This window comes from Primulina eburnea, chromosome 11, assembly GCF_022965805.1.
Source record: "Primulina eburnea isolate SZY01 chromosome 11, ASM2296580v1, whole genome shotgun sequence".
NCBI lineage: Eukaryota > Viridiplantae > Streptophyta > Magnoliopsida > Lamiales > Gesneriaceae > Primulina > Primulina eburnea.
Window position 1 is genome coordinate 23030967 of NC_133111.1, and position 144179 is coordinate 23175145.

At 40.8% G+C, this 144179-nt stretch overlaps 2 long non-coding RNA genes across 2 annotated transcripts; one reads left to right on the forward strand and one right to left on the reverse strand.

Moving 5' to 3' along the window:
• The first annotated feature begins 45933 nt into the window (after window positions 1-45933).
• Window positions 45934-53422, forward strand: LOC140805711 (uncharacterized). The gene is made up of 2 exons (XR_012112312.1): window positions 45934-46024; window positions 53237-53422. It is a non-coding gene; the product is annotated as an uncharacterized lncRNA (long non-coding RNA).
• LOC140805712 (uncharacterized) lies at window positions 50416-117726 on the reverse strand. Its single transcript, XR_012112313.1, has 2 exons — window positions 117003-117726; window positions 50416-50719 (listed from the first exon to the last, which is right to left on the reverse strand). It is a non-coding gene; the product is annotated as an uncharacterized lncRNA (long non-coding RNA).
• Between the last annotated feature and the right edge of the window lie 26453 nt (window positions 117727-144179).

The window sequence follows — 144179 nt, forward strand, 5'->3', positions numbered from 1 at the left end:
TTTATATTCAATCTTTTAACATGTTTATGCTTTGATTTCAGAATTGTATTCAAGCATGTATGATCAGTGTGATATTCAGATATGAATATGATTATACTTTGTTTACATATTGATATTCATTGCATCTAAGATAGGAGAGTCTTTGACAGGCATTGTCAATTAGCTAGACGTTTCGGTGTATCTCAGCATAGGAGTAGGCATTACTCTTATTGCCGCCGTTGATACAGCTCAGACTGAAGTCTAGGAATGAGATGTACATTACCCCGATTGGAGGGTAGGTAGTGACGTTTCATTCACACCGAGATCCCTAGAGTTCTAGTCGAGTCGAGTCCAGACATGGTTTGATTCGCCTTGCATTGTCTATGCATATGATGTTATTTATGATAGCATGTTTCATGTTTAATTGTTTATATGCATGTATACATGTTTATATTGGGATTTGTTCTCACCGGAGTTTCCGGCTGTTGTTATGTCTGTATGCGTGCATAACAACAGGTGGGGCAGGATCTGGGTCACGCAGAGGATGAGAGACGGACATAGCGTGGTGATCTCGGGCTTAGCAGAAGGACTAGTAGTTGTACTTTTATCATGTACTGTATGTAATTACTAGTTGTTAAATAAGAATGGAACAAGACATGTTTGTACCTTTCGTTCGTACATTATGTTTGTTAAATAAATAAAGACTTTATGTTTGTATTTATAACATTAGAATTAATGTTAAAAGCAAAAATTTGACCCACTTTTATATTAATGATCCATTGAATCCCAAAGAAAAGTTAGAGCCCGGGTCCCCACAACAGGTGGTATCAGAGCAGTAGGTTCCTTTAGACTAAGATAGGATAGAATGAGCGGGGTAGATCGAGTCTTCTTCCTTGCTCTATGATGTGCTAGCATGTTTATTGCTTTTGTTATTACATGTTGTTTATTATCTGATTGATTTCAGCGTGTAATAAACTGAATCAGAACCGATTCTAGATCAGAGGTAACTGACTAGAGGAGGGCTGAGATAGTTGTATATCTTGTATTCTAATCAGTTGGATTATTAGATACATGCCTCCTAGAAGAGCATTTGTGCCAGTACGACCACCAGCGCCAGAGCAGGGTAGCACATCCGGAGATACGATGGATGTCACTGCTACGCCTATGGAGACTCTATTAAAGCGATTCCAGTCATTCCGACCACCAACCTTAAAAGGTACAGAAAATGCAATTGAATGCGAAAGCTGGTTGGAGGATATCGAAATGTTATTCGAGTCTCTGGAATATAGTGATGAGAAGAGAGTGAAGCTCATTGGCCATCAACTGCAAGATGTGGCTAAGTATTGGTGGGTGAACATAAGGAGAGCACTAGAAGAGCGTGGCACCGAGGTTACATGGAAAGCATTCAAGACGGAGTTCTATCAGCGATTCTTCCCTGTATCCTACCGTAAAGATAAAGGCGCTGAATTTGCAAACCTGAGGCAAGGGCAATTGAACATTGAAGAGTACGTTGCTAAATTTTCTTCTTTTCTTCGCTTTGCACCCCATGTTTCAGGAAATGATGAGGCCATGGCAGATCAGTTTATAAATGACCTGAATCCAGATATCTTTACGTTGGTCAACACTGGGAGACCCGATAATTTCTCAGAAGCATTGAATCGTGCCAAAGGAGCTGAAGCAGGATTGCTTAGGCAACGGAGTGCTCCGTATGTTGCACCGAGTCCGAGACCGCCACTACCTCCATCCCAAGTTCCTCCTCCTCGATTCGAAAGTGGTGGTAGCAGTAGTGGACGCAAAGATCAGTTGAAAGCGAAGGGCAAACAGTTTAAGAGGGCAGGGAGCAGTTCTTCGAGCTCCAGCGGGTCGAGACAGAGAGGTCTTGTGTAGTGACCCGTTCCAGAATCACCTACTAATTGAAAACTAAGCATGCAATTAACTTAATAATTACTAATCAGAGATAACAGCGGAGAAGTCAACAACAATACCGATTATACAACCCAATCGAAGTCTAGAATAACTCAAAATAAAATATCCAATACAACCATATCGAATCAAAACAATACCGATAAACTAAACCAACCAGCTCCTCAACGTCCTCCTCCTGCTCCTCCTGAGCTGTCCAACCTGAGGCCTGCCCCGTGGGAATGGGGTGTCCAAGAATAAACAAAACCGAGGACGTGAGCGATAAGAACGCCCAGTACAAAAGTATGAGTATACAAACCTATATGAAATGCACATGCTATGATATGATACCAGGGTAGTCAAGAAACAGGAATCACAAAAGGATCTCAACAATGCTCAGTCTAGAGGCGCCAAGTGGATAGTGCCGCGCGGTACACCTCTGGGTCACTGCATCCACTACAAGACAGACGTGGACCTAAAATGTCCCGGACCACCGAAGCCCTCCCGACCCGTCGGCCACTGTGTACTCTCGGTGTCCATGCGTCCACAAGACAGGGCTGAGCGGCCCCAAGATATAGCTTATCTCGAAAGAGATACAGCTCACAGTAAAGAGCTATCTCGAAGGAGAATACGGCTCAAACATGAAATGCAACGGTGCATCATAACTCGTGCATAATAGCATGCATCATATGACATATACAATGCAGCAAATACTCATGCAAAACACATATATGAATGTATACTCAACCAGGATATCTCGTATAGTACTTTCGTACCTCTATCACAGCAAGCCTACCTTACGGCAACAACCGCTAATATCAGGGTCTAGAACAAGCCGACGCATCAAAAGCATATCCCAATTAACAATAACTACCATGCTCGGTCGGCGTAGCAAAAAACCAGTACTCCCTAGTACTACCAAAGGTTTAGGGTTTACCTTCGTCCGTCGACAGCCCTTTGATGTCGATTGCCTCGAAACTCCGGCGCTGCTATGCTACCAATCCCGGCAGCTCTTGGCTATCGCTCGAACAACAACTAGCCCTAGAATCCTTCCAAAACTCTCAAAGAGGAGACTTAACTCAAGGAATGGCAAGTCACAAATGAGAAATCCGAGCACTATTTATAGGCCATGTTCGGATCGTCCGAACCCTCTTCGGAACGTCCGAACTCTACGTGTCCATTGGCTCTTGACAGCTCATGATCGGATCCTCCGATCATACACTTCGGACCGTCCGAACATGCACGTGTCCAGCTTCTCTTGACACCTCATGTTCGGATCCACCGAACTCACTTCGGACCGTCCGAACTCCCACGTGTCGATCAACTCTTGACACCTAATGATCGGATCCACCGAACTCACTTCGGACCTTCCGAACTCTTCGGTGCTTCTGAACCATCTTCGGACCGTCCGATCATGACTCGGTCAAAATTACACATTAAACCTTCTTAATCACCATTACTCGTTAATACCAATTGGGATTCGGGCTACTACATCTTGGCCAGGGTTTAGAGGCGATGAGTGGATATTGCAGTACGTGTGGAGGTAAGCATGCCACAGAACAGTGTCAGGGTGTAGTGGGCAGGTGTAACATATGCAAGCAACCGGGACATTATGCCAAGGTCTGTCCCCAGAGAAGTGGTGCATCGAGATTCCAGGCTGCAGGGTCGTCTGCCTCAGTGACTCAGCCCGAGAGGCAAGCTTCATCTGTTCACTCATTTCAGCCGCCACCTGCACAGATCCAGCCTCGAGCCAGAGGTGGCCAGACAGGGAGTCAGCCTCCGAGACAACAGGCTCAAGTGTTTGCCTTGACTGAAGAGCAAGCGCAGGATGCCCCAGATGATGTCATAGCAGGTAACTGTTCTCTTTGCGGTTATCCTGCTTATATATTGATAGATACGGGTGCATCACATACATTCATATCAGAACGATTTGCATTATTGCATTCTCTGCCTGTTGAGTCGTTACTAGATGTCGTGTCTATTAATTCTCCGTTGGGAAGTGGTTTGATAGCTGTGACCACGGTTAGACATTGCATCTTACGGTTCGAGGGTCATGAAATTGATCTAGATTGCATAGTACTCGGGTTAGATGATTTTGATTGTATTGTTGGAATTGACATGTTAACAAAGTACAGAGCCACCGTGGATTGTTTCCACAAGATTGTCAGATTCAGACCAGAAAAAGCAGAGGAGTGGAAATTCTACGGAAAGGGTTCCAGATCTCGGATTCCCTTGATCTCGGCTTTGTCTATGAATAAGTTGTTACAGAAAGGAGCAGATGGGTTCCTTGTGTATGCTGTAGATGTACAGAAATCTAGGCCGACATTGGCAGATTTGCCAGTAGTACGAGAATTTGCAGATATCTTTCCAGATGAGATCCCGGGATTACCTCCGGTGCGAGAGGTAGATTTTAGCATTGATTTGATTCCAGGTACCACTCCTATTTCGAGAGCTCCGTATAGGATGGCACCGATAGAGTTGAAAGAATTAAAGGCACAGTTGGAAGATCTTCTAGCCAAGGGATATATCAGACCTAGTGTATCTCCCTGGGGCGCTCCAGTGCTATTCGTGCGAAAGAAAGATGGATCGATGCGGTTGTGTATCGATTACAGGCAACTGAATAAGGCGACGATAAAGAATAAGTATCCTTTGCCTAGAATTGATGATTTATTTGACCAGTTGCAGGGATCCTCTGTTTATTCTAAGATTGACTTGCGATCCGGATATCACCAGCTTAGAGTTCGAGATGTAGATATACCGAAGATAGCATTTCGAACCAGGTACGGGCATTACGAATTTATTGTTATGCCTTTTGGTTTAACAAATGCTCCGGCGGTATTTATGGGCTTGATGAATCAAATCTTTCAGAGGTATTTGGATGATTTTGTTATTTTCTTTATCGACGATATTCTGGTGTATTCTAAGAACAGGGATGAGCATGCCGAACATCTCAGAATTGTGTTGCAGACACTGAGAAATGAGAAATTGTATGCAAAATTGTCAAAGTGTGAGTTTTGGTTGAATCGAGTTGTCTTTTTGGGACATATCATATCGGGAGATGGTATTTCTGTAGATCCAAGCAAAGTGGAAGCTGTGATTAGTTGGCCGAGACCAACTTCTGTACCTGAAATACGCAGTTTCATGGGTCTAGCAGGATACTATAGACGATTCATTCAAGATTTCTCTCGTATTGCGAAGCCAATTACACAATTGACACAGAAGAATGCCCCATTCCTATGGTCTGAGGAGTGTGAGTCTGGCTTTCTGGAATTGAAGAAAAGGCTGACCAGTGCACCTGTCTTGATGATTCCTTCAGGTACGGGTGATTTCGTTGTATATTGTGATGCCTCTCACAGAGGGTTGGGATGTGTTCTTATGCAGCGAGGTCATGTAGTCGCATATGCCTCGAGACAGTTGAAGACTCACGAGACTCGATACCCCATTCACGATCTTGAATTGGCGGCTATCGTATTTGCACTGAAGATCTGGCGTCATTATCTTTATGGCGAGAAATTCGAGATCTATTCAGACCATAAAAGCCTAAAGTACTTGTTTTCTCAGTCGGAGTTGAACATGAGGCAGCGTAGATGGCTTGATCTGCTAAAAGACTTTGATTGTGAGATTAAATACTATCCAGGGAAGTCAAATGCAGCAGCAGACGCCTTGAGTCGAAAGGTTTGTTCCTTATCCTTATCGACGATAGGTGTTACGAAGCTTGTTGAAAATTGCTGTTTCTCTGGACTAGAATTTGATACAGATAAGAAGCCACTACGACTCGCTACTATGCAAGCTGAGCCAGATCTGATCCGGAGGATCAAAGAAGCACAGAGAACAGATCAGAATGTGCAAAGATCGATTCAAATGGTCAGATCAGGACACTTGTCAGAATATCAGGTGCGTGAGCATGTTTTGTACGTCAATAACCGTCTTGTTGTGCCAGATGTTTCAGAATTGAGACATCAGATTATGTCTGAAGCGCATTGCAGTCGGTTCAGCATCCATCCTGGTGGCAGGAAGATGTATAATAATTTGAAGACACAGTTCTGGTGGAAGCAGATGAAGTCAGACATCGCCAAATATGTGTCTAAATGCTTAAATTGCCAACAGGTGAAGGCCGAAAGGAAGAAGCCCGGAGGGTTACTTCAGAGTTTGTCCATTCCTGAATGGAAATGGGATCACATTTCCATGGATTTCGTGACAAAATTACCCCGATCTTCCCGAGGCTGTGATGCGATTTGGGTCGTTATCGACAGATTGACCAAATCAGCTTGTTTCATCCCGTACAGAATGACTTACAGACACGATCAGATGGCGGAGATATATGTTCGAGAGGTAGTCAGATTACATGGTGTGCCGAAGTCTATCGTATCAGATCGTGATCCACGATTCACTTCACACTTCTGGCATAGTCTACAGCAGGCCTTAGGTACGACATTACACCTGAGTACAGCGTATCATCCTCAGACAGATGGACAGTCAGAGCGGACTATCCAGACGTTAGAGGATATGTTGAGAGCCATAGTGCTAGATTTTGGCACTAGTTGGCAAGATTCCCTACCTCTTTGTGAATTCTCTTACAATAATAGCTATCAGACGAGCATTGAGATGGCACCGTTTGAAGCATTATATGGTAAGAAGTGCAGATCTCCGCTATACTGGGATGACATCTCCGAGGTACCAGAACTTGGGCCAGATATGATTCGTGATATGACAGAGCAAGTGAAAGTCATTCAGAAGAGGATGAAAACGGCGCAAGACAGGCAAGCGAAATACGCCAACATCAGACGTAGACCGTTAGTATTTGAGCAAGGAGACAGGGTGTTTCTAAAGATTTTCCCCTTCAGAGGCGTTGTCAGATTTGGCAAGCGTGGAAAGTTGTCTCCTAGATACGTCGGTCCTTACGAGATTCTAGAGAAGATTGGCGATCGAGCATATCGACTGGCTCTTCCTCCTTCTCTATCTGGGATACATGATGTCTTTCATGTATCGATGTTGCGTAAATACATGCCTGATGTTTCTCATGTCATTCGTCCTGACGAAGCTGAGCTTGATCAGACTTTAAGCTACGTTGAACAACCGATACAGATTCTTGATCGAAAAGAAAAGAAGCTCAGAACGAAGACTATTCCTCTAGTGAAAGTCCAATGGAGTCGTCACGGCACTGAAGAAGCGACATGGGAGACAGAAGACGACATGCGACAGAAACACCCCGAGTTATTCCAATAATGTAAGTATTAATCTAACTTTGATGTTATCACTTGTGATGCTTGCATTGATAAAATGATATTTGATTTCGAGGGCGAAATCATTTCTCAGAGGGGGAGAAATGTAAGGCTCGAGAGTATTAGTTTTCATTGATGTATGACTCGGAGGATATGAGGATGCATGTCATAAGATGAAAGTACAAAATATTTTATGTGTGAGAGAGTGAACCCGTGGTCTGAAATTATGTATTTTGGCAAGGCAAGTCGAAGCTACACCGCACCCGCGGTACCACTAAGACCGCACCCGCGGTACATGGACAGTAGGTTGGCCAAAAATCCCGTAGCTTTACCGCACCTGCGGTAGTATAAGACCGCACCCGCGGTGCTGAGACCGCACCCGCGGTGGGTACATGACCGCACCCGCGGTCTACTATTTTGGAAAAATTATAATTCTACCGAAAGCTTAGCGCACCCGCGCTCCTAATATCACCGCACCCGCAGTCATGCGTGTAATTCAAAGAATAAGACACTTGCCCTTAACCATGCAATATGATGTGTTGTCAACCTCTTCTTTCTTCATTTCCAGCAGCTGAAGACGAGGGAGAGAGTGGAGAGAAGCTTCATTCCTCAAGCTTTAAGGTTATGATTTTGTAAGATTTATGTATCCAAATTTAAATCTGATTTTAGTTTTGAGTTCCTCTCATCATTAGCTTCACGATGATGTAAGTTTCATTCAATTCCTGCATAATTTGAGATATAGGTGTTGGAAAAACTTTAATACGCTCATAGATATGTGTTCTTACGATGATTATGAGTGTATATTCGAAACCGGGACGAAGAATTGATATCGAACTCAATTGTTATGAGTTTTAGCATATATTGACATGAGATTATGCATATTCTGTGATCTTGTCATAGATATTATGATGATTATGAGTTGAGAATTGCACAATGTTGATATATGTTGAATTGGAGTAAACGGTAGTGGAGAAATCATGTCGTTATGCCGTCAGATTGTGCCAAGATTACGTATAGAATTAGTGAGGTGTTGAATGGAGTTGGGAATTGATATTGTATGTCTTTACATTGCCATTTCAGATTGGAGTGACAGAGTTTATATCCCGACGTCGAGACTTTGATTTAATTCAACAAGAAAGGTATAAACTATGTTGTTTGGGAAGCCACAACTCAAATAAGATATTATTTGAGTTTCCCAAACCAAAATCACATACTAGTATTATTAGATATAATGTAACGTGTTTATAAATTGTGTATAGTTTTATATTCAATCTTTTAACATGTTTATGCTTTGATTTCAGAATTGTATTCAAGCATGTATGATCAGTGTGATATTCAGATATGAATATGATTATACTTTGTTTACATATTGATATTCATTGCATCTAAGATAGGAGAGTCTTTGACAGGCATTGTCAATTAGCTAGACGTTTCGGTGTATCTCAGCATAGGAGTAGGCATTACTCTTATTGCCGCCGTTGACAGCTCAGACCGAAGTCTAGGAATGAGATGTACATTACCCCGATTGGAGGGTAGGTAGTGACGTTTCATTCACACCGGGATCCCTAGAGTTCTAGTCGAGTCGAGTCCAGACATGGTTCGATTCGCCTTGCATTGTCTATGCATATGATGTTATTTATGATAGCATGTTTCATGTTTAATTGTTTATATGCATGTATACATGTTTATATTGGGATTTGTTCTCACCGGAGTTTCCGGCTGTTGTTATGTCTGTATGCGTGCATAACAACAGGTGGGGCAGGATCTGGGTCATGCAGAGGATGAGAGACGGACATAGCGTGGTGATCTCGGGCTTAGCAGAAGGACTAGTAGTTGTACTTTTATCATGTACTGTATGTAATTACTAGTTGTTAAATAAGAATGGAACAAGACATGTTTGTACCTTTCGTTCGTACATTATGTTTGTTAAATAAATAAAGACTTTATGTTTGTATTTATAACATTAGAATTAATGTTAAAAGCAAAAATTTGACCCACTTTTATATTAATGATCCATTGAATCCCAAAGAAAAGTTAGAGCCCGGGTCCCCACAAACATGCCTTCTCCCACTAGTTTGTGCATCCTTCTTGAGGAAATATGACATAGTCTAGCGTGCCATATTTGTGTGGGATTAGGGTCATCTAACTTTCTTTTGCTGTTGAAATCATGTTTATTTGGACATTCACTTATCATTTCGAGAACATTTCTGGCGCATACAATTTCTTATGTCCGGACTTCTTGCAGTGTAATAAGTATGTTCTGACTTATCGAGCTTTGTAGGCCCTTTAAGTGTCCTTCAGAGTTTGCCTCTTATTGGGATTGTTTTTCTTGTGAGGGACAGAACATTTATTTCCCTTACCTTATGGGCTATTTTTCGTCTGATGAGAGGCCCATTAGAAAAACAACAATTCCCTGTTTTATGGTGATCTAATAAGTTATAAGCGTATTGATTAGCTCTTCAAGGCTATCATCTATCTTATTCAATTCACCATAACCCCGTCAAATGAGGAAGAGAAAGACAACAAATTGATGTTATCTAGTAACTCGTTAGGAATCACATATTCCAGGCCCACCACCTTCTCAATAAGCCCAGTCATACGTACACTACGCTCATGGGCCAAAGCCCCATCTTTCATACGTGTAGTCATGAGCTCCTTGAAAGTGGTGTGCATCATCGTACGAGTTTCGTACACCATGCAACTCTTGCATATGCATTCGAATGTCAGCAGCATTCGACATTTCCTCAAACTGTCCCTAAAGTTCATTTGACATAGAAGCGAGCATGTTACACTTTAGCTTGCATACTATGGTCCTACCATCTTGCATGCTCTGTCAGTTCAACAAGACTGACATTAGTGTGTATGCTATTTTCTCTGAATTCAGAACAATATTCCCAACCAGTCTTGAAAATTAGATTCGATTAGCTTGTTAATAACAGAAATGTATTACGTGACGAAATCGAAAATGTACTGATACGGAAACAGAATAATAGTTGCTGATTATTTTAAAATAATTTTAAGATATAAAATATGGATTTTAATTTTATAAATCTCCCTCCCACTATTTTGACATTTCCACCACCCTCTGATGAAAAAGGGAAATCGTATTTCCTTAGTAGGCACGTAGAGTCCAATTAGCCAATTATAATCCCGAATAATATCAGCCAATTATAATTTCTAAAAGGTAGAGTCCAATTGCATCCCTATGCAACCTCCGCGTGTTTTGCCTCACGTTTAATAAGGACCCAATAATATGACGCCGTTTATTTTCACGTGTCAAACCAACCCATAAATATTGAATTGTAGTGGACGGTCGCCATGAGTTCCCCCAATAATATGAGCCGAAGTCATGGGAGTTCCACTCAATTCACATCATATGTCCGGTGGAAGTCACAGCTTTCCGGCGTACAGGCCTCCCCAATAATATGAGCCAGACACTGTCCGCGGGTAGCGATCAATATGCAACCACGGTTGATGGAATGCAAAGGAAAAATTAAACTCTTTTAATTTTTACTTTTTCGATTTGATATAAATTTTGAATCATATTCAAAATGAGGGATTTTAATTTTAAAATTGTCTCATCATTTTAATTTAAAAATCGCGTGCCACGAGTTTTTATGTTTGCCGGATTCATGCAACTATATTATTTAATAATATACATACATGCATATTACTATATATCGCATATATCATAATATGACATTCAACAATAATAAGGATGATCGATCGCCAACACTATTAAATCCATGTGAGCCATACATGGATCCAGGTCCAAACCTAGGTGAATGCAGGGATGCAAATGCAACTTATTACAAAAGCTTCCAATATTTTACATGTCTTCATCTTGATCATCGGGCCCACCATCTTCCAGTCTTGATCTCCCACTATTTCTAATTATTACATTTGAATAGCCATGGCACATAAGGGATACATCTCATTGAAAGCGGACCGGTTACGGTGGCCGGAAACGCAACGGAGGCACAAAAATCGAATTTTTGACATAAAAATTTCGGCCACCCCATAGGACTTGTGCAATATTTACAAAAACATTAACATACATAGGATGTAAGAAAGATTACCTATCAATCACAAGGATTGATGTTTGGCTCCAACTTTGTTGTCAAACAACAAAGCTCTTGAATGGAAGATGAATCTACAAGCTCCTCCTCCAAATCCTTGAAACTTTCCTTCAAATTAAGCCCACCACTAACTAGGGAAATCCCCTCACAATTTGCACTAGAAAAATGTGAGGATTTTTCAAAGAGAAGTGTGTTTATTCCTCAACAACTTGAAGAACAAAATGAAGAAGAAAATATGGAGAGAATGAGAGAGCAATTTTCGGCCATGCTCACTTGGGAGGGAAGGAAGAATGAATTCAATTCCATGCCTTGGTGTTGCAAAAAGCAAAAGTGAAAAGTAGCATGCCATGCCATTATTTTATTCAAAAGTAATCTCCAACCCTTCACCTCCCATGCATGCATACTATATAGTTTTTAATCAAATTAAAAACTTTGGACTAAATTTAAATATCTCAAACACATTTGAGACTATTTAAACATTATTTGAATTTACTCAAGTCCCACTAGTTTAAATAATTATTTTAATTGAGCTCTACAAGACTCAATATTATTTAATTAATCCAACACTTGAACTAAATTAATTATTTGGGCTCTACAAGGCCCACTAGTGTTTAATTAATTCAACACTTGAATTAATTTAATTTAGTCCATTATAATGTTTATGAAAATCACAATTTTCAAATACATTATTCTCTTGGCCAAATTTTAATTTAGGAACACTTCCATAAATCAAAATTTACATTTCTCTCATAGAAGTCATACTTCTAATTTTCCTTACGCTTATAAACTCCTTTATAAGCCGTTCAACACATTGAACTATTTTACTTCTCATCGGGATTTACAAAGCTAGTACTTGTGTGGCCCTCAATGGTTCATTGATACAACTAGCCGTGGGTTCACATCTCCATGTGATTCGGACTAAACATGTCCTTATTCGAGCATACCCCAATTGCTCCATTCTTACTTATCAACTTCTTGATAGTAAGAACGTCAGAACTCAAGTCTGATAGTACCCAACCAATCACGTTAAACGCCTAGCAGCATCGCTTACGTGATTCCCTAGGTATCACATGATAGTGCCTGCAAGAACCATTCAATTATGGTTAGCGTACAGTACGGTCCCTTCAACTCATATATCCCGATCGATTCGACAACCATTGGTTTATCGAGAGTTGTCAATGAATCGATACTATGTGTCATGTCGTAGTTGCATCGATGGTGTAATCTATGAAACACCTTTCATAATTACAACCATACTCTGGCCAGAGATTTCAACCTACATACACATGATAACACATAGGATATCCATACCCGAAGGTAAGCGGTGAATCCCCGACTACAATGCATCGACTCCTATGTGTTTCGACAGAACACCCAACCTTGCCACCTGATGACCCCATGAGAGTCGGTAAACAAGTCAAAGTGTAATTCTAGCACATAGAGTCTCAATGTTGTCCCGGGTCATAAGGACTAATTCTGTACAACCATAAACTAGGACTTTTCCACTCGATAAGTGAGAACCACTTGGAAAGTCCTTTTATGGAGGGTTGTTCAGTGCACTCTACAAGGAGCACCTATCTGCACGTTCGGACATCACAATGTCCCCTACCAATGAAACATGGTACTCACATCGCAGATACTAGTCTCTAACTCGAGCGGCCTATATCCTTCTTAGTGGCGGCTGAATCGACTAGGAACCGTTTAGAATATACAGTATTACAAATATGAGTTTCATGATACTCATCATATGAGCATCTCATATTCTTTCTACTATTTGTATATTCAAGGGCTTTATCTATGCAGCTAGCATGGGTATACAGATAAAGATGTGCCAAAGTAATAATTTCAAATATTATTAAAATAAAGACTGCTTATACATAGAGTTTCATTGTGAACACTCGGCCAACACTTGGCTCGACGGGCACCTACTCTAACAATCTCCCACTTGCACTAGAGCCAACTACCCATATGCATAAAACCCATTGATTCGCGATGCTTGTCGAATAATGGTCTAGGTAAAGGCTTAGCTAGTGGATCAACAACATAATCTGCGGAGCCGACTTTGTCAATAGACACTTCTCTTCTTTCCACAATCTCTCCGAGGATGTGGTACTTTCTCAATACGTGTTTGGACTTCTGATGAGACCTTGGCTCCTTTGCTTGAGCAAAAGCTCCCGTGTTGTCTCACAACACCGGGACAGGAGCAACTCCATTAGGAATGACATCCAACTCTTAGACGAAATTCCTTATCCAAACAGCCTCCCTTGCTGCATCTTATGCAGCAATGTATTCGGCCTCTGTGCTGGAATCCGTAATATTGTCTTGCTTGGAACTCTTCCAAGAGACAGCAGCACCATTGGGCACGAATACAAACCTAGAGGTTGACTTCGAGTTATCGATATCGCTTTGGAAGCTAGTGTCGGTATAGCCTTCCAATTTCAGTTCTCTACCCCCATAGACCAAGAACAACTTATTGGTCCTTCTCAACAACTTGAGGATGTCTTTCACAGCTTTCAGGTGTGGAAGACCAGGGTTCGATTGATATCCTTTCACTACACATAGTGCAAACGCCACGTCAGGACGTGTAGATATCATCCCATACATGATATTACCAATTTCCGAAGCATACGGAATGCGTGTCATCGTCACTATCTCTGCATCAGTCTCAGGAGACAGACTTGGATAGGGACACGCCATGACACATTGGTAGATGTCCTCTCAAGGACGCATCCATCGAGAACCGCTTCACGATGGTATCATGTATGTGAACTGGGTGAGACCAAGCCATCTTTTCGATCTATCTCAATAGATCTGTATCCCAATACAAAAGATGCTTCACCCAAGTCCTACATCGAGAACTCACTCGCTAATCATATCTTAGTTGATTGCAACATTCCTACATCATTCCCAATGAGTAGAATGTCATCAACATAAAATACCGGGAATGTCACAACACTCCCACTGACCTTCTTATACACACAGGGTCTCTCATGATTCTTAGTAAATCAAACTATTTGATTGTACTGTCGAATCTGAGGTTCCAACTCCTAGATGCCTGCTTTAGATCATAAATAGATCTTTGAAGTTTGCATACCATATGCTCACTTCCGATAGATGTAAACCCTTCAGGTTTAGACATGTAAATAATTTTCTTAAAATCCCCATTTAAGAAAGTTTGTCTTGACATCCATCTGCCATATCTCATAGTCATACTATGCAGCTATGGCTAATAAAATCCTTATGGACTTGAGCATTGCGATTGGGAAAAGGTTTCCTCAAAGTCAACTCCTTGTCTTTGAGTACACCCTTTTGCCACCAATCGCGCCTTGAAGGTCAACACCTTCCCATCCTCCCCAAGTCCCTGTGGGAACAGTTCCCACAGGTGGATCCACAAGATCCTACACTTGGTTCGAATGCATGGAATTCATCTCAGATTCCATTGCTTCAAGCCACTTGGATGAATCGGCATCAGATAACGCTTTCTTGAAGGTCCTTGGATCACATCCATGGTTAGGCTCATCATGGCCCTCTTCAAGAAGCAGACCATACCTCATAGGTGGTCTCGAGACTTTCTCGTATATGCTAGGAGCTTGTATCTCCTCTCTTGGCTCATCGGGTGTGGGTTCTATAATTGTGGGTTTCTCTCGAACCTCTTCGAGTTCTATCATCTGCCTTTTTCTATCCAATAGAAAATCCCTTTCCAAAAAGGTTGCATTCCTAGAAACAAACACTTTTGTTTTTTGGGGATGATAGAAATGATATCCAACTTAATTCCTTGGATATCCCACGAAGTAACATAAAATTGATCAACAATCCAATTTATCTCCCACTTACCTGCTTCACATAAGCAGGGCTCCCCATATTCTAAGATAAGAATATTTGGGAGGCTTACCCATCCATATCTCATATGGTATCTGCCTTTGAATGGACATTTAGTAGAATATCTTTTACTTTTAAGTTATAGAGATCGTTTTCAAGTTCTCAAGTACCAATTAAACATTCATTCTTGTAAATGTTGCAAACACCTTTGCTAAATAAACAAGAATATCCATTTTTATCACAATAGAAATGGAAACAATGTTTTACACCAAACAGGTACAAACAAAACATCTCTTAAAATTAACTTAAAGTCATTGTTCAACAATAAGTAAACATCCTTAATAGCCTTGGCAGCAACTCTTGCTCCATTGCCCATCCTCAAGAAGGTCACACCTTCCTTAGGCTTCCTACTTCTTCCCATCACCTGTAACCCATTACAGAGATGTGAGTCACAACCGGTATCAAATACCCAAGAAGTAGAGTTAATTAAAATGTTTACTTAAATTTAGAACATACCGTTTCCAGAACACTTCTGGGCAAGATATTCTTTGCAATTACGCCTCCAATGTCCAGGCTTCTTGCAGTGATGACATACATCATTAGTCTTGTCAGCCTTAACTGGTCTGGCTGCCTCAACAGGGTTCGGAGATTGCCTCAACAAGGGCATGTTCTTCTCGGGACGTTGGAAAGAACTCTTCTTTCCCTTCCCATGTGGATCAATCTTCGTACCAGATGAAGAACCCACATAAAGAACCAACTTCTCTTTCTTGATGGTGGATTCAAACGTAACAAGCATGTTCACCAACTCCTCAAGGGTCGGTTCCATCTTGTTCATGTTGAAATTCACCACAAAAGGATCAAATGAGCTAGGCAGCGATAACAGCAACACGTCGGTGGTCAACTCCGAAGGCAAGATCAAATCCATGCCAACGAGCTTGTCCACGAGCCCGATCACCTTTAGGCCATGCTCATGGACCGAGGCCCCATCTCGCATGCGCAAAGTGATCAGCTCCTTGACGGTTGCATGCCTAAGAGGACGCGTTTGCTCTCCAAAGAGCTCCTTGAGGTGCAAATGAATGTCAGCAGCATTCTTTGCACCCTCAAAACGCCTCTGTAGCTCATCGTTCATAGAAGTCAGCATATAACACCTGGCTATCAAGTCATGGTCACACCATTCCTTGTAAGCCTGCAATTCCTCAGGATTGCAGTCAGTCGGAGCCTCAACAGGGGGCGACTGAGTTAGTGTATATGTTACCCTTTCCGAATTTAAGACTATTTTCAAATTTCTTAGCCAAGTGAGGTAATTAGGTCCAGTTAATATGTGTTTGTCGAGTATTATAGATATCGAATTGCGCATCGAAGACATTGTTGATTTGTACTGAAAAGTAAAAACAGATAAATGTTGATGACTATTTTAAAATATTTGGTAAGATATAAAGTATGGACTTTAACTTTATAAATATTTACTCCCACTGTTTTGACATCTTTCACTACCCTCTAGTGAAAACGGGAAACACTTTCCTCAGTAGGTACGTAAGGTCCAATTAGCGAATTGTGATCCCGAATAATATCGGCCATCACAACTCCTAAAAGGTAGTTTCCAATTGCATCGCCATGCAACCCTCTACGTATACTTTTGTCTCACGTTTGATTAGGACCCAATAATATGACGTCGTTCATCTTTACGTGTCAAGCCTTACCCATCGATGTTGAACCTTAATGGACGGTCGCCATGAGTTCCCTCAATAATATGAGCCGAAATCATGGGAGTTCCACGTAGTTCACATCACTATGTCAATGGATGTCACAGCTTTCCGGCACCCAGGGCCCCCCCAATAATATGAGCCGAGCCTCGAGTACGGGTAGCGTTCATCATGCACCCATTGTCGATGGAAGACAAGGAAATTATAAACAAATTTATAATTCCCCTTTTCGGGCTTGATATTAATTTTGAATCTTATTCAAAATGAGGGTTTTTAATTTTGAAAGGTCTCATCATTAATTTTATTTTAAAAGCTCGCCATGTTTGATCGTATGTTTGCCGGATTCATGCAACTTTGTTATTATAATAATAATAACGCACATACTCATTATTTATAACATATCATGCATATATCATAAATAGAAAACAATACAAGGATGATCAATCGCCCCAAAACTAATGGCCCGTGTGAGCCAAACACGGGCCTAGGTCCAATCCTAGGGTAAATGCACAGGATGCAATGCAACTAAATTATTACATTAGCATCCAATATTACATGTCTTCGATCTTCATAATCACCAAGGCCACCATCTTCCAATCTTGATCTTCCCCTATTCTAATATTTACAAATAAATATCCATGGCACATAGGGATACATCTCATGGGGTGGGAACGGGCCATAAACCAAGCCCACTTTAAATTGATAATTATTACAATCATACAACACAAATATCCTAGCATACACCTAGCAAATTGGGCTTGGGCTTTTGATCATCCTTAATGCATAATATCACATATCATACACCATCAATTAATTATCACTATAATTAATTGATCCAATATTATATATCTTGATCCAATCACTAACCGCCACAATTATAAATTAAATTAACAAAGTATACAAACACCTTTGTCTACTTTCAAATTAATTTATTTATAATCGAATTTCTTGTAAATCACCATTTACTATAAATAATTAAAGTCCCACTTCAATTATTTATTTTATGAGAAAATATGTGCAACACTTGTAAATTTAAACTTAAGAGCCCAAAAACCATTTTTCACCAAAAATACTTAGGCCCATTTAAATTTCACAAATAATGTTGTCCATCCAATGGCCCAACATCTCAAGGCCCATGACACTAAGATTGTCCAAAACACTTTTGGAAACCCTAGCCGTCATCGCCGTCGCCGGAGCTCCGTCGCCGGATTCCGGCAACACAAAAAAATTTTTTTTTTTTTTTTATTATTTTAAAATCTGCACATTTCGGGCAGCCCCTTGGGCTGCCCCTCGGCTGCCCGAAATTTTCGGGCAGCCCCTTTCGGGCAGCCCCTCGGCTGCCTGGAAAAACGTTTTTTTTTTTTGTTTGTTTTGCTACCAAAAATTCGGCCCTTGTGATCTTCTTGCACCAAAAATCTCAAACGGTTAGAAATCGATCTCAACATAATATTACGTAAATATTACACAAAATCCGTAACCTTAGCTCGGATACCACTTGAAAGCGGACCGGTTACGGTGGCCGGAAACGCAACGGAAGCACAAAAATCGAATTTTTGACATAAAAATTTCGGCCACCCCATAGGACTTGTGCAATATTTACAAAAACATTAACATACATAGGATGTAAGAAAGATTACCTATCAATCACAAGGATTGATGTTTGGCTCCAACTTTGTTGTCAAACAACAAAGCTCTTGAATGGAAGATGAATCTACAAGCTCCTCCTCCAAATCCTTGAAACTTTCCTTCAAATTAAGCCCACCACTAACTAGGGAAATCCCCTCACAATTTGCACTAGAAAAATGTGAGGATTTTTCAAAGAGAAGTGTGTTTATTCCTCAACAACTTGAAGAACAAAATGAAGAAGAAAATATGGAGAGAATGAGAGAGCAATTTTCGGCCATGCTCACTTGGGAGGGAAGGAAGAATGAATTCAATTCCATGCCTTGGTGTTGCAAAAAGCAAAAGTGAAAAGTAGCATGCCATGCCATTATTTTATTCAAAAGTAATCTCCAACCCTTCACCTCCCATGCATGCATACTATATAGTTTTTAATCAAATTAAAAACTTTGGACTAAATTTAAATATCTCAAACACATTTGAGACTATTTAAACATTACTTGAATTTACTCAAGTCCCACTAGTTTAAATAATTATTTTAATTGAGCTCTACAAGACTCAATATTATTTAATTAATCCAACACTTGAACTAAATTAATTATTTGGGCTCTACAAGGCCCACTAGTGTTTAATTAATTCAACACTTGAATTAATTTAATTTAGTCCATTATAATGTTTATGAAAATCACAATTTTCAAATACATTATTCTCTTGGCCAAATTTTAATTTAGGAACACTTCCATAAATCAAAATTTACATTTCTCTCATAGAAGTCATACTTCTAATTTTCCTTACGCTTATAAACTCCTTTATAAGCCGTTCAACACATTGAACTATTTTACTTCTCATCGGGATTTACAAAGCTAGTACTTGTGTGGCCCTCAATGGTTCATTGATACAACTAGCCGTGGGTTCACATCTCCATGTGATTCTGTAGTGACCCGTTCCAGAATCACCTACTAATCAAGAACTAAGCATGCAATCAACCTAATTAACAATAATCAGAGATAACAGCGGAAATACCACAAATGATAGATATACAACCCAATCGAAGTCTAGAACAACTCAAAATAAAATATCCAATACAACCATATCGAATCAAAACAATACCGATAAACTAAACCAACCAGCTACTCAACGTCCTCCTCCTGCTCCTCCTGAGCTGTCCAACCTGAGGCCTGCCCCGTGGGAATGGGGTGTCCAAGAATAAACAAAACCGAGGACGTGAGCGATAAGAACGCCCAGTACAAAAGTATGAGTATACAGACCTATATGAAATGCACATGCTATGATCATGATACCGGGGTAGTCAAGAAACAGGAGTCACAAAAGGATCTCAACAATGCTCAGTCTAGAGGCGCCAAGTGGATAGTGCCGCGCGGTACACCTCTGGGTCACTGCATCCACTACAAGACAGACGTGGACCTAAAATGTCCCGGACCACCGAAGCCCTCCCGACCCGTCGGCCACTGTGTACTCTCGGTGTCCATGCGTCCACAAGACAGGGCTGAGCGGCCCCAAGATATAGCTTATCTCGAAAGAGATACAGCTCAACAGTAAAGGCTATCTCAAAGGAGAATACGGCTCAACATGAAATGCAACGTGCAGTAATAAACGTGACATAATAGCATGCATCATATGACATATATCAATGCACCACATAATCATGCAACACATATAAGAATGTATACTCAACCAGGATATCTCGGATAGTACTTTCGTACCTCTATCACAGCAAGCCTAGCCTTACGCAACACCGCTAATCAGGTCTAGCACAAGCCTACGCATCAAAAGCATACTCAATCAATACTACCATGCTCGACTAGCAAAACCAGTACTCCCTAGTACTACCAAAGGTTTAGGGTTTACCTTCGTCCGTCGACAACCCTTTGATGTCGATTGCCTCGAAACTCCGGCGTCGCTACACTACCAATCCTGGCAGCTCCTGGCTATCGCTCGACCAACCACTAACCCTAAAAACCTTCCAAAACCTCTCAAAGAAGAGCCACAACTCAACAAATGAATAACCAAAATGAGGAAATCCGAGCACTATTTATAGGCCATGTTCGGATCCTCTGAACACCACTTCGGAACGTCCGAACGCTACGTGTCCATTGGCTCTTGACAGCTCATGATCGGATCCTCCGATCATACACTTCGGACCGTCCGAACATGTACGTGTCCAGCTGCTCTTGACACCTCATGATCGGATCCACCGAACCTACACTTCGGAACGTCCGAACTCCCACGTGTCGATCAACTCTTGACACCTAATGGTCGGATCCACCGAACCCACTTCGGACCTTACGAACTCTTCGGTGCTTCCGAACCATCTTCGGTCCGTCCGATCATGACTCGGTCACCTTAAACCTTCTTAATCACCATTACTCCGTTAATTACCCAATTTGGAATTCGGGCTACTACATTCTCCCCCCCTTAAAACGATTTCGTCCTCGAAATCTAGGCAAGAGAATAGAACACCATTGTAATACACTGCAAATATTCTTCATTACAACTGTATAACAATTACATCTCAGGCTGATCCTGGTTCAGCGCAAAAACCTGACCTTGGGCACGAGGTCGAAGATTCGAACTACCCACTGCCTGACCCTGTCTCCTCTGCTGAACAGTCGTCTGGGATCCAAAACCAGATCCTGCTCCACCTTGCAGCTGAGGACAATTCTTCTTGATATGACCCATCTCTCCGCACTGAAAACAAGCTCCTGCTGCTAATCGGCATTGCTCCGATGGATGGTTCTTCCCACAATGCGCACAAGAATCCTTCTTCTCACCAAAGCGAACAACACCGCTAGACCTTGATCCAGATCCAGAAGAAGAAGAACCAGATTTCTTGAAAGACTGAGGTCGAGGGCTCAAAACACTCGGAGGTCTAGAAGAAAGAATAGCCCTACCACGCTGGAGACTGATCTCTGCTTGACGACACCGGTTCACCAACCCATCGTACGAAGTAGGATTATCACAGACAGTGACTCGATCAAAGATCTCCTGGTTAAGGCCCTGAAGGAAATGATCGTACTTGGCTTCAGAACTGCCACTGATATGAGGCGCAAAGGGTAACAACTCGAAGAATTTCTGCTGATACTCATCAACAGACATACTCCCCTGCTTAAGGTTCAGGAGCTCAATCGTCTTCGCCTGGCGAAGGGCTGGAGGAAAGTACAGCTGCATGAACGCTGCACGGAAATCGACCCAAGTCGCTCTACCCTGCGACTGAACTATCGGCGCAGAAGTCGATCGCCACCACCTGCGAGCACGGCCCTCGAGAAGAAAACTAAGGGTCTCCATCTTCTGTTCATCGGTGCACTGGAATGCGCGGAAACAACTCTCCATGCGCTCTAACCAATCCTCCGCATCATCGGGAGTCTCACCGCCAACTAAAGGCTTAGGCCCCATCTGCATGAAACGATGCATATCGAAACGCCTAGGACCATCCCGACGATGACGATGCTCACGATGACGTCTATGATCGTCCTGATCACCCCATCGACCTACACTCCCCTGACTACTCTCATCACCAAAGTGGTCAGCCATCGCTACAACAATAGAATGGGGAAACTAGTAAATTGGTCAACGGAAATCCCAAAACAGAAATATATATCCCAAAATCGTACGCATGCTCTGATACCATAATTGTAGTGACCCGTTCCAGAATCACCTACTAATCAAGAACTAAGCATGCAATCAACCTAATTAACAATAATCAGAGATAACAGCGGAAATACCACAAATGATAGATATACAACCCAATCGAAGTCTAGAACAACTCAAAATAAAATATCCAATACAACCATATCGAATCAAAACAATACCGATAAACTAAACCAACCAGCTACTCAACGTCCTCCTCCTGCTCCTCCTGAGCTGTCCAACCTGAGGCCTGCCCCGTGGGAATGGGGTGTCCAAGAATAAACAAAACCGAGGACGTGAGCGATAAGAACGCCCAGTACAAAAGTATGAGTATACAGACCTATATGAAATGCACATGCTATGATCATGATACCGGGGTAGTCAAGAAACAGGAGTCACAAAAGGATCTCAACAATGCTCAGTCTAGAGGCGCCAAGTGGATAGTGCCGCGCGGTACACCTCTGGGTCACTGCATCCACTACAAGACAGACGTGGACCTAAAATGTCCCGGACCACCGAAGCCCTCCCGACCCGTCGGCCACTGTGTACTCTCGGTGTCCATGCGTCCACAAGACAGGGCTGAGCGGCCCCAAGATATAGCTTATCTCGAAAGAGATACAGCTCAACAGTAAAGGCTATCTCAAAGGAGAATACGGCTCAACATGAAATGCAACGTGCAGTAATAAACGTGACATAATAGCATGCATCATATGACATATATCAATGCACCACATAATCATGCAACACATATAAGAATGTATACTCAACCAGGATATCTCGGATAGTACTTTCGTACCTCTATCACAGCAAGCCTAGCCTTACGCAACACCGCTAATCAGGTCTAGCACAAGCCTACGCATCAAAAGCATACTCAATCAATACTACCATGCTCGACTAGCAAAACCAGTACTCCCTAGTACTACCAAAGGTTTAGGGTTTACCTTCGTCCGTCGACAGCCCTTTGATGTCGATTGCCTCGAAACTCCGGCGTCGCTACACTACCAATCCTGGCAGCTCCTGGCTATCGCTCGACCAACCACTAACCCTAAAAACCTTCCAAAACCTCTCAAAGAAGAGCCACAACTCAACAAATGAATAACCAAAATGAGGAAATCCGAGCACTATTTATAGGCCATGTTCGGATCCTCCGAACACCACTTCGGAACGTCCGAACGCTACGTGTCCATTGGCTCTTGACAGCTCATGATCGGATCCTCCGATCATACACTTCGGACCGTCCGAACATGTACGTGTCCAGCTGCTCTTGACACCTCATGATCGGATCCACCGAACCTACACTTCGGAACGTCCGAACTCCCACGTGTCGATCAACTCTTGACACCTAATGGTCGGATCCACCGAACCCACTTCGGACCTTACGAACTCTTCGGTGCTTCCGAACCATCTTCGGTCCGTCCGATCATGACTCGGTCACCTTAAACCTTCTTAATCACCATTACTCCGTTAATTACCCAATTTGGAATTCGGGCTACTACAGATTCGGACTAAACATGTCCTTATTCGAGCATACCCCAATTGCTCCATTCTTACTTATCAACTTCTTGATAGTAAGAACGTCAGAACTCAAGTCTGATAGTACCCAACCAATCACGTTAAACGCCTAGCAGCATCGCTTACGTGATTCCCTAGGTATCACATGATAGTGCCTGCAAGAACCATTCAATTATGGTTAGCGTACAGTACGGTCCCTTCAACTCATATATCCCGATCGATTCGACAACCATTGGTTTATCGAGAGTTGTCAATGAATCGATACTATGTGTCATGTCGTAGTTGCATCGATGGTGTAATCTATGAAACACCTTTCATAATTACAACCATACTCTGGCCAGAGATTTCAACCTACATACACATGATAACACATAGGATATCCATACCCGAAGGTAAGCGGTGAATCCCCGACTACAATGCATCGACTCCTATGTGTTTCGACAGAACACCCAACCTTGCCACCTGATGACCCCATGAGAGTCGGTAAACAAGTCAAAGTGTAATTCTAGCACATAGAGTCTCAATGTTGTCCCGGGTCATAAGGACTAATTCTGTACAACCATAAACTAGGACTTTTCCACTCGATAAGTGAGAACCACTTGGAAAGTCCTTTTATGGAGGGTTGTTCAGTGCACTCTACAAGGAGCACCTATCTGCACGTTCGGACATCACAATGTCCCCTACCAATGAAACATGGTACTCACATCGCAGATACTAGTCTCTAACTCGAGCGGCCTATATCCTTCTTAGTGGCGGCTGAATCGACTAGGAACCGTTTAGAATATACAGTATTACAAATATGAGTTTCATGATACTCATCATATGAGCATCTCATATTCTTTCTACTATTTGTATATTCAAGGGCTTTATCTATGCAGCTAGCATGGGTATACAGATAAAGATGTGCCAAAGTAATAATTTCAAATATTATTAAAATAAAGACTGCTTATACATAGAGTTTCATTGTGAACACTCGGCAAACACTTGGCTCGACGGGCACCTACTCTAACACTCATGGGGTGGGAACGGGCCATAAACCAGGCCCACTTTAATAATATCAAATATTAACAAAACGAATAAAACAGTAAAATATCCTAACACACATAATTAAAATCATATTCTAATTATTTATTTCACAAGAAAATTATTAATTTTCCAAAAAATTAATTTTCTAAAATAAAAATTGAACCAATTTCAAAAATGTCAATTTTACCCAAAAATTTTAAAATTCAGAAAATTGCACCTTGGGCCCAAAAAATTCAGGCCCAACATCCAGCACGGTTCCCGAGACGATCCCGGGCAGCCACCCTCGCTGCCCGCCCGCTGCCCAAACGTTTCGGGCAGGGGCGGCACTCCTGTGCGCGCAGGCGCACAGGCGCGCGCGGCGGCGCGCGCAGGCGTCGGACGCCTGCGCTAGCGCGGTGCGCACAGGCGTCCCATGCCTGCGCTAGCGCTTTGCGCGCAGGCGTCCGACGCCTGCGCTAGCGCGGTGCGCGCAGGCGTCCGGCGCCTGCGCGCGCGCGGTGCCGCAGGCGTCCGACGCCTGCGCGCACGCTGCGCGCTGCCGTGCGCGGCCCTGCGCGCACGGACTGCCCGGAACAGTTCCGGGCAGATTTAATTTTTTTTTTTTTTTTATTTCGAAAATCTTGAAAAATAAATTTTCGTGGTGCATCAATTTTCTGAAAAATTTTATTGTGTGGTTAGAAATAAATTATTCAATATCAAACCATACGATTTAGAAAAAACCTGGCTCTGATACCACTGTTGGATCCGGTTTTCTACACGCCCAAACGCAGCGGAAGTTTAAAATTTTTATTTTATTTTGAAAAACCAAATAATTTTCTTTGGGCGCTCGTATGATTTAACAAAACATACATAGGATGTTAGAATCGTTATACCTTTGGTGAATTAATCACTGGACACCAACCGATCCGGTATAACAGATCTGGCTCTTGATAAATCCCTACGAACTTTCTTCAAGAAATCCTCCTATCAAGTCCACGACTAGATAGTGTGTTCCTCTTCCAATTTGCACTAGAAAATATGGAAGAACTTTTACGTTGAGATCAAATATTTGAGAGATGAATCAAAATTCTTTTTTTTGAAAAAGTGGGCAAAATATTTTGGAGGAATTTTATTTGTGATTGGCGAGAATCACAATTGCAATTGTGGGTTGGTAGGCTACGGTTTTTGTTTGCATGTGTTATTTATAATTAAAATAAACCCTAATTACATAATTAACATTAATGAGCTTGATTTAATTAATTGGGCTAGTCCAACTAGTTTAATTAATTTAATCAAAGTCCATTAAAACTTTAATTATTTAATATGTTGGACTTGTACCCCTACAAGCCCATTAAACATATTATCCACTATATTTAATTTATTAATTAATCAACTCAACTTTTGAGCTTAATAAATTAAATACATTATAAATTCAACATTTGAATTTATTATTTAAATTATAAATTCAACTCCTTGAATTTTTATCACCTCCAAAATTTAATATTTAATAAACCCAACATTTGAGTTTAATAAATTAAATTCTCAAATTTTATAAATTCAACTCCTTGAATTTATTCTCTCAAAATTTAATCATCATAAATTCAACTCCTTGAATTTACTATATAATATAAATTCAACTTTTGAATTTATTTTCTCAACGGGAACAAACAATTCAGTACTTGTGTGACCCTCAATGGTTCAGGGATACAGCTAGCCGTGGGTTCACAACTCTTTGTGATTCGGGACATAATCCTTTATTCGGGCTTACCCTAATTAGCCCCATTCTTTTCATCAACACCTTGATCAAGAATGTCAGAACTCATTTCTGATAGTACCCATCGGATCATGGTAAGAGCGTCTAGTAGCATCGCCCCATGATCCCCTAGGTATCACAGATAGTGCCTGCAAGAACCAGTAGATTATGATTAACGTACAGTACAGTCCCTTCATCTCATATATCCCGATCGAATCTGCAACCATTGGTTCATCGAGGGTTGCATATTAATTCGATAACTATGTGATAACTATAATAGTGGCATCGCGTGTACTATTTGGAGAACTCCTTCTCCAACGTACATCTCGTACTCTGGCCAGAGATTCCATGCACTATTATTTCATGTAATAGCCGAGCCCGGTGTACGGTACGATTTGTAGTGACCCGTTCCAGAATCACCTACTAATCAAAAACTAAGCATGCTATTAACCTAATTAATTATAAACAGAGATAACAGCGGAAATATGGCCAACAACAATAGTTATACAACCCAATCGAAATCGAAGTCTAGACTAACTCAAAATGAAATATCCAGTACAACCATATCGAATCAAATGGAAAACACTGAAAACTAAACCAACCAGCTACTCAACGTCCTCCTCCTGCTCCTCCTGAGCCATCCAACCTGAGGCCTGCCCCGTGGGAAATGGGGTGTCCAAGAATAAACAAAACCGAGGACGTGAGCGATAAGAACGCCCAGTACAAAAGTATGAGTATACAAACCTATATGAAATGCACATGCTATGATATGATACCAGGGTAGTCAAGAAACAGGAATCACAAAGGATCTCAAAATGCTCAGTCTAGAGGCGCCAAGTGGATAGTGCCGCGCGGTCCAACCTCTGGGTCACTGCATCCACTACAAGACAGACGTGGACCTAAAATGTCCCGGACCACCGAAGCCCTCCCGACCCGTCGGCCACTGTGTACTCTCGGTGTCCATGCGTCCACAAGACAGGGCTGAGCGGCCCCAAGATATAGCTTATCTCGAAAGAGATACAGCTCAACAGTAAAGGCTATCTCGAAAGATATACGGCTCAACATGATATGCAATATGCATCATAACTCGTGACATAATAGCATGCATCATATGACATATAACAATGCAGCAAATACTCATGCAACACATATATGAATGTATACTCAACCAGGATATCTCGGATAGTACTTTCGTACCTCTATCACAGCAAGCCTAGCCTTACGCAACACCGCTAATCAGGTCTAGAACAAGCCTACGCATCAAAAGCATACTCAATCAATACTACCATGCTCGACTAGCAAAACCAGTACTCCCTAGTACTACCAAAGGTTTAGGGTTTACCTTCGTCCGTCGACAGCCCTTTGATGTCGATTGCCTTGAAACTCAGGCGCCGCTACGCTACTACTCCTGGCAGCTCTTGGCTATCGCTCGACCAACAACTAACCCTAGAAACCTTCCAAATCCTCTCAACTATGAGGCAAAATCATGAATTGGCAAGTCACAAATGAGAAATCCGAGCACTATTTATAGGCCATGTTCGGATCCTCCGAACAACACTTCGGAACGTCCGAACGCTACGTGTCCATTGGCTCTTGACAGCTCATGATCGGATCCTCCGATCATACACTTCGGACCGTCCGAACATGCATGGAAAAATGACGTGTCGATCAACACTTGACACCTATGATCGGATTCACCGAACTACACTTCGGATCGTCCGAACTCTTCGGTGCTTCCGAACCCTCTTCGGTCCGTCCGATCATGACCATAGCCAAAATTACACCTTAAACCTTCTTAATCACCATTACTCCGTTAATTACCCAATTTGGAATTCGGGCTACTACATTCTCCCCCCCTTAAAAGATTTCGTCCTCGAAATCAGGCTTAGAGAATGAACAAAACGAAATAACATCATTAATATATCTCAATTGTTGTTGAATACAACTGATACTATGATTACAACTGAAAACACAAACTTATACAAAGCACAACTCAAAAGAGCTCTGGATGCTCCGAACGCATACGACTCTCTAACTCCCAAGTGACTTCTTCAGTGCCTCGACGCTGCCACTGCACTAAGACAAGAGGAATGATCTTATTCCGCAACACCTTATCTTTGCGATCTAGAATCTGAACTGGTCGCTCCACGTAAGACAAATCCGTATCAAGTTGAACTTCAGATGGATGTAAGATGTGCGACTCATCTGCTACATAACGTCTCAACAAGGATACGTGGAACACATCATGAATACTTGATAGGTACGGCGGCAACGCAAGTCTGTAAGCTAAATCTCCCACACATTCCAGTATCTCGAATGGACCAATAAATCTCGGAGACAGCTTACCCTTGAGACCAAATCTCAAAATCCTGCGAAAAGGCGAAACTCGGAGAAACACCTTCTCACCTGGCTGAAAATGAAGAGGTCGACGCTTTGTGTTCGCATAACTAGCCTGTCGATCCTGAGCAGTCTTAATCCGCTTCTTGATTACTGCAACCTTATCTATAGCCTGCTGGACTAACTCCGGTCCCTCTACCTGTCGTTCCCCGACTTCATCCCAGAATAATGGAGTACGACAACGTCGCCCGTACAACGCCTCAAATGGTGCCATACCAATACTACGATGATAGCTGTTGTTGTACGCGAACTCAATCAAAGGCAAATGATCCTGCCAAGCGGGTCCGAAATCCATAACACAGGCTCGCAACATATCCTCAAGCGTACGGATAGTCCTCTCTGATTGACCGTCAGTCTCCGGATGATAAGCAGTACTCAGACTCAGTGTAGTACCCAAAGCTGACTGGAAACTACCCCAAAACCGTGAGGTAAAACGAGGATCTCTGTCACTAACAATACTGACAGGCACTCCATGCAAACGTACAATCTCCTGAATGTACAATCGAGCCATACGATCGAAAGTGAAATCACGATTATACGGCAGAAAATGAGCAGACTTGGTGAGTCGATCCACCACTACCCAGATAGCATCGCTGTTCCTCGAAGATAATGGCAAGTGAGTAATGAAATCCATCGTAATATGCTCCCACTTCCATTCTGGAATAGGTAAGTTCAACAACAATCCTCCCGGTCGACGGTGCTCTGTCTTAACCTGCTGGCAAACTAGACACTTGGAGACAAACTGATACACGCTGCGCTTCATCCCTTTCCACCAAAACCGCATCCTCAAGTCTCTATACATCTTGTTGCTTCCTGGATGAACACTTAACTTGCTTCGATGCGCCTGAGACAATATCTCGTCCCTCAAAGTGTCATCCTCTGGTACTACAACCCGATTAGATAAACACAGAAGACCATTGGACTGATAATGGAAATTGCTATTACCACCAACTAACCGAGCTAATCTCTGAGTCTTGAGATCAAACATCTGAGCTTCTCGAATCCGAGTGAACAAATTGGGCTCAGATAAAATGGTAGCAACACGAATGCTCTCCATACCTTTCCGATGCTTGAAGTTAAACCCCAACGAGCAACTATCCTGGATGGCACTAGTCATAGCACAAGTCTGAAGTGCAGAGGCTCTCACCTTGCGACTAAGCGCATCAGCTGTGAGATTCGCAGAACCTGGATGGTACTTGATCTCGCAATCATAATCCTTCAGCAAATCCATCCAACGACGTTGCCTCATGTTCAACTCAGCCTGAGTGAACAGATATTTCAGACTCTTATGATCAGTAAAGATTTCAAACTGAACACCGTACAAATAATGACGCCAAATCTTCAGCGCAAACACAATAGCTGCCAATTCCAGATCATGAGTGGGATACTTCTCCTCGTGAGATTTCAGCTGTCTAGAAGCATAAGCAATCACATGACCGTTTTGCGTCAACACACACCCTAAGCCTTGAGTGGAGGCATCGGTGTAAACACTGAAACCATCAGATCCTGACGGTAACGCCAAAACAGGTGCGGAAGTCAGAAGTCGACGAAGCTCTCTGAAACTATCTTCGCACTCGGATGACCACTCAAATGGAACATCCCTCCGAGTAAGTTGCGTCAATGGTCTGGCTATCTGAGAGAAATTCACGATGAAGCGACGATAATACCCTGTCAGACCTAGAAAACTACGGATCTCAGCCACCGTCGTCGGACGTGACCAATTCAGCACTGCTTCAATCTTGCTGGGATCCACAGAAACTCCTTCCTTGGAAATCACATGACCAAGGAATACCACACGATCAATCCAGAACTCGCACTTACTCAGCTTAGCATACAATTGCTTCTCGCGAAGAATCTGCAACACAATCCTCAAGTGTTGGGCATGCTCTTCCACACTGTGGGAATAGATCAAGATATCGTCAATGAAAACCACCACAAACTGATCCAGAAAATCTCGGAAGACTCGGTTCATCAGATCCATGAACACCGCTGGCGCATTCGTCAATCCGAATGGCATAACTAGAAACTCGTAATGCCCATAACGAGTACGAAATGCAGTCTTGGAAATATCATCATCTCTGACTCTCATCTGATGATAACCCGATCGCAAGTCGATCTTGGAGTAAACAGAAGTACCCTGAAGCTGATCGAACAAGTCATCAATACGGGGTAAAGGGTACTTGTTTTTGATCGTCACCCGATTCAGCTGGCGATAATCAATGCACAACCGCATCGATCCATCCTTCTTCTTGACAAACAAGACTGGAGCTCCCCAAGGCGAAACACTCGGGCGAATATAACCCTTATCAAGAAGATCCTGCAATTGCTGCTTCAGCTCTCTCATCTCTGACGGAGCAAGACGATAGGGGGCACGAGAAATCGGTGCAGTCCCTGGCATTAAATCTATGCCAAATTCCACCTCTCTAACCGGAGGAAAACCAGGAATCTCATCTGGGAAAACATCAGGAAATTCACAAACCACTGGAATATTCTCTAGACCAACACTACCTGTGGATGAATCAATCGCATAGATGAGGTAGCCTTCCCCGCCCGACTCTAAAGCACGACAGGCTTTCAGAGCAGATACCACTGGCATCGGAGGTCGTGCTCCCTCACCATAGAAAAACCAACTAGAGCTTTCAGTCGTACGAAACTGAACAAGCTTCTGGTAACAATCCACAGTAGCTCGGTAGGTAGTCAATAAGTCTATACCCAAGATACAATCAAAATCTTCCATCTCTAGGATCATAAGATTCGCAGTCAACTCGTTACCCTCAAAATCTAAGGGACAACCCATCACTAGACGCTTCGCTAACACCGAATGACCCATCGGAGTAGAAACAGAAAGAATGACGTCTAGAGAAACATAGGGTAACCTATGACGCTTAACAAATCGTGCAGAAATGAAGGAATGAGAGGCTCCTGTATCAATAAGAACAAAAGCAGGAATACCGCATAAATGAAAAGTACCTGCTATGACTCTCTCCGTCTCATCTGCAGCCTGATCCTGGTTCAGCGCAAAAACCTGACCTTGGGCACGAGGTCGAAGATTCGAACTACCCACTGCCTGACCCTGCCTCCTCTGCTGAACAGTCGTCTGAGATCCAGAACCGGATCCTGCTCCACCTCGCAACTGAGGACAATTCTTCTTAATATGCCCCATCTCTCCGCACTGATAACAAGCTCCTGCGGCTACTCGGCATTGCTCCGATGGATGGTTCTTCCCACAATGCGCACAAGACTCCTTCTTCTTACCAAAGCGGAAAACACCACTAGATCGAGATCCAGATCCAGAAGAAGATGAACCAGATTTCTTGAATGACTGAGATCGAGGCCTCAAAGTATTCGGAGGTCTAGAAGAAGAAAGAATAGCCCTACCACGCTGGAGACTGATCTCTGCCTGGCGACACCGGTTCACTAACCCATCATAAGAAGTAGGATTATCACAGACAGTGACTCGATCAAAGATCTCCTGATTAAGGCCCTGGAGGAAATGATCATACTTGGCCTCAGAACTGCCACTGATATGAGGAGCGAAGGGTAACAACTCAAAGAATTTCTGCTGATACTCATCAACAGACATACTCCCCTGCTTAAGGTTCAGGAGCTCGATCGTCTTGGCCTGGCGAAGGGCTGGAGGAAAGTACAGCTGCATGAACGCTGCACGGAAATCGACCCAAGTCGCTCTACCCTGCGACTGAACTATCGGCGCAGAAGTCGATCGCCACCACCTGCGAGCACGGCCCTCGAGAAGAAAACTAAGGGTCTCCATCTTCTGCTCATCGGTGCACTGGAATGCGCGGAAACAACTCTCCATGCGCTCTAACCAATCCTCCGCATCATCGGGAGTCTCACCGCCAACTAAAGGCTTAGGCCCCATTTGCATGAAACGATGCATATCGAAACGCCTAGGACCATCCCGACGATGACGATGCTCACGATGACGTCTATGATCGTCCTGGTCACCCCATCGACCTACACTCCCCTGACTACTCCCGTCATCAAAATGGTCAGCCATCGCTACAAGATAGAATAGGGAAAATGGTAAAATGGTCAACGGAAATCCCAAAACAGAATCTATATCCCAAAATCATACGCATGCTCTGATACCATAAATGTAGTGACCCGTTCCAGAATCACCTACTAATCAAAAACTAAGCATGCTATTAACCTAATTAATTATAAACAGAGATAACAGCGGAAATATGGCCAACAACAATAGTTATACAACCCAATCGAAATCGAAGTCTAGACTAACTCAAAATGAAATATCCAGTACAACCATATCGAATCAAATGGAAAACACTGAAAACTAAACCAACCAGCTACTCAACGTCCTCCTCCTGCTCCTCCTGAGCCATCCAACCTGAGGCCTGCCCCGTGGGAAATGGGGTGTCCAAGAATAAACAAAACCGAGGACGTGAGCGATAAGAACGCCCAGTACAAAAGTATGAGTATACAAACCTATATGAAATGCACATGCTATGATATGATACCAGGGTAGTCAAGAAACAGGAATCACAAAGGATCTCAAAATGCTCAGTCTAGAGGCGCCAAGTGGATAGTGCCGCGCGGTCCAACCTCTGGGTCACTGCATCCACTACAAGACAGACGTGGACCTAAAATGTCCCGGACCACCGAAGCCCTCCCGACCCGTCGGCCACTGTGTACTCTCGGTGTCCATGCGTCCACAAGACAGGGCTGAGCGGCCCCAAGATATAGCTTATCTCGAAAGAGATACAGCTCAACAGTAAAGGCTATCTCGAAGGAGATACGGCTCAACATGATATGCAATATGCATCATAACTCGTGACATAATAGCATGCATCATATGACATATAACAATGCAGCAAATACTCATGCAACACATATATGAATGTATACTCAACCAGGATATCTCGGATAGTACTTTCGTACCTCTATCACAGCAAGCCTAGCCTTACGCAACACCGCTAATCAGGTCTAGAACAAGCCTACGCATCAAAAGCATACTCAATCAATACTACCATGCTCGACTAGCAAAACCAGTACTCCCTAGTACTACCAAAGGTTTAGGGTTTACCTTCGTCCGTCGACAGCCCTTTGATGTCGATTGCCTTGAAACTCAGGCGCCGCTACGCTACTACTCCTGGCAGCTCTTGGCTATCGCTCGACCAACAACTAACCCTAGAAACCTTCCAAATCCTCTCAACTATGAGGCAAAATCATGAATTGGCAAGTCACAAATGAGAAATCCGAGCACTATTTATAGGCCATGTTCGGATCCTCCGAACAACACTTCGGAACGTCCGAACGCTACGTGTCCATTGGCTCTTGACAGCTCATGATCGGATCCTCCGATCATACACTTCGGACCGTCCGAACATGCATGGAAAAATGACGTGTCGATCAACACTTGACACCTATGATCGGATTCACCGAACTACACTTCGGATCGTCCGAACTCTTCGGTGCTTCCGAACCCTCTTCGGTCCGTCCGATCATGACCATAGCCAAAATTACACCTTAAACCTTCTTAATCACCATTACTCCGTTAATTACCCAATTTGGAATTCGGGCTACTACACGATTTAAGTTTCGTATATTATTTGGGTTATGTGATTAGATGTTTAGAGTTGTGTTTTGGGCTATAGTAGTATTGGTTATTATTTTATTGAGGTGTTAGTTGGTGTTGATTGTTCGTTTCAGCGTTTCGGATCGATTTTAGTTGATTTAGTACTGTTCATTGCCGTGGCTTGAGTGCACCCGCGCTCTTAGAGGAGTGCCCCCGCGGTGTACTGTTCATCATTTTGGAATTTGAAGGCCGTGGCATCACCGCACCCGCGGCAGTGCAAGGACCGCACCCGCGGTGTGCACCGCACCCGCGGTAATTGCAGCACCGCCCCGCGGTCTTCGTGCATGGGAATTTTGTTGGAATGCCGTGAGCTTAGCGCACCCGCGGTGCTTGTGTGACCGCACCCGCGGTGTAAGTATGGGCGAGATATTTAGTTGCTTTTTGGGAGTTGTTGGCCATACCATACCTTATCTCCTTCTTCATTTCCGATTTTTCTCTCCATTTGCAAGGGTTTTCATCCATTTCTTTTGCTTCCTACCTTTGATTCTTGGAGTTATTTGGATTTCCGACTTGAGATCGACGTTCTCCTTGGTGCTAGGAAGCTTAGGTAAGTTTTTGGTGCGATTCTATCATGGTTTTTGGAGATGAGTTGTTATAGGGTGTTGTATTGGTTGGTTTAATGGATTATTTGACTTGTATTTGTGGATTTAGACTTGATATTGGTGTTGTTTATGGATTATTGTTGTAGGTGGTGTACCAAGAGTTAGTTTGGAGGTGTTCTATTGGTTTGTAAGTGGAATTTCATCCTTTTGCTCACATGATGTTATATGTATTGTGTTTTAAAGATTTTAAAGTGATATTCCCTTCAATTGATTCATTGTTATGTATTGATTTCATTGATTATCTATTGGAGGCATTGTATGTCTCACTATTGTTAAAAAGGGAATACAAAAGATAGAGATTGCGAAACGACGGCTTTAAATGCTATTCAGAGTTCAAATGTTTTATTGGATTGATTTATCATAGTCAGAGCATTGCATGCAATTAGATGATAATCGACCATAGGCTTTTATCCCTCACAGTTATCGATTTATATTGATGGGATATTTGCAACCACAAACAGAGATACTATTGATATCAATCCAACCAGAGAAAAGAGAATACCATCTTATTGCTATCTATTGCTATGTTATTGCTACAGTTATTGCTACAGTATTTATGTTTCAGAGTTGATGGTATTTATGATTTCAAAGTCATGATTTACAGAGTATATTGTATCATTGCTATGTAGAGTTCCACTTGCTGAGATTTATTCTCATTTCAGTTATTTTTATGTGATGCAGATAAGAGTGACCGACCAGGACAGTGATCGTAGATGGGAGTCATATGCATACACCGTTGGAAGGAAGATTGTTTTGTATCATTTTGGGACATGATCATAAGAATGATTGTTTTGTATTTTGAATGTCATTTGAATGATCATGTGATTATTTTGTAAACATTTTTATGAAATGTATTTTGAAGCTCCTTCCATATTTTAAAGGAAAATTTTATTTCCGCTGTATTATTTTTATTGTTACGGGTCAGGGTGTCACATTTAGTGGTATCAGAGCGGTGTTCTTCGGACCAATGCATATGACTTCGTCTGCTTTCAACTGTCCGGGTATGTTTTCTTGCATCTATCCATTGTTATATATTGATTGGTGTCTTGTGAGCAATTGTAGAGTATGACTCCTAAGCGTAAGGCGACCGAGGGTGAGGATAGTTCTTCCTCGAGAGTTGTCGACGAGTTCGGCAAGTTGCTTAAGGAGCATGCTAAGGTGCATAGCGAGCAGATTCAGCAGCTCATTCGTATGCAAGGTACTGGACAGGGTAAAGGCCAAGGTAGAGTTCCAGTAGCACAGGCTGTTGGCACTGATGCCGTCTTTTCTGCTTTCAAGAGAATGGATCCACCGGAATTCGCAGGTAGCACCGATCCTCTAGTTGCTGTCGAGTGGGTCAAGGCTTTAGAGGCGATCTTCGATCATCTCCAGTACGAGGACAAAGACAGGATCAGCTGTGCCGTATTCATGTTGGTTAAGGCTGCTCGCATTTGGTGGAATGCGACCAAAGTTGGAGTTGATGTTGCGACACTGAAGTGGTCAGAGTTCACTCACCTGTTCTATGACAAGTATTTCCCCGATGCACTTCGAGCGAGGAAGGTTACGGAGTTCTTGGAGCTTCGTCAGGGGAGCTTGGATGTTGGTGAGTACATTCTGAAGTTTGAGGAGGGTTGCTTGTTTGCTCCGTACATTGCTCCCAATGACAAGGATAAAGGCGCTCATTTCATTCGAGGCCTTAGAGCTGAGATTCGTCGTGATATCAACATGTCCAAGGCTGTTACTTTCAAGGAGATCGTGTCCAAAGCTTTGTTGGCCGAGCAGGATGAGAAGGACATCGCCAGGGAGAGGCAAGAGAGGCATCAAGCTATTGCTCAGAGAGGCCAGGGTTCTAATCAGAGGGGCAGGGATCGTTTCAAGGGCAAGGGCAAGATGGAGTCGAGTCCTAGACCACCACCAGTTCCAGTTGATCTCGAGAAGCCACTGTGTCCTAAGTGTGTCAAGCATCATCGAGGAGAGTGCAGACTTGGCACTCATACTTGTTATCGTTGTGGCACGGCAGGCCACGTTGCCAGAAATTGTCCACGAGGAGCTAGCCAAGGGAAGGTGCAGGGTCGTATCTTTGCGATGACGAAGGAAGGTATTAATCATGATTCTTCATTGATCTCTAGTACTATTTTGATTTCAGGCAGAGTAGCTACGACTTTGTTAGATACTGGTGCTACTCATTCTTTTATGTCTGATTTGTTTCTGAGATCGTTGGGTATAGTTCCTTCTGTTCTTCCCCTCCAGCTTAGTGTTGTTTTGCCTTCGGGGGACGTGTTGTGCCCGACGTCGATTGTGTTTGCGTGCTCTGTTCGTATTGAGGAGCGAGTTGTCTTCGCTGATTTGATTGTTATTCCTATGGTTGCTTTCGATGTTATTCTTGGCATGGATTGGCTTTCGACTTACCGTGCAGTTATCGATTGTGTTGCTAAGAAGGTGACTTTTGCAGATGATGGCCAGGGAGGAGTTCTCGCCAGCTCAGGTACTTCGCTGGTCCTTCCTTTTATTTCTTGTCTTGAGGCTGAGAGATTGCTGTGTAGAGGTTACGATGGGTTTCTTGCTTCTATTGTGGATGTGGATAGACTGATTATGTTGAATATAGATGATATTGATGTTGTGAGGGAGTTTGCTGATGTGTTTGAGGATGATGTTCCGGGTTTGCCGCCGGACAGAGATGTTGAGTTCGTTATCGATTTAGCTCTAGGTACGGTTCCTATCTCTAAGGCTCCGTACAGGATGACACCTACTGAGATGAAGGAGTTGAAGACTCAGTTGCAGGATCTTTTAGACAAGGGTTTTATTCGTCCGAGTTCTTCGCCTTGGGGAGCTCCGGTTCTGTTTGTCAAGAAGAAGGATGGATCTTTGCGGCTGTGTATCGACTACAGGGAGCTCAACAAAGTGACTGTCAAGAACAAGTATCTGTTGCCACGGATTGACGACCTATTTGACCAGCTCCATGGTGCCACTGTCTTTTCGAAGATTGATCTTCGGTCTGGCTACTATCAGTTGAAGGTTAGGGAGTCCGATATCCCTAAGACGGCTTTCAGGACCAGGTATGGTCATTTTGAGTTTCTTGTGATGTCTTTTGGTCTGACCAATGCCCCTTCAGTCTTCATGGACCTGATGAACCGTGTGTTCAAGCCCTATCTGGATAGCTTCGTCATTGTCTTCATTGACGACATCTTGATCTATTCCAAGACCAGAGAGCTTCATGCAGAGCATCTTAGAGTGGTTCTTCAGTTGTTGCGAGAGAAGAGGTTGTTTGCCAAGCTGAAGAAGTGTGAGTTTTGGCTAGATCAGATTTCTTTTCTAGGCCATGTTGTTTCGAGGGATGGCATTGCTGTTGATCCATTGAAGATAGAGGCGATTCAGAATTGGCCTATTCCTACCACTGTCTCTGAGGTACGCAGTTTCCTTGGTTTGGCGGGTTACTATCGTCGTTTCATTTCAGATTTTTCCAAGATTGCCCTGCCATTGTCCAATCTGACGAGGAAGACTGTGAAGTTCGAGTGGTCCATCGATTGCCAGAGTGCATTTCAGGAGTTGAAGGATAGATTGACGACAGCTCCTGTTCTTTCTTTGCCTAGTGGTTCTGAGGAATTTGTTGTCTATACCGATGCGTCGAAGAGAGGCCTTGGTGCAGTGCTGATGCAGCGAGGTAAGGTCATTGCCTATGCTTCTCGCCAGTTGAAAGACTATGAGAGGAATTATCCGACGCATTATTTGGAGCTAGCAGCTGTGGTTTTCGCCCTGAAGATTTGGAGACATTACTTGTATGGCGAAAAGTGTGAGATCTTCACAGACCACAAGAGTTTGAAGTATCTATTTTCGCAGAAAGAGCTCAATATGCGGCAGAGGAGGTGGTTAGAGCTTGTCAAAGATTATGATGTGACGATCAGTTATCACCCAAGGAAGGCGAACGTTGTGGCTGATGCTTTGAGCCGCAAGTCGAGTTCTTCATTGAGTTCTTTGATTCAGAGGCCATTGTTGATGGATTTGCAGAGAGAGAAGATTGATCTGGTGATTCCAGGTACCATTGCTCGTCTTTCAGCGTTGGTTATTCGATCTACTTTGACGGACAGGATCCGTAGAGAGCAGACTGTCGATGTGCAGTTGCTAGAGTTGAGAGCTAGAGCTGAAGAGAGGGGTAATTCAGAGTTTGGTTTGAATGGTGATGGTTTGGTGACTTTCAGAGGCCGTATTTGTGTTCCTGTTGGCGATGATATTCGGCGAGATGTCTTGACAGAGGCTCATACCGCGCCTTATTCGATTCATCCAGGCAGTACGAAGATGTATCAGGATCTTCGTCGACTCTACTGGTGGCCAGGTATGAAGAAAGATATTGCTTTGTTCATTTCTCAGTGCCTTACTTGTCAGCAGGTGAAGATTGAGCACCAGAGACCTGCTGGGACATTGCTATCATTGCCGATTCCTCAGTGGAAGTGGGAGCATATTACGATGGATTTCGTGACTTGTCTTCCCAGAGTGCAGAAAGGTTATAATTCCATTTGGGTCATTGTTGATAGGTTGACCAAGTCGGCGCACTTTCTCCCAGTCAAGACGACGTACTCCATGAAGCAGTATGCCGAGGATTATATTGCAGAGATTGTTAGACTTCACGGTGTCCCTGTGTCGATCGTGTCTAATCGTGACCCCAGGTTTACCTCCGAGTTTTGGAAGAGTCTGCACAGAGCTATGGGATCACGGTTAGCTTTCAGTACAGCTTATCACCCTCAGAGCGACGGTCAGTCAGAAAGAGTCATTCAGATTTTAGAGGACTTGCTCAGAGCTTGTACTATTGACTATTCTGGTAGCTGGGATTCTAAATTGCCACTTGTGGAGTTCACGTACAACAATAGCTACCAGGCGTCGATTGGCATGGCACCGTATGAGGCACTTTATGGCAGGAAGTGCAGATCGCCTTTGTTTTGGGATGAGGTTGGAGAGAGAAAGATGTTGGGACCAGAGTTGGTCCAGCAGACGGCCGATGTTGTTGCTGTGATCCGTGAGAGGATGAAGACAGCACAGTCCAGACAGAAGAGCTATGCAGATGTTCGTCGTAGGCCTTTGCAGTTCGAGGTTGGCGATCACGTGTTCTTGAAGATAGCACCTCTTAAGGGTGTGATGAGGTTTGGCAGGAAGGGCAAGTTGAGTCCGAGGTTTATTGGTCCATTTGAGATCTTGGACAGAGTTGGTGACAGAGCCTACAGATTAGCCCTACCGCCAGATCTTGACAGAGTCCACAATGTTTTTCACGTATCGATGCTCAGGAAGTATATTGCAGATCCTTCCCATGTTCTTCGCCACGAGCCATTGGACTTGACGCCGAATTTGACTTACCAAGAGATTCCGATTCAGATTCTGGATCGCACAGTTAGAGAGTTGAGGAATAAAGAGATCGGCATCGTTAAAGTCCTTTGGAGGAACCATTTGATCGAAGAGGCTACGTGGGAACCAGAGGATGAGATGAGAGAGAAGTATCCTGAGTTGTTCGTGCAGTGACGTCAATTTCGCGGACGAAATTCCTCTAAGGAGGGCAGATTGTAATAGCCGAGCCCGGTGTACGGTACGATTTAAGTTTCGTATATTATTTGGGTTATGTGATTAGATGTTTAGAGTTGTGTTTTGGGCTATAGTAGTATTGGTTATTATTTTATTGAGGTGTTAGTTGGTGTTGATTGTTCGTTTCAGCGTTTCGGATCGATTTTAGTTGATTTAGTACTGTTCATTGCCGTGGCTTGAGTGCACCCGCGCTCTTAAAGGAGTGCCCCCGCGGTGTACTGTTCATCATTTTGGAATTTGAAGGCCGTGGCATCACCGCACCCGCGGCAGTGCAAGGACCGCACCCGCGGTAATTGCAGCACCGCACCCGCGGTCTTCGTGCATGGGAATTTTGTTGGAATGCCGTGAGCTTAGCGCACCCGCGGTGCTTGTGTGACCGCACCCGCGGTGTAAGTATGAGCGAGATATTTAGTTGCTTTTTGGGAGTTGTTGGCCATACCATACCTTATCTCCTTCTTCATTTCCGATTTTTCTCTCCATTTGCAAGGGTTTTCATCCATTTCTTTTGCTTCCTACCTTTGATTCTTGGAGTTATTTGGATTTCCGACTTGAGATCGACGTTCTCCTTGGTGCTAGGAAGCTTAGGTAAGTTTTTGGTGCGATTCTATCATGGTTTTTGGAGATGAGTTGTTATAGGGTGTTGTATTGGTTGGTTTAATGGATTATTTGACTTGTATTTGTGGATTTAGACTTGATATTGGTGTTGTTTATGGATTATTGTTGTAGGTGGTGTACCAAGAGTTAGTTTGGAGGTGTTCTATTGGTTTGTAAGTGGAATTTCATCCTTTTGCTCACATGATGTTATATGTATTGTGTTTTAAAGATTTTAAAGTGATATTCCCTTCAATTGATTCATTGTTATGTATTGATTTCATTGATTATCTATTGGAGGCATTGTATGTCTCACTATTGTTAAAAAGGGAATACAAAAGATAGAGATTGCGAAACGACGGCTTTAAATGCTATTCAGAGTTCAAATGTTTTATTGGATTGATTTATCATAGTCAGAGCATTGCGTGCAATTAGATGATCATCGACCATAGGCTTTTATCCCTCACAGTTATCGATTTATATCGATGGGATATTTGCAACCACAGACAGAGATACTATTGATATCAATCCAACCAGAGAAAAGAGAATACCATCTTATTGATATCTATTGCTATGTTATTGCTACAGTTATTGCTACAGTATTCATGTTTCAGAGTTGATGGTATTTATGATTTCAAAGTCATGATTTACAGAGTATATTGTATCATTGCTGTGGAGAGTTCCACTTGCTGAGATTTATTCTCATTTCAGTTATTTTCATGTGATGCAGATAAGAGTGACCGACCAGGACAGTGATCGTAGATGGGAGTCATATGCATACACCGTTGGAAGGAAGATTGTTTTGTATCATTTTGGGACATGATCATAAGAATGATTGTTTTGTATTTTGTATGTCATTTGAATGATCATGTGATTATTTTGTAAACATTTTTATGAAATGTATTTTGAAGCTCCTTCCATATTTTAAAGGAAAATTTTATTTCCGCTGTATTATTTTTATTGTTACGGGTCAGGGTGTCACATTTAGAGTAGCTCAATTGGTACCAGGATTGTGCCAAGTATCTATATATCCATGTGATCTTGGGTTCGATCCTGGGGAGGCACAAACTTAAGTTCATGGGCTTAAGAGTTCTATGAGTAACCCATACGACGCCTATGGAAAGCCCGTGAGTGACACCACAGGGTGGGCAAGCCCACTGGGCCTACGGGCCAAGTCACAAGATCGGGATAGCCTTGGGTCGATTGGGGCAGTGGGCCGTATGGGCGGTCCACTGGGCCTGTAATGGGTCGTTACATTTCATTAGATCACATAGGATATCCACACCCGCAGGTGAGCGGTGAATCCCCTACTACAATGCACTGGCTCCTATATGTGTCGCAACTGTACCCAACCTCGCCACCTGATGACTCTCCTGGAGCCGGTAAACGAGTCAAAGCACAGCCCTAGCATATAGAGCCTCAGTGTTGTCCCGGGTCATAAGGACTAATGGTGTACGATCATAACCACGGACTTATCCTCTCGATGAATGATAACCACTTGAAAAGTCCGAGGGAGGGTTGTTCGGTATAATCATCATATGACTACCCATCTGCATGTTTGGACATCTCTATGCCCTTACCAAGAAACGCAGTACACAACATCACAGATGCTAGTCTCAAGCTCAAGCGACCTTTATCCATGTTTTAGGCGGCTGAATCGACTAGGAATGAATTTAGATTATACAGTGTTTACAAACGAGTTTCAACATCGAATTACGATTCATTTGTATTAAAGTATAATCAAGGTCTTTATCTATGTTGTTCACATGGGTATACAGATAAAGAAATAACAAACCATGAAATAATGAATTATATTAAAATAAAGATTGTTTATTACACTTGATTCAATAAAATCCCTAGCCAACAGTTGGCTTGCAGGGCATCTACTCTAACACTGGGCCATTGGGTGAAGGCTAGGAACGAAACTAAGGGAGGTAACATGAACTAGAGTTTGAGTTGTGTATGTTCTGAAAATCCAGCAGCATACCAGCGAGATTTTAAGGGTGCTAATGGGTTCTAATTGAGTGGATTTAAGTCTGGTATGGTGTTGTTAAGTCATGTTTTAAGTTTGGAAAAATTTGGGGAAGTTTCGGTTCGATTCGGGTTAAAACCGAGACCTCGGTCCAAGTTTTAAAACAATTCGGTTAAGTTATGAAATGAGCTCGATTTTATGTCTAGGGATGCTTTTGAATATGTTTTGGGACATTTTTTGGAGTTTGGTAAGTTTCGGATCAAAATAATGAGTTTTGGATTTATCTGGGATTTAGTCGCCGCACGAAACGTAAATTAAAGGATTAATTGAAACGCCTAGATTTAAGCTTGATAAAATTATGGAAATTATATTTAAGCTCAAACAATTATTAGAAGTCTAAATTTTTAATTTGGGAATTTTATGCTAAGGTTTGGTTTAATTCGGGATTAAAACGCATTAATATGTTATAGTTAAAGATTAATTAAAAAGTCATAGATTTAAGTCAAATAAAAATATGGGAAAGTTCATGTAGGCTTAAATAATTATTTGGGACATGTTAGAGTCAATGGAATTAAGAAAATGTCAAAAAGGTGAAATTTTACGTCTAGGGGCAAAACGGTAATTTTTGGGTTTCCAGGGGCAAAATGGTCATTTTGCACCCGGGGTGAGATTTTGGTCCTGACAGCGCCCTGAGCACATTTTATCATGATTTAAATGTTTATGCATCACGTTTATGATTTTTACGCAATTATGATAAATACGGTGCATGTTTGGTTTAAAGGAAAAAGTTATTTATATGCATATTTTTATTAAGTGATGATTATGATGCTATTTTTGAAGGATGTGATTTGGTTTTGACTGACGATGTATATGTATACGATGATATGAGATATGATGAGCTGAGGCCAAGGCTCAGTGGACAGGTAATGCTGTCGCTGATGTCCCCGCCGCCGGGTACCGCGGTTTTTATAGATGGATCCATCGATAGAGCTGATACGATAGAGCTGATACGAAAATCACAACTAATGAACTGAACTCAATTAAAAAGAAAATGTATACGTATATGATGACATGAGATGACATGATTTTACACGATATGATTTTACACGACACTTATACGTATATGAAGACATGATTTTAATACGATATGATTTTACACGACACGTTTACGTTATGCTTTTAAGTTCATGAAAGATATGTTGAGTATGATATTTATCACTTCTGTGTGCTATGTATATGTACTTGTTATTCCTGGTACAGGTGTGTTGAGTCTTTAGACTCACTAGGTGTGTGTGATGCAGGTGAGCTAAATGTTGAGGAGACTGGATGTAGTAGCCCGAATTCCAAATTGGGTAATTAACGGATTAATGGTGATTAAGAAGGTTTAATGTGTAATTTTGACCGTGGTCATGATCGGACGGACCGAAGATGGTTCGGTAGCACCGAAGAGTTCGGACGATCCGAAGTGGGTTCGGTGGATCCGATCATGAGGTGTCAAGAGTTGATCGACACGTCAGTTTACATGCAAGTTCGGATGATCCGAAGTGTAGGTTCGGTGGATCCGATCATGAGGTGTCAAGAGCCGATGGACACGTGGGAGTTCGGACGTTCCGAAGTGGGTTCGGTGGATCCGAACATAGCCTATAAATAGTGCTCGGATTTCCTCATTTTGTATTGTCAATTCTTGAAGTTGTGTCTCATTTTGAGAGGTTTGGAAGGTTTCTAGGGTTAGTTTGTCGGTCGAGCGTTAGCCAAGAGCTGCCAGGATTAGTAGCGTAGTGACGCCTGAGTTACGAGGCAATCGACATCAAAGGGCTGTCGACGGACGAAGGCTTGTTCTAGACCTGATTAGCGGTGTTGCGTAAGGCTAGGCTTGCTGTGATAGAGGTACGAAAGTACTATCCGAGATATCCTGGTCGAGTATACATCCTTATATGTGTTGCATGATTATGTGGTGCATTGATATATGTCATATGATGCATGCTATTATGTCACGTTTTATGATGCATGTTGCATTTCATGTTGAGCCGTATCTCCTTCGAGATAGCCTTTACTGTTGAGCTGTATCTCTTTCGAGATAAGCTATATCTTGTGGGGCCGCTCAGCCCTGTCTTGTCTTGTGGACGCATGGACACCGAGAGTACACAGTGGCCGACGGGTCCGGAGGGCTTCGGTGATCCGGGACATTTTGGGTCCACGTCTGTTCTTGTAGTGGATGCAGTGACCCAGAGGAGTACCGCGCGGCACTATCCACTTGGCGCCTCTAGACTGAGCATTTTGAGATCCTTTGTTACTCCTGTTTCTTGACTACCCTGGTATCATATCATAGCATGTGCATTTCATATAGGTTTGTATACTCATGCTTTTGTACTGGGCGTTCTTATCGCTCACGTCCTCGGTTTTGTTTATCTTGGACACGCCATTCCCACGGGGCAGGCCTCAGGTTGGACAGCTCAGGAGGAGGAGGAGGAGGACGTTGAGTAGATGGTTGGTTTAGTTCTTCAATATCTTTTTGATTCGATATGGTTGTACCGTATATTTGATTATATTTTGAGTTGTTCTGATTTCGATTGGGTTGTATAACTATTGTCGTTAGCCTTATTTCCGCTGTTATCTCTGATTATTATTAATTAAGTTAATTGAATGCTTAGTTCTTCATTAGTAGGTGATTCTGGAACGGGTCACTACACTGGAGGTGCCGAACTCTGAGTAGGCAGACCTGGTGCGGTGACACGACCCGAGGACCACATGTTTTCCGCATTACGATTTATGAGATTGAGAGGAGATGAATATTTTCATACGTTGATGATTTTAATAATTTTATACGTTTATGTTTACGTATGATTTTGGATGAGTTTGGTTAATTTAAACTGCACTATTTTTACGGTAAGATAAATACGATTATTTTAAATGTTCTTTCGAAAAGCACGAGCTTTAAAAAAAAAAATTCCGAATTTTTTTTAAAAAAACTAGTAGACGTTGCAGTTGGTATCAGAGCAAGGGTCCTGTATAGGGTTGTGCCACCGCCAGCTTCTGCCGCTCATTTTTCAAGCCTCAAGTCTGTAAGCTTTTATGGTTTAAATGATTTACTCATATCACCTGCATGTTAACATGATTTAAGCTTTATGATGATCTACGGTATATGTTTAACTGTTTTTATGATTTAAGGATTTACTGTTTTCAAAACTAGATTAAATTGCATGTGGATTACGTTTGGAATTGGACGTGTCTAAGAATTTGAATATTGGGCTTTAGGAAAAGTTGATAATGATTTGATTATATTGATTTTAGGTTAGAAGTACTGATGTTCTACTTTTGGGGTAATAAGTTAATCTTGAAAATTATGAATGCTTTTGGGACTTGTAGAATTTCTAAGAAATTACTGATGGTTCGTGGTTGCTAGTTGAATTAATTTTGAGGATTCCATGTAAGGATTAATGATTTGAAAACTACGGCAGTCTTTGGAAGTATAAAAATGTATAATTTATTTAGGATGCATGCTCTACCTAGTGGGACCTAAGGATTAAATTGAATGGATTGAGAATTTTAAAGACCTAACTGTATTAACCAATAATTTGAGGACCTAAGTGCAACAATAAACTTGTAAGGGACTATTTCGAATTTACCAAACTTTGGAATTAAATTTTTAGTATTGAGAATTTTAAGGTTTAATGAGGCTAAACCAAAAATTTTATAGGGACCAAGAATGCAAATTTCGAAGAGTTGTATGGACAAAAATGTAATTTTTGAGAACTTTAAGTGCCAAATTGCAAATTTTGAAAATTTTGAGGATTTAATTTGAACTTTGAGGACCACTTAGGTTGAATCAATAATTTTTCGAGGTTATGATAATTGATTTTGGGTTTAATAAACTTAAAATTTCTGAAATTTATTACGAGAAACCTATAAAGTGGGATTAAGAACGCCAAGAACTTATGAATAATTGTTGGATTCTTGAGATTTAGGACGAACGGATAATATTCGAGGAAAGTAGGAACTAATTTTGCAATTTTTAAGAAATTTGGGGGATTTGTTTGGCAGTAAGTGAAAAGCAAATGGTTTAAATGACCGGAATTTTTGATGATTTAGATTTGAAGGGATATTTAGAACCTTGAGATATCTGGGTTATAATGTTATAAGAAATGGTAATCAAGGACATTATAGGGTGAATCAATCTTGGGCTTGAAAATTTAAGTGTTAGTGAAATAATGTTGTGGTAAATTAAGAATTTAAAGTGATGACAATTTAAGGTGAAGTTGATCAGTTAGTTAAGTTATAAGAATAGACACGGAACTAACAAAATTTTGGGAACTTAAGTTGATGTATCATAAATTTTTAATCGTGATCTTAAGAGTTAAAATTATTACTTTGTTGGAATTTAAATTTTTCTAGAAAGTTGGGTATGTTTGATGGTTAGGTTACTCAATAGACGCATGTAAGAATTGAGGTAGACACCTCGTTTTGAGGAATTCTTGGAAGTCATTAAGAAACTTGAGAACAAGCGATTATGTGTGTGAGAATTATGTTATCTATTATCATTTGGGATGCGTAAGCTTGAATTTCAAGTTTATGGGATATTTGTTCACACGGAAAAGTTTTGGGTAAAATAAAGAAAATTAGTTGTGTTCAACACAAGTTATCAATGAATGAATGTTAAGATTTTTATCGAGTAAGAAATCTAAAAGCTTGATATTGAGATTATAGAACTATATGGGTTATAAGTGAAGTTAATTTATTAAAGTTAGTCTAATGCTACAATGGGATAACTATTTAAGTTTTAAACGCTAATATTAATTAAGCATTAGGGATACGTAAGAATGAGACATTTCATTTCAACGAAGAAAGTCCAAGGGTCTTAGGTCTTAACTAAATTGTAATTGGGAAGAAAATAATTTAAGCATGTGATTGATGATAGAAGGGTTTCATTATCAAGGTAGAAGATCGATGTTGTACATTTTGGTTTTTATGGGTTAACACTACTCGAAGTTAAGATTTGCAAAAATTTAATATTTGGGATGCACTCTTAAATAATTAAGTCATGTAAGTTTGGTGTCGTAAGATAAGATTCGATTCAAGGATCTTAGGTTAATATTATTATGGGGTTGAGGTAAGGTTTAACCTCTAAGTGTAATACCAAGAATAGAAGTTGATCAATAAATTTTGGTGCTAAGGTTTCTTAAGTCGAACTGCATAAATAAAAGTGTAATAGGTCAATGAACATAACAGGTATAGTGTAAGAAAAGTAAGAAGCAATAAAATTCGGACTGCCATCTCTAATATATAGAAGTTTGATAAATGTTGAAATTCGAGGTTATAGAAAAAATGGAACTAGGTCACCATGGGTCGTTATAAGTTGAGTTTCGCAAACGAAGATTTAGAAGGTAGAGTTTATCGGGACCAAGGAGACATAAGGACATCTTAAGATTTATTATTTTATCAGAGTAGCATCGCGGAAGCGTGGACTATTGGGATACTAGAACTAAGTCTAAACTTTTTGATTATCAAGTATAAGCGAATTTCGGGGACGAAATTCAATTTAAGGGGGGAGAGATTGTAATGTCCCGAAAATTTGAAGGGTCACGTAAACCACATGCATGCAAGTTATTAAATTTATTTGGTATTTTATTAAATTGTTTTAAAGTTTTAAATGCATTTTTATTTCGTTAATTTGTGTTTAAATATTTTTATGCATTTTATGCATAATTCATGCATGGTAGAATTTAATTCATGAAATTTTAAAAGTTCATGTATTAAAGATTTTTAAGTTTCATTTTGCGCTCGAACGAGGAACGGAGATCGGAGAATTTTCAGGAAAAACTATTTTATTACATGATTAATTTTTATTAATTAAAATAAGATGTTTTAAAGGTATTTTTCAAGAATTAGGATTTATTGGGTATTTTTACCCGCATGATTTTAATTTTTAACAATACGTAAATTTTATCGAATCGGGGGACTTTTTGAGGGTTCGACTAATAATTTCAAAATCTTTCCAATACGAAATATTTTTCGGAAGTGTGTTTGGAATTAACGGGCCTATTTTTAAGCTTATTGGACTTAAAATCTTTTTATTTTAATTGAGGCTCATTAGTACACATTTAACCTAAACTATACTTAAACTAAACCTAAATTTAATTTTCCACCCACCCATTTAAATTCAGCAGCCCCTCCACGTGAAGATAGCAGACTTTATCCCCTCCCTCAACCTCTTCTCTCAGCGTTTCAGCAACTTAGCAACTAGTTCCCTCGGCCATAGCATTTCCTTCAAAGAAATTTGTCTCCGACGCTCGTTCTTCGATCTCCTCGCTTCTATAACATCTAAGGCACGCTTTGTATTATTTTTTCTGAATCATACATTTTATACGTTGATAATTGTGCTCATGCATGTAACTTTTAGATCTAAGCTTGTGCATAAAAGTTGTTTGGTTTTCATGTGCTTTCTTGCATCCTATAATTGTTGCTCACGATTTTTCTGAATTCTTGGGCAAGGGGCTGCGGTTCTTGAGTGTCTAGAGGCTTCTGGTGGTGTTAATTTGCTGTCATGGGATTTAGAAAATTGCTGGACGTATATGAGTGAAGGGACGTGAGGTGGGTTCTTCGGGGTGGCTCGATCTTTGGTGTGTTAGAGTCCAGGGTTCAATCAGCACTACAGGGACTTCGCTGAGGCTTAGAACAGACCCTGGTCGTTCTGAGACAGGTCTTGGAAAGGCTCGGCTAGTGCTGGAACCGTCCCAAGAGCTGTAAATCGAAATGGTAAAAGTTTGGCTTCGGTTTGGACGTTTGGGGAGAGTAGAGAGTTGTAGGGGGCTGCGGCTTGCATGGAGGTGCAGCCGAGGGTTCAGCAGGTCCAGTGGGAGCCTAGGGTGGTCTAGGTGTGGTTGGTTAGGGTCTGGGCCATTGGGTGAAGGCTAGGAACGAAACTAAGGGAGGTACATGAACTAGAGTTTGAGTTGTGTATGTTCTGAAAATCCAGCAGCATACCAGCGAGATTTTAAGGGTGCTAATGGGTTCTAATTGAGCGGATTTAAGTCTGGTATGGTGTTGTTAAGTCATGTTTTAAGTTTGGTAAAATTTGTGGAAGTTTCGGTTCGATTCGGGTTAAAACCGAGATTTCGGTCCAAGTTTTAAAACAATTCGGTTAAGTTATGAAATGAGCTCGATTTTATGTCTAGGGATGCTTTTGAATATGTTTTGGGACTTTTTTTGGAGTTTGGTAAGTTTCGGATCAAAATAATGAGTTTTGGATTTATCTGGGATTTAGTCGCCGCACGAAACGTAAATTAAAGGATTAATTGAAACGCCTAGATTTAAGCTTGATAAAATTATGGGAAATTATATTTAAGCTCAAACAATTATTAGAAGTCTAAATTTTTAATTTGGGAATTTTATGCTAAGGTTTGGTTTAATTCGGGATTAAAACGCATTAATATGTTATAGTTAAAGATTAATTAAAAAGTCATAGATTTAAGCCAAATAAAAATATGGGAAAGTTCATGTAGGCTTAAATAATTATTTGGGACATGTTAGAGTCAATGGAATTAAGAAAATGTCAAAAAGGTGAAATTTTACGTCTAGGGGCAAAACGGTAATTTTTGGGTTTCCAGGGGCAAAATGGTCATTTTGCACCCGGGGTGAGATTTTGGTCCTGACAGCGCCCTGAGCACATTTTATCATGATTTAAATGTTTATGCATCACGTTTATGATTTTTACGCAATTATGATAAATACGGTGCATGCTTGGTTTAAAGGAAAAGTTACTTATATGCATATTTTTATTAAGTGATGATTATGATGCTATTTTTGAAGGATGTGATTTGGTTGTGACTGACGATGTATATGTATACGATGATATGAGATATGATGAGCTGAGGCCAAGGCTCAATGGACAGGTAATGCTGTCGCTGATGTCCCCGCCGCCGGGTACCACGGTTTTTATAGATGGATCCATCGATAGAGCTGATACGATAGAGCTGATACGAAATTCACAACTAATGAACTGAACTCAATTAAAAAGAAAATGTATACGTATATGATGACATGAGATGACATGATTTTACACGATATGATTTTACACGACACGTATACGTATATGATGACATGATTTTAATACGATATTGTTGGATCTCGGTTTTCTACGTGCCCAAAAACGCAGCGGAAGTATAAAATTTTTATTTTATTTTTGAAAAACAAATTAATTTTGGACACTCGTATGGTTTTAACAAATACATAAACATGCATAGGATGTTAGAAATTGTTATACCTTTGGTGAATAATTTCACTTGGCTCCAACTATTCCGGGATTAGCGGAGATAGCTCTTCGTGAATCCTCTACGGACGGTCTTCGATCCACTAATCAGGTCCACGACCGGAATATATGTTCCTCTTCTAACTTACACTAGAAAGTGTAGAAGATTTTGTATTTGAGAGCAGGAAAACAAATTGGTTCAAGAACCTTTTATTTCGAGAGCAATAATTAGACGGCTGATAATTTTCTTCTCTCTTAAAAATCCCGAGAGCAGCCTTGTCTATTTCTTTTCCAGAGCCGAAAGTTTATTTTATTCCCAAAAGCACTCGGATGCTCTTCAGTAAAATAAGGAAAAAATCCTTATTACCTTTTCTAATATTTTATTCACTTAATTAATCATATTAATTAAGTCAATTAAATATTCCAAAATTGCATCTCACCGTTGTAAATCTCGATTGATGGGATTTTTGGAGACTTTCTCCATTTACCAAAATTCGGTCCTCCAATTTCCAATTAACCAAACATAGTATACTTTATTATTTAAATTAATTGTAATTCTCTTAATTAATCACATTAATTAAGTTAATGAATTTAAATAAATCTTTGACTCTCAAAATTAGCACACCCATGTCTGAATAAGGCAGGTGCACTCCCTTTGACTGTTTTAGCAGTCATGCTCTCAAAATTTCTATAAGCTTTTATAAACTTTATTTATAAGCTTATCGATTGATCATATCAAACTTATTTCTTATAAATTCAACTCATTGAATTTATTATCTCAACAGGAACAAGTAAACCAGTGCTTGTGTGACCCTCAATGGTTCAGGGATACAGCTGGCCGTGGGTTCACAACTCTTTGTGATTCAGGACATAATCCTTTATTCGGGCTTACCCCAGTTAGCCCCATTCTTTTCATCAACACCTTGATCAAGAATGTCAGAACTCATTTCTGATTGCACCCATCGGATCATGGTAAGAGCGTCTAGTAGCATCGCCCCATGATCCCCTAGGTATCACTGATAGTGCCTGCAAGAACCAGTCGATTATGATTAACGTACAGTACGGTCCCTTCATCTCATATATCCCGATCGAATCAGCAACCATTGGTTCATCGAGGGTTGCATATTAATTCGATAACTATGTGATAACTATAATAGTGGCACCGCGTGTACTATTGGAGAACTCCTTCTCCAACGTACATCTTATACTCTGGCAGAGATTCCATGCACTATTATTACATTAGTTCACATAGGATATCCACACCCGTAGGTGAGCGGTGAATTCCCGACTACAATGCACTGGCTCCTATATGTGTCGTAACTGTACCCAACCTCGCCACCTGATGACTCTCCTGGAGCCGGTAAACGAGTCAAAGCACAGTACTCGCATATAGAGCCTCAGTGTTGTCCCGGGTCGTAAGGACTAATGGTGTACAATCATAACCACGGACTTATCCTCTTGATGAATGATAACCACTTGGAAAGTCCGAGGGAGGGTTGTTCGGTATAATCATCGTATGACTACCTATCTGTATGTTTGGACATCTCCATGCCCTTACCAAGAAACGCGGTACACAACATCACAGATGCTAGTCTCGAGCTCAAGCGACCTTTATCCATATTTTAGGCGGCTGAATCGACTAGGAACAGATTTAGATAATACAGTGTTTACAAATGAGTTTCAACATCGAATTACGATTCATTTGTATTAAAGTACAATCAAGGTCTTTATCTATGTTTGTCACATGTGTATTCAGATAAAGAAATAACAAACCATGAAATAATGAATTATATTAAAATAAAGATGATTCGTTACAACTGAGTCAATAAAATCCCTAGCCAACAGTTGGCTTGCGGGGCATCTACTCTAACAGATATGATTTTACACGACACGTTTACGTTATGCTTCTAAGTTCATGAAAGATATGTTGAGTATGATATTTTTCACTGCTGTATGCTATGTATATGTACTTGTTATTCCTGGTACAGGTGTGTTGAGTCTTTAGACTCACTAGGCGTGTGTGATGCAGGTGAGCTAAATGTTAAGGAGACTGGAGGTGCCGAACTCTGAGTAGGCAGACCTGGTGCGGTGACACGACCCGAGGACCACATGTTTTCCGCATTACGATTTATGAGATTGAGAGGAGATGAATATTTTCATACGTTGATGATTTTAATAATTTTATACGTTTATGTTTACGTATGATTTTGGATGAGTTTGGTTAATTTAAACTGCACTATTTTTACGGTAAGATAAATATGATTATTTTAAATGTTCTTTCGAAAAGCACGAGCTTTAAAAAAAAAATTCCGCATTTTTTTTTAAAAACTAGTAGACGTTGCATGAACTGTAGAGACAGTTTGAGAAAATTTTGAATGTTGTTGACATTCAAATACACATGCAAGAGTTGTATAGTGTATGAAACTCGCATAATGATGCACGCCACTTTCAAGGAACCCATGACTACACGCATGCAAGATGAGGCTCTTTCCCATGAGCATGGTGTAAGTATAATTGGGCCTAATGAGAAGGTGGTGGGCCTGTAATTTGACAAGACCCGATAATTTAGAGCATGTATATTTCACTGCAAGAATTCTGGACATAAAAAATTGTATGGGCCAGAAATGTTTTAGAAATGATAAGCGAATGTCCAAGTAACATTATTTCAACAACAACAAAAAGAAAACAAGATAGTCTAAACCAAACAAAATTGTGGCACGTTAGGCTAGGACATGTTTCCTAAGAAAGGATCCACAAGATAGTGGGAGAGGGCATGTTTGACTTGTGAGACATAAACTCTCTAAGAGACGTGTGTGTAACGAACCGTACTTTAACTACTTGAAGTTTGTGGAAAAATTTAAAATTTTCTTAAATGTAAACATCCATACGGTCGTCACTCAACATTCATAAAAATAATTCTCAAAATCATCCATCACCAGTAAAACTTTACTAAAAGAAACTGTCTCAAAATATTTCACATCCAGATATTTAAAAATCAGAGTATTTTTAAACTTCGCATAAACGTAAACATTGCGGTCCTCGGGTCTAGCCTGCCACTCAGTCCAAGCCTGCCCCTTGGTCACCACCTCCTGTCTCCTCAACATAGTCACCTGCATCGATCAAGTCTAGTGAGTCTAAAGACTCAACACGTATAAACTGGAATAACGAGTACTACGTAATAAAATCGCATGCAACTTTAAAATAGGACATACATAACTTGAAACTTGAACTTGCATAATAAACTTGAACATACGTACGTACATAACTAGACGTGCCATCAACATAAACTTTCATAAACATACTGCATACTTGAACATACATAACTTCATCATTTTACGTAGAGAATGTTTCAAAGCAAGTGACCCGTAACATAATAAATGCCTGATCAGACAACCACAGTACTGGGCTGACAGGGACGTATCCACTGTCACATACATGAGATCCCCGTTCATAATTTAACGGGCTGGTTGGTCCCCGTTCATAATTTAACGCTTTCCAACCACGATCTAACCCGTTCATAATTTAACAGGCGGATTGGCCCCCGTTCATAATTTAACGCTTTCCAATCCTAAACATAATTTGGTCACAAGACATTTAGCATACCTCAAAAACTTGAAATATTTTCTTTGCACGTCATCATACTTACTTACTTAGCGTTGAGGGATTCGTTGGACTTCGATCGGGGCCGTTGCTGCACATACTAACATGACTTCAAAAGCTTAACTTTAATATCATAGACGTAGGTACTCGAGCTCACCGCCGAAGTGCATAAATAGCTTATGACATTCTAGATCACTCGGGACTTGACCTCATTTAATCATACTAATCATGACATCCAACCCCGAACAAACTCTAAGATGACGTGTGAACATTTCCCAACAATAAAAGACGTGAACTCGCTACTAGAACTTGAAAAGAAGTGGGAAACCAAGCGTCTGTACAGAATGAATGGCGCTCGGGCGGTAAAACATTACCGCTCGGGCGCCGAGCTCGTAGAACAAAACTCTCGGCAGAAAGAGTGGCGCTCGGGCGGTAAAATGTTACCGCTCGGGCGCCGAGCTTTTCTAAAGTTAAACACTTGGGCAGAAAAGGTGGCGATTGGGCGGTAATAAATTACCTCTCGGACGCCGCGTCTTCTGGATTCCGCGACTTAAAACCTTGTAATCTTCGAATTCGATTACCCAAATGGTGAACCGCGCCTCGAGACCCATCCTAGGACACTATGGCACTGACTCGACTCCACCGATGTCCCAAACATCTCCAAGAAAACTGACGCACCCCACGCAATAAAATAAAACTCACAAACCTAAATTTTGACATAAAAATAGTTTTTACGACTCCTCGCTCTCCCAAGCGCCTAACGACCCGAAACGAAACTTTGATAACCAAATCAACATCATTAACAATATACCTATACGCAGCAACGATCACACCTCGATCCCCAACGAAGCCTGCAACCATTAAACTTGAAGAACACATCAATATCATAACTATTCTGAAAACGCAGTTTGAGCAATCCCACGAAAAACGCCATAACTCACTCAATTTTCATCCAAAAATCTCGAATTTTATATCAAATCTAAGGCATCGAAAAGTTCTACAATTTCCTAGGTGAAAGTTTCCTCAAAAACCCGACGGAAAAATCGCAGTATTTAAGAAGACAGTAAAAACGTGATTTTTGATCTAAAATTAATTCAAAACTGATCCGAATCGTTTTCTGCTCAAACGACGAACGTCACACATATATTTTTACGCATAAAAATAACACAACACATAATATGACAAGATCGATACAGAAAGAACAGAATATACGTGCCTTTTGATTATTAAAAATACCGATACGACGACACCGAGGCGGAGAAGGATGCGAGGTTGATCCGGGACGAACGTGGTACGTTTTTCTTGCGATAAAATCAACAAAACTTGCAGGAGAAATTCAGGAGGAGGGGCGGCTGCACTTCTTCTCAAGAACCCTAGCTTTGCTCTTTTAAAATAATAAAACTTGAATTGATGAAGTGTGTGTGTGTCTGTGCGTTTTCTAGTGTGTGCAGAAGGTGTGTGTGCGTGTGTTTGATAATTAGGAGGAGTAAAATTTGCTAATTAATAATTAACCATGCTAATCAAGGTGCTAATTAAAAATGTTGACTCAAATAACAATTTAATTAAAATACTATTCTTACTCATCTTTAAATAAAGTCCCCCAATTGAAATAAAGTGCACTCTTGCCAAATTTTTAAAAGTTTTAAAAGATTTAAAAATCACTAAATGAATAACTTAGGCTTGAAATGTTAAAACTCACTAAATTATTTTAAAATGCCCCCAAACTCAACTTAAATAAAATACCATCTTTAAAATTGCCAAAACTCGTCCTCGGTCTTTTCTCGATCTCGCCCCGAACGATCGCCTGAAACATGAAACTCGAAAAAGACATTTTAACGTGCATCACCATAAGCATGAATAATTTAAAATAATGCATTTAAATAAATCATGCATCGCTAAAACTCATTTAAAATTAATTTAAATGATTTAATAATTAAATAAATGCATGGATTTTACGTGTACTGAATTTGAGCACTACAGTTCCTCCCCCACTTATAAAAATTTCGTCCTCGAAATTAAGTCTTACCGAACAACTCCGGGTAGCGAAGTCTCATGTCGGCCTCTGCCTCCCAAGTGGCTTCTTCCGCCGTTTGATTCAGCCACTGAACTTTGACTAACTTAGTCGTCTTGTTCCGAAGTCTGCGCTCCTGTCTGTCTAGGATTTGGACTGGTTTCTCCTCATAAGACAGGTCTGGAGCCAGCTGCAACGGCTCATAACTCAGAATATGCGAAGGATTCGCCAGGTATTTCCTCAGCATCGAGACATGGAACACATTGTGCACCCCGGCCAGATTCGGCGGAAGGGCAACACGATAGGCTAGTGTCCCAACTCTGTCCAAAATCTCGAACGGCCCAATGAACCTCGGACTCAGTTTGCCTCTCTTTCCAAATCTCATAACACCCTTCATAGGTGCTATCTTGATAAAAACGTGATCTCCTACGGCAAACTCGAGATCTCTTCTCCTTTTATCGGCATAGCTCTTCTGACGGCTTTGGGCAGTCTTCATTCTGTCACGAATCTTGACCACCACGTCTGCAGTCTGAATTACTATCTCTGGACCAAGTTCTGCTCTCTCACCAACTTCATCCCAATGAACTGGTGATCTGCACTTCCTCCCATACAACGCCTCATAGGGAGCCATACCAATAGATGCTTGGAAGCTGTTGTTGTATGTGAACTCCACTAGAGGTAGTTTAGACTCCCATGTTCCCTGAAAAGCAATCATCAAGCTCTTAGCAAGTCCTCTAAAATCTGTATCACTCGCTCAGACTGGCCATCTGTCTGCGGGTGAAAAGCTGTACTAAAAAGCAACTTCGTCCCCATAGCTGCATGTAAGCTCTTCCAGAAGGACGATGTAAACCTTGGGTCCCTGTCGGACACAATCGAAACTGGGAAACCATGCAAACGGACTATCTCCCTAATATAAAGCTCCGCATATTGCGTCATGGAGAAAGTCGTCTTCACTGGCAGAAAAAGCGCTGACTTAGTGAGTCGGTCCACTATAACCCAAATAGAATTAGACCCTCTGACTGAATTAGGTAACCCAACGACAAAGTCCATAGTAATGTTCTCCCATTTCCACTCTGGGATGGGGAGTGGCTTAAGCATACCTGCTGGCCTCTGATGCTCTGCCTTCACCTGCTGACAAGTGAGGCACTCAGATACAAATCTGCGGATGTCTCTCTTCATCCCTGGCCACCAATACAAAATCTGCAGGTTTTGTACATCTTGGTACCTCCTGGGTGAATAGAATACGGAGATGCGTGTGCCTCTGTCAGAATATCCTGTCTGATCGAATCAACACTAGGAACCCACATTCTGTCTCTGTATCTTACGATACCATCTGACACTGTGTACAAAACACTGCCCCTAGTTTTATCCTTCAGTCTCCATTTCTGTAGTTGCTCATCTGAAGACTGTCCTGCTCGAATGCGGTCTAGTAAATCAGATTTTACTGTCAAATTAGACAGTCTAGGAGCTCTGCCCTTACGATAAATCTCTAGACAAAACCTCTGAATCTCAGACTGAAGCGGTCTCTGAACTAAAAATTGAGCTACAACTGCCACTTTCCTGCTTAATGCGTCCGCGACAACATTAGCCTTTCCCGGATGGTAGCTAATTTCGCAGTCGTAATCCTTCACAAGTTCCAACCATCGTCTTTGTCTCATATTCAACTCATTCTGCGTGAAGAAATATTTGAGACTCTTGTGGTCGGTGAAAATCTGACATTTCTCGCCGTATAGGTAGTGTCTCCAAATTTTCAGTGCGAAGACAACGGCGGCTAACTCTAGGTCGTGAGTCGGATAGTTCTTCTCGTGCACTTTCAGTTGCCTGGAAGCATAGGCTATGACCCGACCCTGCTGCATCAATACTGCGCCTAACCCGAGCTTAGATGCATCGGTATATAACACAAAGTCTCCTTGCCCGGCTGGCATGGCTAGCACTGGCACTGAAATAAGAACTTGCTTCAACGTATCAAAGCTCTTCTGGCATTCGTCGCTCCACACGAATTTGGAATTCTTCTTGGTGAGTGACGTGAGTGGCACTGCTATGGATGAAAATCCTCGAATGAACTTATGGTAGTAACCGGCTAGACCCAAAAATCTGCGGATTTCAGATGCATTCTTTGGCTCAACCCATTCCTTGACAGCTGCTACTTTAGATGGATCCACTTCAATTCCACTACTAGATACAATATGCCCCAAAAATGCTACCTTCTCCAACCAAAATTCACACTTGCTGAATTTCGCAAATAACTTGCGACTCTGCAAAGTCCGTAATACTATCCTCAAGTACCGGTTGTGCTCCTCATGGCTCTTCGAGTATATTAGAATGTCGTCAATAAATACTATGACGAATTGGTTGAGGAACGGCTGAAATACCCGATTCATGAGGTCCATGAAAATTTCTGGAGCATTGGTCAATCCAAATGGCATCACCAAGAACTCGTAATGCCCATATCTGGTCCTGAAAGCTGTCTTGTGGACATCTGCATCCTTCACTTTCAGCTGATGGTACCCTGATCGAAGATCTATCTTAGAGAACACTGTAGCTCACTGCAATTGATCAAACAAGTCTTCGATTCTAGGCAACGGGTACTTATTCTTGATCGTTACCTTATTCAGCTCCCGGTAATCGATGCATAGTCTCATGCTTCCATCTTTCTTTTTCACAAAAAGTACCGGTGCGCCCCACGGTGAGAAACTCGGGCGGATAAACTCCTTGTCTAAGAGCTCCTGAATCTGCTGTTTGAGTTCTAACATTTCCGCTGGAGCTAATCTGTACGGTGCCTTAGAGATTGGCACTGTGCCTGGCATGAGATCAATAGCAAATTCCACCTCTCTATCTGGTGGAAGACCTGAAACATCGTCTGGGAAGACGTCTGGGAATTCACCGACTACTGGCACTTCAGCTAGAGATGGAGTAGGCGCATCCGGTGCTGAAATAATACTAGCCAAGAAGGCTTGGCACCCCTTGGAAATCAGTCTCCTCGCCTGCATGCACGAAATCATGCGAGGGAAACTTCTCCATCTGTCTGGCTCAAAAAGAAACTGCTCCATACCCAACGGTCTGACTAGTACTGATCTCTTCTGAAAGTCGATAAGAACTCGGTTCTTAGTCAGCCAGTCCATTCCCAATATGATGTCGAATTCTGGAATCGGCAATAGGATTAAATCTGCATACACTAAGTGGCCATGCAGTTCTAGATCGATTTCTCTGACCACACTGGTAGCTAACAGCTCTTCCCCAGATGGGACTGTCACTGAAAAGTTCACGTCTAGGCCAATGGACTTGAGGTCCAAATGGTTGGAAAAAGTCTCCGATATGAAGGAGTGAGTGGCTCCTGAGTCTATCAGTGCGGTTGTGGATAGTCTCTTAATAAAAATGCTTCCTGAGATGCGTTAGCACAACACAAACTAACTTATATCCCAAAAATCTTACCAACACTCTCGAGCATAAAAGAACCCAATACTCAATGTGCACAAAATATTACTAGCATACTAATAATTCCAAACCAAATCCACATGCACGGCAAAGTAATACTGAGCTTAGGTAGAAAAGTTTACCGGTTAGTAATGTCGTGTCTGGGTTCGTCTGCTGTGCATGCATGGCGAACACTCTTCCTTGGGTCGGCTGCTTCCACTGTGGGCACTCTTTCAGCATATGATCTGTAGCTCCACTCTTGAAGCACCTACCTGATCCATACAAGCACTGCCCCGGGTGCTGACGGTTGCATTTAGGACACACGGGAAAGGCAACGGGCTTCTGAGGCGCCCCTTGCTGCTGAACTGGACTCTTGCCCATTGGCGGTCCCTGAAAAAGTTTCTTTCCTGGCGGCCCCTGATACGGTTTCTTAAAGTGGGGTCGCTGATTCTGCTGCTGTTGGTGTGGCTGCGGTGGAGCTTGATAGGGCCTCTTGCCCTGCCTGTCCGCCTCAATATCCCGCTGGTCTTGCTCTGCAGCCAGAGCTCTAGAAACAGCAACTGCATAAGAAGTAGGGCCAGCTACCCTCACGTCACGGCGCAGGATCGGCCGCAAACCATTTAAAAAGTGCCTCAACTTCGCCTGGACATCATTAGCAATGAGGGGCACGAAGTGACATCCCCTCTCAAACTTCCTAACAAATTCTGCCACGCTACTGTCCCCATGTCGCAGCGTAATGAACTCGTTGGTGAGTCGGGTTCGTACTTCCTCAGTGAAGTACTTGGAGTAGAAAACCTCCTTAAAACCTGTAACGTACCGTACTTTTACTACTTGAAATTTGCGGAAAAATTAAAAATTTTATTAAATAAAAACATCCATACGGTCGTCACCCAACATTCATAAAAATATTTTTAAAATAATCCATCACCAATTAAAAAGTTGCTAAAAGAACGCTGTCTCAAAACATCTCACATTCAAATCATAAAAATTCAGAGTATTTAAAACTGTGCTTAAAAACATAAACTTGCGGTCCTCGGGTTTAGCCTGCCGCTCAGCCCAAGCCTGCCCCTTGGTCGCCACCTCCTGTCTCCTGTTCATCGTACTCACCTGCATCGATCAAGTCTAGTGAGTCTAAAGACTCAACACGTATAAACTGGAAATAACGAGTACTACATAATAAAATCGCATGCATCTTTATTATAGGACATACATAACTTTAAATTGAACTTGCATAAACTTCAACTTGGAATAAACTTGAACTTGAACATACATACTACGACGTGCCATGATCATAAACTTTTCTTAAACATGCTATCATACTTCACATACTTGGCTGCATAATTTTACGTAGAGGATGTTTCAAAGCAAGTGACCCTTAACATGATAAACGCCTGATCAGACACACCACAGTACTGGGCTGACAGGGACGTATCCACTGCCGCATACATAAGATCCTTGTTCATAATTTAACAGGCCAGTTGATCCACGTTTAATTTAACGCTTCACAACCACGATCTAACCCGTTCAAAATTTAACGGGCGGATTGGTCCCCGTTCATGATTTAACGCTTTCCAATCCTAACTTTCTTTGGTCACAAGACAATTAGCATACCTCGAAACTTAAAACATTTTCTTTTGCACGTCATTCATACTTACTTGGCGTTGAGGGATTCGTTGGACTTCGACTGGGGCCGTCGCTGCGACATACTAACATGAATTTCATACTTAACTTGCATAGCTTAGACGTAGAAAAATTATACTTACTCTCAAGCTCGATCATATCTTAGGACCTTCTATAACTTCCCATGACATGACCTTACTAATCCTTGCTCTAAACCATGGCATCAAACCTTGAAACCAAAAATAATATTTTTCCCAAACAGTGTGTACACGGACCCCTAACCCGGGTCCGTGTACAGGTCCGTCTACCTACGGTGAAGGATGTACTCGGAAAGAAAAAGGGGCACGGACCCCGTGCCTGCCTCCGTGTAAGTGTCCGTGTCCGCTCGCAACTTTGACACTTGTGAGAAAGTGAAGGCACGGACCCCGTGCCAGGGTCCGGGTAAAGGTCCGTGTATCTGCGCAAATTTGACACTCACGAGAAAACAAATGCACGGACCCCGTGTCAGGGTCCGTGGCAAGGTCCGTGTGGCTACTGTCGGTCGAAACTTACGAGATTCTGAACATGTTTTTGCTTAGTCTTCTAGACTCGATTCCTCGGACTATGAACGTCACCACGAGGCACTTCTTAGAACACTAAGGTATTATACCAAACCCAAGTGCATAAACATCACCCCGAGGGTAACAATTCACAACCAACGACACCACAACGAATTGGACATCAATGATTGTTCCTACGACTCTAGAACCATCTTACTGCCTATCGACACGAAACAAAACATCGATGACCATTCCAACATCATAACCGAAGTACCTATGTGCACCGGCGATCACCCGTCGAGCCCCAACGAAGCCTGCAACGTAAAACTTCAAGAAACACATCAATAACACATTTTCTGAAAATTACAGTTTGAGCAGTCTCACGAAAAACATCATAACTCACTCATTTTTCGTCCAAAAATCTCGAGTTTTATGTCAAATCGAAGGCATCTAAAAGTTCTACATTTTTCTAGTTGAAAGTTTTCTCAAAATATGAACAGAAAAATCGCAGTATTTGAAAAGACAGTAAAAACGAGTTTTAGATCTAAAACTTTTCCTTCGAAATTGATCCGATCTATGATCCGCTCAAACTACTAACATCATACATAACTTTTACGCATAAAAACAACGCAATTCAATATATGACTTGATCGACACAGCAAGAACAGAATATACGTGCCTTTTTGATATTAAACGTTACCGAACCGGCGATATCGAAGCGGGGATGAAAGCGAGGTTGATCCGGGACGATCGTGGCGCTAAAACTTGTGATAAAAACTCACGAAACTTGCTGGGATCGTGAAGGGGATGGGGCGGCTGCTGTAGGGAAGGAGAATCCCTAGGTTTTCTTCTCTCAAAATAATAAAAACTGAATGATAGAGTGTGTGTGTGTTTAGGCGTTACAGGTGTGTGTAAAAGCGTGTAATGTGTGTGTGAGGCGTGTGTTTTAGTGTAATTAGGAGACTGAATTTTAGTTTACTAAAATAATTGTCTACTAATTAAAACACTAACTCACAATTAACTTTTAAATAAAATTCTTTAATTAAAATATAACACACACCATGCTAGATTTTAAAAGTTTTAAACTCTTAAAATTGATAAATACATGATTTAGACTTGAAATGCTAAAATTCAATAAATTAATTGAAAATGCCCTCAAACTCAACTAAAATAAGATACCATCTTTAAATTGCCAAAAATCGTCCCCGGGTCTTTTCCTCAATCCCGCCTCGAATGATCGCCTGAAACATGAAACTCGAAAGACATTTTAACGTGCATCACATAAACGTAGATACTTTAAAATAATGCATTTAAATGAATTATGCATGACTAAACTCCTTTAAAATAAATTAAATGCTTTACTAATTTAAATAAATGCATGGGTTTTACGTGTACGAAATTGGGCTCTACAGTTCCTCCCCCACTTATAAAAATTTCGTCCTCGAAATTAGGTCTTACCGAACAATTCCGGGTAGCGAAGTCTCATATCTGCCTCTGACTCCCAAGTGGCCTCTTCCACTGATTGGTTAAACCACCGAACTTTGACTAGCTTAGTCACTTTGTTCCGGAGTCTGCGCTCCTGTCTGTCGAGGATTTGAGTCGGTCTTTCCTCATAAGACAAATCTGGAGCAAGCTGCAAAGGCTCATAACTCAGAACATGCGAAGGATTAGCTAGGTATTTCCTCAGCATCGAGACATGGAACACATTGTGCACCCCAGCCAGATTCGGCGGAAGGGCAACACGATAGGCTAGTGTCCCAACTCTGTCCAAAATCTCGAACGGTCCAATAAACCTTGGACTCAACTTGCCTCTTTTCCCAAATCTCATAACACCCTTCATGGGTGCTATCTTGACGAAAACGTGATCCCCAATGGCAAACTCGAGATCTATTCTTCTCTTATCGGCATAGCTCTTCTGACGGACTTTGGGCGGTCTTCATTCTGTCACGAATCTTGACCACCACTTCTGCAGTCTGCTGAACTATCTCTGGGCCTAGATCTGTTCTCTCACCAACTTCATCCCAATGAACTGGCGATCTGCACTTCCGACCATACAACGCTTCATAGGGAGCCATAACAATTGATGCTTGGAAACTGTTGTTGTATGTGAACTCTACTAGAGGTAGCTTAGACTCCCAAGTTCCCTGAAAATCAATCATGCAAGCTCTTAGCAAGTCTTCCAAAATCTGAATCACTCGCTCAGACTGACCATCTGTCTGCGGGTGAAAAGCTGTACTGAACAGTAACTTCGTCCCCATAGCTGCATGCAAGCTCTTCCAGAAGGACGATGTAAACCTCGGATCCCTGTCGGACACAATAGAGACTGGGAAACCATGCAAACGGACTATTTCCCGGATATAAAGCTCCGCAAACTGCGTCATGGAGAAAGTCGTCTTCACTGGCAGAAAATGCACTGACTTAGTGAGTCGATCCACTATAACCCAAATAGAATTAGACCCTTTGACTGACTTAGGTAACCCAACAACGAAATCCATAGTGATGTTCTCCCATTTCCACTCTGGGATAGGGAGTGGCTTAAGCATACCTGCTGGCCTCTGATGCTCTGCCTTCACATGCTGACAAGTGAGGCACTCAGATACAAATCTGCGGATGTCTCTCTTCATCCATGACCACCAATACAAAATCTGCAGGTCTTTGTACATCTTGGTACCTCCTGGGTGAATATAATACGGAGATGCGTGTGCCTCTGTCAGAATATCCTGTCTGATCGAATCAACACTAGGCACCCACATTCTGTCTCTGTATCTCACGATACCATCTGACACTGTGTACAAAACACTGCCCTTAGCTTCATCCTTCAATCTCCATTTCTGTAGTTGCTCATCTGAAGATTGTCCTGCTCGAATGCGGTCTAGTAAATCAGATTTGACTGTCAGATTAGACAGTCTAGGAGCTCTGCCCTTACGATAAATCTCTAGACCAAACCTCTGAATCTCAGACTGAAGCGGTCTCTGAACTGACAATTGTGCTATGACTGCCACCTTTCTGCTCAAAGCGTCTGCCACGACGTTAGATTTTCCCGAGTGGTAGCTAATCTCGCAATCATAGTCCTTCACAAGTTCTAACCACCGTCTCTGTCTCATATTCAGCTCCTTCTGAGTGAAGAAATATTTGAGACTTTTGTGATCGGTGAAAATATGACACTTCTCGCCGTATAAGTAATGTCTCCAAATCTTCAATGCAAAGACAACGGCTGCTAATTCCAAATCGTGAGTCGGGTAGTTCTTCTCATGCACCTTTAACTGTCTGGAAGCATAAGCTATAACTCGAACCTGTTGCATCAACACTGCTCCTAAACCGAGCTTAGATGCATCGGTGTATAACACATAATCTCCTTGCCCTGATGGCATGGCTAACACCGGTGCGGAAATGAGAGCTTGCTTCAAGGTGTCGAAGCTCTTCTGACATTCATCACTCCACGTAAATTTAGCATTCTTCTTGGTTAGTGAAGTGAGTGGCACTGCTATAGACGAAAACCCCTGAATAAACTTACGGTAGTAGCCTTCTAAGCCCAAAAAGCTGCGGATCTCGGATGCATTCTTTGGCTCTACCCATTCCTTGACAGCTGTCACTTTGGCTGGATCCACTTCAATCCCTCTACTAGACACTATATGCCCCAAAAACGCGACTTTCTGCAACCAAAACTCGCACTTACTGAATTTTGCATACAACTTACGGCTCTGCAAAGTCTGCAAAACTGTCCTCAAGTGCTGGTCGTGCTCCTCATGGCTCTTCGAGTATATGAGAATATCGTCAATGAACACTATGACGAACTGATCAAGGAACGGTTGAAATACTCGGTTCATGAGATCCATGAAAATAGCTGGAGCATTGGTCAATCCAAACGGCATCACTAAGAACTCGTAATGCCCGTATCTGGTCCTGAAAGCTGTCTTATTCACATCTGCATCCTTTACTCTCAGTTGGTGATACCCTGATCGAAGATCGATTTTGGAGAACACGGTAGCTCCCTGCAACTGGTCGAACAAATCTTCGATTCGTGGCAACGGATACTTATTCTTGATCGTTACCTTGTTCAGCTCACGGTAATCGATGCACAATCTCATGCTCCCATCTTTCTTTTTCACAAAGAGTACTGGTGCGCCCCATGGTGAGAAACTCGGGCGGATAAACTCCTTTTCTAAGAGCTCCTGAATCTGCTATTTAAGTTCTAACATCTCTGCTGGAGCTAATCTGTACGGTGCCTTAGAGATCGGCACTGTACCAGGCATGAGATCGATGGCAAACACCACCTCTCTATCTGGTGGAAGGCCTGTGACGTCGTCTGGGAAGACGTCTGGAAATTCTCTGGCTACTGGCACTTCTGAAATAGAAGGAGTGGGCACGTCAGGCGCTGCTATAACACTGGCCAAGAAAGCCTGACATCCCTTTGAAATTAATTTCCTCGCCTGCATGCACGAAATCATACGAGGGAAACTCCTCCATCTAGCTGGCTCGAATAAAAACTGCTCCATACCGAGCGGTCTGACCAATACCGACCTCTTCTGAAAATCGATTAGAACTCGGTTCTTAGTCAGCCAGTCCATGCCCAAAATGATATCGAACTCTGGCATCGGCAATACGATCAAATCTGCATACACTAGGTGGCCCTGCAGTTCTAGATCGATATCCCTGATCACACTGGTAGCTAACAACTCTTCCCCTGATGGGACTGTCACTGAGAAGTTCAAGTCTAGGCCGATGGACTTGATGTCCAGGTGATTAGCGAAGGTCTCTGATATAAAGGAGTGAGTGGCTCCTGAATCTATCAGTGCAGTTGTAGCTAATCTCTTTATGAAAATGTTCCCGGTCAGTAAAGTAGTGTCTGGATCCGCTTCCTGAGCGTGCATGGCGAATACCCGGCCTTGAGTTGGCTGCTTCCACTGCGGGCACTCCTTTAGCATGTGGTCGGTAGCACCACACTTAAAGCACTTGCCTGACCCATACAAGCATGGTCCTGGATGCTGGCGGTTACACTTCTGACAAACAGGGAAATTACCGGGCTTCTGCGGCGCCCCCTGCTGTTGGATAGGACCCTTGCCCTTAGGTGGTCCTTGGTATGGTTTCTTTCCAGGCTGCCCCTGGTAGGGCTTCTTAAATGGTGGTCGCTGCTGATACTGCTGGTGTTGCTGCGGTGCCTGAAAGGGCCTCTTGCCCAGTCGATCCTTCTCAATCTCTTTCATATCCTGCTCCGCCTCCAATGCCCTCGCTACGGCGACCTCATAGGTCATAGGCCCTACCACCTTCACATCATGGCGCAAGATCGGCCGCATTCCAAGGAAAAAGTGTCTCACCTTGGCCTGAACATCATTGGCGATTAAGGGCATAAATTGGCAACCCTTCTCAAACTTCTGCACATAATCAGCTACGCTGCTATCTCCCTGTCGTAGCGTCATGAACTCCCCAATCAGTTTCGTACGCACTTCCTCAGTGAAGTACTTGGAGTAAAACACCTCTTTGAACCCATTCCACGTGAGAGTCTGTAGGTTAACTATCACTGATGCGCTCTCCCACCAAACTCTTGCACTCCCATGAAGTAGAAAGATAGCGCACCTCACTCGATCAGCATCCTGCAACTCCATAAAATCGAAAATTACCTCGATGGATTTAACCCATCCCTCTGCTATCAATGGGTCCGTCGTCCCTGAGAATTTATCTGGGTGCATCCTGCTGAACCTCTCGTAGACAGCCTCAGCTCTGGGTCTCGCCCCAGCATCAGCCACTGTCTGGTTACCCATAAACTGGGCAAAGAACTGAGTCATTCCAGCCATCATCTGGGCCTGCATGTCGGGTGGTGGAGGTGGTGGAGGATTGGCCCTCTCCTCGACTCGAGGCTCTCTGTCCTCCTCCCTATCTTCCCGGTTAATTTCACGTCTAGGAGGCATACTGTTCCAATAATTACCCAACACGTAAACCCAACATGTATGATCGTGATATACATAACATATGATGCACGTACTGAACTTAAAACATGGGCATGCTGAAATCGTAACTCAATGCATACTACAAAACATAAATCTTGAAACTTTAAAACTTACAGACTTGAGGTGTGACCTTGTGAGCTTCTTGCGACTGGCAGTAGGCGTAACCCTTTACAAGAACACCGCTCTGATACCAACTGTAACGTACCGTACTTTTACTACTTGAAATTTGCGGAAAAATTAAAAATTTTATTAAATAAAAACATCCATACGGTCGTCACCCAACATTCATAAAAATATTTTTAAAATAATCCATCACCAATTAAAAAGTTGCTAAAAGAACGCTGTCTCAAAACATCTCACATTCAAATCATAAAAATTCAGAGTATTTAAAACTGTGCTTAAAAACATAAACTTGCGGTCCTCGGGTTTAGCCTGCCACTCAGCCCAAGCCTGCCCCTTGGTCGCCACCTCCTGTCTCCTGTTCATCGTACTCACCTGCATCGATCAAGTCTAGTGAGTCTAAAGACTCAACACGTATAAACTGGAAATAACGAGTACTACATAATAAAATCGCATACATCTTTAATATAGGACATACATAACTTTAAATTGAACTTGCATAAACTTCAACTTGGAATAAACTTGAACTTGAACATACATACTACGACGTGCCATGATCATAATGAAAGGGGATCGGTTACGGTGGCCGGAAACGCAACGGAAGCACAAAAAATTTCGATTTTAGCATATATATTTCGGCCACCATAGATTTGTGTAGGAAATACAATAAAACACCAAAATGACATTCATAGTGTGTTTAGAAATAGTTACCTATCAACCTCTTGAGGTTGATGATGGCTCCAACTTAGTTGATATACAACTAAGCTCTTGATGGCAAGACAATCTACAAGCTTCACCTTGTTCTTGAATCTTTCCTTCAAAATTAGGCCCACCACTAGCAAACTAGAACCCCTTTTATTTTGCACTAGAAAAATAAAAGGATTTTTCAAGGAGAAGTATTTTTCTTCCTCAACACTTGAAGAGAAAAATTGAGAGAAAACTTGAGAGAATTGTGTGTGTATATTTTCGGCCATTATGCTTGAATGAAGGGGAAGGGAGACTTGTCTTGGACTTGCAAAAAGTAGAGACAAAAGTAGCATGCCAAGCCTTGATAGTTGCAAAAGTTGTCTCCAACCCTTCACCTCCCATGCATGCATATTATATGGTTTATTATCAAAATAAAAACCATGGACTAAATTTAATTATCTCAAACATATTTGAGACTAATTAAACATTACTTGAATTTACCCAAGTCCCACTAGTTAAATAATTAATTTAAATTGAGCTCTACAAGACTCAATATAATTTAATTAATTCAACACTTGAATTAATTTAATTATTCGGACTCTACTAGGTCCACTAGTGTTTAATTAATTCAACACTTGAATTAATTTAATTTAGTCCATAATAATGTTTATGAAAATCATAATTTTCAAATACATTATTCAATTGGCCAAATTTTAATTTAGGAACACTTCCATAAATTAAAATTTACATTTCTCTCATAGAAGTCATACTTCTATTTTTTCATACACTTATAAACTCATTTATAAGTCGTTCAACACATTGAACTATTTTACTTCTCAACGGGATCTAGAAAGCCAGCACTTGTGTGGCCCTCAATGGTTCATTGATACAACTAGCCGTGGGTTCACATCTCCATGTGATTCGGACTAAACATGTCCTTATATGAGCATACCCCAATTGCTCCATTCTTACTTATCAACTCCTTGATAACAAGAACGTCAGAACTCAAGTCTGATAGCACCCAACGAATCATGTTAAACGCCTAGCAACATCGCTTACATGATTCCCTAGGTATCAAATGATAGTGCCTGCAAGAACCATTCAATTATGGTTAGCGTACAGTACGGTCCCTTCAACTCATATATCCCGACCGATTCGACAACCATTGGTTTATCGAGAGTTGTCAATGAATCGATACTATGTGTCATGTTGTAGTTGCATCGATGGTGTAATCTATGAAACCCCTTTCATAATTACCACCATACTCTGATCAGAGATTTCAATCTACATACACATGAGAACACATAGGATATCCATACCCGAAGGTAAGCGGTGAATCCCCGACTACAATGCATCGACTCCTATATGTTTCGACAGAACACCCAACCTTGCCACCTGATGACCCCATGAGAGTCGGTAAACAAGCCAAAGTGTAATTCTAGCACATAGAGTCTCAATGTTGTCCCGGGTCATAAGGACTAATGGTGTACAACTATAAACTAGGACTATTCCACTCGATAAGTGAGAACCACTTGGAAAGTCCTTTTATGGAGGGTTGTTCAGTGCACTCTACAAGGAGCACCTATCTGCATGTTCGGACATCAAAATTTCCCCTACCAATGAAACATGGTACTCACATCGCAGATACTAGTCTCTAACTCGAGCGGCCTATATCCTTCTTAGTGGCGGCTGATATCGACTAGGAACCGTTTAGAATATACAGTATTCCAAATATGAGTTTCATGATACTCATCATATGAGCATCTCATATTCTTTCTACTATTTGTATATTCAAGGACTTTATCTATGCAACTAGCATGGGTATACAGATAAAGATGTGCCAATATAATAAATTCAAATATTATTAAAATAAAGATCGTTTATACATAGAGTTTCATCGTGAACACTCGGCCAACACTTGGCTCGACGGGCACCTACTCTAACAATCTCCCACTTGCACTAGAGCCAACTACCCATATACTTCAGAGCCATTGATTCGCGATGCTTCTCGATTGATGATCCTGGTAAAGGCTTAGTTAGTGGATCAGCAACATTATCTGCGGAGTCGACTTTGTCAATCATGACATCTCCTCTTTCCACGATCTCTCTGAGGATGTGGTACTTTCTCAATACGTGTTTGGACTTCTGATGAGACCTCGGCTCCTTTGCTTGAGCAATCGCTCCCGTGTTGTCACAAAACACAGGGACAGGAGCAACTCCATTAGGAATGACGCCCAACTCTTGGACGAAATTCCTTATCCAAACTGCCTCCTTTGCTGCAGCTGATGCAGCAATGTATTCTGCCTCAGTGGTGGAATCCGCTGTACTGTCTTGCTTGGAACTCTTCCAAGAGACAGCAGCACCATTGAGCATGAATATGAATCCAGAGATTGACTTTGAGTCATCAATATCGCTTTGGAAGCTAGAGTCGGTATAGCCTTCCAATTTTAGTTCTCCACCCCCATAGACCAAGAACAATTTATTGGTCCTCCTCAAATACTTGAGGATGTCTTTCACAGCTTTCCAGAGTGGAAGACCAGGGTTGGATTGATATCTACTCACTACACTTAGTGCGAAGGCCACGTCAGGACGTGTAGATATCATCCCATACATGATGCTACCAATTGCAGATGCATATGGAATGCGTGTCATCGCCGCTATCTCTTCATCAGTCTTGGGAGACATGGACTTGGATAGGGACACGCCATGACACATTGGTAGATGTCCTCTCTTGGACTCATCCATCCAGAACCGCTTCAGGATGGTATCAATGTATGTGGACTGGGTGAGACCAAGCAATATTTTTGATCTATCTCTATAGATCTGTATTCCCAATACAAAAGATGCTTCACCCAAGTCTTGCATCGAGAACTTGCTTGCTAACCATATCTTAGTTGATTGCAACATTCCTACATCATTCTCAATGAGTAGAATGTCATCAACATACAACACCAAAAATGTCACAGCACTCCCACTGACCTTCTTATACACACAGGGTTCCTCAGGATTCTTAGTAAAATCAAACTCTTTGATTGTACTATCGAATCTAAGGTTCCAACACCTAGATGCTTGCTTTAGACCATAAATAGATCTTTGAAGTTTGCATACCATATGCTCACTACCGATAGATGTAAACCCTTCGGGTTGAGACATGTAAATCTCTTCCTTAATATCCCCATTAAGAAAGGCTTGTCTTAACATCCATCTGCCATATCTCATAGTCATACCATGCAGCTATGGCTAGCAAAATCCTTATGGACTTGAACATTGCAACTGGAGAAAAGGTTTCCTCAAAGTCAACTCCTTGTCTTTGAGTATATCCTTTTGCCACCAATCGCGCCTTGAAGGTCAATACCTTCCCATCCGCCACAAGTTTCCTCTTGTAAATCCATTTGCACCCTATGGGAACAATTCCTTCAGGTGGATCCACGAGATTCCACACTTGGTTCGAATGCATGGAATTCATCTCAGATTCCATTGTTTCAAGCCACTTGGATGAATCGGCATCAGATAATGCTTCCTTGAAGGTCCTTGGATCACATCCTAGGTTAGGCTCATCATGGTCCTCTTCAAGAAGCAGACCATACCTCATAGGTGGTCTCGAGACTCTCTCGGATCTTCTAGGAGCTTGTATCTCCTCTCTTGGCTCTTCGGGTGTGGGTTCTATAATTGTGGGTGTCTCTCGAACTTCTTCGAGTTCTATCATCTCCCCTTTTCTATACAATAGAAATTCCTTTTCCAAAAAGGTTGCATTCTAGAAACAAACACTTTTGTTTCTTGGGGATGATAGAAGTAGTATCCAACCGAATTCTTTGGATATCCCACAAAGTAACATAAAATGGATCGACTATCCAATTTATCTCCCACTACCTGCTTCACATAAGCAGGGCACCCCCATATTCTAAGATAAGAATATTTGGGTGGCTTTCCCATCCATATCTCATATGGAGTCTTGTCAACTGCTTTTGAATGGACATTGTTCAACAACAGTGCCGCTGTCTCAAGCGCATATCCCCAAAATGATGGCGGCAACTCCGTGAACCCCATCATAGACCGAACCATGTCCATCAAAGTCCGGTTACGACGCTCCGAAACACCATTCAACTGTGGTGTAGCAGGCGGAGTCCACTGTGAGATAATCCCATTCTCCCTAAGATACTCTTGGAACTCGGCACTCAAGTACTCACCACCCCGATCCGATCGAAGTGTCTTGTTGATCCGTCCCAACTGATTCTCTACTTCACTTCTGAATTCTTTGAACCTTTCAAAGGCTTCAGACTTGTATTTCATCAAATACACATACCCATACCTCGAAAAGTCATTGGTAAAGGTGATGAAGTAGGCATGTCCATGCTTAGTAGTGATGCTAAGCGGACCGCACACATCGGTATGGATCAAATCCAATAACCCTTTGGCTCGCTCCACATGGCCCTTAAAGGGAATCTTGGTCATCTTTCCTTTTAGACAGGATTCACAAGTCGTGAGAGCATTAATATCGGACATATCAAACACGCCCACTCCCACTAGCTTGTTCATCCTTCTTAGGGAAATATGTCCTAATCGAGCATGCCATAATTGTGCCGAATTAAGAATATCTTGTTTGCGCTTGTTTGTTGTTGTTACAGCTTGGAAATTGTTAAGTGGGATATCTTTCAATTTTAAGGTGTAGAGATCGTTTTCAAGTTCTCCGGTACCAATTAAACATTCGTTCTTGTAAATGTTGCAAACACTTTTGCTAAATAAACAAGAAAATCCATCTTTGTCCAACATAGAAATGGAAATAATGTTTTTCACCAAATCTGGTACAAACAAAACATCTCTCAAAACAAACTTAAAATCATTGTTCAAATGCAAGTAAACATCTCCAACAGCTTTGGCAGCAACTCTTGCTCCATTGCCCATCCTCAAGAAGGTCTCACCTTCCCGGAGCCTCCTACTTCTTCCCATCACCTGCAAATCATTACAGAGATGTGAGCCACAGCCGGTATCCAATACCCAAGAAGTAGAGTTAATTGAAATGTTTACTTCAATATAGAACATACCCTTTCCAGAACCCTTCTGGGCAAGATATTCCTTGCAATTACGCCTCCAATGTCCAGGCTTCTTGCAGTTATGACAAACATCAACAGTCTTGTTAGATTTATCTGGTGTAGCTACCACAACGGGACTCGGAGCTTGCCTCTTCAAGGGCACGTTCTTCTTGGGACGTTGGAAAGAACGCTTCTTCCTCTTCCCACGTGGATCGGTCTTCGTACCAGATGAAGAACCCACATAAAGAACTGACTTCTCTTTCTTGATGGTGGACTCAAAAGTTACAAGCATGTTCACCAACTCTTCAAGGGTCGGTTCCATCTTGTTCATATTGAAATTCACCACAAAAGGATCAAACGAGCTAGGCAGCGATAACAGCAACACGTCGGTGGTCAACTCCGAAGGCAACATCAAATCCATGCCAACAAGCTTGTCCACGAGTCCAATCAACTTTAGGCCATGCTCATGGACCGAGGCCCCATCTCGCATGCGCAAAGTGATTAGCTCCTTGACGGTAGCATGCCTAAGAGGCCGAGTCTGCTCACCAAAGAGCTCCTTGAGGTGCAAATGAATGTCAGCAGCACTCTTTGCACCCTCAAAACGCCTCTGCAGCTCATCATTCATAGAAGCCTGCATATAACACTTGGCCTTCAAGTCATGGTCACACCAATCCTTGTAGGTCTGCAATTCCTCAGGAGTGCAGTCAGTCGGAGCCTTATAAGGGGGCGACTCAGTCAGTGTATATGCAATCTTTTCCGAGTTCAAGACAATTTTCAGATTTCTTAGCCAAGTGAGGTAGTTAGGTCCGGTTAACACATGTTTTCGAGTATGGCAGAAAGCGGATTGCGAATTGAAGACATTGTCAAATAGTACTGAAAAGTAAACAGATAAATGTTAATGACTATTTTAAAATATTTAGTAAGATATAAAGTATGGACTTTAACTTTATAAATGTTTACTCCCACTGTTTTGACATCTTTCACTACCCTCTAGTGAAAACGGGAAACTCCTTTCCTCAGTAGGTACGTAAGGTCCAATTAGCGAATTATAATCCCGAATAATATCAGCCAATCACAATTCCTAAAAGGTAGTTTCCAATTGCATCATAATGCAACCCTCTACGTAAACTTTTGTCTCACGTTTGATTAGGACCCAATAATATGACGTCGTTCATCTTTACGTGTCAAGCCTAACCCATCGATATTGAACCTTAATGGACGGTCGCCATGAGTTCCCCTAATAATATGAGCCGAAATTATGGGAGTTCCACGTAGTTCACATCACCATGTCAATGGGTGTCACAGCTTTCCGGCACCCAAAGCTCCCCCAATAATATGAGCCGAGCCCCGAGTACGGGTAGCGTTCATCATGCACCCATTGTCGATGGAAGACAAGGAAATTATAAACAAATTTATAATTCCCCTTTTCGGGCTTGATATTAATTTTGAATCTTATTCAAAATGAGGGTTTTTAATTTTGAAAGGTCTCATCATTAATTTTATTTTAAAAGCTTGCCATGTTTGATCGTATGTTTGCCGGATTCATGCAACTTTGTTATTATCATAATAATAACGCACATACTCATTATTTATAACATATCATGCATATATTATAAACAGTAAACAAACAAGGATGATCAATCGCCCCAATACTAACGGACCGTGTGAGCTAAACACGGGTCTAGGTCCAATCTTAGGGAAATGCACGGGATGCAAATGCATCTATTACATAAGCTTCCAATATTTACATGTCTTCGATCTTCATAATCATCATGGCCACCATCTTCCAATCTTGATCATCCACTATACTAATATTTACAAATTGGGATACATCTCATGGGGTGGGAACGGGCCATAAACCAAGCCCACTTTATGAATTGATAATTATTACAATCATTCAACACAAAATATCCTAGCATACACCTAGCAAATTGGGCTTGGGCTTTTGATCATCCTTCATGCATAATATCACATATCATACACCATCAATTAATTATCACAATAATTAATTGATCCAATATTATATATCTTGATCCAATCACTAACCGCCACGATTATAAACTAAATTAACAAAGTATACAAACACCTTTGTCTACTTTCAAATTAATTTATTTATAACCGAATTTCTTGTAAATCACCATTTACTATAAATATTTAAAGTCCAACTTAAAATATTTATTTCATTAGAAAATATTTGCAACTTTTGTAATTTTAAACTTAAGGGCCCAAAAAATTATTTTTCACCAAAAACATTTTGGCCAATTTAAAATCACAAACATGTTAGCCATCCAATGGCTCAACAACTCAAGGCCCATGACACTTTGATAATCCAAAACACTTTTGGAAAACCCTAGTCGTCATCGCCGTCGCCGGAGCTCCGTCACCGAATTCCGGTAACAACCAAAATATTTTTTTTTATTTTTTAAAGAGGGGCGTTCGGGCAGCCCCTCGGGCTGCCCTTGCTGCCCGAAACGGGCAGCCCCTCGGGCAGCCCGAGCTGCCCGACACGGGCAGCAACATGCTGCCCGAAATGTCCCCAAAAAGGCCTTGGTATTTTGTTGCAAAAAATACACTCATGCGGTTAGAAATCGATCTCAACATAATATCTTGTATTTGCTACACAAAAACGTAACCATAGCTCGGATACCACTTGAAAGGGGATCGGTTACGGTGGCCGGAAATGCAACGGAAGCACAAAAAATTTCGGTTTTAGCATATATATTTCGGCCACCATAGATTTGTGTAGGAAATACAATAAAACACCAAAATGACATTCATAGTGTGTTTAGAAATAGTTACCTATCAACCTCTTGAGGTTGATGATGGCTCCAACTTAGTTGATATACAACTAAGCTCTTGATGGCAAGACAATCTACAAGCTTCACCTTGTTCTTGAATATTTCCTTCAAAATTAGGCCCACCACTAGCAAACTAGAACCCCTTTTATTTTGCACTAGAAAAATAAAAGGATTTTTCAAGGAGAAGTATTTTTCTTCCTCAACACTTGAAGAGAAAAATTGAGAGAAAACTTGAGAGAATTGTGTGTGTATATTTTCGGCCATTATGCTTGAATGAAGGGGAAGGGAGACTTGTCTTGGACTTGCAAAAAGTAGAGACAAAAGTAGCATGCCAAGCCTTGATAGTTGCAAAAGTTGTCTCCAACCCTTCACCTCACATGCATGCATATTATATGGTTTATTATCAAAATAAAAACCATGGACTAAATTTAATTATCTCAAACATATTTGAGACTAATTAAACATTACTTGAATTTACCCAAGTCCCACTAGTTAAATAATTAATTTAAATTGAGCTCTACAAGACTCAATATAATTTAATTAATTCAACACTTGAATTAATTTAATTATTCGGACTCTAATAGGTCCACTAGTGTTTAATTAATTCAACACTTGAATTAATTTAATTTAGTCCATCATAATGTTTATGAAAATCATAATTTTCAAATACATTATTCAATTGGCCAAATTTTAATTTAGGAACACTTCCATAAATTAAAATTTACATTTCTCTCATAGAAGTCATACTTCTATTTTTTCATACACTTATAAACTCATTTATAAGTCGTTCAACACATTGAACTATTTTACTTCTCAACGGGATCTAGAAATCCAGCACTTGTGTGGCCCTCAATGGTTCATTGATACAACTAGCCGTGGGTTCACATCTCCATGTGATTCGGACTAAACATGTCCCTATATGAGCATACCCCAATTGCTCCATTCTTACTTATCAACTCCTTGATAACAAGAACGTCAGAACTCAAGTCTGATAGCACCCAACAAATCATGTTAAACGCCTAGCAACATCGCTTACATGATTCCCTAGGTATCAAATGATAGTGCCTGCAAGAACCATTCAATTATGGTTAGCGTACAGTACGGTCCCTTCAACTCATATATCCCGACCGATTCGACAACCATTGGTTTATCGAGAGTTGTCAATGAATCGATACTATGTGTCATGTCGTAGTTGCATCGATGGTGTAATCTATGAAACCCCTTTCATAATTACCACCATACTCTGATCAGAGATTTCAATCTACATACACATGATAACACATAGGATATCCATACCCGAAGGTAAGCGGTGAATCCCCGACTACAATGCATCGACTCCTATATGTTTCGACAGAACACCCAACCTTGCCACCTGATGACCCCATGAGAGTCGGTAAACAAGCCAAAGTGTAATTCTAGCACATAGAGTCTCAATGTTGTCCCGGGTCATAAGGACTAATGGTGTATAACCATAAACTAGGACTATTCCACTCGATAAGTGAGAACCACTTGGAAAGTCCTTTTATGGAGGGTTGTTCAGTGCACTCTACAAGGAGCACCTATCTGCATGTTCGGACATCACAATGTCCCCTACCAATGAAACATGGTACTCACATCGCAGATACTAGTCTCTAACTCGAGCGGCCTATATCCTTCTTAGTGGCGGCTGAATCGACTAGGAACCGTTTAGAATATACAGTATTCCAAATATGAGTTTCATGATTCTCATCATATGAGCATCTCATATTCTTTCTACTATTTGTATATTCAAGGACTTTATCTATGCAACTAGCATGGTATACAGATAAAGATGCGCCAATATAATAAATTCAAATATTATTAAAATAAAGATCGTTTATACATAGAGTTTCATCGTGAACACTCGGCCAACACTTGGCTCGACGGGCACCTACTCTAACACATAAACTTTTCTTAAACATGATATCATACTTCACATACTTGGCTGCATAATTTTACGTAGAGGATGTTTCAAAGCAAGTGACCCTTAACATGATAAACGCCTGATCAGACACACCACAGTACTGGGCTGACAGGGACGTATCCACTGCCGCATACATAAGATCCCTGTTCATAATTTAACAGGCCAGTTGATCCACGTTCATAATTTAACGCTTCACAACCACGATCTAACCCGTTCATAATTTAACGGGCGGATTGGTCCCCGTTCATGATTTAACGCTTTCCAATCCTAACTTTCTTTGGTCACAAGACAATTAGCATACCTCGAAACTTAAAACATTTTCTTTTGCACGTCATTCATACTTACTTGGCGTTGAGGGATTCGTTGGACTTTGACTGGGGCCGTCGCTGCGACATAATAACATGAATTTCATACTTAACTTGCATAGCTTAGACGTAGAAAAATTATACTTACTCTCAAGCTCGATCATATCTTAGGACCTTCTATAACTTCCCATGACATGAACTTACTAATCCTTGCTCTAAACCATGGCATCAAACCTTGAAACCAAAAATAATATTTTTCCCAAACAGTGTGTACACGGACCCCTAACCCGGGTCCGTGTAAAGGTCCGTCTAGCTACGGTGAAGGATGTACTCCGAAAGAAAAAGGGGCACGGACCCCGTGCCTGCCTCCGCGTAAGGGTCCGTGTCCACTCGCAACTTTGACACTTGTGAGAAAGTGAAGGCACGGACCCCGTGCCAGGGTCCGGGTAAAGGTCCGTGTATCTGCGCAAATTTGACACTCACGAGAAAACAAATGCACGGACCCCGTGTCAGGGTCCGTGGCAAGGTCCGTGTGGCTACTGTCGGTCGAAACTTACGAGATTCTGAACATGTTTTTGCTTAGTCTTCTAGACTCGATTCCTCGGACTATGAACGTCACCACGAGGCACTTCTTAGAACACTAAGGTATTATACCAAACCCAAGTGCATAAACATCACCCCGAGGGTAACAATTCACAACCAACGACACAACAACGAATTGGACATCAATGATTGTTCCTACGACTCTAGAACCATCTTAGTGCCTATCGACACGAAACAAAACATCGATGACCATTCCAACATCATAACCGAAGTACCTATGTGCAGCGGCGATCACCCGTCGAGCCCCAACGAAGCCTGCAACGTAAAACTTCAAGAAACACATCAACAACACATTTTCTGAAAATTACAGTTTGAGCAGTCTCACGAAAAACATCATAACTCACTCATTTTTCGTCCAAAAATCTCGAGTTTTATGTCAAATCGAAGGCATCGAAAAGTTCTACATTTTTCTAGTTGAAAGTTTTCTCAATATATGAACAGAAAAATCGCAGTATTTGAAAAGACAGCAAAAACGAGTTTTAGATCTAAAACTTTTCCTTCGAAATTGATCCGATCTATGATCCGCTCAAACTACTAACATCATACATAACTTTTACGCATAAAAACAACGCAATTCAATATATGACTTGATCGACACAGCAAGAACAGAATATACGTGCCTTTTTTATATTAAACGTTACCGAACCGGCGATATCGAAGCGGGGATGAAAGCGAGGTTGATCCGAGACGATCGTGGCGCTAAAACTTGCGATAAAAACTCACGAAACTTGCTGGGATCGTGAAGGGGATGGGGCGGCTGCTGTAGGGAAGGAGAATCCCTAGGTTTTCTTCTCTCAAAATAATAAAAACTGAATGATAGAGTGTGTGTGTGTTTAGGCGTTACAGGTGTGTGTAAAAGCGTGTAATGTGTGTGTGAGGCGTGTGTTTTAGTGTAATTAGGAGACTGAATTTTAGTTTACTAAAATAATTGTCTACTAATTAAAACACTAACTCACAATTAACTTTTAAATAAAATTCTTTAATTAAAATATAACACACACCATGCTAGATTTTAAAAGTTTTAAACTCTTAAAATTGATAAATACATGATTTAGACTTGAAATGCTAAAATTCAATAAATTAATTGAAAATGCCCTCAAACTCAACTAAAATAAGATACCATCTTTAAATTGCCAAAAATCGTCCCCGGGTCTTTTCCTCAATCCCGCCTCGAATGATCGCCTGAAACATGAAACTCGAAAGACATTTTAACGTGCATCACATAAACGTAGATACTTTAAAATAATGCATTTAAATGAATTATGCATGACTAAACTCCTTTAAAATAAATTAAATGCTTTACTAATTTAAATAAATTCATGGGTTTTACGTGTAAGAAATTGGGCTCTACAAAACCATTCCAAGGCAGCACCTGTAAATTGACTGCCACTGACGCACTCTCCCACCATAGCCTAGCGTCTCCAGTTAATAAGAAAATGGCACAACGGACCCTATCAGCATCTGCCAGCTCCATAAAGTCGAAAATTACTTCGATGGACTTTATCCATCCCTCAGCGACCATCGGGTCGGTAGTACCCGAAAACTCCTTCGGACTCATCCTCCGGAACCTCTCATATACTGCCTCTGGTTGGGGCCTCGCCCCTGCACCCATTGCTGCTGCCTGGTTCCCCGCAAACTGTGCGAAGAACTGCGTCATACCAGCAAGCATCTGAGCTTGCATATCTGGTGGTGGAGGTGGAGGTGGAGGATTGGCTCTTTCCTCCTCTCGGTGCTCCCTGTCCTCAGTCCTAGCTTCCTGGTTAACCATACATCTAGGAGGCATACTGTTCCAATGAATTACCCAACACGTAAACCCAACATGCATGAATATAATACCAGTATTTTAAGATGCACGTAAATTAGGCTTAAAACATAGACATGCTGAAATCATGACTTAATGCAAAGTACACGGCATAACTCAAAACTTTAAAACTTACAGACTTGAGGTGTGACTTCGAGAGCTTCTTGCGACTGGCAGTAGGCGTAACCCTTTCCAAGAACACCGCTCTGATACCAACTGTAACGAACCGTACTTTAACTACTTGAAGTTTGCGGAAAAATTTAAAATTTTCTTAAATGTAAACATCCATACGGTCGTCACTCAACATTCATAAAAATAATTCTCAAAATCATCCATCACCAATAAAATTTTACTAAAAGAAACTGTCTCAAAATATTTCACATCCAGATATTTAAAAATCAGAGTATTTTTAAACTTCGCATAAACGTAAACATTGCGGTCCTCGGGTCTAGCCTGCCACTCAGTCCAAGCCTGCCCCTTGGTCACCACCTCCTGTCTCCTCAACATAGTCACCTACATCGATCAAGTCTAGTGAGTCTAAAGACTCAACACGTATAAACTGGAATAACGAGTACTACGTAATAAAATCACATGCAACTTTAAAATAGGACATACATAACTTGAAACTTGAACTTGCATAATAAACTTGAACATACGTACGTACATAACTAGACGTTCCATCAACATAAACTTTCATAAACATACTGCATACTTGAACATACATAAATTCATCATTTTGCGTAGAGGATGTTTCAAAGCAAGTGACCCGTAACATAATAAATGCCTGATCAGACAACCACAGTACTGGGCTGACAGGGACGTATCCACTGCCACATACATGAGATCCCCGTTCATAATTTAACGGGCTGGTTGGTTCCCGTTCATAATTTAACGCTTTCCAACCACGATCTAACCCGTTCATAATTTAACGGGCGGATTGGTCCCCGTTCATAATTTAACGCTTTCCAATCCTAAACATAATTTGGTCACAAGACATTTATTTAGCATACCTCAAAAACTTGAAATATTTTCTTTGCACGTCATCATACTTACTTACTTGGCGTTGAGGGATTCGTTGGACTTCGATCGGGGCCGTTGCTGCACATACTAACATGACTTACAAAAGCTTAACTTTAATATCTTAGACGTAGGTACTCGAGCTCACCGCCGAAGTGCATAAATAGCTTATGACATTCTAGATCACTCGGGACTTGACCTCATTTAATCATACTAATCATGACATCCAACCCCGAACAAACTCTAAGATGACGTGTGAACATTTCCCAACAATAAAAGACGTGAACTCACTACTAGAACTTTAAAAGAAGTGGGAAACCAAGCGTCTGTACAGAATGAATGGCGCTCGGGCGGTAAAACATTATCGCTCGGGCGCCGAGCTCGTAGAACAAAACTCTCGGCAGAAAGAGTGGCGCTCGGGCGGTAAAATGTTACCGCTCGGGCGCCGAGCTTTTCTAAAGTTAAACACTCGGGCAGAAAAGGTGGCGCTCGGGCGGTAATAAATTACCGCTCGGGCGCCGCGTCTTCTGGATTCCGCGACTTAAAACATTGTACTCTTCGAATTCGATTACCCAAATGGTGAACCGCGCCTCGAGACCCATCCTAGGACACTATGGCACTGACTCGACTCCACCGATGTCCCAAACATCTCCAAGAAAACGACGCACACCACGCAATAAAATAAAACTCACAAACCTAAATTTTGACATAAAAATAGTTTTTACGACTCCTCGCTCTCCCAAGCACCTAACGACCCGAAACGAAACTTTGATAACCAACTCAACATCATTAACAATATACCTATACGCAGAAACGATCACCCTTCGATCCCCAACGAAGCCTGCAACCATTAAACTTGAAGAACACATTAATATCATAACTATTCTGAAAACGCAATTTGAGCAGTCCCACGAAAAATGCCATAACTCACTAAATTGTCATCCAAAAATCTCGAATTTTATATCAAATCGAAGGCATCGAAATGTTCTACAATTTCCTAGTTGAAAGTTTTCTCAAAAACCCGACGGAAAAATCGCAGTATTTAAAAAGACAGTAAAAACGTGATTTTTGATCTAATATTAATTCAAAACTGATCCGAATTGTTTTCTGCTCAAACGACGAACGTCACACATATATTTTTACGCATAAAAATAACACAACACATAATATGACAAGATCGATACAGAAAGAACAGATTATACGTGCATTTTGATTATTAAAAATACCGATACGACGACACCGAGGCGGAGAAGGATGCGAGGTTGATCCGGGACGAACGTGGTATGTTTTTCTTGCGATAAAATCAACAAAACTTGCAGGAGAAATTCAGGAGGAGGGGCGGCTGCACTTCTTCTCAAGAACCCTAGCTTTGCTCTTTTAAAATAATAAAACTTGAATTGATGAAGTGTGTGTGTGTCTGTGCGTTTTCTAGTGTGTGCAGAAGGTGTGTGTGCGTGTGTTTGATAATTAGGAGGAGTAAAATTTGCTAATTAATAATTAACCATGCTAATCAAGGTGCTAATTAAAAATGTTGACTCAAATAACAATTTAATTAAAATACTATTCTTACTCATCTTTAAATAAAGTCCCCCAATTGAAATAAAGTGCACTCTTGCCAAATTTTTAAACGTTTTAAAAAATTTAAAAATCACTAAATGAATAACTTAGGCTTGAAATGTTAAAACTCACTAAATTTGTAGTAGCCCGAATTCCAAATTGGGTAATTAACGGATTAATGGTGATTAAGAAGGTTTAATGTGTAATTTTGACCGTGGTCATGATCGGACGGACCGAAGATGGTTCGGTAGCACCGAAGAGTTCGGACGATCCGAAGTGGGTTCGGTGGATTCGATCATGAGGTGTCAAGAGTTGATCGACACGTCAGTTTACATGCAAGTTCGGATGATCCGAAGTGTAGGTTCGGTGGATCCGATCATGAGGTGTCAAGAGCCGATGGACACGTGGGAGTTCGGACGTTCCGAAGTGGGTTCGGTGGATCCGAACATAGCCTATAAATAGTGCTCGGATTTCCTCATTTTGTATTGTCAATTCTTGAAGTTGTGTCTCATTTTGAGAGGTTTGGAAGGTTTCTAGGGTTAGTTTGTCGGTCGAGCGATAGCCAAGAGCTGCCAGGATTGGTAGCATAGTGACGCCTGAGTTACGAGGCAATCGACATCAAAGGGCTGTCGACGGACGAAGGTAAACCCTAAACCTTTGGTAGTACTGGTTTTGCTAGTCGAGCATGGTAGTATTGTTCATTGGGTATGCTTTTGATGCGTAGGCTTGTTCTAGACCTGATTAGCGGTGTTGCGTAAGGCTAGGCTTGCTGAGATAGAGGTACGAAAGTACTATCCGAGATATCCTGGTCGAGTATACATCCTTATATGTGTTGCATGATTATGTGGTGCATTGATATATGTCATATGATGCATGCTATTATGTCACGTTTTATGATGCATGTTGCATTTCATGTTGAGCCGTATCTCCTTCGAGATAGCCTTTACTGTTGAGCTGTATCTCTTTCGAGATAAGCTATATCTTGTGGGGCCGCTCAGCCCTGTCTTGTCTTGTGGACGCATGGACACCGAGAGTACACAGTGGCCGACGGGTCCGGAGGGCTTCGGTGATCCGGGACATTTTAGGTCCACGTCTGTTCTTGTAGTGGATGCAGTGACCCAGAGGAGTACCGCGCGGCACTATCCACTTGGCGCCTCTAGACTGAGCATTTTGAGATCCTTTGTTACTCCTGTTTCTTGACTACCCTGGTATCATTTCATAGCATGTGCATTTCATATAGGTTTGTATACTCATGCTTTTGTACTGGGCGTTCTTATCGCTCACGTCCTCGGTTTTGTTTATCTTGGACACCCCATTCCCACGGGGCAGGCCTCAGGTTGGACAGCTCAGGAGGAGGAGGAGGAGGACGTTGAGTAGCTGGTTGGTTTAGTTCTTCGGTATCTTTTTGTTTCGATATGGTTGTACCGTATATTTCAGTTTAGTTGAGTTGTTCTGGATTTTCGATTGGGTTGTATAACTATCTTTTGGTGACAGTTTTCCGCTGTTATCTCTGATTATTATTAATTAAGTTAATTGCATGCTTAGTTCTTGATTAGTAGGTGATTCTGGAACGGGTCACTACATTTATGGTATCAGAGCATGCTTACGATTTTGGGATATAGATTCTGTTTTGGGATTTTCGTTGACCATTTTACCATTTTCCCCATTCTATCTTGTAGCGATGGCTGACCACTTTGGTGATGAGAGTAGTCAGGGAAGTGTAGGTCGTTGGGGTGACCAGGACGATCGTAGGCGTCATCGTGAACATCGTCATCGTCGGGATGGTCCTAGGCGTTTTGATTTGCACCGTTTCATTCAGATGGGGCCTAAGCCTTTAGTCGGCGGTGAGACTCCCGATGATGCTGAGGATTGGTTAGAGCGCATGGAGAGTTGTTTCCGTGCATTCCAGTGCACCGAGGAGCAGAGGATGGAGACCCTTAGTTTTCTTCTCGAGGGCCGTGCGCGCAAGTGGTGGCGATCGACTTCTGCGCCGATAGTCCAGTCCCAGGGTAGGGTGACTTGGGCCGATTTCCGTGCAGCTTTCATGCAGCTGTATTTTCCTCCAGCCCTTCGCCAGGCAAAGACGATTGAGCTCCTGAATCTTAAGCAGGGGAGTATGTCTGTTGATGAATATCAGCAGAAGTTCTTCGAGTTGTTACCCTTTGCCCCTCATATCAGTGGCAGTTCTGAGGCCAAGTATGACCATTTCCTCCAGGGTCTTAACCAGGAGATTTTTGATCGAGTCACTGTCTGTGATAATCCTACTTCTTATGATGGGTTAGTGAACCAGGTGTCGCCAGGCAGAGATCAGTCTCCAGCGTGGTAGGGCTATTCTTTCTTCTAGACCTCCGAGTACTTTGAGCCCTCGATCTCAGTCTTTCAAGAAATCTGGTTCTTCTTCTTCTGGATCTGGATCACGGTCTAGCGGTGTTTTCCGCTTTGGTAAGAAGAAGGTTTCTTGTGTGCATTGTGGGAAGAACCATCCATCGGAGCAATGCCGATCAGCCGCGGGAGCTTGTTTTCAGTGCGGAGAGATGGGTCATCTCAAGAAGAATTGTCCTCAGTTGCGAGGTGGAGCAGGATCTGGTTCCGGATCTCAGACGACTGTTCAGCAGAGGAGGCAGGGTCAGGCAGTGGGTAGTTCAAATCTTCGACCTCGTGCCCAAGGTCAGGTTTTTGCGCTGAACCAGGATCAGGCTGCAGATGAAACGGAGAGAGTCATAGCAGGTACTTTTCGTTTATGCGGTATTCCTGCTTTTGTTCTTATTGATACCGGAGCATCACATTCATTCATTTCTGCACGATTTGTTAAGCGTCATAAGTTACCGTATGTTTCTCTAGACGTCATTCTTTCTGTTTCTACTCCGATGGGTCATTCGGTGTTAGCGAAGCGTCTAGTGATGGGTTGTCCCTTAGATTTTGAGGGTAACGAATTGATTGCGAATCTTATGATCCTGGAGATGGAAGATTTTGATTGTATTCTAGGTATAGACCTATTGACTACTTACCGAGCTACCGTGGATTGTTACCAGAAGCTTGTTCAGTTTCGTACGACTGAGAGCTCTAGTTGGTTTTTCTATGGTGAGGGAGCGCGACCTCCGATGCCAGTGGTATCTGCTCTGAAAGCCTGTCGTGCTTTAGAGGCGGGCGGGGAAGGCTACCTCATCTATGCGATTGATTCATCCACAGGTAGTGTTGGTATAGAGGATATTCCAGTGGTTTGTGAATTTTCTGATGTTTTCCCAGATGAGATTCCTGGTTTTCCTCCGGTTAGAGAGGTGGAATTTGGCATTGAGTTAATGCCAGGGACTGCACCGATTTCTCGTGCCCCCTATCGTCTTGCTCCGTCAGAGATGAGAGAATTGAAGCAGCAATTGCAGGATCTTCTTGATAAAGGTTATATTCGCCCGAGTGTTTCACCTTGGGGAGCTCCAGTCTTGTTTGTCAAGAAGAAAGATGGATCTATGCGATTGTGCATTGATTATCGCCAGCTGAATCGTGTGACGATCAAAAACAAGTATCCATTACCTCGTATCGATGATTTGTTCGATCAGCTTCAGGGTACCTCTGTTTACTCCAAGATTGACTTGCGATCGGGTTATCATCAGATGAGAGTTAGAGATGATGATATTTCCAAGACTGCATTTCGTACTCGATATGGGCATTACGAGTTTCTAGTTATGCCATTTGGATTGACGAATGCGCCAGCGGTGTTCATGGATCTGATGAATCGAGTCTTTCAGGATTTTCTAGATCAGTTTGTTGTGGTTTTCATCGACGATATCTTGATTTATTCTCACAGTGTGGAAGAGCATATCCAGCACTTGAGGATTGTGTTGCAGATTCTTCGCGAGAAGCAATTGTATGCTAAGCTGAGTAAGTGCGAGTTCTGGATTGATCGTGTAGTATTCCTTGGTCATGTGATTTCCAAGGAAGGAATTTCTGTGGATCCCAGCAAGATCGAAGCAGTGCTGAATTGGTCACGTCCTACGACGGTGGCTGAGATCCGTAGTTTTCTAGGTCTGGCAGGGTATTATCGTCGCTTCATCGTGAATTTCTCTCAGGTAGCTAGACCATTGTCGCAGCTTACTCGGAAGGATGTTCCATTTGAGTGGTCATCTGAGTGCGAAGATAGTTTCAGAGAGCTTCGTCGACTTCTGACTTCTGCACCTGTTTTGGCGTTACCGTCAGGATCTGATGGTTTCAGTGTTTACACCGATGCCTCTTTTCAAGGATTAGGGTGTGTGTTGACGCAGAATGGTCATGTGATCGCTTACGCATCCAGGCAGTTAAAACCTCACGAGGAGAAGTACCCTATTCATGATCTAGAATTAGCTGCTATTGTGTTTGCGCTAAAGATCTGGCGTCATTACTTGTACGGGGTTAAGTTTGAAATTTTTACTGATCATAAGAGTCTGAAGTATCTGTTCACTCAGGCTGAGTTGAACATGAGACAACGTCGTTGGATGGATCTACTTAAAGATTATGACTGCGAGATCAAATACCATCCAGGTTCTGCGAATCTCACAGCCGATGCTCTTAGTCGCAAGGTGAGAGCCTCTGCATTTCAGACCAGTGCTATGATTAGTACTATCCAGGATTGTTGTTCATTGGGATTTAATTTCAAACATCGGAAAGGTATGGAGAGCATTCGTGTTGCTACCATTTTATCTGAGCCAGCTTTGTTCGCTCGGATTCGAGATGCTCAGATGTCTGATCTCAAGACTCAGAGATTAGCTCGGTTGGCTGGTGGAGATAGCAATTTCCATTATCAGTCTAATGGTCTTCTGTGTTTGTCTAATCGGGTTGTGGTACCAGAGGATGATACTTTGAGGGAAGAAATATTGGCTCAGGCTCATCGAAGCAAGTTGAGTGTCCATCCAGGAAGCAACAAGATGTATAAAGATTTGAGGACACGATTTTGGTGGAAAGGGATGAAGCGCAGCGTTTATCAGTTTGTTTCCAAGTGTCTGGTTTGTCAGCAGGTTAAGGCAGAGCACCGTCGACCGGGAGGATTAATGCTGAACTTACCTATTCCTGAATGGAAGTGGGAGCATATCGCGATGGATTTCATTACTCACTTACCATTGTCTTCGAGGAATAGTGATGCTATTTGGGTAGTGGTGGATCGACTCACCAAATCTGCTCATTTTCTGTCATATAACCGTGATTTCACTTTCGATCGTATGGCTCGATTGTACATTCAAGAGATTGTACGTTTGCATGGAGTGCCAGTTAGTATTGTCAGTGACAGAGATCCTCGTTTTACCTCACGATTTTGGGGTAGTTTCCAGGCGGTATTGGGTACGTCTCTAAGTTTAAGTACAGCTTATCATCCAGAGACCGACGGTCAGACGGAGAGGACTATCCGTACACTTGAGGATATGATGAGAGCTTGTGTGATGGATTTCGGAACCGCTTGGCAGAATCATTTGCCTTTGATTGAGTTCGCGTACAACAACAGCTACCATCGTAGTATTGGTATGGCACCATTTGAGGCGTTGTATGGGCGACGTTGTCGTACTCCATTATTTTGGGATGAAGTTGGGGAACGACATGTTGAGGGACCGGAGTTAGTCCAGCAGGCTATTGATAAGGTTGCAATAATCAAGAAACGGATTAAGATCGCTCAGGATCGACAGGCTAGTTATGCGAACACCAAACGTCGACCTCTTTATTTTCAGCCAGGTGAGAAAGTGTTTCTCCGAGTTTCGCCTTTTCGCAGGATTTTGAGATTTGGTCTCAAGGGTAAGCTGTCTCCGAGATTTATTGGTCCATTTGAAATATTGGAAAGCGTGGGAGATTTGGCTTACAGACTTGCATTGCCGCCGTACCTATCAAGTATTCACGATGTGTTCCACGTATCTTTGTTGAGACGATACGTAGCAGATGAGTCTCACATTTTGCATCCCTCTGAAGTTCAACTAAATTCGGATTTGTCTTACGTGGAACGACCAGTGCGGATTCTCGATCGCAAAGACAAGGTGTTGCGGAATAAGATCATTCCTCTTGTCTTAGTTCAGTGGCAGCGCAGAGGCACTGAAGAAGCCACTTGGGAGTTAGAAAGTCGTATGCGTTCGGAGCATCCAGAGCTCTTTTGAGTTATGCTTTGTATATGTTTGTGTTTTCAGTTGTAATCGAAATATCAGTTGTATTCAACAACAAATTGAGTTATAATAACAATGTTGTTATTTCAGTTTTTGTTCATCCTATAAACTTGATTTCGAGGACGAAATCTTTTTAAGGGGGGGAGAATGTAGTAGCCCGAATTCCAAATTGGGTAATTAACGGATTAATGGTGATTAAGAAGGTTTAATGTGTAATTTTGACCGTGGTCATGATCGGACGGACCGAAGATGGTTCGGTAGCACCGAAGAGTTCGGACGATCCGAAGTGGGTTCGGTGGATTCGATCATGAGGTGTCAAGAGTTGATCGACACGTGGGAGTTCGGACGTTCCGAAGTGGGTTCGGTGGATCCGAACATAGCCTATAAATAGTGCTCGGATTTCCTCATTTTGTATTGTCAATTCTTGAAGTTGTGTCTCATTTTGAGAGGTTTGGAAGGTTTCTAGGGTTAGTTTGTCGGTCGAGCGATAGCCAAGAGCTGCCAGGATTGGTAGCATAGTGACGCCTGAGTTACGAGGCAATCGACATCAAAGGGCTGTCGACGGACGAAGGTAAACCCTAAACCTTTGGTAGTACTGGTTTTGCTAGTCGAGCATGGTAGTATTGTTCATTGGGTATGCTTTTGATGCGTAGGCTTGTTCTAGACCTGATTAGCGGTGTTGCGTAAGGCTAGGCTTGCTGAGATAGAGGTACGAAAGTACTATCCGAGATATCCTGGTCGAGTATACATCCTTATATGTGTTGCATGATTATGTGGTGCATTGATATATGTCATATGATGCATGCTATTTTGTCACGTTTTATGATGCATGTTGCATTTCATGTTGAGCCGTATCTCCTTCGAGATAGCCTTTACTGTTGAGCTGTATCTCTTTCGAGATAAGCTATATCTTGTGGGGCCGCTCAGCCCTGTCTTGTCTTGTGGACGCATGGACACCGAGAGTACACAGTGGCCGACGGGTCCGGAGGGCTTCGGTGATCCGGGACATTTTAGGTCCACGTCTGTTCTTGTAGTGGATGCAGTGACCCAGAGGAGTACCGCGCGGCACTATCCACTTGGCGCCTCTAGACTGAGCATTTTGAGATCCTTTGTTACTCCTGTTTCTTGACTACCCTGGTATCATTTCATAGCATGTGCATTTCATATAGGTTTGTATACTCATGCTTTTGTACTGGGCGTTCTTATCGCTCACGTCCTCGGTTTTGTTTATCTTGGACACCCCATTCCCACGGGGCAGGCCTCAGGTTGGACAGCTCAGGAGGAGGAGGAGGAGGACGTTGAGTAGCTGGTTGGTTTAGTTCTTCGGTATCTTTTTGTTTCGATATGGTTGTACCGTATATTTCAGTTTAGTTGAGTTGTTCTAGATTTTCGATTGGGTTGTATAACTATCTTTTGGTGACAGTTTTCCGCTGTTATCTCTGATTATTATTAATTAAGTTAATTGCATGCTTAGTTCTTGATTAGTAGGTGATTCTGGAACGGGTCACTACAAAATTATTTTAAAATGCCCCCAAACTCAACTTAAATAAAATACCATCTTTAAAATTGCCAAAACTCGTCCCCGGTCTTTTCTCGATCCCGCCCCGAACGATCGCCTGAAACATGAAACTCGAAAAAGACATTTTAACGTGCATAACCATAAACATGAATAATTTAAAATAATGCATTTATATAAATCATGCATCGCTAAAACTCATTTAAAATTAATTTAAATGATTTAATAATTAAATAAATGCATGAGTTTTACGTGTACTGAATTTGGGCACTACAGTGTGAGTCCTGTCTGAAAGAAAAAAATGACCAAAGCCCCTTTCCTATGGAAAATCTTTCCTATGGAAAGTAGAACGTGCACATGATCTGTTGGATTTGATTCCTACAGATGTGTGTGGCTCGCTAAGTGTTAGCATGAGATTTGGCCATTCCTACTTCATTACCTTACCGATGACCATTCAACGTTTGGGTATATGTATTTGATGAAATACAAGTCTGAAGCCTTTGAAAAGTTCAAAGAATTCAGAGAAGAAGTAAAGAAACAGTTAGGAAAAAGTATTAAAACACTACGATTAGATCGAAGTGGAGAATACTTGAGTGCTGACTTTCAAGACTACCTTAAAGAGAATGAGATTCTCTTACAGTGGACTCCGCCTGCCACACCCCAGTTGTATGGTGTGTCAGAAAATTGTAATCAGACGAGATGGACATGCTCCGATCTATGATGGAATTCACTGAGTTGCCGCCATCCCTTTAGGGATATGCTCTTGAAACAACGGCAAGGTTGTTGAATCAAGTCCATACAAAGGCAGTGAATAAAACTCCATATGAGATATGGATGGGAAATATTCTTTCTTAATAATATGGGGATGCCCTGTAATAGCCGAGCCCGGTGTACGGTACGGTTTAAGCTTTACTTGTTATTTGGGTTATGATTTAGATGTTTAGAGTTGTGTTTTGGGCTATAGTATTGTTGGTTAATGTTATCTTGAGGTATTAGATGTTGTTGATTGTTCGTTTCAGCATTTCGGATTGATTTTAGTTGATTTAGTACTGTTCATTGCCGAAGCAAGAGTGCACCCGCGCTCTTAGGGGAGTGCCCCCGCGGTGTACTATTCATCATTTTGGATTTGGAAGGGCGTGGCATCACCGCACCCGCGGCAGTGCAAGGAGCGCACCCGCGGTGTGCACCGCACCCGCGGTAATTGTAGCACCGCACCCGCGGTGTTCGTGCATGGAATTTTGTTGGATTTCCGTGAGCTTAGCGCACCCGCGGTGCTTGTGTGACCGCACCCGCGGTGTAAGTATGGGCGAGATATTTAGTACCTTTTTGATTGAGTTGACTTCATTTCTACCTTATCTTATCTTCTTTTTCGAGATTTCCTCTCTAGTTCCAAGGGTTTTCATCCATTTCAATTGCTTCCTACCTTTGATTCTTGGAGTTATTTGGAATTCCGGCTTGAGATTGTCGTTCTCCGTGGTATAAGAAAGCTTAGGTAAGTTTTTGGTGCGATTCTATTAAGGTTTTGAGTTAAGGGTTGACTTGGGCTTGATGTTTGAGTTGGTTAATGGATTATTTGACTTGTATTTGTGGATATAGAGTTGATTTTGGTGTTGTTTATGGATTATTGTTGTAGGTGGTGTACCAAGAGCTAAGTTTGAGGTGTTCTATTGGTTTGTAAGTGGAATTTCATCCCTTGTGCTCACATGATGTTATATGTATTGTGTTTTAAAGATTTCAAAGTGTTATTCCCTTCAATTGATCCATTGTTATGTATTGATTTCATTGATTATCTATTGGAGGCATTGATGTCTCACTATTGTTAAAAAGGGAATACAAGTGATATTATGAGATTGCGAAACGACGGCTTTAAATGATATTCAGAGTTCAAATGTTTTATTGGATTGATTAATCATAGTCAGAGCATTGCATGCAATTAGATGATCATCGACCATAGGCTTTTATCCCCTCACAGTTATCGATTTATATCGATGGGATATTGGCAACCATAGTCACAGATACTATTGATATCAATCCAACCATAGAAAAGAGAAATACCATCGTATTGCTATCTATTGCTATGTTATTGCTACAGTTATTGCTACAGTATTCATGTTTCAGAGTTGATGGTATTTATGATTTCAAAGTCATGTTTTACAGAGTATACTATGTATCATTGCTATGTTAGAGTTCCACTTGCTGAGATTTATTCTCATTCCAGTTATTTCATGTGATGCAGATCAGAGTGGAGGCCCTGGACGTTGACTGTGGATAGGGGTCATATGCATGCACCGTTGGAAGGAAGATTTTGACATGATCATAAGAATGATATTTTGTATTTTGTTATGTCATTTAAATGATCATGTATTGCTATTTTGTAAACATTTTTATGAAATGTATTTTTGAAACTCCTTCCATATTTTAAAAGAAAACTTTATTTCCGCTGTATTGTATTTTTATTGTTACGGGTCAGGGTGTCACATTTAGTGGTATCAGAGCGTTGTTCTTCGGACCAATGCATATGACTTCGTCTACTCTCAACTGTCCGGGTATGTTTTCTTGCATCTATCCGTTGTTATATATATTGATTGGTGTCTTGTGAGAAATTGTAGAGTATGCCTCCTAAGCGTAAGGCGGCAGAGGGTGAGGATAGTTCTTCCTCGAGAGTTGTCGACGAGTTCGGCAAGTTGCTTAAGGAGCAGGCTAAGGTGCATAGTGATCAGATTCAGCAGTTGCTCCGATTGCAAGGAGCAGGTCAGGGTCGAGGCCAAGTGAGAGGTCAGGTTGCTCAGGCTGTTGGCACTGATGCCGTCTTTTCTGCTTTCAAGAGAATGGATCCACCGGAATTCGCATGGTAGCACCGATCCTCTAGTTGCTGTCGAGTGGGTCAAGGCGCTTGAAGCTATCTTCGATCATCTCCAGTACGAGGACAAAGACAGGATCAGCTGTGCTGTTTTCATGTTGGTTAAGGCTGCCCGCATTTGGTGGAATGCGACGAAGGTCAGTGTTACTGTTGCGACACTGAAGTGGTCTGAGTTCACGGACTTGTTCTACGACAAGTATTTCCCCGATGCACTTCGAGCGAGGAAGGTTACGGAGTTCTTGGAGCTTCGTCAGGGGAGCTTAGATGTTGGTGAGTACATTCTGAAGTTTGAGGAGGGTTGCTTGTTTGCTCCGTATATTGCTTCGAACGACAAGGACAAAGGCGCTCATTTCATTCGAGGCCTTAGAGCTGAGATTCGCCGTGATATCAACATGTCCAAGGCAGTTACTTTCAAGGAGATCGTGTCCAAAGCTTTGTTGGTCGAGCAGGATGAGAAGGATATCGCCAGGGAGAGGCAGGAGAGGCATCAAGCTGTTGCTCAGAGAGGCCAGGGTTCGAATCAGAGGGGCAGGGATCGTTTCAAGGGCAAGGGCAAGATGGAGTCGAGTCCTAGACCTCCGCCAGTTCCAGTTGTTCCATTTGATCCCGAGAAGCCACTTTGTCCTAAGTGTGGCAAGCATCATCGAGGAGAGTGCAGACTTGGCACTCATACTTGTTATCGTTGTGGCACGGCAGGCCACGTTGCCAGAAATTGTCCACGAGGAGCTAGCCAAGGGAAGGTGCAGGGTCGTATCTTTTCGATGACCAAGGAAGGTATTAATCATGATTCTTCATTGATCTCTAGTTCTATTTTGATTTCGGGCAGAGTAGCTACTACTTTGATTGATACTGGTGCTACTCATTCTTTTATGTCTGATTTGTTTTTGAGATCGTTGGGTATAGTTCCTTCTATTCTTCCCATTCAGCTTAGTGTTGTTTTGCCTTCGGGAGATGTCTTGTGCCCGACATCGATTGTCTTTGCGTGCCCTGTTCGTATTGAGGAGCGAGTTGTCTTCGCTGATTTGATTGTTATCCCTATGGTTGCCTTCAATGTTATTCTTGGCATGGATTGGCTTTCGACTTACCGTGCAGTTATCGATTGTGTTGCTAAGAAGGTGACTTTTGCAGATGATGGCCAGGGAGGAGTTCTCGCCAGCTCAGGTACTTCGCTGGTCCTTCCTTTTATTTCTTGTCTTGAGGCTGAGAGATTGCTGTGTAGAGGTTGCGATGGGTTTCTTGATTCTATTGTGGATGTTGATAGACTGGTTAAGTTGAATATTGATGATATCGATGTTGTGAGGGAGTTTGCTGATGTGTTTGAGGATGATGTTCCGGGTTTGCCACCGGACAGAGATGTTGAGTTCGTGATCGATTTAGCTCCAGGTACGGTTCCTATCTCTAAGGCTCCGTACCGGATGGCCCCTACTGAGATGAAGGAGTTGAAGGCGCAGTTGCAGGATCTTCTAGATAAGGGTTTCATTCGTCCGAGTTCTTCGCCTTGGGGAGCTCCGGTTCTTTTTGTTAAGAAGAAGGATGGATCTTTGCGGCTGTGTATCGACTACAGGGAGCTTAACAAAGTGACTGTTAAGAACAAGTATCCGTTGCCACGGATAGATGATTTGTTTGATCAGCTCCATGGTGACACTGTGTTTTCGAAGATTGATCTTCGGTCTGGCTACTATCAGTTGAAGGTTAGGGAGTCTGATGTCCCTAAGACGGCTTTCAGGACCAGGTATGGTCATTTTGAGTTTCTTGTGATGTCGTTTGGTTTGACCAATGCCCCTTCGATCTTTATGGATCTGATGAACCGTGTGTTCAAGCCGTTCTTGGATAGCTTCGTCATTGTTTTCATCGACGATATTCTTATCTATTCCAAGACCAGAGAGCTTCATGCAGAGCATCTCAGAGTAGTTCTTCAGTTGTTGCGAGAGAAGAGGTTGTTCGCCAAGCTGAAGAAGTGTGAGTTTTGGCTGGATCAGATTTCTTTTCTAGGCCATGTCGTTTCGAGAGATGGCATTGCTGTTGATCCATTGAAGATTGAGGCGATTCAGAATTGGCCTATTCCTACTTCTGTTTCTGAGGTACGTAGTTTCCTTGGTTTGGCGGGTTATTATCGTCGCTTCATTTCAGATTTTTCAAAGATTGCCCTGCCATTGTCCAATCTGACGAGGAAGACTGTGAAGTTCGAGTGGTCCATCGATTGCCAGAGTGCATTCCAAGAGCTGAAGGATAGATTGACGACAGCTCCTGTTCTTTCATTGCCTAGTGGTTCTGAGGATTTCGTTGTCTATACCGATGCGTCGAAGAGAGGCCTTGGTGCAGTTCTGATGCAGCGAGGTAAGGTCATTGCCTATGCTTCTCGCCAGTTGAAGGATTATGAGAAGAATTATCCGACGCATGATTTGGAGCTAGCAGCTGTGGTTTTCGCCCTGAAGATTTGGAGACATTATCTGTATGGCGAAAAGTGTGAGATCTTCACAGACCACAAGAGTTTGAAGTATCTGTTTTCTCAGAAAGAGCTCAACATGCGGCAGAGGAGGTGGTTAGAGCTTGTCAAGGATTATGATGTGACTATCAGTTATCACCCAGGGAAGGCGAACGTTGTGGCTGATGCTTTGAGCCGTAAGTCGAGTGCTTCATTGAGTTCTTTGATTCAGAGGCCATTGTTGATGGATTTGCAGAGAGAGGAGATTGATCTGGTGATTCCAGGTACCATTGCTCGTCTTTCAGCGTTGGTTATTCGATCTACTTTGACGGACAGGATCCGTAGAGAGCAGTCGACCGATGTTCAGTTGACAGAGTTGAGAGCTAGAGCAGAGGAGAGAGGGAACTCAGAGTTTGGTTTGAATGGTGATGGATTGGTGACTTTCAGAGGCCGTATTTGTGTTCCTTCAGGCGATGTTATTCGGCGAGATGTGTTGTCAGAGGCTCATACCGCACCTTATTCGATTCATCCAGGCAGTACGAAGATGTATCAGGATCTTCGTCGGCTCTACTGGTGGCCAGGTATGAAGAAAGATATTGCTCTGTTCATTTCTCAGTGCCTTACTTGTCAGCAGGTGAAGATTGAGCACCAGAGACCTGCTGGAACATTGCTATCTTTGCCGATTCCTCAGTGGAAGTGGGAGCATATCACTATGGATTTCGTGACTGGTCTTCCCAGAGTTCAGAGAGGTTATAATTCCATTTGGGTCATCGTTGATCGATTGACCAAGTCAGCGCACTTTCTCCCAGTCAAGACGACGTACTCCATGAATCAGTATGCCGAGGACTACATTGCAGAGATTGTTAGACTTCATGGGGTTCCTGTGTCGATTGTGTCTGATCGTGACCCCAGGTTTACCTCCGAGTTTTGGAAGAGTCTGCACAGAGCTATGGGTTCGCGGTTAGCTTTCAGTACAGCTTATCATCCTCAGAGCGACGGTCAGTCAGAGAGAGTCATTCAGATTCTTGAGGATATGCTCAGAGCTTGTACTATTGACTATTCTGGTAGCTGGGATTCTAAATTGCCACTTGTGGAGTTCACGTACAACAACAGCTACCAGGCGACGATTGGCATGGCACCGTATGAGGCACATTTATGGCAGGAAGTGTAGATCGCCTTTGTTTTGGGATGAGGTTGGTGAGAGGAAGATGTTGGGTCCCGAGTTGGTCCAGCAGACTGCCGATGTTGTTGCAGTGATCAGAGAGAGGATGAAGACTGCTCAGTCCAGACAGAAGAGCTATGCAGATGTTCGCCGCAGACCTTTACAGTTCGAGGTTGGCGATCATGTATTTTTGAAGATAGCACCTCTCAAGGGTGTGATGAGATTTGGCAAGAAGGGCAAGTTGAGTCCGAGATTCATTGGTCCATTCGAGATATTGGACAGAGTCGGTGACCGAGCCTACAGATTAGCCCTACCGCCCGATCTTGACAGAGTCCATAATGTGTTTCATGTATCGATGCTCAGGAAGTATATTGCAGATCCTTCCCATGTTCTTCACCACGAGCCATTGGACTTGACGCCGAATTTGACGTACCAAGAGATTCCGATTCAGATTTTGGATCGCACAGTTAGAGTATTGAGGAACAAAGAGATCGGCATTGTTAAAGTCCTTTGGAGGAACCATTTGATCGAGGAGGCTACGTGGGAACCAGAGATTGAGATGAGAGAGAAGTATCCTGAATTGTTTGTGCAGTGACGTCAATTTCGCGGACGAAATTACTCTAAGGAGGGGAGATTGTAATAGCCGAGCCCGGTGTACGGTACGGTTTAAGCTTTACTTGTTATTTGGGTTATGATTTAGATGTTTAGAGTTGTGTTTTGGGCTATAGTATTGTTGGTTAATGTTATCTTGAGGTATTAGATGTTGTTGATTGTTCGTTTCAGCATTTCAGATTGATTTTAGTTGATTTAGTACTGTTCATTGCCGAAGCAAGAGTGCACCCGCGCTCTTAGGGGAGTGCCCCCGTGGTGTACTATTCATCATTTTGGATTTGGAAGGCCGTGGCATCACCGCACCCGCGGCAGTGCAAGGAGCGCACTCGTGGTGTGCACCGCACCCGCGGTAATTGTAGCACCGCACCCGCGGTGTTCGTGCATGGAATTTTGTTGGATTGCCGTGAGCTTAGCGCACCCGCGGTGCTTGTGTGACCGCACCCGCGGTGTAAGTATGGGCGAGATATTTAGTACCTTTTTGATTGAGTTGACTTCATTTCTACCTTATCTTATCTTCTTTTTCGAGATTTCCTCTCTAGTTCCAGGGTTTTCATCCATTCAATTGCTTCCTACCTTTGATTCTTGGAGTTATTTGGAATTCCGGCTTGAGATTGTCGTTCTCCGTGGTATAAGGAAGCTTAGGTAAGTTTTTGGTGCGATTCTATTAAGGTTTTGAGTTAAGGGTTGACTTGGGCTTGATGTTTGAGTTGGTTAATGGATTATTTGACTTGTATTTGTGGATATAGAGTTGATTTTGGTGTTGTTTATGGATTATTGTTGTAGGTGGTGTACCAAGAGCTAAGTTTGAGGTGTTCTATTGGTTTGTAAGTGGAATTTCATCCCTTGTGCTCACATGATGTTATATGTATTGTGTTTTAAAGATTTCAAAGTGTTATTCCCTTCAATTGATCCATTGTTATGTATTGATTTCATTGATTATCTATTGGAGGCATTGATGTCTCACTATTGTTAAAAAGGGAATACAAGTGATATTATGAGATTGCGAAACGACGGCTTTAAATGATATTCAGAGTTCAAATGTTTTATTGGATTGATTAATCATAGTCAGAGCATTGCATGCAATTAGATGATCATCGACCATAGGCTTTTATCCCCTCACAGTTATCGATTTATATCGATGGGATATTGGCAACCATAGTCACAGATACTATTGATATCAATCCAACCATAGAAAAGAGAAATACCATCGTATTGCTATCTATTGCTATGTTATTGCTACAGTTATTGCTACAGTATTCATGTTTCAGAGTTGATGGTATTTATGATTTCAAAGTCATGTTTTACAGAGTATACTATGTATCATTGCTATGTTAGAGTTCCACTTGCTGAGATTTATTCTCATTCCAGTTATTTCATATGATGCAGATCAGAGTGGAGGCCCTGGACGTTGACTGTGGATAGGGGTCATATGCATGCACCGTTGGAAGGAAGATTTTGACATGATCATAAGAATGATATTTTGTATTTTGTTATGTCATTTAAATGATCATGTATTGCTATTTTGTAAACATTTTAACATTTTTATGAAATGTATTTTTGAAACTCCTTCCATATTTTAAAAGAAAACTTTATTTCCGCTGTATTGTATTTTTATTGTTACGGGTCAGGGTGTCACATGCCCAGCTTACGTGAAGCAGGCCGTGGGAGACAAATTGGATCGTAGAGCCAATTTGTGCTAATTTATGGGATATCCAAATAACTCTGTTGGATACTACTTCTATTTATCCTAGTGAAACAAAATGGTTTGTTTCAAGGAATGCCACCTTCTTAGAGAAGAGTTTCTATTAGATAGAAAAGGCATGATGATAGAACTCGATCGGATTCAAGAACCACCCATGACACAAATAGCATAACCCACACCCCAACAGCCAATAAAAGAAACACAAGCTCTTAGAAGATCCAAAAGGATCTCAAGGCCGCCTAACAGGTTGAGCCTGCTTCTTGAAGAGGGCCAATGTGAGCCATTCCTGGATATGATCCAAGAAATTTCAAAGACGCATTGTCTGATGCCGATTCATCTAGATGACTTGAAGTCATGTAGTCCGAGATGGACTCCATGTATTCGAACCAAGTATGGTTCTTAGTGGATCCACCTGAGGGAATTGTTCCCATAGGATGCAAATGGATTTACAAAAAGAAACTTGGAACGGATGAGAAGGTGGTGACCTTCAAAGCTAGATTGGTAGCAAAAGGATATACTCAAAGACAAGGTGTTGACTATGAGGAAATATTTTCTCCAGTCACGATATTGAAGTCCATTAGGATATTGCTAGCCATAGCAGCATGGTATGACTATGAATTATGGCAGATGGATGTGAAGACAGCGTTCCTTAATGGGGATATTAAGGAAGAGATTTACATGTCTCAACCTGAAGGATTCACATCAGTAGGAAGTGAGCATAAAGTATGCAAACTTCAGAGATCCATTTATGGATTCAAACATGCATCAAGTAGCTAGAACCTCAGATTTAACAACACTATCAAAGAGTTTGATTTTGCAAAAAACTCTTGAGGAACCTTTTCTATACTAGAAGATTAGTAGGAATGCAGTGACATTCCTAGTGCTTTATGTTTATAACACACTACTCATTGGGAATGATGTAGGGATGTTGCAGTCAGCTAAAGTATGGTTAGTTGGTAAGTTCTCCATGAAGGATATGAGTGAAGCATCATATGTATTAGGAATACTGTGAGGCCCAGGGGCCGAAGAGGGCGGAGGGTGATCGCCGGTGCCATTAGTTGCACGGACAATGAGCGGCTCCTGGCAGGCTTCTAGGTAGAGGGAACATGAATGAACCGACCCACACGGGAATGAGAGGGATTCCGAGACTGTTTAATGTAATGGACTGTACAGTTGAAGATGGCTTAAAAAAATTGATTTGTACTACTCATATCACGAAGTTGCATCTTCTTTTCGGTAGCTCATCACATAAAAACTCCAAAGTTAAGCGTTCTTGACTTGGGATAATTTTGGGATGGGTGACCTCCTGGGAAGTTTCCTAGGGTGCGTGTCACTGAGGACATAAGCACGCTAGAAAGACTTGTCTTGGTACAGTGAGGACAGACGTCAAATCTGGGTCGTTACAAGTGGTATCAGAGCCGACTTCTCTTAGTACGGTGTGGTTCGGGGACGAACCAAGCGGAAGATGGTGGGCATGTGAGGCCCGGGGCCGAAGAGGGCGGGGGGTGATCGCCGGTGCCATCAGTTGCACGGACAATGAGAGGCTCCTGGTAGGCTTCTAGGTGGAGGGAACATGAATGAACCGACCCACACGAGAATGAGAGGGATTCCGAGACTGTTCAATGTAATGGACTGTACAGTTGAAGATGGCTTAAAAGATTTGATTTATACTACTCATATCACGAAGATGTATCTTCTTTTTGGTAGCTCATCAAATAAAAACTCCAAAGTTAAGCGTGCTTGACTTGGGGCAATTTTGGGATGGGTGACCTCCTGGGAAGTTTCCTAATGTGCGTGTGAGTGAGGACATAAGCACGCTGGAAAGAATTATCTTGGTACAGCAATGATAGTCGTCAAATCTGGGGCGTTACAAATACAGATCTATAGGGATAGATCAAAAGGATGCTAGGGCTCACCCAATCCACATATATCGATACTATACTGAGGATATTCTATATGGAGGAGTCCATGAGAGGATATCTCCCAATGTCTCATGGTGTGAATCTATCCAAGTCTATGTGCTCTAAGACTGATGAAGAGATAGAAACCATGAGCCGCATTCCATATGCGTCTACCATAGGCAGTATAATGTATGGTATGATACTATTTGACCTGATATTGCATATGCACTGAGTGTTGCAAGCCGATATAAGTCGAATCCCGATCTACTGCATTGGAAAGTAGTTAAGGACATCCTTAAGTATTTGAGAAGAACTAAGAATTTGTTCTTTGTATACGGGAGTGGAGAACTAAAATTGAAAGGCTTTTATAACTGATTACGCCAAATAATTTTTATAAAGCTGATCTCTTATTACTCAATACATTAACCTTGGGATCTAAAATCTGGATTTGTACTTATTGATAAGTTGAGTTTGGCATCAGATCCAACAGTTTATGTCCGAGAACATGGGAAGGGTTCGAGATTTACTTCCTGAGCATTGATACGTGAAATACATTGTGGACTCTATCCAAGTCTGGTGGTAAGACTAGACGATATGCACTTTCTCCAATCCTGTCCAGAATTTCAATGGGCTGATAAACTTGGGCTCAGCTTTCCTTTCCTGCCAAATCTCATAATGCTTTTGAGAGGAGCAATTTTGACAAATACGTGATCTCCAACTTCAAACTCCAAATGCCTTCTTCGGTTATCGGCATAACGTTTCTGTCTGGATTGTGCCGTCTTCATTCTGTCCTGGATTAAAGCAATCACATTAGATGTCTGTTGGAACAATTCTGGTCCTAACATCTTTCTTTCACAGACTTCATCCCCGTTCAATGGTGACCTACATTTCCTGCCGTACAATGTCTCGTATGGTGCCATGACAATCGTCACCTGATAACTATTGTTATATGTAAATTCCGCAAGTGGCAATTTAGAATCCCAGCTGGCAGGAAAATCAATTGTGCAGGCTCGTAGCATATCTTCAAGAATCTGCATCACCCTCTCTGACTGCCCGTCACTCTGAGGATGTAATATCCCAACCTTTTATCCTCTTATTGTATATGGTGTTTTTATGGTTTGATGGTTGAGTTATTGTGGAGTGGTTAATTGTTATGGTTATTTTTTTGAAATGGTAATAGTATGTTTATTGTTTTGGGTATAATGTTTCATAGTTGGTAATGGTTTTGGTGGAGGATGGGTTCTTGTTGTGATGTTTTGATGGATGATTGAAGGATGTATTTGGATGTTTATGTGGGGACCCGGACGCTAATTCATTTCTTAATCATCTTTGAGAATAATTTGATCGATTATATTAAACAGGGTCTAAATGTTTTTTTAAAAATACGATTGCGGAACGTAATGGAATTCATCTAATATAAACACTCACATAAAAGTACAAGTCTTGTAGAATTACATTTAAATCCATAATCACAGATTCACAGATAAAATCTCTGGCATAAATTTCTCCCCCCCTAAGATCTGATTTCGTCCCCGAAATCCCAGGCAATAAAATCAGATATAATAAGGAATGGAGAATATAAGCTAAATAAGAATACTCACATCAATGAAATAACTCTGGAAACCTATGTCTCGTGTCTGATTCAGTCTCCCAAGTAGCTTCTTCAATGCCATGACGACTCCACTGAATCTTCACAAGTGGAATTGTCTTTGTCCTGAGTTGTTTTTCCTTACAATCGAGAATCTGAATCGGCTTCTAGTAGTAACTCAGTGTCTCATCAAGTTCGGCTTCGTCTGATTGAATAATATGTGAAGCATCGGGAATATACTTCCGCAACAAAGATAGATGAAAGACATCATGTATTCCAGATAACGAAGGCGGTAATGCAAGTCGATAGGCACGATCTCTTATCTTTTCGAGAATCTCATATGGCCCAATGTATCGTGGAGACAACTTCCCTTTCTTGCAAAATCTGACAACTCCTCTAAAAGATGAAACCTTCAAAAGTACTATGTCTCCGGCCTCAAATACCAATGGTCTACGTCAAACATTGGCATATTTGACCTGTCTATCTTGAGCTGCCTTCATCCTCTTCTGAACCAGCTTCACTTTTTCTGTTATATCTCTGATCATATCAAGTCCAATCTCAGGTACCACAGAGATATCATCCCAATACAGAGGGGATCTGCAACTCTTACCGTACAACGCCTCAAAAGTAGCCGTCTCAATACTCGTTTGATAGCTGTTGTTGTACGAGAACTCACAAAGTGGCAATGACTCCTGCCAACTAGTGCTAAAATCAAGCACTACGGTTATAAGCATATCCTCCAGTGTCTGAATCGTCCGCTCTGACTGTCTGTCAGTCTGGGGATGATATGCGGTACTCAGATGTAACTTAGCACCTAGAGCCTGCTGTAAACTCTGCAAGAAGTGCGAAGTAAACCGAGGATCACAGTCTGATACAATAGACTTTGGCACTCCGTGCAATCTGACCACTTCTCTGACATAAATCTCTGCCATCTGGTCATGTCGGTACATCATCTTGTACGGAACGAGCATGTTGATTTGGTCAATCTGTCAATCAAACAAGCAGTCAAAGGTGAGGGCAGTGCACCACGACCTGTAGATGATTTTGCTCCACTGCTCCAACAACAAGCAAAAGTCCATTAAGAGCAGATACAGCAATTACTTGAGATGCAACGGACTACTCATGAGCGGACACAAGCACAAGCCATAGTACACATGCCTATTCAGACAAATGTATATGACCGGTTTTGGAAGGCCCGAGATTTTGTTACCGTGATCAGAAATGATTTGGTGATAATTGATGTGATTATAGACGGAAAGGATTAGACAGAAAAGACGGAAGAAAACACGGAGTATGTGCGAGGGCAGAACACCTCGCGCATATACGCGACAAGGAGCCGTTCATATGCACGACAGTGGCAGAAGACCTCGCGCTCTGCTAAAGAAATCTGGGAAAAGCTCATTCAGATGCGAAGGAAATGAGCAGACAAAAGAAAATAAACTGTCTGTAGCAATGCAGAAATTTGAGAATTTAAAGATGAAGGCTAGTGAAACTCTAAATGAGTTTGATGAACGTTTTAGTAGCCTAGTCAATGAGCTAGCAGCTCTGGGAAAATAGCACGACAATCGAGAAATTGCGCTCAAAGTAATGAGAGCATTACCCAGAGAATGGGACGTGAAAACAATGGCTATGAGAGTCTCTAAAGATCTAAACAAGATGGAATTACATGACTTGTTTGATGACTTAAAATCCTATGAGTTAGAAATAGAATTAAGAGGTGGAGAAGAGCCCTCAACAAATCTGCCAACCAAGGCCCTTGCTGCTACCACTTCTATTACTTCTACTGCCGCTGCTGTAGTCATTTCACAAGCAGTACCTGTTACCCTTACTGAAAGTACTTCTGAAAAGACTGCTGGAAAAATCAGCAATGAAGCTATGTCCTTATTTGTGAAAAAGTTCTCTAGATTCATGAGAAATGAGCCTACCAAAACCCTAATTGCAACTTCAAGAAAGATTCATCATCTGGTGATATGGCATGCTTCAACTGTGGAAAGATTGGTCACTTTATTGCTGACTGTCCAAAGCCCAAGAAAGATGACCAGAAGAAGAAAGAGTACAAAAGGAATGACAAAAATTTCAGAAAAGACCGCAAAGCGATGATTGCTGAAGAAAGCAAATCTAAATGGGCGGATTCCAGCTCTGAGTCATCTGACTCAGAAAGTCATTCTATTGAAAGTGATGCAGAAGAGATTAAATGTCATATGGCAGATGTTGAATCAAACTCAACATCTGAAGAGGTATTCGACTTCGACTCTGACGAATTTACACGAATTGATTTAATTAAAGCATTACATGACATGGTAGGGGAGTACTCAATACTTTCTCAATCATTCGAGGAAGCTAAGATGGAAAATCTAAACTTAAGAAATCAAGTCAGTAAGTTGCAAGAGAATAGCTGCGATGATTTGAAAGTGGAGATGAGTAAGATGAAAACAGAGAATGAGAGAGTAAAAGCAGATTACCAGACAATGAAATCTGAAAATCAGAAGCTGTCTATTCTGGTAAATGCTTGGAATAAGTCTTCTATTTCATTGGAAAATATGCAAAAATTGCAGAAGCAATCCGAAGATAGAAGTGGTCTCGGATTCAGCAATGATGAAAGCACTTCTGAAATTACTACTCAGCCAGAACTGGATATCAGCAAAACAAAATACATTCGATTTGTTAAATACAGTGTGGCATATGAATCGGAAGTAGCGACTGTTCAAGTTGAAAGAATTGTAAATCAGATGAACAGAAGAAAGAATTATGGTGTTGGTTATATTGAACCTAAGGGAAGAGTTGACCAAAGTTCTGGATCCAGTAGAGGATTCAACTCAGGAAGACAACCCCTATGAAGGTTAAAAACTACCAGTACTATAATTCTAGATCTGTTCAGAAGAGATACAGGCTAGACAACAGGAACGGAAGGGAAGAACTGAAAGGGGATCGGTTACGGTTACCGGAAGCGCAACGGAAGTTTAAAAATCTTGATTTTCTTGTAGAATTTCGGCCACCCCATGAAATTGTGTAGAAAATACAATAAAACACAAAAATGACATTCATTGTGTGTTTAGAATTTTACCTATCAATCACAAGGATTGATGTATGGCTCCAACTAAGGTGTAAACAGCTTAGCTCTTCAATGGTAGAAACTATCTACAAGCTTCCTTTGAGCACTCCTTGCTCAACTATTAAGCCCACCACCAACTAGGTAGATCCCCTCATATTTTACACTAGAAAAATATGAGGATTTTTCAAAGAGAAGTGTATTTCTTCCTTAACACTTGAAGAAGATAAATGGAGAAAAAAATGGAGGAGAGAAACCCCAAGAGTTCGGCCATTGCATGATGGGAGTGAAGTGGGAAGACTTGTCTTGGTAGTGGAAAAAGTAGAGACCAACTTTTGCATGCCAAGCCTTGGTTGTTGCAAAAGTTGTCTCCCAACCCTTCACCTCCCATGCATGCATATATTATATGGTTTTTAACAAATTAAAAACCATAGACTAAATTTAATTATCTCAAACATATTTGAGAATAATTAAACATTACTTGAATGTACCCAAGTCCCACTAGTTGAATAATTAATTTAAATTGAGCTCTACAAGACTCAATATGATTTAATTAATTCAACACTTGAATAATTTAATTATTTAGACTCTACTAGGTCCACTGGTGTTTAATTAATTCAACACTTGAATTAATTTAATTTAGTCCATAATAATGTTTATGAAAATCACAATTTTCAAATACATTATTCACTTGGCCAACTTTTAATTTAAGAACACTTCCATAAATTAAAATTTACATTTCTCTCTTAGAAGTCATACTTCTATTTTTCTTTACGCTTATAAACTCATTTATAAGCCGTTCAACACATTGAACTAATTTCTCCTTTATAGAAGTCATACTTCTAATTTTTCTTATGCTTATAAACTCCTTTATAAGCCGTTCAACACATTGAACTATTTTTACTTTTCAACGGGATCTAGAAAGCTAGTACTTGTGTGGCCCTTAATGGTTCATTGATACAACTAGCCGTGGGTTCACATCTCCATGTGATTCGGACTAAATATGTCCTTATATGAGCATACCCCAATTGCTCCATTCTCACTTATTAACTCCTTGATAACAAGAACGTCAGAACTCAAGTCTGATAGTACCCAACCAATCATGTTAAACGCCTAGCAGCATCGCTTACATGATTCCCTAGGTATCAAATGATAGTGCCTGCAAGAACCATTCAATTATGGTTAGCGTACAGTACGGTCCCTTCAACTCATATATCCCGATCGATTCGACAACCATTGGTTTATCGAGAGTTGTCAATGAATCGATACTATGTGTCATGTTGTAGTTGCATCGATGGTGTAATCTATGAAACCCCTTTCATAATTACCACCATACTCTGATCAGAGATTTCAAACTACATATACATGAGAACACATAGGATATCCATACCCGAAGGTAAGCGTTGAATCCCCAACTACAATGCATTGACTCCTATATGTTTCGAGAGAACACCCAACCTTGCCACCTGGTGACCCCATGAGAGTCGGTAAACAAGTCAAAGTGTAATTCTAGCACATAGAGTCTCAATGTTGTCGCGAGTCATAAGGACTAATGGTGTACAACCATAAACTAGGACTTTTCCACTCGACAAGTGAGAACCACTTGGAAAGTCCTTATATGGAGGGTTGTTCAGTGCACTCTACCAGGAGCACCTATCTGCATGCTCGGACATCACAATGTCCCCTACCAATGAAACATGGTACTCACATCGCAGATAGTAGTCTCGAACTCTAGCGGCCTATATCTTTCTTAGCGGAGGCTGAATCGACTAGGAACTGTTTAGAATATACAGTATTCAAAATATGAGTTTCATGATACTCATCATTTGAGCATCTCATATTCTTTCTACTATATGTATATTCAAGGGCTTTATCTATGCAACTAGCATGGGTATACAGATAAGAATTTGCCAAAACAATAATTTCAAATATTATTAAAATAAAGATTGCTTATACATAGAGTTTCATTGTGAACACTCGGCCAACACTTGGCTCGACGGACACCTACTCTAACAAGAACAACATTCTGAGATGCATAGAAATAATATACTCTCTGCTGCACACACCTCTATGGATACCCACCAAAAATTGTACAAATGTGGGTTCCTAAGGGACTAATAAGGTCGGACCCAAGTAGATAGGGTACCAGATACTAAAATTTGTGTTTGCAGGAACATGTAAAGAAAGCTAAAGTAAGCAGATCCACATGGCATCTGGACAGTGGATGTTCCAGACACATGACTGGAAAGAAAAATCTACTTTCAGGAGTAATGAGTTGTACTGGACCAAAGATAACTTTTGGGGACAACTCAAAAGGTAAAACTGTGTGTAAGGGTAAGATTATCCATGGTAACATAACTATCAATGACGTACTACTTGTTGAGAATCTCTGTTATAATTTAATCATCATTAGTCAACTGTGTGATAATGGTTATTCTGTAGTTTTTCAGAAGCGCACATGCATAGTTAAAGATTCTGCTGAGTCTACTGTATTAACTGGAAAGAGAGAGGGCAACACATACATAGTTTCTTGGGATTTAGATCATGTTAATGCTCCTACATGTTTAGTTGCCTCTCTTAGTGGTAAACATTGGCTCTGGCACAAGAGGTTGAATCATCTGAATTTCAAATCTATCAACAATCTAAAAAAGCATAATATAGTCGATGGTTTGCTTGACATTAATTTTGTTAAGAATCATGTTTGTTCTGCTTGTCAGCTTGGAAAAAAGATAAGATCCAGCTTCAAGAACAAAGGTAGCAAATCAACTTCAAGATGTTTGGAATTGCTGCATATGGACTTATTTGGTCCAATCCCTATCATGAGCTTAGGGGGAATGAAATATACCCTTAATGTTATTGATGAATTTTCTAGATTTACTTGGGTAATATTTCTTGCTGGAAAAGTTCAAACCAGTAGCCTCCTTATCAAGCTTCTGAAAAAGATTCAAAATGATAAATCATTTTCTATCATTAAAATCAGAAGTGATCGGGGTACTGAGTTCACTAACAGAATTCTTGAGTTGTACTTAGATGAACATGGGATTCATCATGAATATTCAGCTGCCAGAACGCCTTAACAAAACGGAGTAGCTGAGAGGAGAAACAGAACCCTTAAAGAAGTTGCTATAACAATGCTAGCAGATAAGGAGATTTCTCAGCGCTTCTGGGCAGAAGCAATCAACACTGTATGTTATATGCAAAAAAGAACAATGATCAACAAAAGGCATAACCAGACTCCTTATGAGATATGGAAAGGGAATAAGCCTAATATATCTTATTTTCATGTTTTCGGCTCCAAATGCTTTGTGCTCAATAATGGAAAAAACTATTTAACTGCAATGGATTCAAAATCAGATGCTGGACTATTCCTTGGTTACTCTGCTGTGAGCAAAGCTTTCAGAATCTTCAATAATAGAACTCTTAATATTGAAGAATCGGTTCATGTTGTCTTTGACGAGGACAGCAGTGCTCCTGAAATATCTAATATGTCAAATTTGAGTAACAGGTTAGACAAAATTCACTTGGAACTGGATAGTGAAGATGATGCAGAAGCTAGTATAAAAGATGTTCAAAATCCAGAACCAGACATTCCATTAGCAGAACCAGAAGTACAAATATTAGACATACCAGTACCAGCAGCTGATAATCCAGAACCTGCTACTGGTTCAGAAGAGATCAATCCAAATATATCAAATCAGGAATAAATCTGTAACGTCCTGAAATTTTGAAGGGTCACGTAAACCACATGCATGCAATTTATTAAATTTCTTTGCTATTTTATTAAATTCTTTTAAAGCATAAAATGCATATTTATTTTATTAATTTGTGTTTAATGATTTTTATGCATTATTATTGCATGATAGAATTTATTTCACCAAATTTTAAAGGAATATGCATTAAAGATTTTTTAAGTTTCATTTAATGCTCGAACAAGGATCGGAGACCGGAGAATTTTCAAGAAAATTATTTTAATTACATAATTTGATTTTAAATATTAATTTAAGATGTTTTAAAGGTATTTTTCAAGAATTGAGATTTATCGTGTATTTTTAACCGCAAGATTTTAAATTTTATCTATACGCAAATTTTAGCGAATAGGGGAAATTTTTGAGGGTTCGACTAATATTTTCAAAATCTTTCCAACATAAAATATTTTTCAGGAGTGTGTTTGGAATTAATAGGCCTAATTTTAAGCTTATTGGGCTTAAAACCTTTTTTATTTTAATTGAGACCCATTGGTATACATTTTAATTAAGCTAAACTACAATTAAACTAAACCTAAACCTACCCTACACCAATTACCCTTCCCACCATCCGACAACCCCTTACTCCTACATTATGCATGTGGGTTCAGCAGCATTCCTTCCCTTAAAATACAGCTGGTTGCTTCGGTTTCAATTGTTCTTGCAAAGAAACAACCGACACCCTCTACAACCACTTCATTATCTCGGTCTTCCAGCATCCCCCAGCTGTATTCTCCATTGATTTCAGCAGCCTCCCTTCAGCAAAGTGGCGGCCAAGCTTCATCTTTCAAAGAAAATCCTCCGGTGCCTTCCCTTCGTGCGGTTCTTCACATTTTTAGTATAATAAATCCAAGGCACGCTCCCGTACTTTTATTTTTGCATCAAATGCGTTGTATATTTGCTGTTATAGGTGTATGTATTATGCATGAGTTATTCTTGTTTTAACCGAGAGCGTGGAGGATCTTCGGTTTTTGTTCATGGCATGCATTTCACGATTTCTGAATTATGGTGCAAAGGGCTGCTGTATTAGGATGGAAAGGGGCTGTACAGATCTTGGTTGTTGAGGTTTAGGTACTAGTGTGTGCAGCTGGGTCGAGATCAGCAAGGTTGCGAGGCCGATCAGGTTTTGTGGTTTGTGCGAGGTGGAGTGCTCGATCGCGTTTTCCATGTTCTGGCCTAGTGAGGGCCTTCTCCAGTCATGTACCAGACCATGGTGGGTCTGATTTGGGGTCTGGAATGGCTCAAACCATGCTAGAGGGGACGGAAACATCGCTCGAGCCAAGGGAAGAGGGGTGAGCCGAGGTAGGAGCTGTTGATGAGTCTAGGTTCATAGAAGGTAGCAAGGTGCATGGGACGAGTTGCTTGGTTCTGGTAGGTTTTTAAAGGTATGGTCAAGGTCCTAGAGGTCTTGGTTCGGGGCTAGAACAGCTGGTGGTAGGTAAGAAACATGATAATGGGAAGATGAGGGAAATAAGGTGCCAATTAAGAGAGGGCCGATAGTAATAGTGTTTTTTGGAATTATCAGCCGTGAAATCATAGGAATGATATTAAATTTTAGGATCATTTAAGTGTTTTTTAAGATATGGTAACAAGTTAGGAAAAATTTTAAGTTTCGAGTTGATTCGGGTTAAAACCGGAACTCTGGTCCAAGTTTTAAAAAAATTTGGTTAAGTTATGAAATAAGCTCGAGTTTACGTCTAGGGATGCTTTTAAATATGTTTTGAGACATTTTTAAGAGTTTGGTAAGTTTCGGATCAAAATAATGAGTTTTAGATTTATCCGGGACTTAGTCGCCGCACGAAACGTTAATTAAAGAATTAAATTGAAACACTTAGATTTAAGCTTAATAAAATTATGGAAAATTTTATTTAAGTTCAAAGAATTATTAGAAGTCTAAGTTTTTAATTTAGGAATTTTATGATAAGGTTTGGTTTAATTCGAGATTTAAACGTATTAATATGGTATAGTTAAAGATTAATTTTCAAGTCATTGTTTTAAGCCAAATAAAAATATGGGAAATTTCATGTAGGCTTAAATAATTATTTGGGACATGTTCGAGTCAATGAAATTAAGAAAATGTCAAAGACGTGAAATTCTACGTCTAGGGAGAAAACGGTAATTTTTGGGTTTACAGGAGGGGCAAAATGGTCATTTTGCACTCGAGGTGAGATGTTGGTCCTGGCAGCGCCCTGAGCACATTTAATCATGTTTTAAATGTTTATGCATCATGTTTACGATTTTTTTCGCAATTATGATAAATACGGTGCATGCTTGGTTTAAAGGAAAAAGTTACGTATATGCATATTTTTATTAAGTTATGATTATGATGCTATTTTTGAAAAATGAGATTTGCTTGTGACTGACGATGTATATATATACGATGATATGAGATATGATGAGCTGAGGCCTGGGCTCAGTGGCGGGTAATGTTGTCGCTGATGTCCCTCGCCGCCGGGTACCACGGTTACATGTAGATGGATCCATCGATAGAGCTGATACGATAGAGCTGATACGAAAGTCACAACTAATGAACTGAATTCAATTAAAAAGAAAATGTATATGTATAAGATGACATGCTTTAATACGATATGGTTTTAACGACACATATACGTCTATGATGACATGAGATGACATGCTTTGACACGATAGATTTTACTTGACACGTATACGTATATGATGACATGAGATGGCATGCTTTAATACGATATGATTTTACACGACACGTTTATGTATATGATGACATGAGATGACATGCTTTGAGACGATATGATTTCAAATAACACGTTTACATTATGCTTTTAAGTTCTTTAAAGGTATGTTGGCATCAAGCTTTTTAAGTTCATGAAAGATATGTTGAGTATGATATTTTTCACTGTTATGTGCCTGTATATGTACTTGTTATTCCTGGTACAGGCGTGTTGAGACTTTAGACTCACTAGGCGTGTGTGATGCAGGTGAGCTAAATGATGAGGAGACTGCAGGTACCGAACTCTGAGTAGGCAGACTTGGTGGGTGACACGACCCGAGGACCACATGTTTTCCGCATTACGATTTATGAGATTGAGAGGATATTAATATTTTTATACGTTGATGAATTTAAGATTTTTACTCGTTTATGTTTACGTATGATTTTGGAAGAGTTTGGTTAATTTAAACTGCACTATTTTTATGGTAAGATAATTATGATTATTTTAAATTTTATTTCGAAAATGCGAACTTTTATTTATTTAAAAAAATATGCAGTAAATATTTTTACTGAACCACGGCCTGGAAAGGCTCGGCCAGGGCTGGGACGAGCCACGAAGCCGATCGAGCTCGGGGGAAGAGGTTGGTCGCGTAGGGCGTTTGAGGTGTCTATCGATCGTGTGGGCTGTAATTCGTGCATGGGGGTGTAGCCGTGGTTCCTTTGGGTCCAGAGGAGTCCTAGGGTGGTCTAGGGAAGGTCAGGTCATGGCTGGTCCTCGATGGTTCTGTTTAGGATTGTTAAAACGTGAATTTGGTGCACTAAGAAATCGGTGGATAGCTTGCTGGAATTTTCCAGACACCGTTCAGAGCTTTATTTTAGTGTCTAAGGGATGGATGCGAGATATTTAGGACCTTTTATGTGTCTTTAAGGTATGGTAAAAAGTTGGGAATAATTCGGTTAAGTTTCGAGTCAATTCGGGTTAAAACCGGGACCTCGGTCTGTTAGAGTAGGTGCCCGTCGAGCCAAGTGTTGGCCGAGTGTTCACAATGAAACTCTATGTATAAGCAATCTCTATTTTAATAATATTTGAAATTGTTGTTTTGGCAAATCTTTATCTGTATACCCATGCTAGTTGCATAGATAAAGCCCTTGAATATACAAATAGTAGAAAGAATATGAGATGCTAATATGATGAGAATCATGAAACTCATATTTGGAATACTGTATATTCTAAACAGTTCCTAGTCGATTCAGCCGCCGCTAAGAAGGATATAGGCCGCTAGAGTTAGAGACTAGTATCTGCGATGTGAGTACCATGTTTCATTGGTAGGGGACATTGTGATGTCCGAGCATGCAGATAGGTGCTCCTGGTAGAGTGCACTTAACAACCCTCTATAAAGGACTTTCCAAGTGGTTCTCACTTATCGAGTGGAAACGTCCTAGTTTATGGTTGTACACCATTAGTCCTTATGACCTGGGACAACATTGAGACTCTATGTGCTAGAATTACACTTTGACTTGTTTACCGACTCTCATGGGGTCATCAGGTGGCAAGGTTGGGTGTTCTCTCGAAACATATAGGAGTCGATGCATTGTAGTCGGGGATTCACCATTTACCTTCGGGTATGGATATCCTATGTGTTCTAATGTGTATGTAGGTTGAAATCTTTGATCAGAGTATGGTGGTAATTATGAAAGGGGTTTCATAGATTACACCATCGATGCAACTACGACATGACACATAGTATCGATTCATTGACAACTCTCGATAAACCAATGGTTGTCGAATCGGTCGGGATATATGAGTTGAAGGGACCGTACTGTACGCTAACCATAATTGAATGGTTCTTGCAGGCACTATCATTTGATACCTAGGGAATCATGCAAGCGATGCTGCTAGGCGTTGAACATGATTGGTTGGGTACTATCAGACTTGAGTTCTGACGTTCTTGTTATCAAGGAGTTGATAAGTAAGAATGGAGCAATTGGGGTATGCTCAAATAAGGACATGTTTAGTGCGAATCACATGGAGATGTGAACCGACGGCTAGTTGTATCAATGAACCATTGAGGGCCACACAGGTACTAGCTTTCTAGATCCCGTTGAGAAGTAAAATAGTTCAATGTGTTGAACGGCTTATAAAGGAGTTTATAAGCGTAAGAAAAATTAGAAGTATGACTTCTATAAAGGAGAAATTAGTTCAATGTGTTGAACGGCTCATAAATGAGTTTATAAGCATAAAGGAAAAATAGAAGTATGACTTCTATGAGAGAAATGTAAATTTTAATTTATGGAAGTGTTCCTAAATTAAAAGTTGGCGAAACAAATAATGTATTTGAAAATTGTGATTTTCATAAACATTATTATGGACTAAATTAAATTAATTCAAGTGTTGAACTAATTAACACTAGTGGGCCTAGTAGAGTCCAAATAATTAAATAAATTCAAGTGTTGAATTAATTAAACAATATTGGGTCTTGTAGAGCCCAATTAAAAATAATTATTAGACTAGTGAGCTTGAGTAAAATCAAGCAATGGTTAAATGGTCTCAAATGTGTTTGAGACATTTAAATAAAAGTCCATAGGCATTGTAATTGTTACAAACCCAAATAGAAAGGCATGCAAGGGAGGTGAAAGGTTGAGAGACAACTTTTCGTGTAACCAAAGTTTGGCATGCAACTTTTTTACTTTAACTTTTCCCACAACCAAAAAAAATTTCTCTCCTTCTCTCCTTGCATGAATAGTGGCCGAAAATACTATTCATCCTCTCCAATTTTTTTGTTCTTCAATTGTTGAAGAAACACTACACTTCTCAAAGAAAAATACTCTAATTTTTCGAGTGCAAAATTAGAGTGGTTCTAGCTAGTTGGTGGTGGGCCTAATTTTAAGGAAAAATTCAAGAACAAGGAGAGCTTGTAGATAGTTTCTACCATTGAAGAGCTAAGGTGTTTACACCTTAGTTGAAGCCATTACATCAATCTTTGAGATTGATAGGTAAGTTTCTCAACACACTATGAATGCCATTTTGTGTTTATTGTATTTGCTACACACTATCTACTTGGTGACCGAAATTTTCCTTATAAAATTTCGATTTTTAAACTTCCGTTGCGCTTCCGGTCACCGTAACCGATCCCCTTTCACGGTCCAAGTTTTAAAACAATTTGGTTAAGTTATGAAATGGACTCGAGTTTACGTCTAAGAATGATTTTAAATATGTTTTGGGACATTTTAAGGAGTTTGGTAAGCTTCGGGTCAATTTTAGAGGTTCGGGGGTGAAACGATAATTTTTGGGTCCTAGGGGCAAAATGGTCATTTTGCACCCGGGGTGAGGTTTTGGTCCTGGCAGCGCCCTGAGCACAAATTTACTGTATTTTAAAGGTTTATCCATCATGATAACAATTTTTAAGATTTTATGAAAAATATACGTTGAATGCTTGGTTTAAAGGAAAAATTACGTATATGCATGTTTTTATTAAGTGGTGAATATGATGATATTTTTGAAGGATGGGAGTTGGTTGTGACTTACGATGTATATGTATACGATGATATGATTGGAGATATCGTGAGGGAAAAGGCCCTAGAGGGAGCCCGTTTACGGGAGAAGGCCCCAGAGGGACCCCGACGATCGTATTTCCATTGACATGATATTATGAGCTGAGGCCCGGGCTCAGTGGAGGGGTAATTCTGTCGCTGATGTCCCTCGCCGCCGGGTACCATGGTTACATGTAGATGGATCCATCGATAGAGCTGATACGAAAGTCACAACTAATGAACTGAATTCAATTAAAAAGAAATTGTTTACGTATATGATGACATGAGATGATATGATTTTACACGATATGATATTACACGACACGTATACGTATATGATGGCATGAGATGACATGATTTTAATACGATATGATTTTACACGACACGTAAACGTATATGATGACATGAGATGACATGATTTTACACGATATGATTTTTACACGACACGTTTACGTATATGATGACATGAGATGACATGATTTGACACGATATGATTTTACACGTCACGTTTACGTTATGCTTTTAAGTTCATAAAAGATATGTTCTGTATGATATTTTTCACTGTTGTGTGCTACGTATATGTACTTGTTATTCCTGGTACAGGTGTGTTGAGTATTTAGACTCACTAGGCGTGTGTGATGCAGGTGAGCTTAATGATGAGGAGGCTGGAGGTGCCGAACTCTGAGTAGGCAGACCTGGTAAGGTGACACGACCCGAGGACCACATGTTTTCCGCATTACGATTTATGAGATTGAGAGGAGATTAATATTTTCATATGTTGATGATTTTAAGAATTTTATACGTTTATGTTTACATATGATTTTAGACGATTTGGGTTATTTTAAACTGCGTTATTTTTACTGACAAATATTTAAGATTATTTTTAAATGTTATATTTTTCTATTACGATTTTTACTCCTTTACGTTTACGTTTGATGTTGGTCATTTTAAATTGTGATATTTTTATTGTAAAATAAACACAATTATTTTAAATGTTATTTTGTAATGGCGAGTTTTAAAAAAGAAAAAAAATATTTTCCGCATTTTAAAACGAGTAGACGTTTCAGTTGGTATCAGAGCAAGGGTCCTGTATAGGGTTTTGCCACCGCCAGTTTCTGCAGCTCAGTCTTCAAGCCTCAAGTCTGTCAGCTTTTATGATTTAAATGTTTTAAATGATTACTCTTATCACCTGCATGTTAACATGATTTACGCTTTATGATGATCTACGGTATATGTTTAACTGCTTTTATGATTTAAAGATTTACTATTTTTTTTAAAAAAAATATCCAGATTAAATTGCATGCTGGTTACGTTTGGAATTAGACGTGTCTAAGAATTTGAATATTGGGCTTTAGGAGAGGTTGATAATGATTTGACTATATTGATTTTTAGGTCAGTAGTACTGATGTCCTCCTTATGGGTCATAAGTTAAACTTGACAATTATGAAAGATTTTGGGACTTGTAGATTTTATAAGAAATTATTGATTGTTCATGGTTGCTAGCCGAGTTAATTTTTGAAGATTCCTTGTAAGGATTAATGATTCGATTATTACGACAATTCTTGCAAGTATAAAAACGTAAATTTATTTAGGATGCATGCTCTACCTAGTGGGGCCTAAGGATTGAATTATATGGATTGAGAATTTTAAGGACCTAACAGTATTAACCTATAATTTGAGGAACTAAGTGCAGAAATAAAATTCTAAGGCACTATTTCAAATCTACCAAACTTTGGGATTAAATTTTAGTTTTGATAATTTTAAGGTTTAATGAGGCCAAGTCGAAAATTTTATGAAAAAAAATATATGAAATTTCGAGGAGTTATAAGGCCAAAATTGTAATCTTCGAGAATTTTAAGGACCAAATTGCAAATTTTGAGTAACACTTGAGTAAAATCAGTAATTTTCGAGGTTGTGGGAATTGATTTTAGGTTTAATAAGCTTAAGATTATTGAACTTTATTTACGAGAAATCTATAAAATTGAATTAGGAACGCCAAGAAATTATGGGTAATTATTGAATTCTTGAGATTAAGGACAGATCGAATAATATTCGAGGAAAGTAAGAACTAATTTTGCAATTTTTAAGAAATTTGGGAGATTTTTTTAGTATTAAGTGAAAAGCGAATAGTTTAAATGATCGGAATTTTTGATGGTTTAGATTTGAAGGGATATTTTGAACCTTGAGATATCTGAGTTATAATGTTATAAGAAATGATAACTAAGGACATTCTAGGATTAATCCATCTTGGGCTTGAAAATTTAAGTGTTAGTGAAATAATGTTGTGGTAAATTAAGAATTTAAAGTGATGACAATTTAAGGTGAAGTTGATCAGTTTGTGAAGTTATAAGAGTAGACATGGAGCTAACAAATTTTTGGGAACTTAATTTTGATGTATCGTAATTTTTAATCGTGATCTTAAGAGTTAAAATTATACCTTTGTTGGAATTTAATTTTTCTAGAAAGTTGGGTGTGATTGATGGTTATGATATTTGATAGAAGCATGTAAGAGGTGAGGTAGACACCTCGTTTTGAGGAATTCTTGGAAGTCATTAATTAACTTGGGGCTAAGCGGATATGTGTATTGGAATTATTTATTCCTAATCTATTTGGATTAGATAAATTGAATTTCAAATTTATGGGATATTTTTTCATAAGGAAATTTTGTGTGAAATAAAAATAAAAGAGAATTAGTTGTGTTCAACATAAGTTATCAATGAATGAAAATTAAAATTTTTATCGAGTAAGAAATATAAAAGCTTGATATTGGGATTCTAGAACTCTATGTGTTATAAGTGAAGTTGATTTACTAAAGTTAGTCTAATGCTACCATAGGATAACTTATTAAGTTTTACACGCTAATATTAATTAAGCATTAAGGATACGTAAGAATGCGACATTTCATTTCAATGAGGAAAGTCCAATGGTGTTAGGTCTCAACTAAATTATAATTGGGAAGAAAATAGTTTAAGCATGTGATTGATGATAGAAGGGTTTTATTAATTAGGTAGAAGTTCGATAATTTTATGGATTAACGCTACTCGAATTTAAAGATTTGCAACAATTTAATATTTGGGATGTACTTGTAAATAGTTAAGTTACGTAAGTTTGGTGCTATAAGATAAAGATTCGATTCAAGGATCTTAGGCGAATATCATTATGGGTTTGAGATAAGGTTTAACTTTTAAGTGTATCACCAAAGGTATAAGTCGATCAGCAAAATTTTGGTGTTAAGATTTCTTAAGTTGCATAAATGATAATGTAATAGGTTGATGAATATTACGGGTATAGTATAAGAAAAGTAAGACGCAATAAAATTCGGACTGTCATTTTTAATATTGGAAAGTTTGAGAAAAGTTGAAATTCGAGGTTATAGAAAATTGGAACTAGGTCACCATGGGTCGTTATAAGTTGAGTTTCGCAAATGAGGATTTAGAAGGTAGAGTTTATCGGGACCAAAGAGACATAAGGACATCTTAATATCTATTATTTTATCAGAGTAGCGCAGCGGAAGCATGGACTATTGATGTGGGGACCCGGACGCTAATCAAGTTCTTAATCATCATTGGGACTAATTAATCAATTATAAAACAGGGTATAAATTTTTATTTTTTATTTTTAAATGCGGAACGTAGTGAAATCAAACTAATATACAACTCAGTATAAAAGAAAGTACAAGTCCTGTACCGTCTACAAATCAGTAAAACTAAGGTTCAACATCTAAATATCAAGTGTCAAAACCCTATATACATCCAAGTCCGGAGCCTCCACTCTAATCACGATCTCTCCTCATCTCCTGGACCCTGATCCTGTCCCACCTGTTGTCATGCACACATACAGACAAGACAACAGCCGGATAACTCCGGTGAGAATAAATCCCAGTATAAATCAACGAAACATGCAATCATATAAACAAATATAAAGCATATAATCAGGTAACAGATATATGTATCAAACTCTGAAACATAATCAATCATAGACTGTCGACATATACGTGACTCCACGTTTCAGACTAGACTCAATCCTAGTCTGGGGATCCCGGTTTCCAGACATTGGCATTCCGTATCGACCAACAGTAATAGAAAAGACTCCAGTTCTATCCACGCCGATATGGCATCGATCACCAGTAATAGAAGAAGCTCTGTTTCTATCCACATCGATATAGTATCAATCACCAGTAATAGAATAAACTCCGATTCTATCCACATCGATATAACATCGATCAACAGTAATAGAAGAAGTTATAATTCTATCCACATCGATACAGTACCGATCACCAGTAATAGAAGGAGCTATAATCCTATCCACATCGATAGCCAATTATCCAGTGACAGACTATGGCACTACCGCCAATACAATATCTAATGACATCGTGCAATGTGCCCGTGGTGATCCCACAACTATCAAGCACTTCTGTCATAAGACTACTCGTCTAATACCTGCTATCTATAAATCAAGAGAACAAGTATATCAACCAAATCAATGCAATATCAATGCAATAAAGTAAAGTATGTGATTTAGGGAAACTCAAGTCTAAACCGACTCAAGCCGATCTCCCAATACCACATTGACTTATACCTTTCTTTCGTCGGTTTCTGGCTCAGTCGCAGTCCTGAACTCACAGCCTATCTGGCAATGACAATATCGATAATCTCATGTCAATATACCTTTCAAATCAATATCAATCTGATCAATCTTGATTTAATTCAAAATCAACGGCATAACGGTACAATTCCAATATCCCCGTCATTACAATATCCTCAGATCACAGTTACAATCCATAACCCATATCTAATACGATCCGTAATCCAATCACAATTCAAATTTGTCTGGTATAAATCAATATACCTTAAAAATTTATAACAATTCCATAATCAGTCCGTTTCTTAATCTGACTTCGATTCTATGGTGTCTAACATGTCAAGAACAACATATATGAGTTCCATTCAATTCTGACAATATCATAATTCTAAAACATGTCAAAACGTAGTAAAACTTACGTCCAGTTGTAGCCTACGTTGATAGGAACACAATACTGAAGTCAGATTACAATTCAGACGGACGGATTTCTCACAAAAGGCGTAAGGATTTTTCACTCTTTCACAAAACCTTTTCTCGATTCTTTCTGCTGGTTTGTGAAGAATATAGCAAAGATATACGTATATATATATCAAGTTGCTTGGTTAATGATACGTGTCATCTTTTCACAATTCTTAAGCGGCGCTCGGGCGGTCGATCATTACCGCTCGAGCGCGGAACCCTCTGTCCGAGACTTACATTTGATATCCACTGGCGCTCGGGCGGTAATATTCTACCGCTCGGACGCCATACTTTCTGTCCGAGCACTTTTCTTATTACACACTGGCGCTCGGGCGGTCAAAAACTACCGCTCGGGCGCCAGACTCTCTGTCCAAAAATTACACCCTTCATATACTTTGGCCAATCTGGTCTCGTAATGGCCCGTCTATAATTATATCCATTCATAATCAATAATCATATAAGATTACGATAATTAATTTCTCGGGCATTACAATTGAGATACTAGAACTAAGTCTAAACTTTGTGATTATCAAGGATAAGCAAATTTCAGGGACGAAATTCAATTTAAGGGGGGGGGGGGGAGGGGGGGGGATTGTAACGTCCCGATAATTTGAAGGTTCACGTAAACCCCATGCATGCAATTTATTAAATTTCTTTGGTATTTTATTACTTTGTTTTAAAGCATTAATGCAGGTTTATTTCTTAAATTATGGGTTTAATTATTTTTATGCATTTTATGCATAATTATTGCATAATAAAATTTATCTCATGAAATATTAAAGGTTCATGCATTAAAGATTTTAAGTGGCATTTCGCGTTCGAATGAGGATCGGAGACCGGAGAATTTTCCGGAAAATTATTTTAATAACATGATTAATTTTTATTAATTAATATAAGAAGTTTTAAATGTATTTTTCAGGAAATGAGATTTATTGGATATTTTTACCCGTATGATTTTAATTTTTAACGGTACGTAAATTTTATCGAATCGAGGGACTTTTTGAGGGTTCGGCTAATATTTTCAAAATCTTTCCAACACGAAATATTTTACGGGAGTATGTTTGGATTTAATGGGCCTAATTTTAAGCTTATTGAACTTAAAATTCTTTTTAAACTCTTAATTAGAAATTTAGGGCCCATTAAGTATTTGTTTACTATTTAATTAAACATCTAAACATCATTTAAACTAAACCTACACTACACCAATAATAGAACCAGCCGACATGATGCGAACACGGGTCGTCAAGCCCCAAGGAAAGCATGGGATGATCAATGACAACGCCTACAAACTCGATCTGCCAGGTGAGTACAACGTAAGTTCTACATTTAATGTTAGTGATTTGTCGTTGTATGATGTAGGTGATGAGCAAGATTTGAGGACAAATCCTTTTCAAGAAGGGGAGGATGATGCGAACACGGGTCGTCAAGCCCCAAGGAAAGCATGGGATCCTTTGCAGTTGCCGGAGGGACCAGTCACGAGGGGTCGATTAAAGAAGTTCAAGGAGGCACTACAAGTAGTCATGAGTAGGCATGAAGGAGTCGTGATGCATGGGAGTGTGTTAGAAGACCAAAGGAATAGTATTCAAGTACTGATAGCATTGGCCGAGTCTGGACGGACCTGTACACGGACCTGCACAATTGGTCTGTGCTCTATACAGCCTGAGGTGCCCATTGACAGTATCTACACGGACCCGACGACGGACCCAGGCACGGGGTCCGTGCCCTATGTTATTGGCGAAGACAGTGTCTACACGGACCCGTACACGGAGGTGGGCACGGGGGCCGTGTCCCTTGTTTCCAACTGAAGTCTATTTACCGAGTGTACACGGACCCGGACACGGAGGTCTGCACGGAGTCCGTGTCTAGTGTTTTTCTACACGAATTATTTCCTTCTTTAGAGTTTTATTTTGTTAGGAAACTAGATTCTAGTAATCTTTTTGATATGTAAACCATATTGGACGAAATTTTACACACAATACACATATTATTCTGAGTTTTATCAAACTTGTGAGAATTTTCTCTCAACTTTTCAAGGCTTTAGCTTTGTTAAATCAAATCAAACTTATCAAAGTTTATAACTTTGTGGCGTTTGTCGATCGTGCTTGTGCGGATTGTCGTAGGCGTCGTTCTTCGAAGGTTCGTATCAAATTTCGATTGTTATCCTCGTGTTTATTTGTTGCTAAACTTTTATAGTTTAGAGGTGAATAATACATCAATTACTTGATTCAAAAAATCGGGAAAACACACGAGTCTTATTATCGTAATTAAATAGAGGGTGCGATTGCGTTTTAATCGTGTTTGCTATTTATTCGTATCAAGATTCACATCATTTGGTATCAGAGCTTTGGGTTTATTGAATTCAAGTAAGTATCTTGTTTTTAAATTGCAGATCTGTATTATTTATTCGTTTGTTTTCAGATCTGTTTTGTTCTATCGTTCTTCGTATTTTCGTGAATCTGTGATTCTCGAAAATTTGTTGGTGTCTTTTTTTTTGGATTTTCGAGTAGTACTCAGCCAAAAAAGTGTACAAAAATTCCGAAAATTCACCATTATTTCTTTTTGATATCTTGTTCTATTTTCTCTAGAGAGTCATATTCAATTGCCTCTCACAGTCAAAAAAAAAATAGTTCATACATTCGAATTTCTTGTCTACACAGTACAAGTGAGTCGGTCGCATTTGTCACGAGTTGAAACTTGATTGTTTGATTTACTCAAAATACAAAGCTTGACGCTCTTGAGAGAACCCTCAAATTTGAGTGACATTACTTGAGTGTGAGTGTTATTTCTTTGGAGTGACTAGTGAGTATTTGTTGTGAGCAAAAAAAAAAATAAGAGAGGAGAGACGAGTGAATTTCTTTGGAGTGACCATGAGCATTTGGGTGAGGATCATTTGTTTTATACTAACGTTTTCTTACAGGTACAACTTTGAAATTAAATGGAGAGGGAGGTAGGAGATAGTTCGAATTCGGGGTTGTCCAAGGTCCAAATAGATGCGTTGATTGGGGATTTTAGTAGGATGATGACGACCCAAATGGAGTCGCTGCATAAGAGGTTGGGTAAACTTGAGGTTAATGTTAGTGGGGGTAAATCTAAGCCTAGGGATTTGGGTAGAGATGATGAGGAATATGATATGGGAGGAGGCGATGAGAGTCAAAATGAGAATTGGGGTAGGAATGGAAGAGGTAGAGGATTTGGGAGAGGAAAAAGGGAAGCCATGCGGGGTAGATATGAGGAGACTAGGGAAGATGGTCACATGGGTAGCATTAAGATGAAAATTCCATCGTTCCATGGGAAATCTGACCCGGAGGCATACCTAGATGGGAGAAGAGGGTAGAGTTCGTATTTGAATGTCACCACTACTCCGAACAAAAGAAGGTGAGGTTGGCGCTGGTTGAATTCTTAGACTATGCTCTCATTTGGTGGGATCAATTAGTGACCACTAGAAGGAGGTATAATGAGAGACCCATTGAGTCTCGGGATGAGATGAAGAGGGTCATGAGGAAGAGGTTTGTGCCCAATCAGTATTATAGGGAGATGTTTAAGAGGTTACAAACTTTGAGGCAAGGGTTGAAGAGTGTGGAGGACTACTATAAGGAGATAGAGGTAGTCATGATTAGGGCAAATACTGAGGAGGATAGTGAGGCGACCATGGCACGCTTTCTTTGTGGTTTGAACAGGGAGATTCAAGATCAAGTGGAGCTTAGGCACTACTTGGATCTAGACGAGATGGTTCAAATGGCCATAAAGGTGGAGCAACAACTCAAAAGGCATGGAGTTGGCCGCACCAATCAAGGTGGGAGTTCGTCAACTTCTTGGCGACCAAACGTGGCAAAACGTGATGAAAACAAGTTGTGGACAAAGCCCAAGGTTGAGACTAAACAAGAGGTGCCTAAACAAGGAGAGCAAGGTAAATCTGAAACTCCTCTTAATCGAGCTAGAGATACTAGATGTTTTAGGTGTCAAGGGTTGGGTCATATTGCTAGTGAGTGTCCTAATAAAAGAGTGATGATTTTAAATGACTATGGTGAGTATGAGTCGCATAGTGAGGGTGATGATGATGATGAGATGCCTACGTTAGAGGATCCTGATGAGGAATATGAGGCGGTTGTAGATGAAGCTGTTAGAGTAGGTGCACGTCGAGCCAAGTGTTGGCCGACTGTTCACGATGAAACTCTTTGTATAAACGATCTTTATTTTAATACTATTTGAATTTATTATTTTGGCAAATCTTTATCTGTATACCCATGCTAGTTGCATAGATAAAGCCCTTGAATATACAAATAGTAGAAAGAATATGATATGCTCATATGATGAGTATCATGAAACTCATATTTGGAATACTGTATATTCTAAACCGTTCCTAGTCGATTCAGCCGCCACTAAGAAGGATAAAGGCCGCTCGAGTTAGAGACTAGTATCTGCGATGTGAGTACCATGTTTCATTGGTAGGGGACATTGTGATGTCCGAGCATGCAGATAGGTGCTCCTTGTAGAGTGCACTGAACAACCCTCTATAAAGGACTTTCCAAGTGGTTCTCACTTATCGAGTGGAAAAGTCCTAGTTTGTGGTTGTACACCATTAGTCCTTATGACCCGGGACAACATTGAGACTCTATGTGCTAGCGTTTCACTTTGACTTGTTTACCGACTCTTATGGGGTCATCAGGTGGCAAGGTTGGGTGTTACGGCGAAACATATAGGAGTCGATGCATTGTAGCCGGGGATTCACCGCTTACCTACGGGTATGGATATCCTATGTGTTTTTCATGTATGTGTGGGTTGAAATCTCTGATCAGAGTATGGTGGTAATTATGAAAGGGGTTTCATAGATTACACCATCGATGCAACCACAACATGACACATAGTATCGATTCATTGACAACTCTCGATAAACCAATAGTTGTCGAATCGGTCGGGATATATGAGTTGAAGGGACCGTACTGTACGCTAACCATAATTGAATGGTTCTTGCAGGCACTATCATGTGATACCTAGGGAATCACGTAAGCAATGCTGCTAGGCGTTTAACGTGATTGGTTGGGTACTATCAGACTTGAGTTCTGACGTTCTTACTATCAAGGAGTTGATAAGTAAGAATGGAGCACTTGGGGTATGCTCGAATAAGGACATGTTTAGTCCGAATCACATAGAGATGTGAACCCACGGCTAGTTGTATCAATGAACCATTGAGGGCCACACAAGTACTAGCTTTGTAAATCCCGATGAGAAGTAAAATAGTTCAATGTGTTGAACGGCTTATAAATGTGTTTATAAGCGTAAAGAAAAATAGAAGTATGACTTCTATGAGAGAAATATAAATTTTAATTTAAGGAAGTGTTACTAGATTAAAATTTGGCCAAGTAAATAATGTAGTTGAAAATTGTGATTTTCATAAACATTATTGGGGACTAAATTAAATTAATTCAAGTGTTGAATTAATTAAACACTAGTGGACCTAGTAGAGTCCAAATAATTAAAATAATTCAAGTGTTGAATTAATTAAATAATATTGAGTCTTGTAGAGCTCAATTAAATAATTATTTAACTAGTGGGACTTGAATAAATTCAAGTAGTATTTAATTAATCTCAAATGTGTTTGAGATAATTAAAATTTAGTCCATGGTTTTTAATGTGTTAAAAACCATATTATATATGCATGACATGCTAGGGTTTGCATGCTTGGGAGGTGAAGAGGTGTGGAATACTTTTTATTAAAAAAATTCAAAAGCATGCAACTTTTGTCTCTTAACTTTTCCCACACCCAAGACTAGATTTCACTCCCTCATTCCACTCTCACTTGGCCGAAAACTTCAAGGGAATTCTCTCCAATATTTTTCTTCATTGTGTTCTTCATTTTTGGAGAATAAAAATCTTCTCTTTGAAAAATCCTTAAGTTTTTCTAGTGCAAAACTTGAGGGGATTTTCCTTGCTAGTGGTGGGCCTTATTTCTTGAAGAAAAGAAGGAGGAGCTTGTAGATTTGCCTACCAAAGAAGATCTTTGTTGTTTACAACAAAGTTGGTGCCATTCATCAACCTTGTGAGGTTGATAGGTAAATTCTAAAACACCCTATGTATGTTTTATGGTGTTTTGAAATGTAAATATTGCACTTAAACATGGTGGCCGAAAATCCTAGCTTAAAAATTAAATTTTTGACTTCCGTTGCGCTTCCGGCCACCGTAACCGGTCCGCTTTCAGAAGCATTAGTGACTAGGCGTATCATGAGTGCCCAAGTCAAGGAGGAGGAGACTAATCAAAGGGAAAACTTGTTCCATACTAGATGTTTTGTGAATGGCAAGGTTTGCAATCTTATCATAGATGGGGGAAGTTGTACTAATGTGGCTAGTAGTGAGATGGTAAATTGGGTTTACCTACATTAAAACATAGTCAACCATATAGGCTTCAATATTTGAATGATTGTGCGGAGGTGAAGGTGAACAAACAAGTTTTGGTGTCTTTTTCTATTGGGAAGTATGTTGATGAGGTCTTGTGTGATGTTGTACCCATGCATGCATGTCATATTTTGTTGGGTAGACCTTTGCAATATGATAGGCGTGTGTCACATGATGGGTTCAAGAATAAGTATTCATTTGTTTTGAAGAAAGAAACCATTGTATTACTTCCTTTGTCCCCAAAGCAAGTGTTGGAGGACCATTTGAAAAAAAAGAAGAGAGATGAGGCCGAAAGAAAGAGTGAAATAAAAAGTGAGGTGGCCTTGGAAAATAAAAAAGAAATGGCTGAAAAAAAGAGTAACCAAAAGAGTGAGATAGCCATACAAAAGAAAAATGAGAGGAAAGAAAATGAGAGGAAAGAGGCCAAAAAGAAGACATATATGGCCCAAAAAGGTGAATTGAAACACTTGATGCACACACATGAACCACTTGCGTTGATTCTTTATAAAGAGGTCCTCTTTAACACAAGTGATATAGTCGGATCCCTTCCAAGCATTGTTGTTTCACTTTTGCAGGAATTTGATGATATATTTCCGGAGGAGCTACCTCAAGGGGTATCACCATTGAGGGGAATTGAACACCAAATTGATTTGGTGCCCGGGAGTGCATTGCCAAATCGTCCAGCTTATAGGAGCAATCCGGAGGAGACCAAGGAGCTTCAACGGCAGGTAAGTGAGTTGTTAGATAGGGGCTTTGTGTTGGATCTGGTTTTCTATACGCCCAAACGCAGCGGAAGTTTTAAAATTTTTATTTTATTTTGAAAAACAAAATAATTTTTCCTTGGACGTTCGTATGATTTAACAAATTAAACATGCATAGGATGTTTAGTAGATTATACCTTTGGTGAATAAATCACTGGACTCCAACTAATCCGGTATAAAAACGGATTAGCTCTTGTTGATTCCCAACGAACTTTCTTCGATGAAATCCTCCTATCAAGTCCACGACTAGATAGTATGCTCCTCTTTCAAATTGCACTAGAGAATGTGAAAGAGATTTTGCGTAGGAGAAAAAATTGAGAGACGGCTCAATATTTTCTCTCTTGAAAAGGGTTGGCCGTTTTTTTTTCTTTTGGATGGAGGCACACGTAAGTGGTGTGTTGGTGGGCTAGGTCTTGGAGCTTTTCATATATAATTTATAAAAAATAATAACCTAATTACATAATTAACATTAATGGGCTTGATTTAATTAATTGGGCTAGTCCAACTAGTTTAATTAGTTTAATCAAAGCCCATCAAAACTTTAATTATTTATTATGTTGGACTTGTACTCCTACAAGCCCATTAAACATACTATCCACCAATTTTTAATTAATTAATAAACTCAACTTTTGAGCTTAATAAATTAAATACATTATACATTCAACACTTGAATTTATTATTTAAATTATAAATTCAACTCCAAAATTTAATATCTGATAAACCCAACATTTGAGTTTAAAAAATTAAATTCTCAAATTTTATAAATTCAACTACTTGAATTTATTCTCTCAAAATTTAATTATCATAAATTCAACTCCTTGAATTTACTATATAATATAAATTCAACTTCTTGAATTTATTCTCTCAACGGGAACATACGATCCAGTACTTGTGTGACCCTCAATGGTTCAGGGATACAGCTAGCCGTGGGTTCACAACTCTTTGTGATTCAGAATAGCATTTATTCTTATTCGGGCTTACCTTAGTTAGCCCAATTCTTTTCATCAACACCTTGATCAAGAATGTCAGAACTCATTTCTGATTGCACCCATCGGATCATGGTAAGAGCGTCTAGTAGCATCGCCCCATGATCCTCTAGGTATCACTGATAGTGCCTTTAAGAAGCAGTCGATTATGATTAGCGTACAGTACGGTCCCTTCATCTCATATATCCCGATCGAATCTGCAACCATTGGTTCATCGAGGGTTGCATAATAATTCGACAACTATGTGATAACTATAATAGTGGCATCGCATGTACTATTTGAGAACTCTTTCTCCAATGTACATCTCGTACTCTGGCCAGAAATTCCATGCACTATTATTTCATTAGATCACATAGGATATCAACACCCGTAGGTAAGCGGTGAATCCCCGACTACAATGCACTAGCTCCTATATGTGTCGCAACTGCACCCAACCTCGACACCTGATGACTCTCCTGGAGCCGGTAAACGAGTCAAAGCACAGCCCTAGCATATAGCGCCTCGGTGTTGTCCCGGGTCATAAGGACTAATGGTGTACGATCATAACCACGGACTTATCCTCTCGATGAATGATAACGACTTGGAAAATCCGAGGGAGGGTTGTTCGGTATAATCATCATATGACTACCCATCTGCATGTTTGGACATCTCTATGCCCTTACTAAGAAACGCAGTACACAACATCACAGAAGCTAGTCTCGAGCTCAAGCGACCTTTATCCATGTTTTAGGCGGCTGAATTGACTAGGAACGAATTTAGATTATACAGTGTTTACAAACGAGTTTCAACATCGAATTACGATTCATTTGTAATAAAGTATAATCAAGGTCTTTATCTATGTTGTTCACATGGGTATACAGATAAAGAAACAACAAATTATGAAATAATGAATTATATTAAAATAAAGATTGTTTATTACACTTGAGTCAATAAAATCCCTAGTCAACAGTTGACTTGTAGGGCATCTACTCTAACAATCTCCCACTTGCCCTAGAGCCAACTACCCATGAACTTTAATCACATTGCTTCGCGATGCTTCTCAAACAATGGTCCTGGCAAGGGCTTCGTAAGTGGATCGGCAAAGTTATCTGCAGAGGGGACTCTTTCGACTGATATGTCTCTCCTTCCCACAATCTCCCGGATGATGTGGAATTTCCTCAGTACATGTTTGGATCGCTGATGAGACCTTGGTTCCTTTGCTTGCGCAACGGCACCAGTGATGTCGCAGTACACCGGGACTGGATCAGCTCCATTAGGAATAACGCCCAACTCTTGGACAAAATTCCTCATCCAAACTGCCTCTTTCGCTGCAGCAGATGCAAGCAATGTACTCAGCTTCAGTGGTGGAATCCGCAACGGTGTCTTGCTTGGAACTTTTCCAAGAGACAGCCGCACCATTAAGCATGAATACAAAACCAGAGGTCGATTTCGAATCATCTACATCACATTGGAAGTTAGAATCAGTATAGCCTTCCAATTTTAATTCTCCACCCCCATAGACCATGAACAAATTCTTAGTCCTTCTTAAGTACTTAAGAATGTCTTTCACGGCCTTTCAATGCATTGGACCAGGGTTCGCCTGATATCTGCTTGTAACACTCAAAGCATAAGCAATGTCAGGACGTATCGATATCATACCATACATGATACTACTAATGGCTGAAGCATATGGAATTCGTGTCATCATCTCTATCTCTTCATCAGTTTTGGGACACATCGCTTTAGATAGAGTAATACCATGACACATTGGTAAGTATCTTCTCTTGGACTCTTCCATAGAGAATCGTTTTATAATGGTATCGATATATGTGGTTTGGGTGAGTCCCAGCATCCTTTTCGATCTATCTCTATAGATCTGTATTCCCAATACATAAGATGCTTCACCCATGTCCTTCATGGAGAATTTACTGGCCAACCACACTTTAGTTGATTGCAGTAATCCTACATCACCCAATGAGCAGGATATCATCAACATAAAGTACTAGGAATGTCACTGCACTCCCACTAACTTTCATGTACACACATGGTTCCTCATGATTCTTAGCAAAACCAAACTCTTTGATAGTGCTATCAAATCTGAGGTTCCAACTCCTTGATGCCTGCTTGAGACCATATATTGATCTCTGAAGTTTGCATACCTTATGCTCACTTCCTACTGATGTGTATCCCTCGGGTTGAGACATATAAATTTCTTCTTTGATGTCTCTATTGAGGAAAGCAGTCTTTACATCCATTTGCCATATCTCATAGTCATACCATGCTGCTATGGCTAGTAGTATTCTAATGGACTTAAACATAGTAACTGGTGAAAAAGTTTCCTCATAGTCAACTCCTTGCCTTTGAGTATAACCTTTTGCAACCAGTCTTGCTTTGAAGGTCACTACCTTCCCATCCGCCCCAAGCTTTCTTTTGTAGATCCATTTGCATCCTATGGGAACGATTCCCTCAGGTGGATCCTCTAATGTCCAAACTTGGTTCGAATACATTGAGTCCATTTCTGACTGCATGGCTTCAAGCCATTTGGTTGAATTAGTATCAGATATTGCTTCTTTGAAATTCATTAGATCACATCCAACACAAGACTCATCATGATCTTGTTCATGAAGAAGCGTATATCTTGCAGGTGGTCTAATAACCCTATCAGACCTTCTAGAAGCTTGTACTTCAACTACTGGTTCTAGGGGATTAGGTTCAACTTCTAAAGTTGAGGGAGTATCTTGAATTTCTTCAAGTTCTATCATCTTGCCTTTTCTATCTAATAGAAATTCCTTTTCCAAAAACGTGGCATTTCTTGAAACAAACACTTTTGCTTCATTTGGATGATAGAAATAATATCCAACAGAATTCTTTGGATATCCTACAAAGTAGCACAAAGTGGATCTACTATCCAATTTGTCTCCCACTGTCTGCTTCACATAAGCAGGATATCCCCATATGTAATAATATTTGGGAGTTTTTCCCATCCATATCTCATATAATGTTTTATTCACTGCTTTTGTATGGACATTATTCAACAACATTGCCGCAGTTTCAATCGCAAAGCCCCAAAACGATATAGGCAATTCAGTGAATCCCATCATAGATCGAACCATGTCCATCAAGGTTCGATTTCGACGTTCAGAAATACCATTCAATTGTGGTGTTGCTGGTGGAGTCCACTGTGAGAGAATCCCATTCTCTTTTAGATAACCCAAAAATTCAGCACTTAAGTATTCTCCACCTCGATCAGATCGAAGTGCCTTAATACTTCTTTCTAGCTGATTTTCTACTTCAGATCAGAATTCTTTGAACTTTTCAAATGCTTCAGATTTGTGTTTCATCAAATAAACGTACACATACCTCGAATGGTCATCAGTAAAGGTAATGAAGTAGGAATGCCCAAATTTCGTGCTAACACTTAGCGGGCCACAAACGTCCGTGTGGATTAAATCCAGTAGACCATGCGCACGTTCCACGTTTCCATTGAATGGAGTTTTAGTCATTTTTCCTTTTAGACAGGACTCACAAGTTGGTAGAGAATTTATGTCTGACAAGTAAAACATGCCTTCTCCCACTATCTTGTGCATCCTTCTTTGAGAAATATGACCTAGTCTAGCGTGCCATATTTGTGCAGGATTTGGATCTTCTATTTTTCTTTTATTTGTTGTTCTTTTTGTATGCGCTTGGACATTGTTTAACGGAATATCTTTCAATTTTAAGTTATAGATCGTTTGTTAATTCTCCAGTTCCAATCAAACATTCATTCTTGTATAAATTGCAAACACCTTTAGCAAAAACACAAGAATAACCATCCCTATCAAGCATAGAAATAGAAATAATGTTTTTAACCAATTCAGTAACAAATAAAACGTCTCTCAAAACCAACTTAAAATTATTGTCCAAAATTAAAGTAACGTCTCCAATGGCAGTGGCAGCAACTCTTGCTCCATTTCCTAGTCTTAGAAAGGTCTCACCATCTCTAAGCCTCCTGTTTCTTCCCATCACCTGCAAATCATTGCATAGATGAGAACCACATCCGGTATCCAATACCCAAGAAGAGGAATTAATAGAAACATTAACTTCAATATAAAACATACCATGGCAAGAACGCTTCTGGGCAAGATACTCCTCGCAATTGCGCCTCCAATGTCCAGGCTTTTTGCAGTGGAAACAGACATGCTCTGACTTGTCAGGCTTTGTGGGCCCCGGATTTGCTTTCTTGTATGGCTTTTTGTTGGGCTTGTTCTTCTTTGGAGGGGCAGAACGCTTCTTGCCTTTATTTGGGGCTCTTTTTTTCGTACCATACGAAGAACCCACTAGAAGAACATGCTTTTCCTTTTTAACTGTGGCCTCATAATTAGTAAGCATATTGACCAACTCTTCAAGGGTGGCCTCAAGCTTGTTCATATTAAAATTGACCACAAATCCATCGAACGAGGCAGACAAAGACAGCTAAAGAATATCAGTCGAGAGCTCAGTAGGTATAACCAAATCGAGTCCCACCAGCTTCTCGATGAGCCCAATCATCCTAACACCATGCTCATGGACCGAAGTCCCCTCTCGCAAGCGTGTAGTCATGAGTTCTTTAACAGTCGCATGTCTTTCTGAACGAGTTTGTACAGCATACAATTCTTTCAGATGAAGGTGAATGTCAGTAGCATTCACCGCCTCCTCGAACCTCCTCTGAAGTTCATTCGACATAGAAGCCAACATGTAGCTCTTAGCTTGGAGATCATGATCCCAATGTATCTCAAGCTTAGCTAATTCAGTCCTACTGATATCAGGAGCCGCCTCCTTAGGTGGCTTCTTATCAAGCACATACGCAATCTTTTCGGAGTTCAGAACAATCTTTAAGTTTCGAAACCAGTCATGATAATTAGGGCCAGTCAATTTGTTTTGATCGAGAATGATTGAAAGCGGGTTACGAGTAGACATCATAAATATACTGAAAATGAAAAAAGATAAAGGTTACTGATAATTTTAAAATAATTCTAAGATATAAAATATGGATTTCATTTTATAAATTACCCTCCCACTATTTTGACATTTTCACCACCCTCTGATGAAAAAGGGAAATCGTATTTCCTTAGTAGGCACATAGAGTCCAATTAGCCAATTATAATCCCGAATAATATCAGCCAATTATAATTTCTAAAAGGTAGAGTCCAATTGCATCCCTATGCAACCTCCACGTGTTTTGCCTCACGTTTAATAAGGACCCAATAATATGACGTCGTTTATTTTCACGTGTCAAACCAACCCATCAATATTGAATTGTAGTGGACGGTCGCCATGAGTTCCCCCAATAATATGAGCCGAAGTCATGGGAGTTCCACTCAATTCACATCATATGTCTGATGGAAGTCACAGCTTTCCGACGTACAGGCCTCCCCAATAATATGAGCCAGACACTGTCCGCGGGTAGCGATCAACATGCAACCACGGTTGATGGAAGGCAAGGAAAAATTAAACTCTTTTAATTTTTATTTTTTCGATTTGATATAAATTTTGAGTCTTATTCAAAATGATGGATTTTAATTTTAAAATTGTCTCATCGTTTTAATTTAAAAATCGCGGGCCACGAGTTTGTATGTTTGCAGGATTCATGCAACTATATTATATAATAATATACATACATGCATACTACTATATATCACATATATCATAATATGACTTTCAACAATAAATAAGGATGACCGATCGCCATCACTATTAGATCCATGTGAGCCATACATGGATCCTGGTCTAAACCTAGGTGAATGCAGGGATGCAAATGCAACTATTACAAGAGCTTCCAATATTTTACATGTCTTCGTCTTGATCATCGGGCCCACCATCTTCTAGTCTTGATCTCCCACTATTTCTAATATTACATTTAAATAGCCATGGCACATAAGGGATACATCTCATGGGGTGGGAACGAACCATAAACCAGGCCCACTTTAATAATATCAAATATTAAAAAACCAATAAAACAGTAAAATATCCTAAATTGATAAATCATATATCTAATAATTTATCACTAACCACCACAATTATTAAAGAATTTAATAAATTAAATAAACTCCTTTATTTAATTTCCAATTAAATCAATAATAATTGATTTATTGTAAAACTCATTTTTACCATAAATAATTAAAATCATATTCTAATTATTTATTTTACAAGAAAATTATAAATTTTTCAAAAATTAATTTTCCAAAATAAAAATTGAACCAATTTTCAAAAATATCAATTTTACCCAAAATTTTGAAAAATCAGAAAATTGCACCATGGGTCAAAACAATTCAAGCCCACCAATCAGAACGCTTCCCGAGACGATCCCGGGCAGTAGCCCCTGCTGCCCGCCCGTTGCCCGAACGTTTCGGGCAGTGGCAGCAACCTGTGCGCGCTTGCGCGCACAGGTGCGCGCAGCGTGCGGACGCTCCGCACGCTGCGCCGTGTTGTGCGCTGCGCAGGGCGGCGCACAGTGTGCGGACGTTCCGCACGCTGCGCCGCTCCGCGTGCGCATGCTGCTCGCTTCTGCGTGCTGCGCGCGGTCTGCCCGGAACAATTCCGGCCAGATCGCGAAAATTTTTTTTTGTTTTTCCGAAAAATTTAATTTTATGGTGCATCAATATTTCTGAAAATTTTCTTGTGTGGTTAGAAAAAAATTATTCAATATAATTTAAATCATACGATTCAGAAAACCTGGCTCTGATACCACTGTTGGATCTGGTTTTCTATACGCCCAAACGCAGCGGAAGTTTTAAAATTTTTATTTTATTTTGAAAAACAAAATAATTTTGCCTTGGACGTTCGTATGATTTAACAAATTAATCATGCATAGTATGTTTAGTAGATTATACCTTTGGTGAATAAATCACTGGACTATAACTAATCCGGTATAAAAACGGATTAGCTCTTGTTGATTCCCTACGAACTTTCTTCGATGAAATCCTCCTATCAAGTCCACTACTAGATAGTATGCTCCTCTTTCGAATTGCACTAGAGAATGTGAGAGATTTTGCGTAGGAGAAAAAATTGAGAGACGGCTCAATATTTTCTCTCTTGAAAAGGTTTGGCCGTTTTATTTCTTTTGGATGGAGGCACACGTAAGTGGTGTGTTGGTGGGCTAGGTCTTGGAGATTTTCATATATAATTTATAATAAAATAATAACCTAATTATATAATTAACATTAATGGGCTTGATTTAATTAATTGGGCTAGTCCAACTAGTTTAATTAATTTAATCAAAGCCCATCAAAACTTTAATTATTTATTATGTTGGACTTGTACTCCTACAAGCCCATTAAACATACAACTCACCAATTTTTAATTAATTAATAAACTCAACTTTTGAGCTTAATAAATTAATAACATTATAAATTCAACACTTGAATTTATTATTTAAATTATAAATTCAACTCCTTGAATTTTTATCAACTCCAAAATTTAATATCTGATAAACCCAACATTTGAGTTTAAGAAATTAAATTCTCAAATTTTATAAATTCAACTACTTGAATTTATTCTCTCAAAATTTAATTATCATAAATTCAACTCCTTGAATTTACTATATAATATAAATTCAACTTCTTGAATTTATTCTCTCAACGGGAACATACGATCCAGTACTTGTGTGACCCTCAATGGTTCAGGGATACAGCTAGCCGTGGGTTCACAACTCTTTGTGATTCAGAATAGCATTTATTCTTATTCGGGCTTACCCTAGTTAGCCCAATTCTTTTCATCAACACCTTGATCAAGAATGTCAGAACTCATTTCTGATTGCACCCATCGGATCATGGTAAGAGCGTCTAGTAGCATCGCCCCATGATCCCCTAGGTATCACTGATAGTGCCTGCAAGAACCAATCGATTATGATTAGCGTACAGTACGGTCCCTTCATCTCATATATCCCGATCGAATCTGCAACCATTGGTTCATCGAGGGTTGCATAATAATTCGACAACTATGTGATAACTATAATAGTGGCATCGCATGTACTATCTGAGAACTCTTTCTCCAATGTACATCTCGTACTCTGGCCAGAGATTCCATATACTATTATTTCATTAGATCACATAGGATATCCACACCCGTAGGTGAGCGGTGAATCCCCGACTACAATGCACTGGCTCCTATATGTGTCGCAACTGCACCCAACCTCGACACCTGATGACTCTCCTGGAGGCGGTAAACGATTCAAAGCACAACCCTAGCATATAGAGCCTCAGTGTTGTCCCGGGTTGTAAGGACTAATGGTGTACTATCATAACCACGGACTTATCCTCTCGATGAATGATAACCACTTGGAAAGTCCGAGGGAGGGTTGTTCGGTATAATCATCATATGACTACCCTTCTGCATGTTTGGACATCTCTATGCCCTTACTAAGAAACGCAGTACACAACATCACAGATGCTAGTCTCGAGCTCAAGCGACCTTTATCCATGTTTTAGGCGGCTGAATTGACTAAGAACGAATTTAGATTATACAGTGTTTACAAACGAGTTTCAACATCGAATTACGATTCATTTGTATTAAAGTATAATCAAGGTCTTTATCTATATTGTTCACATGGGTATACAGATAAAGAAACAACAAACCATGAAATAATGAATTATATTAAAATAAAGATTGTTTATTACACTTGAGTCAATAAAATCCCTAGTCAACAGTTGACTTGTAGGGCATCTACTCTAACACTTTGTGCGTAAGTCCATGTCTCCTTGTGCTGTGCCTGTTTTACTAGTTCCTAATAAAGATGGCTCATGGCGTATGTGTGTAGATTGTAGGGCAATTAATAACATTACCATTAAGTATAGGCATCCCATTCCTAGACTAGATGATATGTTAGATGAATTGCATGGTGCTTGTATATTTAGCAAAATTGATTTGAAGAGTGGGTATCACCAAATTAGGATGAGAGAAGGTGATGAGTGGAAAACGGATTTTAAAACCAAGTACGGTTTATATGAGTGGATAGTCATGCCTTTTGGCTTAACTAACGCTCCTAGCACATTTATGAGGTTAATGAACCATGTTTTGCGTGCGTACATAGGAAAATTTATTGTGGTTTACTTTGATGATATTCTTGTGTATAGCAAAAACTTGGATGAGCATGTTAGTCACTTGAGACTTGTACTAATCACACTAAGGGCTGAGAATTTATATGCTAACTTTAAGAAGTGTGATTTTTGTACTAGCAAACTTGTATTCCTTGGTTTTGTGGTAAGCTCACAGGGTATACAAGTTGATGAAGACAAGGTAAGTGCTATTCGAGATTGGCCAACGCCTACTACTGTTGGTCAAATCCGAAGTTTTCATGGTCTTGCAAGCTTCTATAGGAGGTTTGTAAAAGATTTTAGCACATTGGTAGCACCAATGACGGCGGTAATATAGAAGAACGTTCCATTCCATTGGGGCGAGGAGCAAGAGAAGTCCTTTAATCTCATTAAACAAAAATTGATTAATGCTCCTTTGCTTGTTTTACCTGATTTTGCTAATATGTTTGAAATTGAATGTGATGCTTCAGGTGTAGGTATTGGTGGCGTGTTGATGCAAGGAGGAAGGCCGGTGGCTTACTTCAGTGAAAAGCTCAATGGGGCAGCGCTAAACTATCCCACGTATGACAAGGAGTTCTATGCACTTGGGAGGACTCTTGAGACGTGGCAGCATTACTTGAGGCCTAAAGAGTTTGTGATTCATACGGATCATGAGTCTCTAAAGCACCTCAAGGGGCAACAAAAGCTGAACAAGCGGCATGCTAAGCGGGTTGTAATAGCCGAGCCCGGTGTACGGTACGATTTAAGTTTCGTTTGTTATTTTGGGATATTTGATTAGATGTTCAGAGTTGTATTTTTGGGCTATAGTATTGTTAGTTTTATTGTCTTGAGGTGTTAGTTGATGTTGGTTGTTCGTTTCAGAGTGTCGGTTCGATTTTAGTTGCATGGGAATAGTGCTTGGCCGTGACTTGAGTGCACCCGCGCTCTTAACTGGAGTGCCCCCGCGGTGTACTGTGCTGTTTTGGAGTTGGAATTCCGTAGCATCACCGCACCCGCGGTGATGTAGGGACCGCACCCGCGGTAGAGACCGCACCCGCGCTGCTTGCGTCGCCGCACCCGCGCTGTTCGTGTTCCAGAATTTTTGTGGCTGCCGAAACCATTGCGCACCCGCGGTGCTTAGAGGAGTGCACCCGCGGTGAAGGTATGGGCGAGTTTTTAAGCTACTTTTTGGAGTGGTTGGCCATACTTTCCCTTTCTTTTCTCCTCCATTCTCGACATTTCTCTCCATTTCAAGGGTTTTTAGTCATTTCTTTCCTTTCCTATCTTCGATTCAGGCGTTTGTTTGGAATTTCGACTTGAGTTCGACGTTCTCCTTGGTGCTAGGAAGCTTGGGTAAGCTTTTGGTGCGATTCTGTTAAGGTTGTAAATTAAGAGTTGTTTAGGTTGGTTGTTTATGTGGATTTATGGATTATTTAGCTTGTAATCTTGGATATTTAGTTGATATTGGTGTTATTTGTGGATTATTTGTTGTAGGTGGTGATCAAGAGCTAAGTTGAGGTGTTTGTTGTGGTTTGTAAGTGGAAATTCATTCCTTTTTGCTCACATGATTATATATGTATGTGTTTCAAAGAGTTTATTGTGATATTCCCTTCCATTTGATCCATAGTATGTATTGCTATATATATTAGAGGCATTGTATGTCTCATTATTGTTGAAAGGGAATAAAAGAAATAATATAGAGTTCAAAGTGATTGTTAAATCCAGAGAAGAGTTTAAATGTTTTCGGATTGATAAATACATAGTCAGAGATTGCATGCAATATTAGATGATCATCGCCTATAGGCTTATATCCCTCAGAGTTATCGGTATTTATATCGATTTGGGATACGAGCACCCCAGAGCAGAGATACTATTGATATCAATCCCCAGAGCAAAAGAGAAATACCATCATATTTTATATGCTATTGCTATGTTATTGATATTCAAAGTTTACAGTTCAGAGTTGATGGTATTTATGATTTCAAAGAGATGTTTTACAGAGTTATTGTTTATTGTTATATAAGAGTTCCACTTGCTGAGATTTATTCTCATTTCAGTTATTTTCATGTGATGCAGATCAGAGTGGTGCCTCGGGACGTTGACTGTAGATCAGGGGTCATATGCATACACCGTTGGAAGGAGGATTTTGGCATGATCATAGGAATGATGTTTTGTTTTTGTTATGTCATTTAAATGATCATGTATTTATTTTGTAAAGATACTTAAAGAAATGTATTTTGAGACTCCTTCCGTATATTTTTAAAAGAGAATTTTATTTCCGTTGCGTATTTTATTTTAAAAGAGGATCGGGGTGTCACATTTGGGACACAAGGATCTCTCAGAATCAGACGGAGCAACTGACGCTGAAGGTGGCCTAGGACTCTGATCCACCTTGCCCTTCCCTTTGAATCGATCTCTGCCACGCTGACCTGAACTCTGGCCTCTCTGAACACTAGCCTGGTGCCTCGCCTGTCTCTCCCTGACGATATCCTTCTCGTCCTGCTCTGCTAGCAACGCCTTGGACACAATCTCCTTGAAAGTAACAGCCTTGGACATATTGATATCACGCCTGATCTCCGCTCTAAGGCCTCGAATGAAGTGAGCGCCTTTATCTTTATCACTGGTAGCAATGTACGGAGCAAATAGGCAACCCTCCTCGAACCTGAGAATATACTCATCTACATTCATGCTCCCCTGACGAAGCTCCAGAAACTCTGTAACCTTCCTCGCTCGCAAAGCATCAGGAAAGTACTTGTCGTAGAAAAGCTCAGTAAACTCAGACCACTTCAATGCCGAGACATCAATGCCAACCTTGGTCGCATTCCACCACAAACGTGCAGCTTTAACCAGCATAAAAACAGCACAACTGATACGATCTCTGTCCTCATAGTGGAGATGATCAAAAATCGCCTCCAAAGCCTTGACCCACTCTACTGCAGCTAAAGGATCGGAGCTGCCTGGAAACTCGGGTGGATCCATCCTCTTAAACGCAGAAAAGATAGCATCAGAACCAACTGCAACTGGAGCAACATGCCCTCTACCTTGGCCTCTGCCCTGGCCTGCTCCTTGCAGTCTAAGCAACTGCTGGATCTGCTCACTGTGAACCTTAGCCTGCTCCTTCAGTAACTTGCCGAACTCGTCGACAAATCTCGAGGACGAACTATCCTCCCCCTCTGACGCCTTACGCTTAAGAGGCATCCTCTACTCTACAATGCTCACAAGACACCAATCAATACATAACAATAGATAGATGCAAAGAAAACATACCCGGACAGTTGAAAGTAGACGAAGTCATATGCATTGGTCCGAAGAAAACCTCGCTCTGATACCACCAAATGTGACACCCCGATCCTCTTTTAAAATAAAATACGCAGCGGAAATAAAATTTTCTCTTTTAAAAATATACGGAAGGAGTCTCAAAATACATTTCTTTAAGTATCTTTACAAAATAAATACATGATCATTTAAATGACATAACAAAAACAAAACATCATTCCTATGATCATGCCAAAATCCTCCTTCCAACGGTGTATGCATATGACCCCGATCTACAGTCAACGTCCCGAGGCACCACTCTGATCTGCATCACATGAAAATAACTGAAATGAGAATAAATCTCAGCAAGTGGAACTCTTATATAACAATAAACAATAACTCTGTAAAACATCTCTTTGAAATCATAAATACCATCAACTCTGAACTGTAAACTTTGAATATCAATAACATAGCAATAGCATATAAAATATGATGGTATTTCTCTTTTGCTCTGGGGATTGATATCAATAGTATCTCTGCTCTGGGGTGCTCGTATCCCAAATCGATATAAATACCGATAACTCTGAGTGATATAAGCCTATAGGCGATGATCATCTAATATTGCATGTAATCTCTGACTATGTATTTATCAATCCGAAAACATTTAAACTCTTCTCTGGATTTAACAATCACTTTGAACTCTATATTATTTCTTTTATTCCCTTTCAACAATAATGAGACATACAATGCCTCTAATATATATAGCAATACATACTATGGATCAAATGGAAGGGAATATCACAATAAACTCTTTGAAACACATACATATATAATCATGTGAGCAAAAAGGAATGAATTTCCACTTACAAACCACAACAAACACCTCAACTTAGCTCTTGATCACCACCTACAACAAATAATCCACAAATAACACCAATATCAACTAAATATCCAAGATTACAAGCTAAATAATCCATAAATCCACATAAACAACCAACCTAAACAACTCTTAATTTACAACCTTAACAGAATCGCACCAAAAGCTTACCCAAGCTTCCTAGCACCAAGGAGAACGTCGAACTCAAGTCGAAATTCCAAACAAACGCCTGAATCGAAGATAGGAAAGGAAAGAAATGACTAAAAACCCTTGAAATGGAGAGAAATGTCGAGAATGGAGGAGAAAAGAAAGGGAAAGTATGGCCAACCACTCCAAAAAGTAGCTTAAAAACTCGTCCATACCTTCACCGCGGGTGCACTCCTCTAAGCACCGCGGGTGCGCAATGGTTTCGGCAGCCACAAAAATTCTGGAACACGAACAGCGCGGGTGCGGCGACGCAAGCAGCGCGGGTGCGGTCTCTACCGCGGGTGCGGTCCCTACATCACCGCGGGTGCGGTGATGCTACGGCATTCCAACTCCAAAACAGCACAGTACACCGCGGGGGCACTCCAGTTAAGAGCGCGGGTGCACTCAAGTCACGGCCAAGCACTATTCCCATGCAACTAAAATCGAACCGACACTCTGAAACGAACAACCAACATCAACTAACACCTCAAGACAATAAAACTAACAATACTATAGCCCAAAAATACAACTCTGAACATCTAATCAAATATCCCAAATTAACAAACGAAACTTAAATCGTACCGTACACCGGGCTCGG